The sequence below is a fragment of the Geotrypetes seraphini genome, chromosome 14 (assembly GCF_902459505.1).
Source record: "Geotrypetes seraphini chromosome 14, aGeoSer1.1, whole genome shotgun sequence".
NCBI classification, from domain to species: Eukaryota; Metazoa; Chordata; class Amphibia; order Gymnophiona; family Dermophiidae; genus Geotrypetes; species Geotrypetes seraphini.
The window spans coordinates 74,534,477-74,650,976 of record NC_047097.1 but is presented as its reverse complement, the minus strand read 5'-3'; the positions used below and the strand labels follow the sequence as shown (position 1 = coordinate 74,650,976).

General features: G+C 43.9%; 1 protein-coding gene across 3 annotated transcripts; it reads left to right on the top strand.

Annotated features, from left to right (window-relative positions):
* Nucleotides 1-27,439: 27,439 nt before the first annotated feature.
* Nucleotides 27,440-113,090, top strand: ITGA11 (integrin subunit alpha 11). 3 transcript variants are annotated; one of them, XM_033920049.1, is made up of 30 exons: nt 27,440-27,665; nt 43,882-43,993; nt 50,425-50,534; nt 51,338-51,429; nt 55,621-55,735; nt 57,827-57,954; nt 61,109-61,257; nt 62,516-62,660; nt 63,506-63,674; nt 67,405-67,475; nt 70,933-71,077; nt 71,315-71,463; nt 71,833-71,973; nt 75,215-75,418; nt 81,762-81,892; nt 83,826-83,992; nt 84,985-85,127; nt 85,900-86,010; nt 87,402-87,487; nt 92,503-92,710; nt 96,542-96,640; nt 99,697-99,773; nt 101,403-101,492; nt 103,742-103,832; nt 103,923-104,036; nt 104,905-104,991; nt 106,968-107,078; nt 107,847-107,942; nt 109,303-109,416; nt 111,545-113,090. In XM_033920049.1, the coding sequence occupies exons 1-30, from the start codon at nt 27,614-27,616 to the stop codon at nt 111,614-111,616; spliced, it is 3,579 nt and encodes a 1,192-aa protein (XP_033775940.1). In that variant the 5' UTR covers nt 27,440-27,613; the 3' UTR covers nt 111,617-113,090. The 3 variants fall into 3 exon arrangements, with proteins under 3 accessions (XP_033775940.1, XP_033775941.1, XP_033775942.1); XM_033920050.1 differs by lacking the exons at nt 27,440-27,665; nt 50,425-50,534; nt 51,338-51,429 and having other exon boundaries at nt 43,893-43,993; XM_033920051.1 differs by lacking the exons at nt 27,440-27,665; nt 43,882-43,993; nt 51,338-51,429.
* Nucleotides 113,091-116,500: the final 3,410 nt, after the last annotated feature.

The following is a 116,500-nucleotide window of genomic DNA, read 5'->3' as shown; positions in this document are numbered from 1 at the left end:
TCCAAATGAATATGCATGAGATACATTTGCATACAATGGAAGCAGTAGATCTCATGCATATTCATTACCATGCCACAAATCAAGAGAAGCTATACACCATTTTTTACATATATATATTCTAATAATAATTTATTTATTAACCATCAAACATTTAAAACCATTTACATTCCTAAACATCCCATTTTATAAATACATAGATCCCCTCCATCACTTAGGCGTAGGCAGCAGAGGTAGGTAACTGCTCCGACACTCCTAGAATTCGTTGTTCGTTTCAAATGTTCCGCTTCATAAGATCTTATACAATTCACTTCATGGACAATAATATTCAGCGATTTGCAATTTCCTTCTTCTTTCAACTGTTTCCAAGGTGAACATTTTGAATCCCAGCAGAAGACGGTGGTTCACTGTGAAGTGTCACCAGGAGCTGAGACCGAAGGAGGCTCTTGGTCCTCATTGAAACCTATAATATGTTCTAATATATCGTTATTCAACTCTTACCATTTAAAGTACAAAGCTTAATTAGAGGTCGCTGCCGAAATAAGAATCCCATTGAATAGCATTCGATCTCTTTATTGAGACCTGTTGGTTCGACTTCATCATTGCTCCTCCGCAGGTTAAATTAATTTGAATTAATACTATGAATTTCAGTCTCTCCAATGGGATACCAGAGGCTCCACCTTTCCAATTCTCCGACTGCTCAAGTGCTCTCCAATTTGTAATTTAATTTTTCGTTTTCTTTGCCCAGGGACATTGAATTCCATAGATAACTTATTGCCATTTTGAGGATTGATCACTTGCCTCCCCTTAGCGCAGGGAAATCTATGAGCGTCAGGAGCGGCTCCCTGCGCTATTGCGGTTTAGTAAAAGGGGGAGGGGTTCATAGCCCATTTACAATAAACACAACAATTACAACTGAAATGTCCTGTTGTTCATCTGAAGATGTCTCTTGCTTTTATAACACAATAAAATGTCTGGTATATTGAAAACGAGGCAGTTCCTGGAATCCCGGATGTAAAATGTAAAACAGGCCAATATGGCCAAATGAGTTCCCAACCCTGTCCTGGAGGACCACCCTAATGAATATGCATGGAGCAGATTTGCATGCCTGTCACTTCCATTATATGCAAATCTCTCTCATGCATATTCATTAGGGGGGTCCTCCAGGACAGGGTTGGGAACCACTGGTTTAGACTATTGTAATGTATCTATAGGTTTATGATCAGATTCCATTCTTCTTTGTGCCTTTTGAATTACTTTTGTGGGATAAACACGTTAAGCAAACCAAGTGCTCAGACTTTAAGCATGTCAAGAAAACTCATGTTGATTTAAACCTTAGCTTTGTCTGGACAGACATAACCCAGGCTTGCAGTTTGGAGATACAATGATTTATTTTAAAGGCTGGGTTGGTGAAGATATCATCCGCAAAGGTGAACAGTGTTTCCCAAGTTGACAACTTCTAAAGGTTCAATGTAGTCATATAGAGATTGAACAGGATTGGGGAGAATGGAGAAGCCTGAGGGATCCCGCAAGGTGGCCGCCAGGATTTTGAGATGTTACCTTTAATGTTAACTGGATAGGAACAAGACAATAAGAATTTGGAGAACCAGTCGAGAGCAGCCTAAGACCAATGTCTGAAAGTAAATAAAGCAGAATGTCAAACGCCGCAGATAGATCAAACTGAAGCAAAAGAAAATATTTGTTATGTAATCGTAATTGTTGAATTTTTGAAAGTAGGGAGATCAGCAAGTTGATTAGTGACGACTGATTCTATCATTTTTGTCACAAAGGTGTGTTGGCAATTGGTCGATAATAAGAGGAAATGGTAGGATCTAGATTTGCTTTTTTTAGAAGAGGGGTGAGTTATTTGCCCCATGGAATGCGAAAAGTATCTGTTTTCCAGGAAGTGTCCAATCAGAACACTCTTTCAAAGATTTTTGGGATGATAACTAGTTCCGGGATGGGGAGAATTTTGTCCCCGTGTCATTCTCCTCCAGGGGAATCCTTCCATTCTGGAGCTAGTTAGTTGCTGCTGGTGTCCCAGTGTCCTCAGAAGTAATTGATGTTGCTGGACGCTACTACTTTTTATCATTTCTAGCACTGAAAGGCATATTCAATAGATGGTCCCTTCTCAGAAGAGCTTACAATATAATTTGGACAGACAGGACACAAAGACAGGTTTCTTTTTTCAGACGTCCCTTAAAGGAACAGAACACACACGTCTACTGTATGTCAGAGCATAACCTTTTGGTTTTTTTGCTCTAAATAGTGAAGCATTTTAACCGCTGATTATTTCCTATTTGCTGTCTGATCCACTGAGGTTATTTGGATTATGGAATAGAAACGTTTTCTCTGTAGGGAGAAGTTTGGCCACCTGTAGGATTTCACTTGTTGTCTATCATTTATCCCCATCCTTTTGATGTCAGCCAGCTCTTTCCTTTCCTAGCACCTGGGTCAGTCAGTGCCCCTGACACGTTGCAACACCTAAACATTTTGATTAACAGCAGAAATTCTTGGTCCTGGGCAAATGCCAGATTCATTCATCAGGCTGTGTTTCAACGTCTCAGAGAAATCCTCATTCAGAGCATCATATTCTGAGCTTCAGCTGAAGAACAATTAATCAGGAACACATGCCTCCAGTTGCTGCAAGGGGGATACAGTGGACTGGGGTTCGGCTGAGCTTCTGGACTCCCCACTTCCGATTTTGCAAGCCATGAGCAGTAGCCAGGGTTTGGCGTTATTTTTATCTGTGAGTAATTCTTACCTAGTGCTATAAATACCAACTTTATGGGAATGCTGAAGGGGCAGCCAGACTCCACATCACAGCAAAATGCCAGACCTTCTCCCTCAGCTGCTCTTTCACAAAAAGAGGAAGGTATTTTGAAATTTTGCCTGCACCCCTGATGTCATTTGAGGGACAGAAGAGGAAGAAAACACATAACCTAAAAGCTGCCTTATTTGGTCAGGTGCATCTTAGCTCCTTTGAAGCAAATCCCTGGCGACATCACCCATCACTAGGGGTACCAGATGTCCAGGAAAAGCCGGACATGTCTTCGTTTTAGAGGACTGTCCGGGTTTTGGAAGTCCCCGAACTCAGGGCCGTGTTGGGAGGGCCTCCGAGCAAGCGTAGATGGGGCACAATGATGTCACATGCATGCACGCAAGTGTGTGATGTCAACAAATGAAGCAAGAGTTGATGCAACTTACCCTTCCAAGAACTTTTCTTCCAAGAACTTGTCCAAACCTTTTTTAAACCCATCCTCCAGCAACAAATTCTAGAGCTTAATTATGCATTGAGTGAAGACACATTTCCTCTGATTTCTTAGTGTCTTCATGGAGTGTCCTCAAGGCTTTGTACCCGTTCCACTCCATTCGGAATTCTATATCTTATCTCCTCTCAACTGTCTCTTGTCCAAACTGAAGACCCCTAACCTCTCTATCCTTTTCTTAGAGGGGAGTTATTCTATCTAATTTATAAATTCTGGTTGCTCTTCTCTGTACCTTTTTCAAATTCTCTTAGATCGTTTTGAGATTCAGTGACCAGAACTGCATCCAGTACTCAAAGTACAGTCATACCATGGAACAACAGAGGCAGTATAAACTTACTTTTACTCTGTTCCTTGCTACCAAAATATTGCTCACGATAATACCTAGATCCTTTTTCTTTGATGTCGACTCCTAATATGAAACCTATGCAATCAATACTATGTACGAAACTGGAGAAGCTGCCCATTCCTGAGGGAGGGATGGAAGAAAGTGCTAACCTGTTGTCCATTCTTTCACTGACATGATGGAGCAAATGATGGAGGTGACCAGTTGCATAGGACCAGAGTTCGCTGGACATGTGAACAAGTTTCAAGTTTATTAGGATTTTATATACCGCCTATCGAGGTTATCTAAGCGGTTTTTACAATCAAGTACTCAAGCTATCTGTCCCAGTGGGCTCACAATCTATCTAACGTACCTGGGGCTATGGAGGACTGAGTGACTTGCCCAGGGTCACAAGGAGCAGAGCGGGGTTTGAACCCACAACCCCAGGGTGCTGAGGCTGTAGATCCAACCACTGCGCCACACATTGTAGGGCTGGAGTTGTCAAGGTCACTGCTTCTGGAACAATTCAGCCTGGCTGACTATCGCTCCTACAGTAAACTTTCTATGTACGAGACCGTTCCCGCTGGAAACTGCAGGAGACGGTCGCTTTCCCCTTACTGTATATGCAGAGATTGCTGTTTGGCATTCTGTCACCTGTTATTTGCCTGTTTAAAGGGAATTTAATCTGTCACAACACTGAAAAATCAATCCGTTTTCAGTTATAAATTCTGACCCTAGAAGTATTTGATGAAAAGTTGCCAGATTTCCTCTCTGACACTCATCTGCCACTGTTACTGAATATGAAATGCTGGCAATGTACACAGCACTGTACAAGAGAAGTTAACCAGAGGTTACATATAAGACTAGGAGTTTTCTCGTACTCCTAAGGGTTGTAAATTCACTCTGATTTCTACATCTGCCAGGTCCCGAAAGGGCTGGGGAGACTTGGACCCCTGGAAAATTCTAGCTAGACGTGGATTGGGTCCTACTTTCTCCTGGGCTTCTGTCGGTGCTGTCTGGCAGCCAGTCTGCTCGGGGCTGGATTCGTTTACTTAATGCAGCTGGAAGGAGAGAGCTTTGCATAGGTTGTCGTGCCCGGGCTGATTCATTCCAATGCCACATGTGGTTAGCAGGGCCTTGGAATGAAAAAAAAAGCCAACTGGAAAAACACATCTATAAATTATATTTTGTTCCATTCGCATGATGACCTGAATTGTGTGTGATAAATGAAACCAGGTTTGGTCTGCTGAGGCTCATTCAGAAAGAGACACCTAAATCCTGCCATTTGCAGGAAGTTCATGCATTTGCTGTTTGGGTTGGGGAGGTGTCATTTCACTGTGCACCAAATTGGAATATTAACGTCTGCAGTTTATCATTTTCTCACATCAGCTGAGTTCAGCCCTTTCTGGCAATTAACATTTTATTCTGTTCTAATTCTTGCAAGATAGAATTAAATCTGAAAAGCTCCGTTTGTTTTGACTGTTAGATGCTACAGGGCTTCTTCTCTCCAGATTTGTAAACCTCCTTTCTTATTCATAAATTTCATGACATTGACCAATCTGTTCAAGACCCCTGGGCCAGGGCATGGTGGATATAAGCCTCATACAGGATAGGTGTGCTGGCTGACACGTCTTGGTGGTCCTATGGACCTCCTCTGGGGTCGGGGACTCCTTCTACTGTCTCACCCAAAGGCTGTACGGAAGTTGTGCCTCATCTCGGTTCCCTTATCACCACAGATAGATGTCTATATCATTCCTACTGAGTCACTTCGTTCTCTCTCAAATGATCACGCTCACAAAAACCATTTGCTCCATGACCTCCACCACATCTAAACCAAAATAAATACCGGAATACCTGTTAAAATTGATAAACATCAATCTGGTTTAAGGGTTTGTTCCCATAACTTGGAAGGAAATAATAATTGTTCGAGGACAAGCAGGCAGTATATTCAAGTTTCATGTTTATTAAAAATTTGATCTACCACCTTATCATTTATTTCAAGGTGGTTCTACATTTTAAAATAGGGTAAAAACAGATAATACAAATTAACATAACTTTAACAAAATAAACATACACGATTAGACAAAACAATAGCATACTCGACTGGACAAACGGGTACGAGTGGAAAAAAAGGGAAGAACTACAATGATTAAAGAAAAGTAAGGTATAAAGGTATAAACAAAAGGGTGGGGTTAAAAACAAGTCCAATACAAGCAGACTCATAAAAGATTTTAAAAAAATGTTTAAATCCTTAAAAGGACACTCAACTTGAAAGGCATCTTTGAAAAGGAATGTCTTAAGAAAAGATTTAAATTTCTCAAGATTAGTTATCTCTCTTAGAGCATTTGGTGCTGAATTCCAGAGGGTTGGGACAACTACTGAAAAGATAGTGTTTCTTCTAGTGTTAATATGGTTCAAGGTTGGGATTGCTAATAAATTTTGCTCCGAGGAACGAAGAAAACACGATGTAGCCTACGGTATCAAAAGTTTACTAATGAATTCTGGCTGTCCAGTGTTTCTTGGTTTAAAAGTCAATAATAGAGTTTTCTAAATGACACAGTGATGGATGGGAAGCCCTATGTGGAACTCCCTAGCTGCCAGGATCAGGCCTCTGAGAAACCATGAGCCTGGCGAAACCAAAAGGATCAGAGGGAAGTTGGCATCTAAGTGGAGAATCAATTTTGTAGAACTCCTTGGCCAAGCCGACTATCCTATCTGGAATGATAGTCCAAACAAAGTATGAACTGAGAACCAGTTGGCACTGGAACGTAGATTGTGTTCCTGAAGTCGCCATGGCTTGAACTTTATGTGCCGTGACACGGCTTTCAAGTGTCAGTCCAAGCGTAGCAAAAGGAGATACAGTCTGCCAGCCATGTTGAGATGCTTCTCTTGAGCTCCAAGTCTGTTTGGATCAATAGACAGGAATAATTGAGTGGAAGTTCTGTGAGGTTTGGTGTGATCCAAGTACTGTAGTAAGCAAGAGCACATTTACAGTCCAACGTGTGGAGTGCCACTTCTCCAGGGTGAGCAAATGAGCTGCTGTCGGTGATACATAGTCCACGTGTCCGGAGAATTAGGTAGGGATGTTCTTACAGTAGGAATTACATGACGAGATTACCACCAACACTACGCTAGAAGGCTGATGCAGGGCTGTACATTTTGACATTTAATAGACAGTCCCTGCTCGGAAGAGCTTGCAGTCTAACTCAGACAGACAGGCATGACATATAGGGTTGGGGATACAGAACCGAAGGTGGGAGGAGCTAGGAGTTGATAACACTCTCAAAGAGGTGGGCTTTTAACTGGGCCTTGAATACTGCCAGTCACCGTTTGGGTCAGTGGAAGAGAATCCCTTACGCTAACATACCAATCTGTATGGACACCTCGTGTTTACTGTTGAATTTGATCTGGAACCCCACAGCTCATCCTAAGCAGCCCAGCAGAGGAGCTGAACAACATCAGTGTGTCAGCGGGTTCTATGGGCCTCAAATATGTCCCAAGGCAGGTGCCAGTCCGGGCAACACCCAAGATCCAGACATGCCAAGCAGAGCTAAGCCATCACCCTACAGGAGCTAATGTACTGTCTTCATAAAGTACTCTGGCAGAGGTATATTAGAGGGGGAAGGCCAGCACCTCTCCGTTCCTCCCTTCCACCCACCCTGGCACCTCTTTAAATCTTTGCCAGTGAGAGCAACTGCTCTGGCATGCTCTTCGTACCTTTGAAATCACTTCTGGGTCACAGGGCCAGGAAGTGACATCAGAGGGAAAGCCATCACTGGCGAAATTTAAAGAGGTACAGAGGTGGGAAGGGAGGGTGTGTGGCAGGCGGAAGGAGCGGGGGTCAGATAGGAGGAGGCAGGAGAGTGTCACCGCCTCAGGCTCCCTCCCACCCTGGCTACGCCACTGTGCTCTGGCCCCCTCTTTGATTGAAAAGTATATTATTGTGTGTTCTGCAGTGAATTAATTCCTCCTGTCTCTTCCTCTCTGGGTACTGCACTCACTACCTTTCTGTCCTTCACTGGAGAACATCTGCTAATAAGCTTCGTCTGGTTAATGTGTTGCATGCGCGCCAGATGTTTCAAATACAGCCCAGAGGGATGCTGTCTGCCCAGACCAGCTGCCGAAGATGTTTCTACCCATTGTACCTGCGCTATCCACCCATCACTTTACCCAGAGGGACCTCAGGGCCACCAACAGAAACTGAGTCTGAGAACTGGATATATTACATTACATTACATCAGGGATTTCTATTCCGCCTTTACCTTGCGGTTCAAGGCGGCTTACAAAAGATTTACAAAACGGGGTTACAGTGTAGGAATCGAAGATACATTAGAGTGGTAGTTAGGTAAATTCGAGGTAAGGATAATTACAGTTTACAGTAAGATTGTGTACATGGAGGTAAAATTAGGTGATGTTAGGGCTGATTTAGGAGTTTCTTAAAAAGTATTGTTTTTATTTCTTTTCTGAATGTCTTGTAGTCTGATGTGGTCATCAGTAGGTTGGAGATTCGGGTATCCATTTTTGCGGCTTGAGTGGCCAGGAGGCCATCGTGAAGCTTTGATCTTTTTACTTCATTGATTGGGGGAGGCATGAATGGGGAGTGCGCTTTTCTGTGTCTGAGTGTGGATGCCCGGTTGAGGCGGTTATTCAGGTAGGAAGGACTGTCTCCGTTTAGGGATTTAAATAGCATGCAGTAGAATTTGAATTGTATTCTTCCTTGGATTGGTAGCCAGTGTGAGTTGATGTAGGCTTCTGTGATGTGGTCAAATTTTCTTAATGAGAAGATGAGTCTCAAGGCTGTGTTTTGGATTGTTTGAAGTTGTTTGATCATAGTAGCAGTGCATGGGAGGAAAAGGATGTTGCAATAGTCTAGCAGTCCTAGGATTAAAGATTGTACTATAAGCTGGAATTGATTTCTTTCAAAAAATTTCCGGACTTGTCTCAGATTTCTCATGATTGTGAAAGATTTCTGGATTGTATTATTTATTTGTGGTTGCATGGTACAGCTTCTGTCTAAGGTCATTCCTAGTAGTTTTATGGTGGTTTGGATGGGATAGTTGATTGAGTTGAGTTCTAAATATTTTGAGGTTTGGATTTTGTCATTTTCGAATAGGATGAGTTTGGTTTTGTCTGGGTTGATTTTAAGTTTGTGATCTTTCATCCAGATCATAACTGTATTAAGTATTTGGTGTAGGGTGTTTGGCATGGTGGGTTTAGGCTGATCGTAAGGTGTGAGGATGGTAATGTCGTCTGCGTAGCTATAGGTGGTTATACCTAGATTGTTCAGATGTGTTCCGAGAGAGGCAGTGTAAAGGTTGAAGAGTGTGGGGGACAGTGGGGAACCCTGTGGTACTCCGCAGGGGTTTGCCCAAGGTTCTGATTTTACGTTGTTTGATTTTACGCTGTAGGTTCTGGATTTTAGGAAGCCTTCAAACCAGGCGTATACTTTATCAGAGACACCTATTGCGTCCAAGATTTGCAGAAGGATATTGTGATCAACTAGGTCAAATGCTGCGGTCAGGTCTAATTGTATAAGGAGCATTTTTTTCCCTGTGCTGAGGTGTTGTCTGATTGTGTCCATAAGGGAGGCTAGGAGAGTTTCTGTGCTGAAATTGGATCTGAAGCCAGATTGCGTGGGGTGGAGTATGTTATGGTCATCTAGATAATTAGTGAGTTGTTTGGCTACTAGGCCTTCTGTAAGTTTGACGTATAGCGGTATTGAGGCAATAGGTCTGAAGTTGGAGGGTTGGTCTGGTGGTCCTTTTGGATCTTTTTGGATTGGAGTGATGATGATTTTGCTGAGTACAGAGGGGAAAATGCCATCCGTGAGCGTGGATTGAATCCATTGTAGAAGTAGTGTTCGGAATTTTACACTGGAGGTGGTAAGGAGGTAGGAGGGGCAGTGGTTGTAGTCACAGGAGGCGTGGCTGTATTTTTTGTAGAGGTTATTGAACTCGGGCCATTGTATGTTGGTGAATTGAGACCAAGTTCTGTCTGCTGCTGTTGAATCTTTTTCTGTGGGGTGAGTTGTGATTATGCTTAGGTGGGATGGGGTAGAATCGAGGGTGGCTCTGGCATTGATAATTTTGTTCTTGAAGTGATCAGCTAGGAGGGTAGCTGATGGGATTGGGGTATTGTTTGTGGTTGTGTAGGGTTTGGTGTCTGTCAGATCTTTTAGGATTTGGAAAAGTTTTTTGGTGTCTTGGAATTCTGTGCCTATAAGATTTGAGTAATGAGTTTTCCTTTTGTCTTTTAGTAGTCGTTTGTATTGTTTGATGCTGCTTTTCCAAGCAGTTTTTGTTTGTTCTAGATTTGTTTTTCTCCATTTTCTTTCTAATCTTCTACATTGTTTCTTGAGTTGGAGCAGTTCATTGTCAAACCATGGGTCTGATCTTCTGTTGGTTCTGGTTTTGGTTTGTAGTGGGGCTAATTCATCAAGGATGTTGGTGGACATATGTTTCCAGTGAGAGATGAAGTTTTTTGGGTCTTGGTCTTATAGAAGCGAGTTTAACTTTTCTCTGTCTGTCATGGGGAAATCCTAACTCCGATGCCGATTTGTCCATCTCAGTGGTTCCCAAACCTAGTCCTGGAGTCCAGCGAAGGAGGTTGGCGCCCGGGGCAGTGGTGCCTGGCATCACCCCTGCTCTTCCCCACCGCTTGGGTGCCCCTGCTCCCCACATACTTCTTGAAATGTTTTCCAGTGTGAGAAGCATCTTCCACCCGCTACTCACACAGTGTCAGCTCCCTTCTGACATCACATCTTGGTCCAGCAACCAGGAAGTGACATCACAAGGGAGCTAATGACAGTGTGAGCAGCAAGCGGAAGATGCTGGTCGCACCAGTGAACATTTAAAGAGGTACGCGGGGTTGGAGAGGAGGAGATGTGCCAGAGGCCTCCTGTGAGGACGGAGCCCAAGACGGTCTGCCCCCACCCCCTTACTAAGCTACTGCTGAAGGTCCCCCAGCCAGTCTGGTTTTCAGGATCTCCAAAAAGAATATTCATGAGAGAGATTTGATCTATCTGTCTGGACTGTTCATTATGGTCTTGATTCTCATTGGGTGTCCTTCTGCTTTAATTGACGATAAATGATGTTCATTTAGGCGCCGATGTCCCGTCCACAAAGGTGACCGTAGGTGCTGCTATGAGCCCCTGTGAAGTAGGCAAGTAAAACCCTGGTCTACATTTCCAGCATCTGCTTTACACGTGGCTGTGATTCTGCGACTGGCGCTGTGTCTGCCGGTCCTAGGTGTGTCCTGAGCAGGAAGGTGAGGTCTCAGTCTTTCGAAAGCAGGTACACAAGGCTCTGCCAGGGCTTCAGTCTTTAAACAGGCCATTTAATGCAGGTGAAATGACAAAAACTGCCATTCAAAGCACCTCATTATAATGCAAATTGAAGAACACAGTTTGCCTTTAACTTCACAAGCTCAGTTATTGCAGGGAAGCTGGTGTTTATTTTTCCTCCCCAGGGGAAGGGAGTTGCAAATGGGAGCCTCCAAGATAGTCCAGGGCCAGCACTGCCTGACACTAGCGGGAAGGGGGCAGGAGTGAGTCCACTCTTTATGGTGGTCAAGAGGACAGGAGCCCCCTCCCTGCTAGCCTGATGGACCCCTTCCCTCCAGTCCAGTTCGGTGCCAGATACAGGGGTAAATTTTAATGATTGCCAACTATGAGCACTCAGTTAAGCAGTTAATGATGTTATAAGTAGTGGAACAAATTTGCATGTGCACCTTTGAGCAAACAAATCTGGTTCCCATGTGTAGAATCTGTGGGATGGGGTGTTCACGTGGGCAGGCTCACATTTACATACATAACTTACATAACATCCATGTATCGTTGCCACATCTAGGTGCCCACAGTGATGCCAGGTCTATGGCTCCTGTAAGGAGTGCTGATGCCACATTACTCTAGTGAATTCTGAGGGCCCAATATTCAGACCTTGGGACACAGCCTGGCCGTCACCCACATTGGTGGCAAACCTGAAAATTCAATACTGGGTTGTATCTGGCAACTGGCATTGAATTTCTGGAGGGGTTTTGGCAGCTAAAAACATAGCTGGTTAAGCTGATAGTCGTTGGCTGGCCTACTGAGTTTTAGAGTCCAGAGGTAGACCCGCTCAACTATTGGCACCAACCGGATATGTTCCTAAGCACTAATATTCAGAAGAACATAAGAGTTGCTATACTGGGACTGACAGCCTGTTTCCAACAGTGGCCAACCCAGGTCCCAAGTAGTAAAACAGATTTTATGCTGCCTATCCTAGGAATAAGCAGTGGATTTCCCCAAGCCTTCTCAATAATGGCCTATGGAGTTCCCTTTTAGGAAGTTAGCCAAACCTTTTTTTAAACCCTGCTAAGCTAACTGATTTCACCACATTCTCCAGCAAGGAATTCCAGAGTTTAATTTTGACATTGAGTGAAGAAATATTTTCTCCGGTTTGTTTTAAATCTACTACTTAGTAGCTTCATCGCATGTCCCCCTAATCCTAGTATTTTTGGAAAGAGTGAACAAGTGATTCACATCTACCCTTTCCACTCCACTCATTATTTTATAGACCTCTATCGTATCACCCCTGAGCCATCTCTTCTCCAAGCTGAAGAGCCCTAGCCGCTTTAGCCTTTCCTGTTAGGGAAGTCATCCCATCCCTTTTATCATTTTCGGCACCCTTCTCTGTACCTTTTCTAATTCCTCTATATCTTTTTTGAGATATGGCGACCAGAACTGCACACGGTATTTGAGGTGTGGCTGTACCATAGAGCGATACAAGGGCATTATAACATTTTCATCTTTGTTTTCCATTCCTTTCCTGATAATTCCTAATATTCTATTTGCTTTCTTAGCAGCCGCTGCACACATCCTCAACTATGACACTTAGATCCTTTTCCTGGGCAGTGACTCCTAACACAGAATGCAAATTCACATAGCTATAGTTCGGGTTCCTCTTTCCCACATGCATCACTTTGCACTTGCTCACATTAAATGCCATCTGCCATCTTGATGCCCCGTCTTCCAGTCTCACAAGGTCCTCTTGCGATTCAACAGCTTTGTGTCTTCAGCAAATTTTATGATCTCGCTACTTATTCCCATCTCTAGATCATTGATAAATATGTTGAAATGCAGCGCTGGGTGTTTCCCTGCAGGGGATCAGATTACCAGCCCTTAACAGGGCTCCCTCCGCTCTTCCCAGCCATAGGTGCTTTTTTTGGACATTGTTCTCGAGGGGCTCTGCTGCATTGTAACTAGGGTTCTGTTCCCCTGTGTCTGAACTGGGGAACAGAAGATCCCATCCAGGCAGTAAAGTCACGGCCTTCTTCATGGCAGTTCAAAGGAGAGCCGCTGAGCCACCAGGGAGCTCCATTCTTATAATGTATGACTCATTCTTTAATGTCAGGTTACTAAATGCTGCTCAGCAATCAGTAACATTTCATCTCAGAAATGTAATTTTTGGGCTAGTCTCCATGGCAACGGATGGCCTAGCTTTTAAAGCAGCCCTACTCTTATTGCGTAAGACTCCTTCTAGAGCAGGGGTGTCCAACCTTTTGGCTTCCCTGGGCCGCATTGGCCCCAAAAAAATGTTTCTGGGGCCGCGCAAATGCGCAAACACTGCAGCAAGACAGAGGAGGGAGCCGGCAAGACGGTAAACACCCGGGGGCAGCAGAGGAAAACACTGCATCGCCCTCGACCAGGGCCGCACAAAAAACTTCACAGGGTCGCAGGTTGGACACCCCTGTTCTAGAGCATTCTTGCCTTGGCCTGTACTAGAGAGGAGTGAATCTCTGCATGCAGAGTGCCCCAACTTCACTATAGAACATGCCACAGCACAACTTACAGAGGCTTGGGGGGGGGGTCTAATATCCTCGGTCAAAGCCATCTGGGTCAGGTCCAGAGCTCCTCGCTCGATCATCTCGGAAGTTCATCGGGACCTCTAATGAAGATATCCATAGTTTTGGGGCATGGTCTGAACTAGGTCCAGGGTTAGGGGCCCCTTTATTTGGGCTATGGTTTTGTGTCCTCAGAAGATCCACCTTGAAATTGGACCAGTTGACATCTACACTATAAAACAATAGTTTTCTCATCAGTATGACACAAAGATAAGAATTGTCATGCTGGCCTTGATCACGGTCAATCCAAGTTCTAGGAAGCACTTGGCAGATCTTAATAGAGGAATCCATTTGTAATGACATGATTTATTTGAGAGAAATTTTCTGGCTATATCTCTCTCCAAATTTTTTTTTTAAAGAACACAGATTGGAATAACTTCATAAGCTTTCATTTTCAGTTGAAAGCTAGTTTATCAAGAAGCTAATTCTTGCGATTGAGACGTGTGTGCTTTATAGTATAGGCTCATCTTGAGAAATGACAGTTATCCTGTTGTGAGGAAGGCAGCGTAGTTTGGGGATTTTCTCATACAATATTGATGGAAGGAGTGAGAAGTATCAACCCCAAGGACCATGGAAGAGCATCTTCAATAGGACATCTAAATCTGATTTGAGACGTTTTGGGGAAAACATCCAAAACTCCAGTAGAAAAAATGACCATTTTCCCAAAAAATGGCCATTTCCTAGATGTGTTTTTCCTCAGTGCATCTATCTTCTTGGACCATTTTTGAGGAAAAAAACCCCCAACCCTCATTCCAAATGAAAAAGGCACAAAACAACCATTGGGAGGGGCCTGCAATCTCGCAGCCTTGGGGTAATCTTTGACCCCTCTCTCTCCTTCTCTGCTCAGATCCAACAAACTGCTAAAACCTGTTGCTCCCTCCTCTATAACATTACCAAAATCCGACTTCTCTCCGAGCACACTACCAAAACCCTTATCCACGTTCTCATCACCTCTCGCTTAGACTACTGCAATGTACCTCTTTCGGGTCTTCCGCTCAACAGTCTTTCTCCCCTTAAACCCATTCAAAATGGTGCTACACAACTCATTCCGCGAGAACTGCCACGATCACATTACCCCTCTCCTCAAGTCATTCCATTGGCTCCCTATCCGCTTCCGAATATAGTTCCAATGCCTCATAAACTCCACTCATCGGTTAAGTCACTCTTATCTGTATCCTTCTTCTCCACTGCCAACTCCATCCCTTCTTTCTTGCTGCGTCATATGCCTGGAACAGGTTGCCAGAGTGAATATGTCGTGCTCTGTCTCTATAGGACTACCAAACATCTGGATTTCCCCAGACATGTCCTCTTTTTGAGGACATGCCTGGGGGTCCTGACAGCTTTTGAAAACCTGGCACTTTGTCCAGGTTTTGAAAAGAAATTGCGTTGGGAGGGGACATCTGCCCATGCCTTCCTGCCCGACGAACAGGCAACGGGGGTGGAACTGGTGCGTAATGGGGAGGGGATGGATGGAACTGGGCAGGCCTGGGGGTGGGTCTAGGGGTCTGAATTTTACTGATGTAAAATCTATAACTCTATGTCTCTAGCAGTATTCAAATCCAAGCTAAAAGCCCCCTTTATTGGTGTCCATTTGGATGGTTTTAACTTGGACAGTTTTGTGGTCAAAAATGGGGTATAAAGTTGGATGTTTTGGTGGCCAAGACGTCCAAGTTGACGATTTAAAAAAAAAAAAAAATTGGAAGTCTAGCAGTTTGGGTTTCAAAAATGACCATTTTAGGCTTCCGACTTTGGATGTTTTGCGGGAAACATCCAAAGTCAGACTTAGGTGTCCTATCAAAATGGCCCTCTTCGTATATCACTGGATTCTCACTCATCTGTTTTATTCGATGGAGATGGATTCTGGATGTTTACTTTCATACATCACCTGATGGCACTTTTAAGTATGAAGAATATGATAATAGCTCTGTAGGTGCCTATTCCTCCTTTAGCTTGGGGAATATCTAGTCTTAGGAAACACTGGTTCTTATAAATAACCTTGTGGGCATAGGGGAGTTTTCTTGTTTGTACATGCCAGTCCACAATTCCAAAGTTACTGTGAGAAACATGGAGATTTGCAAAGCTGGCATTTTCCAGTCCCCTGCACCTTACTTGAAAGCTACTCCAGAAATGTATTAAGTCAATCTAATAAAAATGTATGATTTTATATTTTTTTGTTTTTTACTAATGTTTATTAGTCTTTATTCTTTGTTTGGCAAAAACAGAGTCTTTCAAACCACTGGAATTAGAAAAATGTCTGAAGGGAAGCATAAAATAACATCTGCTGACCATACTCTAGCAGCTAAAGTGTCTTGTAATGTTCTGATGCAAATAAATAATTTTACTCACCAAATCCAGATTTTGAATACTCAGGTAAGCGTAACAGTTCTGTGGTAGCTGTACCAAGAGTAAGGATGAGGTTTTTTTTTTAGCTTATTTTGGAGGGCAAGAAGAAGTAAGGTCAGAATAGTGGGGCTGGAGGGGTTTAACTTTCTCTGGTCCCCTCAGATTAAATCACAGAGCAGCCAGGGACATGCAATTCTAGAAATATAATCTATCCAGATGAGGCAACAAGACTGGTGCATTAGTAAAGCACAGGGAAGCCAATGAAGTGATAACACATCAAAAACTCTTTGGGAGAGCCAAAGGACTAGCGCCATCAATATGCCGGCAGTGTTTGTGGCTTTTTACAGATCTTTATATGATGCAGGCCACTGTGATGTGACAAGAAGGGAGGAGTTTTTCAAAGATCTTCACATTCCCTCACTCACGCCCAAGCAAGCTGCGGAGCTCAAAGATCACATTTCAATAACTTCCAAAAACTAATATATGTAGGAGCAAGATGGACCATTTAACGGCAGACAAGAGAAAAGATTTCTCATAAATGAACCTTAATGGTAGGAAAAGTCAAAGGCAACTGGGCAGAATTTCTGCTGGAAAAGGAGGATCCCAGAAGTGGTCAAACAGAGATTTATATACCATGCTTGCCACTAAACTGATCTGGATCGTTGTTGGGTGATTTGTGGCCGAGTTCTGCCGGACGACCGTTTCACTACAGAGTCCTGAGGCAAATGATCTGGTCGGACGCACGCCCCACCACGATCCCATGCTGCAGAGCGATTGCGACACATGCTGGCTGTAGATGCGATCCGTGCATGCGCTTGCTTTCTGCACAAGTGAGGTCAAAACAAAGGGGGAGGGGTGGCTGCAGTTTACTTGAGTGGACATTTCAATTTAATGGAACAGAACACGCTTTTAACCCGCAGGCTAAAACCACGGGCTCGCACGGCAGGAACCTGGTCTGATTTGAAGGAACCTTATTTTTATCGGACTGATTGTGAAGTTGTTCATGACCCTTTTCAGCCATGTTGGATTTATGACCCCCAAACGCACCTGAACGAGTGACAGTCATTTTCAAAGTTTAGTTCTACTAAAAGCAAAGTGGATTGAATTGTAGAGCAATAAAGTTATTGGGATGTATTTTACACTTTAATCAGAAAGGATTTTATTTTTTACTTTCACATAAGTACATTTTTTTGATGTGTTCTTCAGTCTCCTTTTTCTTAAGTATGAAAATATACTTTATTTTTACTTTTACTGAAGTATGTTGACCTGGTACTTTGAGTGGAGCGGAAAGGGGAGATGTGAGAATCGCTTGTTCACTCTTTCCAAAAGTGCGATGAAGCTACTAAGTAGTAGATTTAAAACAAACCAGAGAAAATATTTCTTCACACAACGTGTAATTAAACTCTGGAATTGATTGCCAGAGAATATGGTGAAATCAGTTAGCTTAGCAGGGTTTAAAAAAAGGCTTGGCTAATTTCCTAAAAGAGAAGTCTATAGGCCATTTTGGGGAAATCCACTGCTTATACCTAGGATAAGAAGCATAAAATCTGTTTGACTACTTGGGACCTGGGTTGGCCACTGGGCTTGATGGGCCTTTGGCCCTCTACTTGTACATTAGGAAGGAGGTGAGGAGTGGCCTAGAGCTGCTGTCTCAGCACCCTGAGGTGGTGGGATTGAGTCACTTCATCCTCCATTGCCCCAGGTCCAAAATAAGAACCTGTATATATGTCAACCACTTTGAATGTGTAACCAAATCACACGCAGCATACAAGCACTCTTAGCACCAAAGAGGAACCTAAACGTCTATCTCTACCATCTCTCTTCTCACTCACTTTTCTTCCAAAGTATAAGTTTTGAAATCTTTATGCTTTATGACAAAAAACACTGACACATCTGGTTTATATCTTTCTGAAAGTGAGGCTTCCAGAATTGTACACAGTCTGACCAGAGGCTCTGTCACCTCCTTGTCCTTGCTGACCATTCCTCTCCCTTGAATGCTTGTTAGTAACATAGTAACATAGTAGATGACGGCAGATAAAGACCCGAATGGTCCATCCAGTCTGCCCAACCTGATTCAATTTAAAATATTTTTTTTTTTTTTTCTTCTTAGCTATTTCTGGGCAAGAGTCCAAGCATTACCCGGTACTGTGCTTGGGTTCCACCTGCCGAAATCTCTGTTAAGACTTACTCCAGCCCATCTACACCCTCCCAGCCATTGAAGCCCTCCCCTGCCCATCCTCCTCCAAACGGCCATACACAGACACAGACCGTGCAAGTCTGCCCAGTAACTGGCCTAGTTCAATATTTAATATTATTTTCTGATTCTAAATCTTCTGTGTTCATCCCACGCTTCTTTGAACTCAGTCACAGTTTTACTTTCCACCACCTCTCTCGGGAGCGCATTCCAGGCATCCACCACCCTCTCCGTAAAGTAGAATTTCCTAACATTGCCCCTGAATCTACCACCCCTCAACCTCAAATTATGTCCTCTGGTTTTACCATTTTCCTTTCTCTGGAAAAGATTTTGTTCTACGTTAATACCCTTTAAGTATTTGTTCTTGTATGACCCTACGTTTTTAGCATTAAATGTTAGCTGCCAACCTCTTGACCGTGCCTCAAACTTTGCTAGATCTCTCTGGGCTTCCAAAAGTATATTTATATCTTTAGAACCGGAGGCCCTATTATCATTATGTCTTCTAGACAGAACTATTTCCAGATCTGAGTGTGGCCGCATGGAATTCTGAGCTTGAAAAAACCACCCTTCTAAAATCAAACTGAACTGAAATCTTTGTTTTCTTCTGCAGTACTTCCTGCCTTTGGATGTATCTGATATCAAAAGTGCTGAGAGGCAAGAAAGAGCAGCAGATGTGTGGCCAGAAACAAGAAGGAATGTCCAATGCTGCTCCTTGGAGGGGTCTCGAAAGAACTCCCTCCCTGGCGCTGTGCCATTTCCAGCTGTTGGGTAAGGGGCAAAAAAGGAAGACATCCCTCCCTCTGAGGCTGTATGCTTCTGTTTCACGCAGTGTAGAAAGAGGCTTCTTTTCTCATGGTGAAAGAAGCCAATTCCATTCTCCATAACAAAGAAAAAAGGTTGACATGAAATTAGCAAGAAATACTTTTCTTTATTTTTTGTTGACAGTGGAATCATATTAACGTATATTCACAAGACAAACATGTAGGAATAGAGCAACTGAAGTGCTTACAGAAAATGATGGTGGCCAATCTTTGTTACAGCTGGAGGAGATTATATTTGCTGATGTGTCTTCTCCAAGTGAGTTTTTGTTATGACACTAATTTAGCAGTTTCTTGGGAAACAGAACAAGCCTTCTGGGAGTTCTGCAACAGCCTACAGAGCGATCTTACCTATGCAACCTAGGTTAAGCTTAATCTTTGGCCTCTTGATGGAACTTGGGGCAGGGAGTTTCCCTTGGGGGGGGGGGGGAAGAGGGTTCAAGACACACATCTTGCATGCTCGGCTCTGATACTTATAGACTGTTGTTGCAAGAGACAATAGAATATTTGCCCAGGGCTTATGTGATGGCCTAGAAAGGTGTCTAAATTGACAAAATACTCTTAACAATCTCAATTATTGGTAAAAAAAAAAAATTTATATATATATATATATTTGGGCAATAAGAACCTGATTCTCTAAACACAGGTACCAATCGCAATGCCTAAGTGGGCACCGCTACGTGAGATTCTCTAAAAACGTAGGCCTTGAAATCCCTCACCTACATTTCATGCACCTAAATTTTTACCTAGGCACCGTGCACCTGTGTGATTGACATGCAGCCAGCGCCTTTTTTTAGGCGCTGTTTAAAGAATCAGCCCCTTTTTGGAATGTGCGACACTCTGACCCTTCTGGCTGAGAGTAGAGAATGACACGGTTTTGGTGACGAGCCAAGCTTTCACCTGCTTCTTGTGTGTGTTTGTTTTTCAAGACGTCATTTCTATTAAGTCAGGCCTGCAGTGCTACAGTTGAGGGCCCTGTTTTTCTTCCCACCGAGTGGTCTGGACCTTGAGGACAGGCTTATTATGGCCTTTTGCTGGTTTGATTTGCTTTCTTTTCTCCGTCTCCTTTCTGAGGTCTTGAAAATTCCTCGTGGGCTTAACACATCTGGGTTTTTGTCTCTGTTCCTCTACATTTGGAACTCCATTTCTGTACAAGTGTTTTTTTGCTTAGTTTATTTTATGGAAATTGTGTAAATTTAAAAACCAAACATAGTTGGGAGTCACTCTTCCCTGTAATTCATACTTTCCAGACTTGTACACTAGGAGAAGGGCAGGGGAACTCCCTGTGTGAGAACCCAGTCAGACAATTGCATTGTACTTAGCTAAATGCCCCCATTGCTTAGTCAACCTTAAGATGTACCACAAAACTGTTTTGGATTTACTAGAAAAACTTGGAAGTCTATTGAAAAAAAAGAGACATTTTGGCTTGATTAATCTGAATCAATGTTTGCACCAGAGTAAAGCTTTGACAAAGCACTTTTAGGAAGTTTCAAGTTTTATTAAAGTTTGTTGTACACGCAATGTCAAATACTTCAATGCGTAAAACATTTTCAAAATAGGGGACAAAACAAAACAGTTTTATACAATTAAATACAAAGTATATACGTACAAATAAATAACTGGTAGAGAAGGTGAGGGGATGAACTACAATCTTTAAAGAAACATTTAAGGAAAAACACATCCGGTGGGTAACACAAAAAAAAGGCTATAAAAGCAAAAAGAAGGAAGAGAAGTTTGCGACCTAAATAAAATCTAAGGAACTGCAGATACTACAGTTATCAAGGAAATGGAAGTGCGATATGTGAGATGAAAAACACAACTGTTGGTTGATGGCTAGATGATTCCCATGTGGTCCTGGGCCTATAGGACACGCAGATAGTGCTGTTGTCCAGGTCCATAATGAAAATTATCTCTGTTTGTGGATTTTAGGAATGTTTTGATAAATGTGTTAAATAAATACAGTTTTGATTTCAAATTTGCATGATCGCTAATATGCCCCAGAAGAAGTTCATGTAATTTACAATTTCGAAGAGCCTGGCCATATCCAGGGATTACATTATTTCATTAGGGTTCATGATACAGATAACTCGGTTTGCGTTCATCTCTAGGTGAAGCCACTGCTTGCCCTGGATCGGTAGCATGCAATGTTGCTGCTCTTTGGGTGTTTATCGGGTACTAGTGACCTGGATTGGCCTCCATGAGGACGGGTTAAGGGCTATTTTTATGTTCTTCTATGGTTTGGAGAGAAGATTGGCTTTCTCTTGATATTACGGGTTCTGGTGTGGGTCATCTATTGAGACAGATTGTATGGTTTTTGGTGGAGGGGGTATTCCTTAATTGTAGAGTGAATAGCTTTGTACTTTGGATTCCTCTAGCATTTGCAAATCTTATTCTCATATGGTTGCTGATCAGGATGTATTCTGCTGTTTAGTCATAGAAGATAAAAATACACCTTGCTTCGAAGGGGAGCCAGTGTAGTTTGAGGGTCAGGGGGGTCCCTTCATCATATTTGGCTTTTGAGAAAAGAAGTCTGACTACTTCCATTTGCATCTTACATAAAGGACATTGCAATAATCATTAGACCTAGACATACTGGATATATAATCCCTATCAGCATTGTACTATGCAAATGTAGTACAACAAGGTCATTAATATTCAAATGAGCCCTCTGGGTGATTCTCAAAAAGGAATGCCCCTCCATTTACGTGGAATTAGGGCTAATATTTAGTGACAGGGTTGGAGCTGCTCAGACCCATCATCACAAATGACCCCGATTTCTCTTAAATGGAGCCCCAAAACAAGCCTGGAGGTCTAGTGGCCCCCACTGATGTGGAAGATTGGCAAGTTTCTCCCCAACAACCCCCACTACACTACACTGGTGGTATAGTGGGCCATCCCCCATCCGACCCCCCCCCCCCCTGTATCTTTTTTAGAAGATCGGCAGGAAGGATGCTCACTCCCTCCTGCCGGTATGCCTGCCTCTTCAAAATGGCAGACCTTCTCCTTCCCAGTGCATCCTGGGATGCATGGGGGAAGGGCCTAAGGCCTTCATTGGTTCAGGCACCTAAGGCCTCCCCTTAGGAGGGGTCTTAAGCACCTGGGCTAATCAGAGCCTTAGGCCCCTTCCTGGTGCACCAGGAAATGGAAGGTCCACCTTTTTGAAGAGGCAGGCCTACCAGCAGGAGGGAGTGAGCATCCCTCCTGCAGATATTTCAGAAAATAAAAGGACCCCAATGTTGTGTGTGTGTGTGTGGGGGGGGAGCTTGAAGGTTTCTTGTGTGTGAGTTATGTACACACAACACTTGCACCCATTAAAAAAAGCAGCCCCTGCTCTCCCTGCTACCAGTTCAGGCAGAGAGAGAAGGGGCTGCTGGTTTTTTTTTTGTTTGATTTTTGGGGGGGTTGCAGGCAGGCAGAAGGAGGAGCTGAGCCAGGCACAGTTTCCCACCCCTCCTTACTGGTGTTTTTCCACAGATGTAGCATGCACATAATTTGTATGCTATTGTGCTGAGAATTGCCCGTAAAACACAAATTGCTCCCACCATGGTATTTTTTTACCGTAGTGTCGGAGCTTAGAGAATCCGGCTCTTAGGGAGGGAGGAGTGTGTAATATGGTGAGGGTGGTGGATATGATGTGGGAAAATGTCACTTTGCCAACCCAAATCTTGCTGTCTAGAGATGCTCCTAGTTCTAATCCCAGCTCTCTATCCCTGTGCCTGAGAGCTAATCCCAGCCCTGCCCTTCTTTGACTCTTCCCTAGGCTTCAGTTGTAATCCCCTCCCTCAAGATTATCATGTGGAGAGGAAAACTGGGCTTCCATTTAATTCTTCATTGCTGTAATCAAATAAAAGAATCCCTGTCCCCCCCCCCACCCCCATCCAGAAGCTGCCCAGGGGAGGAACATGACTTTATTTGGCAAAATACTCACTTAATTCTCTGACCTACTAAAGCTCAGGCCAAGGAAATGTTGACAGAGAAAAGCCTCTGAAACACCACAAGCAAATTCCTTTATTTCTTCGATATTTAGCCCGTCCATCTAGGGAGGGTGGGTTGTCCTACATCCTTTTATTCTCCTACTTGGAACCCACTGATGGACCTTCGTTCTGTCCCAGTGTGGCAATTCCTATGTCCTTATGTCAGCCAAGTCTAGGACAATTGAGCCATTGTGACATCACTGTTGAGATTGGCTCTTAGGCATTATGACATCACAGTCTCAGCTCTGGAATGATGCTACTCTTTGGGTTTCTGTCTGGTACTTGGGATTTAGGTTGGCCACTGTTGGAAACAGGATGCTTGGGTTGATGGACCTTTGAATTTTAATGTTCTTATGATCTCCCATAAAGCCCAGCATGGCTAACAAACCCCTCCCCCCTTTGAGGTTTCTACTGTGGCCCGGAGTGCTCTGGATTGCTAAATGCTTCCTATCAGCGTTAGCAGCTTCGGAGCATTTAGCCTCTACTGTGGCTTAGTAAAAAAGGACAAAATTGCATTCACATATTCATAAAAATAATCATAATTTACTCCTATTAATGATTTCTCGAGCGCTACCAGATGTATACAAAGGAGCCGATCCCTGCTCGAATGATTTAAAAGAAATAGTTGTTAATTAAAACTAAGATCGCTCATGAAATATTCAAGGGACACAAAAGTTTTCACAGCCTTATGAAATAAAAGCAAATAACAGAAGGAAGCTGATTCCAAAGCTTTGTCACTGAAGAGGAGAAAGCCCTTCCTAAATGATTGGAGAGAAAGGGTCATGAAAAACCACTAAGGCCTGAAAACGACCTCTTTTCTTGACTGGAAGAGTTTGAGACAGGAGACATCTGGCCAAAGTGCCAAGATTCTGTCCATCTGATTGGCTAAGGGGAGACGAGAAACAGACGTTCAGTTTGGACGCTGCCTACAAGTGGGGCTTGTTCTGGTCCAATGGATTTGAACCACTGCTCTGGCCCTCAACCAATGGTGGCACAGCTGTGGTGGGCCTGAGAGCATCGATGTTCTTTCATTGGCCACTCGTCTTCCCATCCTTTCTTTGGTTTTATTTCCTCTGTCGGGATCCCAGAGGAGCTTTTTAATCTGCAGCTGTGCAAGTGAACGTGTTTCCTTAAGGCTTTCTGTGGCTCTTTCCTTACAAAGCTCTCTGATGAAGAAAGCAGTACTTTGGAAAACAAAAACACTCTGCTTCAAACATCCTAGAAAGGCTTGGAGACAAAAAAGAGGTCCATGTGGGGTTATAAGTTCTACTGTATCTAATGACACCATCTCTTACTATCATTATACGTTTCTATAGCGCTACAAGGCCATGCAAGAGCAGCACTATACCGATATGTAGGCGAGGGAAGTCCCAAAGGCTCAGGCAACAGGGAAGTTTTGTGCTGCTCATCTCAGGAGGCAGAAAGCAGCCTCCGGGCGATTTTCTTTATAAAGGCCGCAGCAGTTCACAAAAGAGGAATTTGATTGTGGGGCAGCTGAAAGCAATCAAGACATTTAGCAGTGCCGTGAGCTCACTGACCTCTACTATCAGGGTTCCCAGATGACCTGGCAGAGCTGAAATACATAAGAATGGCCTCACTGGGTCATCAAGCCCAGTAGCCTTTCTCTCGGTGGCCAATCCAGGTCACTAATACTTGGCCCAAAGAGTAACAAAAGAGTCTAGCACCCCAAAGAGTACCAAGATTCCAGGCAGAATCTCAAAGAATAGCAAGATTCCGGAACCCCAAAGAGTAACAAAAGATTCTAGAATCCCAAAGAGTCTCAAGATTCCAGGCAATCTCAAAGAATAGCAAGATTCCGGAACCCCAAAGAGTAGCAACATTCCAGAATCCCAAAGAGTAACAAAAGATTCTAGAACCCCAAAGAGTACCAAGATTCCAGGCAGAATCTCAAAGAATAGCAAGATTCCGGAACCCCAAAGAGTAACAAAAAATTCTAGAATCCCAAAGAGTCTCAAGATTCCAGGCAATCTCAAAGAATAGCAAGATTCCGGAACCCCAAAGAGTAGCAACATTCCAGAATCCCAAAGAGTAACAAAAGATTCTAGAACCCCAAAGAGTATCAAGATTCCAGGCAAAATCTCAAAGAATAGCAAGATTCCGGAACCCCAAAGAGTAGCAACATTCCAGAATCCCAAAGAGTAACAAAAGATTCTAGAATCCCCAAGAGTCTCAAGATTCCAGGCAATCTCAAAGAATAGCAACCCCACAGAGTAGCAACATTCCAGAATCCCAAAGAGTAACAAAAGATTCTAGAATCCACAAGAGTCTCAAGATTCCAGAATCCCAAAGAGTATCAAGATTCCAGGCAGAATCTCAAAGAATAGCAAGATTCTGGAACCCCCCAAAGAGTAACAAAAGAGTCTAGAACTCCAAAGAGTATCAAGATTCCATGCAAGATTCCATGCAATCCAGGGCAAGCAGAGCAGATCTCTGGGAGATGTGAGAGAAGCAGTGTTCGTAACACTCCCAACCCACTTTGAGAAGAGCAGTGTCTGCTCCATCCTGGTCTTGCTTTCTTCTTTTTTTGCCTTTTGGGTGAGTAAAACCACTTTTGACAGCCTGGATCTTTCGGTGCAAGGCATGGGCCAAGATCCAAGACATTGCATCAGTGCCTTGGAAAGTCTTACTAGTTGCTGCTGAAATACCTGAGATAGAGCAGTGACAGGGCCAGGGCCAGACAGCCTTCTTCCTAGGGGTGATTTACGGAGGATCAGAAGCCCTAATTCATTGTGCAGTGAGAGCTTTACCCCGGCACTGTCCTCACTTTAAGAGAAAACATTCCACAGCGAGGAGGTCACACAGAGGCTTCTGGCCACAGAACCACAGCACGATTACCGCAGAGGGCTCTGGATCCCTTCCACATTCTCTGCACAGAAGTTATTTACTGTTGATATTAAAAGTGACTTCCCATTCCAGAGCTTGAGAGGCTGTTGAGCTCATGTGAGCCGGGCAGACACATCTGCTCAGTCCTGGTGATTCTGAGAAAGTGGAGCCTCCAGGAACCAAAGAGCTTACGTCAGCTACTGTTCCACTTTCTGCTGTCTTTATTAATAATTATTAATACAAGATAAACCTCCTGCAGTGCAATAAGAAATCACTTCCCTGTGCGCATTCCAGTTGATGTCAGCAATAAATATGCAGCCACCTCTGGGGTGTGTAGTCTGACAACACTTTTGTGCCATTACCCTTGGATAAACTGACAAACAGGGAGATGTGGTGAATTGCCCAGGGGCATAAATAAAGTCGGCTACAGTTTAGGGATTAGACTTTAGGAGATGAACTGATCCATCCAGGGTCATGCAGAGAGGCAGGGCTGGGATTAGCACTAGGATATGTAGAGATAAAGGAGTGAAAAGGAACAGAGATGACCAAACTATAATTTACTCCTAATTTACTCAAAGAAGGGGCTTCAATGCGATTCAGCAACGTTTACTGAAATAAAACATACACATATATTCATAAAGAAAAGACCAGAAATGGACCGTGTTTCAGCATGTCTGCCTGCATCAGAACAAAAGGGACACAAACACTCGATGAAGTTACAGGGAAATACTTTTAAAACCAATAGGAGGAAATTTTTTTTCACTCAGAGAATAGTTATACTCTGGAACACGTTGACAGGGGTTGTGGTAAGAGCAGATAATGTAGCTGGTTTTAAGAAAGGTTTGGACAAGTTCCTGGAGGAAAAGTCCATAGTTTGTTATTGAGAAAGACATGGGGGAAACCACTGCTTGCCCTGGATCGGTAGCATGGAATCTTGATACTCTTTGGGGTTCCGGAATCTTTTGTTACTCTTTGGGATTCTGGAATGTTGCTACTCTTTGGGGTTCCGGAATCTTGCTCTTCTTTGAGATTCTGCCTGGAATTTTGAGACTCTTTGGGGTTCTGGAATCTAGCTATTCTTTGAGATTCTGCCTGGAATCTTGAGACTCTTTGGGGTTCTAGAATCTTTTGTTACTCTTTGGGATTCTGGAATGTTGCCACTGGGCTTTATGGACCATTAGTCTGACCCAGTGAGATTATTCTGATGTTCTTATAATTTAAAGAAATAATGTACACACACAATTTTAAACAAAACAGATAAAGGAAAACATTGTCACAGCCATTAACCTGGCTAATAAATGTTTTGGTCGTGTAAATTCTTCTTCCAGCTAACTTTAGGACTAGAATGGGCTCTCTGACATAGTCTGTAGATAAAGGTCCCCTGGACTTTGTCCCAAAATGCTTACGCTGAAAATGACCTCCACTGTGATTGCCCAAGATCACACAGAGAATCGGGGACTCAGGCTGACGCCATCAATGGCAGAGCTGGGATTAGAGCTCAGGCACAGGCAGACTTGACCTCTCCAAAGTCGCACATATGGCCCATATGTCCTGGCACCTCCGTCGCCTTTTTTTGCCACTGGGGCCACATTCATTCTAGCTGCACATACATCCTTACATCTTGGCAGGTATGAAGCAGAGTGAAGCATGTGTTATTAATAACTGCCAGGACTTTCCAGTCACCGCCAGTGAAGCCAGAGCTGTCTGTGTACTGGAGAACTGAAGTGCAGGGCTGAGAACTGAAGCAGCTCTATGCAGGCTGCTGGAACAGTCCTGTGCAGAGCTGTGGCTGGCACCCTGTGCTGAGGGCTAGTCCTCTGGCTTTCTGGTGGTCCTCCTCCATCGCCGACTCCTCCCTCTTCCCACTTCCTCCGCCTGTAATGAAAGCCCAGCTGTCGGGGAGCTAGGAGGCTCAGAGAGGCAAAGCAGCTTTCCAGGCTGGCATCCTTCCTCCAGCAGACGGTAGCTCTGCCATGGAACTCTACAGAGGACTCTTGGTAGCCTGGGCTTGCAGCTTCTTCCCAGGTAAGGGGCAATCTTTAGAGGCTATATGCAAAGCTGCCTATAGGTTCCTAGAGGAGGCAGACCCGGGCTGTGTGAGGTGCACCAAAAGCAGAATGAGAATGCGAAGGGGCTTAGAGAGGGAGCGGAGACCCTGCTCAAAGGAGCACTGCTGGACTCACTTGACAGACTCAGACATGGGCACAGAGTGGCAATTTGCAGGACTGGGGTAAAAGTTAACCAGCACATTTGAACCTCCTTCAGTCTGGCTTTAGTAGGGGTAGTGTCTTCAGTTTTCCTCCCCCCCCCCCCCAAATACTTTCTCTCTGACCACCACCCTGTGCTCTCCAGAGTCTAACCCTTGGCTCAAATGATGTGGAAGGACAGAGTGTGTCCGCAAGGGTCACTCTGCCACGCCACGGCGTTGCCAGCGGGCACTTGAATAAGTGATAAGGACCATGGTCTATTGCTTCAGCCACTTACCCATATTTTGGGAAACGGAGCTGCTGCAAAACACTTTGAGGATCTTAAGACGGAGGAGGAAGCTGGGAGGCTCTGGGACAAAGCTGGTACAAGGACAAACATCTGGCTTTTCCATGTGGGTGTCTAGATAGATACAATCACAGACACACAGAAGTGTTGCTGTGAAGACAGGGCTATGCAATGAGATCCTTTTGCTAATTACTAGGGTTAACAGTAGCCTCGTTAGTAACTAGGCCCCTAAACAGGCTGTTTGGAAAACTATGTCTCCTTCCTGCTGGAAAAGTACAGCACCGATGGTTGTCTGGCCTTATTTGCTTTGACTGCAGCTGCTCTAGGCGACTGCCTGATGGTTGGTTCATGCTGCGGAGCTTCCTATAGGACCTGGGCTCTACAGTCTTATTATGCCAAAAGCTGATGAGGAACTGAAGAAAGCATGGGACAGAGGGAGAGACTGCAAAGAAGCAGACCAGAGAGCCTGGAAGGGTTTTTTCTTTCATGTGTGACATTTGTTCCAACCTCATCTGGGACCGAAGATGCATTTCTCTGCACTCTGATGGGAACAGACACATGTTGAAAGCTTTTGCCTTAATGTCACTGGGGAAGTCTGTTGTCTGCACACATCCACTTTAGGGGCAGAATAATCATGCAATTTTTCTGGGAGAGATTTTAGGTCAGTCCTGGTGGGTTTCTGGAAAGCAAAACTAACCAAGACTGGAACAGAGTTATTTCCTAGTTCTCTACTCTGTTTCTTTAAGTTGATCTTGCATGTATAATGATTTCTTGCAGTGTTTCATAAAATGGGCCAGAAGGGAACCTTTACTTTCTGCTGTATGCAGTCTTTGAATGAATGTTGTTGTTTTCTGTAGATAAAAGCAGAGAATCTCTGTCCATCCTAGTTCTCAGGTTCTAAACAGGACATTTGAGACCACAGAAACCAGTGAAAGAAGTTACGTTGAATGTGCACAGAGTGGGAAGCTGTGCTGTGAACTGAACTGGGCTCTTGAGCTGCTCTGGGTTCATCCGATGGAAGACTGTGTGGCTTGAGCTGGTGGGAGGTCTGGGGAGAACTGAAGGTACGTGTGCTAGGCAGTCTCTAAAGGATGGCCCCTGTCCTGCTGTGGATGAACCTAAGGGAGCGAGAGCAATTGTTATGCTATGAAAGAAGTCTTCTTTACTGTTCCTCAAAAGCTCAAAAGCTCAGTACTTGTGACCAGGTCAAGCTACGTAAACATAAAAATATAAGCATTGCTCTACTGGAACAGACCAAAGATCCATCAAGTCCAGAAACCCAGGTCACAATTACATGGCAAGATCCCATGGGATCATTAGTAGCAGTATAGAAGCATTCAATAAAAAATAAGGAATAACTAGTGGATGCTCCTGAGTCTATCTTAATAATGGCTTATATTTTAGGAAATTAGCTAAACCTTTTTTTAAACCCTGCTAAGCTAACTGCTTTCACCACATTCTCTGGCAACAAATTCCAGCTGAGTGAAGCAATATTTTCTCCAATTTGTTTAAAATCTGCTACTTAATCACATACCGCCTTTGGAAAGAGTAAATATGTGATTCATGTCTACCCATTCTACACCACTCATTATTTTGTAGATCTCTATCACATCTCCCCTAAACTGCATCTTCTCCAAGCCGAAGAATCTTAGCCGCTTTAGCCTTTATTTATTTCTAAAATTTCTTGACTGCCTATAACTAAGCAGTTTACAAAATAAAACATTCACAATGGTTCAAAGGACAACACACATAAAATACTTTCAATATACAAATCGTTTTATATCCCGTTCTCCCCAGCGAGCTCAGAATGGGTTACAGATGAACATACATAAAATAAAGACAATTGGGTTACACATTAATATACATAAGAACATAAGAATAGCCCAGTAGCCCATTCTCACGATGACCAATCCAGATCACTAGTACCTGGCCCAAACCCAAGGAGTAGCAACATTCCAGAATCCCAAAGAGTAACAAAAGATTCTAGAACCCCAAAGAGTATCAAGATTCCATGCTACCGATCCAGGTCAAGCAGTGGCTTCTCCCATGTCTCTCAATAAAAGACCATGGACTTTTCCTCCAGGAACTTGTCAAAACCTTTCTTAAAACCAGCTACGCTATCTGCTCTTACCACAACCTCTGGCAATGTGTTCTAGAGCTTAACCATTCTCTGAGTGAAAAAAAATTTCCTCCTATTGGTTTTAAAAGTATTTCCCTGTAACTTCCTCGAGTGCCCCCTAGTCTTTGTAATCGATCCACTTGTACCCGTTCTACTCCACCCAGGATTTTGTAGACTTCAATCCTATCTTCCCTCAGCCATCTCTTTTCCAAGCTGAAGAGCCCTAACCTTTTTAGTCTTTCCTCATATGAGAGGAGTTCCATCCCCTTTACCATCTTGGTTTGCTCTTCTTTGAACCTTTTCTAGAGCCGCTATAACTTTCTTGAGATAAGGAGAACAGAATTGAACGTAATACTCCAGGTGAGGTCGCACCATGGAAAAATACAGAGGCAGTATAACATTCTTGGTCTTGTTAAACATCCCTTTTTTAATAATTCTTAACATCTTATTTGCTTTTTAGGCCACCACCACACATTGGGCGAAAGGTTTCATCATATTGTCTACCATTTTTAGAAATCGGTGTAACATTGGCCACCCTCCAGTCTTCAGGTACTTCAGATGATTTTAGCAACAGCAGGTCAGCAATTTCATGTTTGAGTTCTTTTAGTATCCTGGGATGTATACCATCCGGTCCAGGTGATTTATCACTTTTTAACTTGTCGATTTGGCTTAGTACATCTTCCAGATTCATTGAGAATTCTTTCAGTTCCTCTGCATCATCACCCTTGAAATCCATCTTACATCTTCTTCCATAAAGACCGAAGCAAAGAATTCATTCAGAAATTCCGCTATGGCCTTATCCTCCCCGCGTGACCCTTTTGCTCCTTGATCATTCAACGGTCCTACAGATTCCCTCACAGGTTTTCTGCTTCTGATGTACCTAAAAAAATTGTAATGAGTTTTTGCCTCTTTTGCAAGTGCTTATGAACTTGGGAAATTATTTATTCTCCCAGGAAAGCTCAGAATGGTTTATTCAGGTACTGAAGTATTTTTCCCTATCTGTCCTGGTGTGCTCACAATCTGTCTAGTGTACCTGGGGCAGTGGGGGAGGGGAATTAAGTAACTTGCCCAGGGTCACAAGGTTTGAACCCACCACCCCAGGGTGCTGAGGGTGTAGCTTTAACCACTGAGCCAGACTCAACTCTCTATTACCTTAGGTACAAACTTCGATTGCGAGCCCTCCAGAACAGGAAAATACCTGCTGTACCCAAATGTGCCCTCTTTTGGCCTTGCGATTTCTATGTGACCCACTTCCCCTTTGGCTCTAGGAATGTAGCCTCAGCAGACCCTGGTTCTTCTAGACCACCTGCTGAGTGTGGACTTTTCTTGTTCATGCATCCAATTTATGTAGGTCCACAATGTTAACACGATATGAGAATTCAAGAATCACAAGCTGATGAATGGCTTATTTCATATGACCTTATAACTTATTATTTAAGTTATAGCACTTTACAGAATCAATTCAAATCTTTTCTCTGTGTTGTAGCTGTTGCATATACAATGATAGCACAATTAGTCAGAAAAATGTTTCCAGTTTGCTGAATTTTCCTCCCCAAAAGGTTGCCTTAGCATATTTTCCAGGTCAGAAGTCATTCTGATGTCATCTGAACAGCTTTTTATATCTGGAGTTATTCCACCAATCATTTAGACCAGTGGTTCCCAAATCTGTCCTGGGGGACCCCCAGCCAGTCAGGTTTTCAAGATATCCCTAATGAATATGCATGAGAGAGATTTCCATACCTGTCACTTCCATTATATGCAAATCTCTCTCATGCATATTCATTAGGGATATCTTGAAAACCTGACTGGCTGGGGGTCCCCCAGGACAGGTTTGGGAACCACTGCTTTAGACTATAGAGCTTCAAGACAGGCCATGTGGTCTTTAGCTGCCTTCATTTGTCTCTGTAGGTGTGATTTTTCTTCGGGTATTTGTCAGTTACAGGATTTAAGCTAAATCCACTATACAAAACAAGAATGGTGACAAGAAGCCTCACCAAAATAATCCTCGCTGGATTCTGATATTAGGAATGACATTTTCATACTGTAGAAGGAGGGTGGCTTGACATATTTTCATGGTGAGCCATCAATCTAGTAATTATTCATCTTATTTCCTAAGTTCCTCTATAAGATATCCTGTATAAGACCTGTACTCAGATGATATGAATGTGGGATAAAATACACATACTTGCTCCTAATACGTGGGACACAGTCCGCAGAAGTCCATCCGGCATCGGCCACATTGCCCTAGTGCTGGAGTCGCCGTCAAAGCTGACTCCAGCTCGTCTTGCCATATATGGGACAAAGACCGTAGAAGTCCTTCTGGCATCAGATATTCTGTTGGTATCTATTTCAGTGAACAATTTATAAATTGCAAGTAGACAAGTTATTGATCTGGACAAGTTCCTGGAGGAAAAGTCCATAGTCTGCTATTGAGACATAAGAACATAAGAATAGCCTTATTGGGTCAGACCAATGGTCCATCAAGCCCAGTAGCCCGTTCTCAGGGTGGCCAATCCAGGTCACTAGTACCTGGCCAAAACCCAAGGAGTAGCAACATTCCATGAAAGTAAATAAAAGATCTTTATTGCTGAAGGTTACAGAAATGTGTGAGCAATGGAACCCTTTACATCTATCTTGGTGGGGGAAGAGTTCAAATGGTTAAGATGATGATTTTGCCTGTGGTTTGCTACCAGCCACTCTCTCTGATGAAAGAGAAATGAATAAAAGCATTAAACAGATCCAACTCCCAGTATTACAATTAGAATGAAAAACACCATAAAATTGCCATTCTAATAACATCATAATAATAAAATATTATAACATTAAGGACATTGTTTGGACATCTAAAACCCGATTCTCTAAAGGATGTCTAAACAGTGCTGAGGGTCGCTGAGCACGATTCTACAAAGGATGCCTATCTTGGATGTCCAAACTGCACCTAACTGTAGATGTGCTTTGCAGAATAACTTGTAGGGAAATCTGGCTATATAATGATTTTTATTTTTTTTTGGGGGGGGGATGTTGTACTCTATTGTAGTATGACTTGTAGTGACATGATTGTACTCATTTCTCTTACAAAATATTCAATAAAAATGTTAAAAAAAAGGTTATAAACCAGCTTTCTGCAGATTGTAGATGGTATACAAATGAATATACATAAAACTCCAGAAAAAAATGTAAAGCATAATCAAAACAGACTCAATATGCATAAAAAATGCAATCAGAGACCATAAATGTGTGTTTAAACATTTCATAAAACACTTAGCTAAAGAAAAGACCAATAATATTGTAAAGAAAGGAACTCCATATCAAATCATAAAGTGTAACGCCTTGCGACAAACACTAGCATCGCCATATTCTTCCCACGTCTTTAGACATTCTCTGGGAAACCAAATCCCGTTCCTACAGTCCAAGCTGAAAGCTAATTAAAAACCCAAATAAAAGAATGTGCAAATCAGAAACCATAAGTTTCTCCCTGAGCATCTAGTGTATGAGTATTCCAGAGACAGACTCCTTCACTCTGAACCACTCAAGATGTGAGTTGACCCTCCTTCCATTCATTGGGGCAGTCCCTACTGGTCTGGTCACCTTCATTGCATTTTATGATCTCACCAGATAAAAATGAGGACTTTTAATCACTAATGTATCGATGGGACACTAGAAAGATGCAGATCAATAGGTTGCTGGCAGCAGTTTGAGAGAATTAGATCAGGAGGTACTGAAGCTCCTGAGTCTTTCAGTTTGCAATGCAATATTAATATGACGTTAAATTAGTTACAGCACTAAAGCCTCTGGTCCATTGTTTGAGAATTTGGAGGGCAGCCCATTAAGTATTCTTTTGCTGTAATTATTTAAGAGTTGGCGTTGTGACTGGCCCCAAACCTACAGGTGCCTGAGTTTCTTTTCCAGAACTGACTTCTGACAAATACGTTGGACTGGTGAGGCTGAGGCTGGCATCTGGCCTCATAGTCCAAGCGAAGCACTTGGTACCTCTTGGCTGCCCTGGGCAGCTCTTCTCACCCCTTCTTTGTCTCATTTCATGATTGCTGTAGTCTGGAAATCTGTCTCGGTGACAGGCCAATGGCACAATCAGCTCATATATTGGAAGTCTATTCTACATGGCAAGATGAGGAGCAACTTGTTCACATTTGGTGTCTTTGTCTTTTTTCTCTGTCAGTCATCCAGTCTGCTTCATTTTTTCAACTGCCTTTGGAAAGGAACTTAAAAATGATGCCCAGTACAAGGCAGAAGCTAGCAGGGTGTAAGCAGAACCAGTCAAGAGTGGACCTCGGAGACTAGCAGTGACTTGCAGGGTTATTCTCACTTTATACTGGGTCCAGGTCAGTAGATGTTGGCAAATTAATCCACACTCAGCACTGTTTACCAGCAAAGTCCAAGCCAGAATGAAGTTCTGAACCAAAAGTTACTAAAAATAGCCTTAATAAAAGGACAGGCTCGGACCTATAACAGGAGGCAGAGATCAATATTGGCACTTCCAGTCACAAGCTTCTCCTGGGACTCTTCAGTCCCCAGGAGGCTCCTCTTTCACTCTTCATCTCTTGACTACCTGAATTCAGCTGTAGCCACTCTGGCCACCAAGCCCAGCTCCAAGAACTGCCACCTGTATCCCCTCCTTTTTTCCTCTCTTGTACTCCAATTTCTCAACCTCTTTTTCTCTCTTCTTAGATGCCGCGGTTGGCTAGTGGTTCTCTGACCACATTTGGATTCATTCGAGCTCTGGGAGGTCTTCAAAAGATCAAGAATGAAAGAGGAGCCTGCTGGCATTTGAAAATCCTGGGAGAATCTCGTGACTGGAAGTGTCTTATGTTAATGTTAATCTCCGCCTACTGTTATGGGTCTGCGTCTGTCCTTTTTGCTTTAAGGTTATTTTTAGTACATTTGGGGGGATGATGCTGGAGGACCTTAATGGACTAGCTCAAAACCAATTTCTTTTTAGATCTGTATGTCATCAAATCGCTAGTAATTGGACACGAGTTGATGGCACCTATCAAGAACAAATTAATTTTGGCCTGAACTGAGTTATTAAGTGCTGGTAAAGAGTGCCAAGTGTGGATTAATTTGCCAATGTCCCTCCCCCCAACCTAGTTAGGATAACTCTTAAAAACTACTGACCACCATGGCTGAATTTTAACCCCTAAGATGTTTGGTACAAGACAGTGACATGGCACTCAAGCGAAAATTGGATTGTAGTCAACACAGTTTAAGACAAAAGCATGAATTGCAACAAGAAGGTCACCTTGGTCAAGAATAGTTCTAAGAGAATGGACCTGATGGAAGAAGAAGAAGCAGAAATGGATAAGTGAAGAGAGATGACAGTCAAAAGTCAGAAGGGAGTCCAAAGAGAAACAGGAGAACCATAAATTAATGGGAGTACTTGCTGGTAAGTTTCACAAAGTTGCAACACACATTGCTGGATTGAGGCACAGGCAATTACGAGTCAACCAAGATGTAACAGCAGCCATGCAGCTATCAAGAGAACCGAGATTGGGGGGGCCTGAAGTTAAAGTACCTTCCATTGCTTACCCAAGTAGCAAGTGGTGGAGAAAACTTTAGTCAAATAAGAGAGTTTGAGCCATACATCCCAGGCAACTTAAACGACCTGGGAGAGCAGGGATGATGATGGAGATTTACCCCAGGAGATATTGAAAAATATGTCAGCACCACTGGAGGACAAGTTAAATAAACTTCAGTCAGCTAAGAAAGAGATACGTGAAAGATCTGAGGTCCAGGAGAAATGGTTCACAGACAATGTCCATTCAGAAAAATGAGACGTACCAATTGCTCCAAGAAATGGAACCATTGAAGAAAGAAAATGCTAATCTGTTGGGAAGGTTGGAAGAACTGGAGAATGAGACCGGAAAAGTAATCGGAGTGGAGAGGCCAGCCATAGACGGTGCAAGGAGAGGAAGGGAACACATTCATTTTGACATGGTTGCCTGAACATCTGAGCACTGAGTCAGTTAACGGCAGAATGAAATAGGAGAGAGTGCACCAGGCCACCCGAGGGATGTGGTTTGGAGGCTGAGGTCTGCTTTGGCAAGATTGTTGCAGTGGAAAAATCCCAGAAATTGAGGGGGGCTGACTTGCTCCTTGTGAACAACTCGCATTCAGCCAGAATGGTGTTAGCCTGCAAGGACTCTGCATTTAATATAGAAACATAGAAGATGACGGCAGAAAAGGGCTACAGCCCATCAAGTCTGCCCACTCTGCTTACCCACTCCCTGTCTATGCCCTAATGACCCAATTTCCTTATCTTGACCCTCGTAGGGATCCCACTGGGTATCCCATTTATTCTTAAAGTCTGGCACGCTGTCTGCCTCGATCACCTGCACTGGAAGCTTGTTCCAATGATCAACCACTCTCTCTGTGAAGAAATACTTTCTGGTGTCGCCATGAAATTTTCCGCCCCTGAGTTTGAGCGGGTGCCCACTTGTGGCCGAGGGTCCCTTGAGAAAGAAAATATCATCTTCCACTTCGACACGTCCTGTGAGGTACTTAAATGTTTCGATCATGTCTCCCCTCTTCCTACGTTCCTCAAGAGTGTAGAGCTGCAATTTGTTCAGTCTCTCTTCGTACGAGAGAACCTTGAGCCCCGAGATCATCCTGGTGGCCGTTCGTTGAACCGATTCAATTCTGCGCACATCTTTACTGTAATGTGGCCTCCAGAATTGCACACAGTACTCCAGATGAGGTCTCACCATGGCTCTGTACAACGGCATTATGACTTCAGGCTTTCGGCTGACAAAACTTCTATTGATACAACCCAATATCTGCCTTGCCTTAGATGAAGCCTTCTCCACTTGATTGGCAGTTTTCATGTCTGCACTGATGATTACTCCTAAATCTCGTTCTGCTGAAGTCCTAGTTAAAGTTTCTCCGTTCAAGAAGTACGTCCTGCATGGATTTCCGCTTCCGAGGTGCATGACCTTACATTTCTTAGCATTGAAGCCTAGCTGCCAGGTTGAGGACCAACTTTCCAATGTAAGCAGGTCCTGTGCCATATAATTCTGTAAACTGCATTCACTTACTATATTACATAGTTTGGCGTCATCAGCGAATAGTGTTATTTTACCTTGAAGCTCTTGAGTCAGATCCCCTATGAATATGTTGAAAAGGAGTGGACCCAGGACCGAGCCCTGCGGCACTCCACTGGTCACCTCCGATGTTTTAGAGAGGGTACCATTAACCACCACCCTCTGAAGTCTGCCACTCAGCCAATCATTGACCCATGGTCGGACCATCGGACCAAAAAACCCACCACACTCCAATGACGCACAAACCTACAAAGCTATATTACATCATTTCCCGTATGGACATAGTCTAACATAGGTACATAAGAACATAAGCATTGCCTCTGCCGGGTCAGACCAGGGGTCCATCGTGCCCAGCAGTCTGCTCCCGTGGCGGCCCCCCAGGTCCATGACCTGCAAGTGATCCTTCACCTAAATTGTTTATTCCCTATTCATTTACTATCCAGGTAGAGGGTAACTATACAGGATAGTAAATGAATAGGGAATAAACGATTTAGGTGAAGGATCACTTGCAGGACATGGACCTGGGGGGCCGCCGCGGGAGCGGACTGCTATGCACGATGGACCCCTGGTCTGACCCAGCAGAGGCAATGCTTATGTTCTTATGTACCTATGTTAGACTATGTCCATACGGGAAATGATGTCATTTAAACCACCATAGACTATGTCTTCTTGGAAAATACTGCAATTTTTAAAACACCCTATGTCCACTGTCTATATCTCCAAATCTGTATGTTATGACTATACTCTAATAGCTGAAATTTATACCTCTATGTACACCAAGTTTGTTTTTCCCAACAAAGTTTGTCTTACTTCTACTGTGAATGTAATCTTGTAACCCGTTCTGGGCTCCTTTGGGAGAACGGGCTAAATAAATAAATTTCCAACACTCCTGCTTCATGGCCCCATTTGGGTGCAGATATAATCCTGCTTTTAATTCAGAAGGGATACTGCTCCAGGGATGAGATCTTTGCCTTTTTCTTTCTTACTATGTTTTCATAATTTAGAAAATGTTAACTACAAGTGATTTGTAATGTGCGTAGCAATCATTGTAGACCAGGTAATCTCTTTGGGATTTATGTATTTATAAATGTTTGTCTTGTAAACTGGAGTCTTTAAAGGAGCAATCAGCAAGGCCCTGTATGAGTCCAGGAGCTCTAGAGACCTCACAGATCTCTCCTATGGCATCCACAGTAGACATTTGGTAACGCTTTTTCTTAGGGTTGCCATATGGCTCCAGAATAAGGAGGACAGATTGAGGCATCCGGGTTTTACTTCCATTGAAAGCGATAGAAGTTAAAACCCAGATGCTTCAATCCGTCCTCCTTTTTCTAGAGCCATATGATAACCCTATAGTTTTTCTGGTCTGGTAAGAAGCCTCACAGCCTACAGAACCTGGGGTCAATCTGGTGCCCTTCCTACATAACACAGTAAACCGAACTTCTTCTCTTGACGCTGTACCCTGAAACGTGGATAAGTCTCCGAGGCTCTCTAAGAAGATCTTTTCAAAGTTGAGTTCTGCTGTAAAGATTTTACATGAAATTTTCTGCACAGAAATGTGATCCAGGAAGTGGTGGTGAGCTTCTGCTGAAAAATGCAACTCTTGGCTGCATAGCATTTAATGAGTCTAACATTAGCTCACACTTTACTGCTCTGGGCCTTTGTCTTGAACTTCAGTCTTGGCACTTTTGGCTCTTCTCATTCCGTTTTGCAATGAATTACAAAGAGATCTTTTACAAACCGTTGGGCTGATCATAACCTGTGCAATTTGCTTTTTCTTTGCTTTGGCAGAGCTGCTGAATAATTTAGGTTTGTGGAAATACTAGAGGCTGGTCCTGTCTTTGTAATTCCACACTTCGCCCCATTAACAGTGCATTCTGGTACCTGTAGTACTGATGTCAAGATGAAGCGGGACTGGAGATGCCACAATGACCTGAGACGAAAGTAAATATCCCAGAGTCGCCAGCAACGACCAGGGCTGAGTTCCTGGGCATGAGCTAAAAGGATGGGGTGTCCCAAAATCTCCAGCCTGGAACTGGGTAACTTGGCATCTCTGGTGATGGTGGTAATGCGCCCTCAGCTCACCAGCATCGACTCTCTTAAGGCTGCCAACTGGATCCAGATTTTCAAGACAGGGTTGACCCTGTTGCATGCAGGAATGTGTAGTTCTGATTTCCCCATTACAGGCCCTAAGAACAGCAATACTACAAGTCCCAGCATACACTGGGGTAAACATAGGACTGAGTCAACCCTGTCCTGTGAATCTACTACTACTATTTATCACTTATACACATCCAATTGGCAGCATTATACTCTCTGAACATAAGAACATAAGAATTGCCGCTGCTGGGTCAGACCAGTGGTCCATCGTGTCCAGCAGTCCGCTCACGTGGCGGCCCTCAGGTCAAAGATCAGTGCCCTAACTGAGACTAGCCCTACCTGAGCACGTTCCGGTTCAGCAGGAACTTGTCTAACTCTGCATCTCCTGTCTCCCTCCCTCCATCTCCACCTGCCCTTTGCCTCTTCCTCCTGTCATAAGTAGTATTGTATGAAGGGCAGGGCAGGGAGTGCGCGGAGAAGCTCTTTCTCTCTCTCTCTCTCTGTCTTTCTTTCTTTCTCTGTCTGTCTGTCTCTCTTTGAGGTTTCATTTTTCATATCTGCAGTCTTTCAGCCACTCAGCACACTTTCTCCTGAAAAACAGAGGCCAGTCTAATTACCGTAGTTCTTCCAAACCTAAGAGGGATACAGATGAATTCCTTAAGATTGGATAGTATTAAAAGAATGGTCTAACTGAATTTAGTCATAAGAATATAAGGAAAACCATGCGCAATCCGACTATGACCCATTGAGTCCAGCATCCAGTCTCCAACAGTGGTCAGTGTAGGTTACAAGTACCAGCCAGATCCCAAAAAAGTTTGTCTATTCCTGGAATTACAAAAGGTTCAAAGAAGAGCAACCAAGATGATAAAGGGGATGGAACTCCTCTCGTATGAGGAAAGACTAAAACGTTTGGACATTTGGGGTTAGACCTGTTTTAAAAACGAATAAAGGCCAAAAAGGTGCCCAAACTGACCAGATGACTAAATTTATGTTGATTAAAATTTGGTAGGGATTAAGGCATGACACCCCCCTTACTTCCCAGTGGTCACCAACCCCCTCCCTCCATCGCCACAGCTGAGCAGAGCAGACGGGCACTCTAGGGGGTACTGCAAAGAACCCGCCAAAACCCACCCAAAATTACTGAGGCTTCAGCATTTAGACTTCTTTATCCCCTCTTTTGCAAAAGCGCGGAAGAGGTTTTAAGTGCCAGCTGGTGCGTCGAATGCTCTGCGCTGCTCTGACGCTCATAGAGTTCCAGTGGCGCTAAAAACCTCTTCTGCATTTTTGTTAAAAAAGGGGGGGATATTTTGCTGGTTTATGTTTAATATCTGTCTGGTTTTTAAGTTATGTGTGTTACTTTGGATAAAGGTGGAATATAAATTGATAAATCATAAGCCATACTGACACCTACAGGCATAAAGACTATTGTTGAGGGCTCACCTTCCAAAATAAGCAGGTGATGGTGACATGTGTACCTGGGACCTGTTCACTGCAGCACCCCCTAGAGGGCCCCTCTGCTCTGCTCCGACCAGTTTGCTAAGCATGCTGGCTGCTTGGTTTTGTGCTTTTTTCGTTTGGACATTTTCGTATTCAAAAAAGATAAGACGTACTTGGGCCCAAAACTTCTAGATGTCTTGTGTTTTCAAACGTGGACATTTTCTCTACTGAATTTTGGGACATCTTTCCCCAAACGCCCAAACTCAGCCCTAGATGCCCCTCCACGTTACTTATATTCTTTTATAACGGCACGCCCCTGTCTTTCCTGAACAGATTATAGCCCGATATCACTATATCTCAGTCATGGTTCTTGGTGATCCAACTCATCTTCTTCACTCACAACCTCTAGATCCAGAGTCTTGTTTCCCATACTTTGAGCATTAGTATATACTGCTTTCCATTCATTGCCCCTTTTCCCCTGAGGGCTTTGATCACTAAGCCCCAATGGTTTTAGTTTACAGCCCTCTTCAGTAGGTTAGCCAGTCTGCTGCCAAAGATATTCCTTCCCTTCTTTGGTAGATGCATACCGTCCCGTGCTCCAGGAAGCCAAAATGCTCTTGACACCATCCCCACAGCCATGCATGGATTTCCAGGATGTGATCTTCTCTTGGCCTTGATCCTCAACAGGGAGGATTGACAAGAACACCACCTGCTTCATCTTCTCTCCTAGAGCCACAAAGACACTTTTGATACGTTTTATCTTAGTCTTCCTTTTTAAGTGCTACAGCTAGGGGGAGGGGGGGGGGTTCAGTATTTTCCTTATTGTGATCTCTATTGCTTGGAAACCTCACCAAAACAGACAAAAGAGAATCCCTACATATAATCAAATAGGATTGAGAAGACGACTTCCCTCTTGGGATTAGTATTTAAAGGGTGCTGCAATAAATTTTGGCTTTGAATACTAATCTCAAGAGGGAAGTCTTCTCTACAGCCTCACCACCATTAGCCCTTGCATACCAGTAAGGACTGGATCCAAAGTCATTTCTCCTCTTGTTGGCTCTTGGATCAACTGCTCCGTTAAGCAGTTCTTTATGGCATTTATAAATCAATAGTGGCATCATTGAACTCTCCCATTAAATTATGTAACAAAATGTGTTGGCCTTGATCATTGCTTTTAGCATTTCATTGCCTGTACCTTTATCCTATACGGGTAGACAGTAGCATAATGCTCTCTCTAAGGATTGGCTGGGTGTGTACACATTTTTTGTGTGAGCAACAAGTTCTACAAGCCAACAATTTTCCAGATTTGCACGTCTTTTTGAGAGCATGCATGTAAAATGTGTGGGCTTTTGACAGCGTCCTACACTCTCCCCCTGCTAAGCCTCTGAAGCCACTGCTAGGGCCACTTCCATTCGGCTGCTTCCTCCACAGCTGACAGGAGTTGCTTTAGTCTCCTTTAATTGTTCTGACAGGCTTAGAGATTTATTGAGCTTGGCAGTGTTACAGGTAAGGTTCAAAGAGGTGCCGAGGAAGCTGTTGTGGGATTTGGCTGTAATTCAGGGCTCTTAGCACAAGATATATTGTCTACTTCCCCTTTATAGTATCACCTTCTCATTCTTTTATAAATCTGACTTATGAGAGAGAGGAAAATCAGGGAACAGTAGAAGATTTTTGAAGTTTCATTTGTACTCTTCAGAGATCACAGTAAGAATGTCTGAGGAAAATGCAGCTTGGTTTCTGCAGGGAATAATCCTTCTCAAGGCTTGCTAAATTCAGACTGAAATCCAAAAAGTCTTCTTCCTAGGATTACCAGATTTGGTAAGCCAAAAGAGAGGACACCTGCCCCCTCCCCACTCTCCCAGTATCAACTCTCTCTCTCTCCACCTGGGCCACTCCAGAGTCGGGGTTGGCTCTAGGTTTCCCCTGTCCCCATGTACCTCCTCCAGCGCTGCTATTTCAAAACTTTGGGCAGACGGCAGCATTAGCGAGTGATCCTGCTGCCATTGAGCTGTCTCGGAAGCCTTTGCTGTTCCCACATAGGTGGGCGCTGCAGAGTTAAGGCTTCCAGGGTAGGCTGACAGCAGCAGGCTCACTTGCCAATGCTGCTGGCTGCCCAAAGTTTTGAAATTGCAGCATTGGAGGAGGGACAGGGGACGGGAGACTCGCAAGAGCCATTCCCGACTCCGAGGTGAGGCTGGACTAGAGAGAGAGGGGCCAAAACTCAAACAAACTCCCTCCAGTCCTGAAAACCATCCGGACACACGGAAAATCCTCTAAGAAGAGGACATCTGGTAAGCGTAATTCACAAAACACAGGAAAACATGTAGCTCTCCACCTGTTAATATCAAGAGTGCAAAGTAAGAAAGCCAGTGATAGACAGGGGGTGCATTTGGAGGAAGGCCTGGGTGTACATGGGATCTTGACAGTACGATCAATGTGTTGTGTGGTCTTGGGCACACACACGTGTCAAAGCGAGGAATGGTCTCCTACTGTCACCCTATTACTGCTGTCGATGCTTGGGCTGGTTGGGCTACTAGATTTACTGGCTCAATAGACCTAATTTTCCAGAACAAGTTGCACTAGGAAATGGTGAATAATTTCATGTCCTGAAGAGAACGGCATTGGTGAAATGTGAACAAGGGCTGGAGATGGAAACTCTAGGGCTCCCCCCCCCATCTCTGTCTCTCTCTCTCTTGTGCCTTCTCTCAGGCTGTCTCATTTTCTCGATCTCTCTTTCCCTATCTTCCTCTCTCCTATTTCACCCGTCTCTCTGTTGCTCTTTCTCTCTCTGTCTTTGTTGCTCTCTTCCTGTTTCTCTCTTAATCTTACCCTGTCTTTCTTGTCCTTGCCGTGTCTCACCTTCTCCCTCTTTGACTTTTCTCTCTTGCCTTAAGATCATTTTTCCCAAGCTGATGAATGTTGCAGAGGGCAGAGATGTTCCTGAGTGCTGGGGTTGGTGAAGTGATGTGGTAGACGTTTCTTCTGGAGCAGAACGTTTTCTCCTTATCATCTTCTCTTTGATTTTTATTTTTTATATCAGGGTACAGTGACGCCTTCAATATTGACACCAAACATCCCCAAATTATCCCGGGATCAAAGGAAGCCTACTTTGGCTACACAGTGCAGCAACTTGAGATCAATGACACGAAATGGTAAGTGAGACTTAGAGGTTATGAAGAGTTTCCTTCTGATGCCCCTTTGCTGCCACCTCCTGAAGGAACTCCCCACTGTCTGCTCTTTTGGCCCTGTCTTCTCTGCATGGGCAACATTTTGGGGAAGGGGTCTGTTCTAAAAGGATGGACTCCATCTTAACTTGAATGAGTATATGCAGCTGACAATCACTCAGAAGCAGGACGTGAGAATGTTCTAGTAGAGAGAGTGTCGTAGGGCTTTCATAGCCCAGGTGCAGAGAACTTATCCAATTCCACATAGGTTGTGAATATAAATACCTTTTTTTGTTGTTGTTAAAAACCCAAACCTTTGAATTGTTAGTATGTGACTCCCAGAAGTCTATAAAATAGGATTACAGAATTAGAAAACGTGGCATAAATGAAAATATGAAGAAAGGAAAAACTGCAGGATTGGTGTACAAGATGCCAAGTCTTTAATCAATAAACATAGATATGAACATAAAAGAGTTTGTATTCAAAATATGGTCCAAGAAGGATGATGGACAGAATAGGTGGAAGGAAAACAATATGAGATGTGGAGAGAAGACCAAACTGAAATGCATGTGCTTCATATGAGTGAGTGGGGGGGGGGGGGGGGCATGGTCATTTATTTATCATTTCTATAGCACTGAAAGGTGTACACAGCTCTGGACATTTGACATTTAATAGACAGTCCCTGCTCTGAAGAGCTTACAATCTAATTGGACAGGATAGACAGGGGTAATTTTACAGGAGTTGGAAGCAGCCTTGAAAAAGGGAGCATTTAGCTTGGATTTGAAGAGTCAAAATGATTTCCCACCTGCTCTTAAAAGCTGTAAGGCCCATATTCTATAATGCCCAATCGGCACCTAAGTTAAGAGGGAAACGTGTTGAAAACATTTCAGGGCCACTGTAGGTGAAATTGGTGTCAAGCACCGGAGGCGTAGTTCACATCAAAGGCAGGTGCTGGAAATGAGGGTGTACTTTTGCTGGAGGCGTAAATCATGTGGTTGACAATGGTGCCGTTTACAGAAGCCGGCCCTTCATTTGCTGCAGCTTTGCTGATCCTCATTGGAAAATTAGTCCATGTCTGCACAATTCTTCCGCAGGCTGGATAAAATCATATCGCGGGCCAGATGTGGCCAACCCTGCTGTAGGTTATAGTATTCCGTGTGCCCCTGTACTCTGCCCCGACTGTGCCCATGTGAACGCCCACCTTCACACTGCACATCTGCATTCTCTGACTACTGCCCTCGCCACACACTCAAGGCTACATTTATGGGCATAAAAGGCAGCTGCACACTAAGTGGTATTCTCTGTCTTAGCACACAAGGGGTTAATACATAAATGCACAGGGATGTTTACAGGGAAGGGTATGGGCAGGGCCGATATTTATGTCACTGTAATTTAAGCACATAGGGGAGAAGTAAGAGGAATAAGTTCTAGTCTGTTATTGAGACAGACATGGGGGAGGCCACTGCTTGCCCTGGATCGGTAGCATGGAATGTTGCTACTCTTTGGGGTTCCGGAATCTTGCTATTCATTGAGATTCTGCCTGGAATCTTAAGACTCTTTGGGGTTCTAGAATCTCGTTACTCTTTGGGATTCTGGAATGTTGCTATTCTTTGGGATTCTGGAATCTTGCTATTCTTTGAGATTCTGCCTGGAATCTTGAGACTCTTTGGGGTTCTAGAATCTTTTGTTACTCTTTGGGATTCTGGAATGTTGCTACTCTTTGGGGTTCCGGAATCTTGCTCTTCTTTGAGATTCTGCCTGGAATCTTGAGACTCTTTGGAGTTCTAGAATCTTGTTACTCTTTGGGATTCTGGAATGTTACTACTCTTTGGGGGTTCCGGAATCTTGCTATTCTTTGAGATTCTGCCTGGAATCTTGAGACTCTTTGGGGTTCTAGAATCTCGTTACTCTTTGGGATTCTGGAATGTTGCTACTCTTTGGGGTTCTGGAATCTTTTGTTACTCTTTGGGGTTCTGGAATCTTGCTATTCTTTGAGATTCTGCATGGAATCTTGATACTCTTTGAGGTTCTAGAATCTTTTGTTACTCTTTGGGATTCTGGAATGTTGCTACTCTTTGGGGTTCCGGAATCTTGCTCTTCTTTGAGATTCTGCCTGGAATCTTGAGACTCTTTGGGGTTCTAGAATCTTGTTACTCTTTGGGATTCTGGAATGTTGCTACTCTTTGGGGTTCTGGAATCTTTTGTTACTCTTTGGGGTTCTGGAATCTTGCTATTCTTTGAGATTCTGCATGGAATCTTGATACTCTTTGAGGTTCTAGAATCTTTTGTTACTCTTTGGGATTCTGGAATGTTGCTACTCTTTGGGGTTCCGGAATCTTGCTCTTCTTTGAGATTCTGCCTGGAATCTTAAGACTCTTTGGGGTTCTAGAATCTCGTTACTCTTTGGGATTCTGGAATGTTGTCTTATACGTTTGTTTCTTAACTTAGGCGTTGTAGACACTGTTTCTAGAATTTCCTTGCTAGTTATTTGTATTCAGCAGCTGAGAGGAAGATAGACTGAGGCAAAGTATGACATATTCCACAAGACAGAGGCAGAGCCAGGAGTAGAACCCACAAATTCCAGACGTTCTCCTTGGATTAGTCCACTTGAAACTCTACAAATATTAGTTTTTTAAAGTGGTCTCGTTTTTTTCTCTTCTTCTCCTCTCTCTTTTAAATTGTTTGTTATGCTTATATATACTGTATACTGCCCTGAAAATTAATTCTCTCGAGTGTTATATAAGGTTTTAATAACCCTGAAACATAAAGCAAAAACAGAAAACCATAGAGGTGACCCCTTTCTATTGGATTGACATAGTACATTTTTTTACGTTTTTGGAGAGCAAGTTGATCCCCCCTCCCCCCTTGATGTTTTGTTTTCCTTTCTTAACCTTTAATTTGACAGTGGCTCAGTACTGGGAAGCCCTGGGCCAGTGGGTTGAAAGGCTGTGGAGTGCTGAATTGTCATGTTCAGATGACAGGGTTTAAGTCCTAAAATGGGTGGAAGGTTGACCACTGCAGTAGGCAGAGCAAATGTGTTCTTCCATCAGTGACTCAGCAGGGCCTGTGGGAGCAGAAGATGCTGACTCAGCCTAGATGCAGAAACACAGTCCTTCGCCTTCACCACTACTGCCTAGTTTCTCAGACGGTCCGGTCTTCCCTGTTTGCTGCAGAGCGGGAGGATGGGAAGACCCAGCAGATCTCTGTGCTCACTTGGATTCACAGTGTTTGTAGGCATCTTGCCTGGACCCTCCCATGGCATTGTCAGGATATTTACGGTGATATTCTAATGTACTCTAGAAAACCCCAAAATTCCACTCTAATGCTATACAGGTGGCACCTGCAGCCATAAGGGCTACTGGGGTTGTAGACAGGTGGGTATAAGGGAGTTGTGGTGAGATGTTTATGTGGCACCCTTTTTGTGAAGTTCACAGCAGTGCCCTGTAAGATGCCCCACTGCTCTGTTGCCATGTCTGGGTGGCCAGTCTGCAGATGTAGCATCACATCAAACCTCATACTATGAGTTTCTCTTGTTGAGCAGACTGGCTCTTTATCTGCCGTCATCTACTCTGCTGTGTAAGATCTTTCTGCAATCCCCTGTCATCTTAATGACTTTGACTCACTAGTCTATAGAGGTCACTGCTCTGCTGCTAGCACTGAGAATTTCTGTCTGTACAATCAGTATGGGGCTTAGTTGGGTGCCGTCAACTCGTGTTTGAGTCTGAGTGACATGATGAGTTATGGTACATATCTAGAAAGACATTGGTTTTGTGCTAGTCCGATAAGGGCTTAGCAGGTTCATTAAAGCAGAAGAACAAGCTTCGTATTCCCGCTCAGATCCAGTAAGCTGAGTACCTGCAAACATAGGCAGCAGAGCGCTTTTTTGTTGGGGAGGGGGTTGTCGAAAAGCTCCGCCCTAGTCCCAGCAGGATCCTGGTCACTGTAATTTTAAATCTTCAGATACCGACACACAGCATCAACGAGCAGGCCTACCCTCCGCTCTTCATTCTACAGTGACGATGTGAGGTGGGTGAGGGACTCTTCTGACCAGCCTCCCCCGTTCTGATGCCTATGTCTGCAAAAGATACGTTTCCTGCAACATCACAAAACAGGGCCTGCCAGCCTCATTTCCATGGGCACCGTTTGCTATACGGAAGCATCCATCATGGCCAAAGCCAATGAAGTGTCCGAGCTGCTCCAGCTGTTCATCTGTCTGAAGATTCAGAGTCAGGGTTTCTGCTGCTCACCAAGGTTTGGATTCCTGCAGATGTGCTGTTCGTGGCCACTGCCTGCTATCTTAAATTCATCACAAAATGTGGTTTAAATTCTGTATAACAGCATCCAAGGGCAGCCTCTTTCCTGTCTGGTTCATATTGATTATACCATAGTTTGTAAAATAAAAATAGGTTCTCTGTACATCTGCCTGACACACATACACAGCGTCCGCTCCCATCTGCTGCTGGAGTCCTGGCCCAACATAATGTGGGAAGGTGAGGCCCACAGCTTGCTGGTGTTTGGCAGATGTCTGGGGCCCAGCCCCTGGGCCTAGCAGAGCTTCTGGACAGGAAGTCAAAAATGTTCAGACGTGTGCATAGGCCACAGGAACCAAACCCTTTCAAATCAGGGAATGTGGAAGGCTACACTCTACCTTTCTTTCATCTGTTCGACCCTCTGCTCCTTCCCCTTGAGAGACCCTTCGGGTTCTTGCTGTTTTTCTGAATTTCAACTCTCTATTCCAAAATAAGTATGAACATGTTACTTACTGTATTCAGAAGCTGAAACCAGAAGTCTTTCTGCCACAGGGGAAGAATCTTGAACTGAAGAGTCACAATTGCTTTAGTTTAAAAAGAGCTAAAATCCAGCAAAGTAGTCAAGAAAGACAGGGAATAAGAAGGAGATTGAGCCCGCTAGGAGAAGCCCATGCAGCCCAGATTGCGAAACTGGATGTCCATCGACAAATGACAATCAAATGCCTCCAAGACATAACTCCTTTGGATCCTTGCGATCGTGCCCATCCTTTGCTGCGCTGGGACTCGATTACTATAACTGCAAAAGACCAAGTGCGCAGCATTGAGTGTAATTTGTCGCTTTCCAACCCTATCTCTCGGGTGGTCTTTTCCTCATTTTACTACCTACGACAACTCTGAAAAATAGGGAACTACTTTTCAGAATCTGACTTTGCCCAACTACTCTCCCACATGGATTACTGCAATGCGCTATTCAACAGTCTCACAGTGAAAAATGTATGACATCTCCAGCATGTTCAAAACATGGTGATCAGCCTGTCTCCCAGGCTCTAGCAAAAGCTCACTGGCTACCTGTAGCCAAACATTGTGTCTTCAAGGGCCTGATGCTAGCATTCAAATCCTTGCACGACATGGCGCCAGGCTACGTGACGGCTAAGCTTCCTCCGTATGTGCTCAACCAGTCCCTCAGCTCCCAAGACAAATTATGCCTCAAAACAACCCCTGGTCGTGCCCTTGAAGGACTCCTCAGCTCTTCACCCAACTCCTCTGCCCACGACCAATGGATTACAAAGAAATGTACGAAATATTGGTACCAGAACCAGTGGCACCTAAGGATAACATCTGAGGGAGGAAAAACGTTTAGACAGGTTGAAAGGAAATCTGAAAAGTTTCTTCTTCAAAGATGCTTTTGAAACCTAGAAACTCCGATAAGTTACGCTTTTTGAGGCATTTTAATGGATCTAACTCCCTCCTAATGTTTTTCCATTTTATGTCTTGCTTTCCTTTCATTATTGCAGTTCTTCTCTTTTTCCTGTGCGTTCCATTCGTATTAGTGTCTGGGATTATGTTCATCTAATATATGTTAATTGTGTTTTCCCTTTTTTTACATATTATTGTACATCGCTTAGAAATTTTGATAAGCGATTAATCCAATTTTTAAAAAAACTTGACTTCTCCCCCTCCACTCCTGCTCCATCTGATGAAACCAGAAGCCGCTTCCTCTTTTTTCCACCAACTGACCACAGCATTCGCAGGCTTCTCTGGACACTTCAATAATGCCCCAGCAAATGGCTGCGTCTCAACACAACACTTCCTCCACTATGAGGAACGTAGACCTTCCTCTAAAAATCCTGAGGGCTCTTTGCTTTAATTTGAAATGCTAGGGATGCCAGTGGGTCTAGGAGAGATCGGATGGTTAGGCAACAGCCACCCTACTGTTATTGGAAGTGGAAGGGTGGGAGGTGGGGAGTAAGTGGGAATCTTGAATGCTCTTCAGACCAGATAGTGGAGGAAGACAAAAATCTTGTCCTGAAGATGAAGGTGAGAGCAGGGCTTTAATGAAGTGGTTCTGCTGCCATTTACCATATTACTATCAACTGTACTTTGGAGAAGTTGATGTTTCTCCTGCGATTTGACACACCAGTTGTAACGCACTGACAATTCTCCCTCTAGGCTGCTGGTGGGGGCTCCTTTGGAAATGAATGGACAGCAGAAGACAGGGGATGTGTACAAATGTCAAGTTACCAATGAAACCACCAGCAACTGCAGCAAACTGAACCTTGGTAGGTTTTGTAGAGCTCTCTTTCCCTTTGCAAATATGGGTTCATGTCTCTTTCACATTTCCTGCCTTCGTTTCGTCCTTTCTGCCTCCACTCAGCCATTTGCCAATTGTAGGAGGAATTTTTGCCACCTGGGTATTATGAAGTGTTTAGAATGCAAAACAAAGTTCGAGCTTAATAATTATGATTATGTCACTGTCCATACGTTCCTTTGCCTAGGAACTTTCCATCATATTTTAAACCATTTTGAGCTATATAAAAAAATATATATGTTGTGCTGACATGTGCTATGTTTGTTCTGAAATGCTATCTTGGTTTCTAACTTTCCTCTGACATTTCATCTTTTATTGCACCTTTGCTCTGGAATGTTCTCTTGGTTCTAGCTTTGCTTTGGATTACAGTACTATATGGTTCTAGCTTTCCTCTGAAAAATCACTGTTACTGTATTGAAGCCTTGTTCTGGAATGTTCTCATGGTTGTTGTTTTGCTTCGGAATGCAGTACTGATTTGAGCTTTGCTCTGGAATGTTCTCTTGGTTCTAGCTTTGCTTTGGATTGCTATACGGTTCTAGCTTTTCTGAGATTTCATCTCTATTAAAGCTTTGCTCTGGAATGTTGTCTTGGCTCTAGCTTTGCTTTGGATTATCATATCGGTTCAAGCTCTCTTCTGAGACTTCATCCTTATTGCAGCTTTGCTCTGGCATAATTTCTTGGTTCTAGCTTCCTTCCAGAATGCTGCTCCTTCCAATTCTAGTTGCATTCAGGAATTTGAAATCACTTCTCACTCTACTCGCCATCTAACTTAAGGAAGAAGAATACTTGCCGGTGTGTCAGAGCGCAAGGATAATATGCGTCTGGGTATGAGTCTAACCACAAACCCCAAGGACAACAGCTTTGTGGTAAGAAACAGAAGAGAGTTTTCCAAAAATAACTGCTCTTTGTATGTGCTGTTTTTGAAGCTTTTTCTTCCACGGTGTCTGATTCTCTCCACTCTGTGATTGTACTGACGGACGGTGCCGGCATCTCTCTGTTCACACAAATGGCATCATACTTGGGTTGGGTTTTAATCATGCTTTGAACTGGGCATGTGAGAGGCATCATACAAGCAGTGTTAATAATGTACCTAGCTAAGGACCAAGAATGCAAGGGCTCTCTCGTCTCTGGGGTGGGGCCAAAGTTTTATGTCCCATGATAGGTCCTCTGACTTTCTTGACAACTGCGGCCCTCTGGCAGAAAAGACACACTGGCATCTAACCCTGAGGTTGTGCTTGGGCCTATTTGGGCATTTATTTTACCTAGTCTGTCCTGAGCACGTAGGAGCTTTCTTTGAACGTACTCAAGAAGCTTGGACGTCCCTGTAGAGAATGACATGGGGGCCCCAAAGGATCTATCTTCCCTTGAGCACTGTTGCTGCCTCTGCCCTCTCCTCATCTGCACAAGCCTTGAACACTTTAAAATCATAAGTGGGGACGGGATGGGGATATTGAGATCCCGTGGAGACGTCGTTCTCGTCTCTTCTCGTCTCTGCAGCCCATACTGGGGTCTGTGTATGGCAGTAGGCTCCATTCTCACCTTATCAAGGCTTCAGAGCCCCGTCACTGAGAACATATCTATCTCTATATGGAGTGGACTTTTCTTATATTTTATATTTCTATTGACATTTAAATTTTACATGATGAAATAAACATATCATTCAGAAAACAGCAAGGTACAAATATATTAAAAAAAGAAGAAAAATAAACAGGACATACCTTCCAATTATCACCTTGCTAATTAGTTCACAAATTGGGGGAGTGCTAAAATAAACAGATTTACTTTTCTTATGATTACTATTAAGAAAAGAAAGAAAACGGTGCCTATCATGGATCCTTCTTAATTACTTCGAAGTACTCGGTTGAACATTGAGGGGAGTACTTGAGGATCCCACCGCTTTTCCAGAGACAAATTTAGACAATTGTGTAGGTTCCAAAAACACATATCTTACATCCTGAAATATAATTAAACATTTACAGGGGTATCGTAGAAAAAACTTAGCACCCAATTGTAGTACTTGTTGTCTCTTCTTTTTGGTAACTCTAGCTACGTCAGGGTACATACAAATTTTTTGATTTAAAAATAAAACTTTCAGATACTTGAAAAATAATTTCAGTAGCCATTCCCTGTCAGAGTCCAGTGCCAGTTGAATTAACAATGTTGCTGGAACAACTGCCTCAATCTTCGATCTTTCGAGGAAATTTGTTAAGTCCAGACTGTCTACTGGGCTGATGAACTTTTCTTCTTCCCCGAGGGGATATAGTATATTTTTGAGATCGGTGGGAATGAGGTTTCTGGAACTTTTAACACTTCAGATAAATATCTCTTAAACATGTCAATTGCTGGTAGAGATATCGTTTTAGGAAAGTTTATTATCTTTAAATGACAATATTTTCCATAGTCTCTAATTTATAATGGATGTTCCCACTGTCTTTAATCCAAGTATGTCCTTGGGCCTCTACTGTTTCCAAACGATTATGTTGGTCACTGACTTTATTTTCCAATACTTTAATCTTTTCTTTTGTTTCGGTCGAATCAGTCAGTATTTCTTTAAATTAGGAAGAAATTTGCTGTATTCGCGTCCCAAATAGTATCCAAGTTTACCAAAGTTAATGGAGCTTGCGAGCCCGAGGGCTCTCTACTCACACAATTCAAGCTTGTAGGAATAGCAGGTAGTTCTTCTTTCCCATCAAGCCCCGATGTTGAACCGTTCCTCTCCGATTCAATAGATGGTAATAGAGGCTCTGCTGGGGCCGCAGACGGAGTGGACTTTTCTTTAATGATCGCTTTGCTCATTTTTCTTCTTTTGGTGGGATTGTGTTCAGTTTTATGTGTTCTGATGTGTTTTATATTTCTGTTATTGAAGTTATACTTTGCTTAGGCCACTGTTTCTCGGCTCGGTCCTGGAGTCCCCCCTTGCCAGTCAGGTTTTCGGGATCTCCACAAAGAAGATGCATAAACTTGATTTGCATATGCAAATGTCTTTCATGCATATTCATTGTGGAGATTCTGAAAACCTGACTGGCAAGCTGAGAAACACTGGCTTAAAACAGCCTTATCCAAAATCAGTTCTTGAAGGCGGCAAACAGGCCAGGTTTTCAGGAAATCCCTCGTGAATATGCATGAGAAAGATTTGCATACCCACTTCATCTGTTCGATGCATATCTCTCTTCCGCGTATTCATTGGGATATCTTGAAAACCTGGGGCCCGATATTCAATTGCCGGCGATCACTGTTCACTGGAAATTCAATGCTGAGCCACATCCAGACACCACAGCACTTAAAGATAGGACTGATTTTTATGCGCTTAACTTAGCACTTTGTCTGGGCTTTAAAAAGCCTCCCTCAAAATCACCGTTAGGCAGGAGAGCAACGCGATGACGTCACTTACACGGATGCCTTCTGGTCCGAGTAGAGCGGGAAGCAGGGGGTGGGACTGGGACTTGATGGGGCGGGGATGGATGGAACTGGGCTGGCCTGGGGGTGGGTCTAAGGGATCCAGATTTTCTGAACTGAAAATCTGGTCACCCTATGCAGGGGATAGACAGCCAGAGACTGCGCAAGGACACTGCAGACGCCAGAGTCTGGCTTCTTAGGGTTTCCTTTGTGCTCTGTCGAGAAACGTTATTGGCGTTATGGCCCCAAGTAGGAAGATATTTGTCGGCTCTTCTTTGGACCTTTTGGACCCGTAACGGCCCGCGCTTAAAAATGAGCAAAGATCCCTGCCAGCAACCAGAGACAAGGAATTTAGCTGGTTAATAGTTACTGCTGTATCGTATAAACATTTCAGATTGGCAAATTTGTGTAATTCCTGAGATTGTCTCAGCTGCTGAAACTGTGAACCGCATGGAACTAAATTATATAAATGATAATGTAATGTGATGTCATTTTATTACGCATTATCTTGACATCGTAATGTAGCATAAGCTACCAAATACTTTGGGCTCCTTTTACGAAGCCGCGTTAGTGGTTTTAGCACATGCTACACCAGTGCTACGTGGCTAGAACTAACGCCAGCTCAATGCTGGCGTTAACGTCTAGTGCGACCGGCAGTTTAGCACTTGCTATTACGTGCGTTAAACTGCTAACGCGGCTTTGTAAAAAGAGCCTTTTGTGTTGCTATTTGGATCTTTCTACTGTCCACTGCATTGAGTGAATCCCTTGAAAAAGGCGGGAAATAAATTCTACTAAATAAAGACAGAGGGAAAGGTGGAGGAGCCATGGGGGTAATATTTGGCCCATGGTAGTCAGTGGCTTCTAAGCCACGTGTTCCAACTAGTGCCTGGTTAACTCAGCACCTAAAGTTAGAGCAGCCTTTTTCGCTTTCCTGACTTTAGCAGACAAATATTACCACCAAGTGGCTAAGTTGTGCCCCCCAAATGCCATCCCTGTCCTAGCCGGTTAGTGAAGATATTCGGAGGCACTTCCTGTGCCAGCCAGCTCAATGGGGACTAACCAGGAAGGAGCCTCTGCTGCCCATTGACATCGGGTCCAACCCATGAAACAGCCCCTCCAGGTCATGTGGACTTTCAGCCAGGTGATACTTTGAAACATGAGTTCAGCTAGATACAGACATTTAATTGCTGTCAATTCCACATCCACAGTTCAATGCATAAGTTATACAGCTAGTAAATGAATTTTGCATCCTCTTTAGACCTTTTGGTCTCCCCCCACCAATCACACCACTTTGGGCTTTAGAGGCAAATGTCTACTATCCATGCCACTCCTGCTTTGAAATACTAGTTCCCTCCTAGTGAAAGTTCATTTATCACTGGGCCTTACAGCCCTGCACTGGACTGGCGCTTCTTCCATCTCCCCGCATGGACGTGGTGGAGGGAGGGAAGAACAAATGACACCTCTGCAGATGAGTTGAGTGATGGCCACAGTGAAAAAGGACACAGACAGGCTGCTGGCACTTTACAACTGATAGATTTATGGAGGAAAAACTCTTAGAACCTGAGTTAATTCAAACCATGCAGCAGAAAAGTCTGAACTGGATTCAAGTTCTGCCTCTGTTTTCTCATTTCCATGTCTTTGTCTTTCTTCTCTTGCTCCAGGCTTGCAGTCCTCTTTGGTCTCACGAATGTGGAACCTCCTATTACACCACTGGAATGTGCTTCAGAGTCAATGCCAACTTCCGCTTCTCAAAGGCTGTCACCCCGGCACTACAGCGTATGAACGAGGCGTTATTACCTTCCTTCTAATGTACAGTCCACTGGTGCCATTCTCAATCCCTTTGGCTCTACTGAGTTGATGGAGGAAAGCAAGGCAAATGGTTGGGTCAAGGGAGTCCAAGACCCCTTTCTTCATACTTAGGGAAAGATTGGCTGCTACCTTCTGTCATGGGATGTGTTTTTGGAAATCCTGTCTCAAGAAAGCTCCTACATTTAGGTGTTTCTAGGAGTGGAGGAGTAGCCTTGAATCAGGGGAACTAGGTTCAATTTCCATTACAGCAACTTCTGACGAGCCAAGTCACTTAACCCTCCTTTGCCCCTGGTAATAAGCTAATTTGATTGCAAGGGGTGAGAGTTTGAAATCCTGGATATGGTGGAGGAGAGGGAGACGTGTATGGAGAAGAGAGAGGGAGAAATATTGGACATAGGGTGGAGGGCAGGGAGAGATGGTGCATGGAGGGGAATAAAGAGGTTTTACCCAGGACACAAGGGAGAGAGAGAGAGAGAGATGATAGACAGTGGGAAAGAAACAGAAATGTTGGACATGGTAGTGGAAGGGAAGGTACAGAGATGGAAGATGAATGGTGAGCACAGGGAAAGAAGAAAATATCAAATGGACAGGAGACCCTGGTGAGCGAGATAACAGAAGACAAACAGAAACCAGAGCCTGGGTCCAACGTGATTTGAATAATAAAATGACCAGACAACAAAAGGTAGAAAAATTAATTTTATTTTCTATTTTGTGATTACAATAGGTCAGATTTGAAATATGTTTCCTGCCAGAGCTGATGTTAGACAGTGAGTGTGAGCTAGGACCTAACAGAGAGAGGAAAAGTAGTTTATGTTTATTTTATTTACACCTCAGTGCCAGCGTGGGGTTGGAGAGGGAAAAGGGGGTGGGATGGGTGGAACCAGGGCAGGATTAACCAATAGGCCAAGTAGGCACGTGCCTAGGGCCCGGAATGGTCAGGGGGGCCCGATGAGGGAGGGCATCAACATTGTTTTTTCCAAACGGTGATGGGCCCCTCCAGCATCGATCGGCAACGTGGGCCCCACCATGATTGGCAATGCGGCCCCCCCCCCCCCATCAACGGAAAGTAAGACATGCAAGCAACGCGGGTAAGAAAGGCAACGGGAACTGTAATTATGCAAGCATAAGAACATAAGAAGTGCCTCCACTGGGTCAGACCAGAGGTCCAAAGTGCCCAGCAGTCCGCTCACGCAGCGGCCCAACAGGTCCAGGATCTGTATAGTAGCCTCTATCTATACCCCTCTATCTCCTTTTCCTTCAGAAAATTGTCCAATCCCTTCTTAAACCCCAATACCGTAATCTGTCCTATCATGCCCTCTGGAAGTGCATTCCAGGTGTCCACCACCCGTTGGGTGAAGAAGAACTTCCTAGCATTGGTTTTGAATCTGTCCCCTTTAAACTTTTCCGAATGCCCTCTCGTTCTTGTAGTTTTCAAAAGTTTGAAGAATCTGTCCCTCTCTAGCGGTGCTGCTTGCCCAAAGCTTCCCTCTGACGCAGCTTCCTGTTTCCGCCTGGGCGCATGGTGGGGTGGGGCAGGGCAGGGGGCCCAGTGTACTTGGGAGCCTAGGGGCCCTTGACAAATTAATCCTGCCCTGGGTGGAACAGCTACAAAATAAACCTGCCCAATTGGGCAGGAAAAGTGAATTAAATGGAATTGAATCAAAAAATTGATCCAATAGGCCAAATCAAATCAATTTTTTTTCCCTGACTCAGGCAGCACATTTTGTCAATGTCTGCACATACACAGATGCAGTCCCGAGTAGAGAGTTGCACAGGGACAGAAATCCCACCCATTCCCTCCCGTCCCCACCAGGATCCTCTCCATCCCCACCCGTCCCCGCCAGGACCCTCTCCGTCCCCACCCGGATCATCTCTGTCCCTAGTGGGCAATTGAGGGTCCCAGGGTCACAGAGGGCTGTGCTGGGAATTGAACCCAGTTCCCCAGGATCTCAGTCTGACACAGTAACCATTAGGGGCTCTGCGACCTGAAAGTTTTGGAACCAACCAAGTAGAGAAACTTCTCTGATGCTAATAACCTTCCTTTCCTGTTCACTCCAGGCTGCCAGACGTACATGGACATTGTGATTGTCCTGGACGGTTCCAATAGCATCTACCCCTGGGTCGAGGTACGGGATTTCCTGACCAGCATCCTCAAAAAGTTTTACATTGGACCTGGACAGATTCAGGTGAGCAGAGATGGACAGTTGGGTTTTTCTTTGACACTGGACTAGCAGAGCTGCCTAGACCCACTTACAGATATGACAATACCAAATGCCAACATTTTTCACGATTGAAAGCCATCTGGAATGGCTAAGGCCAAAGTAGTACCGGTAGGCATAGAAAGTCATAGACATAAATCGAAAAGTAAAATATAAGTAAGCATAAGTTAGCAACCAAAACAACAGAAAAGAAAAGGGTCAAGCACTGCTATAGGCTCTGCCAATCCAGCCATTGTGACATCACTGATGAGTGGAAGGAGCATTATGACGTCACAATACCTGCGGAAACTCTTCCCACTCTTCCATTTTCTATACTGTTCTCCCTGGAGCGCTCAGAACGGTTTACATGAGTTTATTCAGGTACTCAAGCATTTTCCCTGTCTGTCCCGGAGGGCTCAAAATCTGTCTAATGTACCTGGGGCAATGGGGGGATTAAGTGACTTGCCCAAGGTCACAAGGAGCAGATTGAACCCACAACCTGAGGGTACTGAGGCTGTAGCTGTAACCACTGCGCCATTCCGTTCCTAACATAGCCTATACCAGTTTAAGACACCATACTGGTCTGAGAGAGACATCTGTCTGGATTGATGCAGGACTCAGCAAGAGTCATAAAAAATTGGATGAGTTGTGTTTTCTTTGATGGCCGTCATGTGAAAGGCAGAAGAGAATGGAAAATGGATCCAGGTGTGGAATACAAAACAGAGAAGGAGAGACGTGGCTTCCGAGGAAAGAAGACTCAGGGTCCAATCCCCAAAACCAGCACTAGATGAACATGTTAACGGGGAGGGAGGGGTTAAAGAGAAAATTAGGCTTTGGAATTTCGGGAAATGATCAGTTGGGTCTAGTGACTTGGAATGAGTGGAACATTCCTTGGCCATTGGGGTCATTCCAGCTGAGGTGGGAATTCTGAAGGCTGCTCCTGGATTGTGAGGCTGGAGACTTCGTTACTGTCACAAAAAAATCCCTGGCCTTGATTTGTCTCTTACATCATATTAGACAGCTGATCACTAATTCACAAATTAGTTTAGTGTAGGTAGGTGTGGTATTCATGTTCACCAGATCGTCACTGCTGTTTAATGTGGGAGAGGCAGAGGAGGAACTCTTGGTTCGCTGATGCTATGTGAGAGAGGAAAAGGGGGATTATTATGGAGGAGAGGAAGATCATCACTGCTGTGTACTATCAGAAACCATGAGGATTTTGCTCTGTGTGCCTCACTACAGTGTAAGAGAAGGAGGAAGGGGGACTATTGATGTTCTTTGCACCTCATGCTGGTTTATAATGTAGGAGAGGAGAAGGGATTATTGTGTGTGGCATGAGGCACATCAGTGCTGTGTGCTCTTTGCTGTTGTGTAAGGTTAGAGAGAAGGAATTCTGCTCCCCAGCACTGTTATATAATGTAAGAGAGAAAAATTACTGGGGGAAAGATGAAATCCGCCCCCCCAGGGTAAGAGAGCCTCAGCAGATAATGAGGTTTCTATGAAATCCTGTCTCTTGGGGGGTTCGTTTGGTGCATCCCAGATCAGTATCGAACCAGATGATTTCAGTCTGCCTCATTTCCTGCTTCCTTGTAGCGCTCCCTGGATGTCATTTATTCATGAGCAGCCTGGAAGCTCTTCTTCATCTCTCGGTGCCTGGACAGGTTTATCTTGTACTCAGTGTTAGAAAGGGGAGAAGTATTAGAGAGGAAGAGCCCCAGAACAAAATTGGATTGGATTTCTCTGGGACGTCTTCATCTGCTCCTTCAAACTGAGACCGTACGCTGTGAACTATAACTTAATACATTACATTAGTGACTTTTATTCTGCCATTACCTTGTTATCTGGACAATTCCAGAAGAGCAGTTTACTTTGGGGGATTAAGATACTTTCTGTGGAGTTAGTTTGTCTTGATGGATTTCTTGAATAGTAGGGTTTTAATTTCTTTTCTGAAGGTTTTGTAGTCTGGCGTCGTCATCAGTAGATTGGCTAATTGGTGGTCAAGTTTCGCTGCCTGCGTGGCCAGTAGGCCATCGTACATTTTTTGCATTTGACACCTCTGATTACAATTACCCATCCATAGCTTCAAGAACTTTGCCCCTCTTTCACTGGCACATAGCAGGGGTTTTAGTGCTGGCAGTGGCAGTAACTGCTACAACGCTCGCAGGAATTATATGAGCGTTGCTGCCAGCGCTAAAACGCACGCTATGTGCTAGTAAAAGAGAGGGTTTACTCTCAAATGCCATTTTTTGTCAGTTTTCCTTACAATCGAATTACGACAGACGTAGAGGACAAAAGTGAATTTATACATGATACCTGGGTGTGAATTACAAGGGGCTTAAGAGGTGAAGGGGGGAGGGGAGGGGTATATGAAAGTTAATATGAGCACATTCAAATGCCCAAAAGTTTGCCAGGTAGAAAATCCCAAATATTGTAGGAGGCTGACTGCACAAAATGCAATCTTCACGGCTTCGGCTTCATTTTTCTGTTGGCTTCTGGGGTTAATCACTGCAAAAGCACTTCCAAATCATTTCAAAGAATGAAATCTTCCTCAAAGGACCTCAGCATGTGGAGTGTTCTCATTCTTTTTTTTTTTTTAAGTGATCTACCGCTTGAGAAATGTAGGAATATTGCTACTCCTTGGGTTTTGGCCAGGTACTGGGGACCTGGATTGGCCACCGTGAGAACGGGCTACTGGGCCTGATGGACCATTGGTCTGGCTCAGGAAGGCTATTCTTAGGTTCTTATGATTTCACAGCTTTATCTTCATTATTTCTTAGATCAATGGTTCATTAGACAAATGAAACCCACCACTTTTTTTTTTCTTTTTTGTACAAAGCCATACAGCAAAAGCCCCGAAGCCCTTTAAACCCTACAGGCTTTGAGGCAGTTACCACAGTGGCCCATGTTATCGGGCTTTGTAAAAGAGGGGGTAATTTATAGACAAATTATATCCCTAAACCAATTGTAGCAAACCCACTGCAGTTGACGTACGAGAGTGTTCAAGGTTGGGAGAAAATACTGTCACATCTTTATCCCTTGGCAATAAGCTTTGAAAGTTGTACATCTTCACCTCCAAACTCTTAAGTGCTTGATATGACCTGAAATGCTCTTCCCCACCTCATCCTACTCTTTTGATTTCCAGGTGGGAGTTGTACAGTACGGGGAACGCGTCGTACATGAATTTAATCTGAGCAGCTACAGATCTGTGAAAGAGGTGGTTCATGCAGCATATCACATCGAGCAGAGAGGAGGCACCGAGACCAACACGGCGCTAGGCATTGAAATTGCCTGGTACACTCACGGTGTTTCTGCAGCCACCAAGCTTATGAATCAGGAGAGAGCAGGGAGCATAGGGGAATGAGAGAGAGGCAATGAAGTCTGACTCCCAGCATCTACTTATCACTAATCCAACACTTGACCTTATTTGGAACCCTGACTCCTAGTGGTAGTACCATGAGACTACCACTAGAGGTCACAACTGCTACTTAGCACCTGAAGTCAGCATGAGCACAAATGACCGAGATTTGTTCTTGCCCTGCTTATCTCCTAGAGCACAAGACATGCTAAAGTGGGCCTGAGGGAGCTTCACGAGGGAGAGACATATAGTGGGGTTTGGGAGAAGGGATCTTGTTGGCAGGTGGTCTGGAAGGAGCTAGGCTCTTCCTAAAGGTGGGGTTGGTCAGGAGGTACTGTCTTATTGGGGAGGGTGAGGAAGGGATCAGGAAGGATCAGGAGAGGGGATTGGAATGGGGAGCATGGACAGATCCGATCATAGCTCGATGTCCAATGCCACTACCTTGACGTGGCCCAGCACTGAATATCCAGATCTAACCTAGCCAGTGATGATCAGTGCTTAAAAAACCTTCTTACTGCCACTGAATATTTACCAGAAAGTTGCCAAGTTATCCAGTTCCGGGATGGATTACTGGCAACACCTATACCAATGCATTATGGGAGCTGTAGTGCCGATTTCACTGGATAGAATCGGTGGCTACAAAGCACTGAAACGTGAATTCAGCCCGAAGTGGCAAATGCCTCCATTCCAGAACTGGATAACTTGGCAGCTCTAGGCATAGTTAGGCTTGCTTGAATGTTACTCAGTGGTTTAATGTACCAGCTGTTTCAGACTTGTGTGCCAGGTTTCAGAAGGATTTGGGCTTTTGAAATTTCCAAAACAGCAAGTCGGGTGTTCCTTCCGTAAATCAGTGTTTCTCAACTCGGTCCTGGAGTCCCCCCTTGCCAGTCAGGTTTTCAGAATATCCACAATGAATATACATGAAAGAAATTTGCATATAATGGAGGCAGTGTTTGCAAATCAAGTTTATGCATAATCATTGTGGCTATCCTGAAAACTTGACTGGTAAGGGGGGACTCCAGGACCGAGCTGAGAAACACTTCTGTAAGCCATAAGTGTGAGCTATAAGGAGCAGTTCTTTCAAAGTTTGTTTGATTTACTGAGAGGGAAAAGAGGGAATCCTTCCAAAAACAATAGGAGCATGTGAAGAGGTGGTGAAGTCGTCCCATCTGAGCTGTTTCTCTGTGATTCCAGCTCAGAGGCATTCCGGAAAGGAGGCCGGAAGGGCGCCAAGAAGGTGTTGATCGTGATAACAGACGGGGAGTCCCATGACAGCGAAAACTTACAGAAGGTGATAGAAGATGCTGAGAAGGAGAACATCACCCGCTATGCTGTAGCGGTGAGTCCACATGCTCTGTTGTGCTGTGTCTATGACCTCCGAGGTGCCTTGAGCTCCCCAAGGCCTATTCTGATATGTCACACGCGTAAAGAAATTCATTTCATTACGTCAGGGGTTTATTTCCTGTAACGCAGCATGGCTGCACCATTGAGGTTTTCTGGACCCTGTGGTTTGTCCCACCAGCAACAACATCCCTTCCTGTGGCTTCCCTTTGAGCCCATCGTTCCTAACTGAATCCTCTGGACACTTCCAGCCAGTCTGGATCTGCGGAACCGATTGGATGGGAAATGTGTTAGTAAATTTGCAAACTTAGTCACCGATTATGTGGGTAAAACTAGAGTCAATCAATGCCTGAAAATGTGTGTATTTCAAAACGTGACTCTTCTCAGGCTAGGAAAGCATAAATAAATACATTAGAAAGAACCTAATTTGCGGAGAAGTTTGTGGAAGGCGGAGGGGAGATTTCTTGGCCACCTGTTAGATCTCTGGGGGATTTTACCTTGTCCCAAGGTGCGCGGATAATGGGGAGAAGTGGTGGAATAGTATTGGAGATTGATTTGTGGACAGGCAGCCAAGTCTGACCACGAAGAAATCCTCTGGAGCCAAGAGCAAAATGAAACGGAATTGATCTGGGTTTTCTTTCACCAGATCCATAAGAAATCCTTCACATTTCTGTTAAATCTATGCTGGGGTCTTGGGTCTGAAATTGTCTCATTCTGTGAGTGCTCACAAATGACCTTGCATTCACTGAATGTGCACCCGTTGGCTGAAAATCTTCCTCTTAGGTCCAGTGGGGGTAAGAGTGAGGGGAGGAATTGGCAAATGTCCGCTTTTCATTTCTCCAGGTTCTGGGTTATTATAACCGAAGGGGAATTAACCCTGAAGCATTCCTGAATGAGATAAGGTACATTGCCAGTGACCCCGATGACAAACATTTCTTCAATGTGACTGACGAGGCTGCGCTGAAAGACATCGTTGACGCCCTAGGAGAGCGGATCTTTAGTCTGGAAGGTGGTGAGTAGTGGACCCAGTGTCCTCCCAGCTGCTGTATCTTGTTTCTGGGATGCAGAAGAGCTGTCAATATCTCATCCTATTCCCAGACACATTTTAGAGTTCAGAAAGAAAGACCGAATAGTACAGCTGTGCCCCATTATGCATTTCAGTCCTGAGATGGAGCCATGTGGCAGTGAAGTTTATTGGACTGTGATTTGGATTGGTGGCCAGGTCCCATCATGTGTTGAGTTTATAGATGGAGTTCTCTAAATCACATGGAGATAATTACTACCTCCTCCACTGACACATGGAGACAAATTGCTCTTTGTCCCCTGATGCTCACTTGTATTTATTTAGCTTTTCAGATTTATCCTTTCCCTACTCTATCTGATGTGCAGTCCGTATTTATGAAATTATTGACATACTTTTGTACCTCTCAGTAGAATAGAACCATATTCAAATTTCAACCATCCCAATACACAATACTATAACCTGCTCCCAAAACCTCCTAATGCAATATAACAAAAAAAAGTTGTCATTTTCCTAAAACTCAAATGGCCTGTCTGAAGCACCCTTCCTCAACTAGAGATTTCTAGCAGAAGGTAACTTGGCCATAAAGACAAGTGCCCAAGATCACTCCAATTGTTCAGTAGCTTATGCGGAACAGTGACAAGTTCCCTCTAAACCAGTGGTCTCAAACTCAAACTCTTTGCAGGGCCACATTTTGGATTTGTCAGTACTGGGAGGGCCGCAGAAAAAAATAGTTAATGTCTTATTAAAGAAATGACAATTTTGAATGAGGTAAAACTCTTTATAGTTTATAAATCTTTCCTTTTGGCTAAGTCTTAGTAATAATATTGTCATTTATAGCTAAAGAGACATATGATCAAGAAACTGTTTTATTTTACTTTTGTGATCATGATAAACATACCGAGGGCCTCAAAATAGTATCTGGCGGGCCGCATGTGGCTCTAAACAGAACAGAAGAGATGGCTTGGGCCTTATCAAATAACCAAAGAAACTGTAGCAGCAGGGCACATCTCTGTTTGTGTCCAGAAATAATGGTGTCCCAACTTGTTTCAGGCCAAATTGAGATGGCATTCCTCTTCTTCCCCTAACACTGACTGTTATGAAAATGAATTCTTCCCCCAGTTCTTCAACACTGACCCCCTCCACTACCTTCCCCTCCATCCTGACCCTTCTAGATTGCACAGTATACATCAGCTCGAGGAGCGACAGTATTTTCCTAGTCTGCCCAGTACCGGTCTTAGTTCTTCACAGCCAGAGCTGCCATCTAAGCACCATTCGACACATCAAACACACATGCAGCCATCTGAGTTTTGGGTTTTATTCCATTCATTTTCAAATACTAAGGGTCTCGAATTTGAAAATGAATGATATAAAAAACCAACCAGAAACTTGCTCCACTTGTAAGGCTGAGAGTATTAACTCAACGGAAGAAAAAGCCTCAGGTTTGTTCTGGCAGAGCATAAAAGCTCAAGCCTCCTCCACCCACATCATCGGCAGCGAAAACTTCCTTAGAGAATATACAATTGCCAATATGCTAATTTTAAGTGTGGGACTGAGATGTTATCTAGCAACATTGACAAATGTGTTGTGAAACTCTTAAGTGGCGTCTTGTCTACTAGCCAACGTTTCACGGTATACAACCGTTTCTTCAGGGCTTCCTGACTCCCACTTTCTTTACACAAATTGCATTGTTTGCTCGAACGATCTCACCAGCGACCTGAGGTTTTTTCTTCCGTTGAGTTAATACTCTCAGCCTTACAAGTGGAGCAAGTTTGTGATTGTTATTTATTTATCCACTTTCACTTTTTGTAGATTTAGTGATATAAAAAACCAAAACTCAGATGGCTGCATATTAGGGGCATTTTCAAAACGGCATAAATCAGCACTTGGATGCTTTCTCCACCCAAATGTCCAAGTGCCCATTTTTGAAACTGTCTTTCTGGATATCTTGCCAGGCATCCAGAACTAAAGGGGGAGCATGCTGGAGGCATGTTCTGGGTGGGATTACATTTGGAAAAGAGAAAACTGAGGGGAGATATCAAATACTGAGTGCAGTGGAATGGGTAATAATAACAAGGACAGTTTATTTATATATACCACAAAGCCGTGAAGTTCTCTGCGGTTTACATCATTTCAAATACAATCAAAGTTGAAGAAAATTAGAGTGAAGAACCAATGGCTAAAACCCCTAAAAATCTAATAGTTACATAGTCTAAAATTTTACAAATTAACTACCTAAATACTTCAAAAAGAAATGTGTTTTTAGATGTTTTCTAAATTCCCCATAAATTTTGGTAAGAAGGAGCAGTTGATCTAAGTCTTTGCCCCATGCTGCTGCTTGATATGAAAGAAGATGCTGGTGATGTTTTTGAAGTCTGCATCCTTTGACAGATGGAAAAGCAAAAAACAAATGTCTATTGGTTGTAAAAGAGAAAAGTTCATTTATATGTTTAGGAACCTTAAAACAAAAGCAACTAAATTTCAATTTCACGCATGCCTCCACTGGCAACCAATGCAACACCCGGTAAAAGGGTGTCACATGGTCATATTTCTTTAACCCAAAAATCAACCTGTCCGCTGTATTTTGCACCATCCGCAATCGTTGCATTTTTTTCTGAGAAATTGCTGAATAAGCAATGTTGCAGTTGTCAAGTTGACTCAGTAGAAGAGGTTGCACCAAAACTCTAAATATGCCTTAATAGAAACATAGAAACATAGAAAGATGACGGCAGAAAAGGGCTATAGCCCATCAAGTCTGCCCACTCTACTGACCCACCCCATTAAGTCTGAGTACTAATGACCTAGTTCCTTAACTTGACCCTCGTAAGGATCCTACTAGGGCATCCCATTTATTCTTAAAGTCAATAACGCTGGTGGCCTTGATCACCTGCTCTGGAAGCTTGTTCCAGTGATCTACCACCCTTTCTGTGAAGAAATACTTCCTTATGTCACTATCGAATTTCCCTCCTCTGAGTTTGAATGGATGCCCCCTTGTGACCGAGGGTCCCCTGAGAAAGAAGATGTCTTCTTCCACCTCGACACGTCCCGTGATGTATTTAAATGTCTCAATCATGTCCCCCCTCTCCCTGCGCTCCTCTAGAGTGTAGAGCTGCAATTTGTTCAGTCTTTCTTCGTACGAGAGACCCTTGAGCCCCGAGATCATCCTGGTGGCCATCCGCTGAACCGACTCAACTCTAAGCACGTCTTTACGGTAATGTGGCCTCCAGAATTGCACACAGTACTCTAATGGTCTGAAGCTTCCAAAAAGTAAAGAAACCCTTTTTAACCAAAGAATCCCTTGGTCCTTCATTGTTAGGCCCTGGTCCAATATTAATTACTTGTTTACCTTTTTCCCCAAAAAATAAGGATTAGGGGGCATAGAATGAATCTACTAAGAAACTGGAAAAACATTTCTTCACTCAATGTATAATTAAACTCGAATGTGATAGCTTAGAAAGGTTAAGTCCATAAGCCATTATTGGGGGAAAATCCACAGCTTATTTCTAGGCTAAGCAGCATGAGATATGTCATTCTCTTTCAGGATCTCACCGGCACTTGTGACCTGGATTGAGCAATGTTGGAAACATGATATTGGACTTGATAGACCTTTGGTTTAACCCAGTTTGGCAGTTCTTCAGTGTGTCCCATGTGACTATCCAGCAGTTCAGCTTTTGCTCTCACTTCTCTGACTCTCATCTGCTCATCTTCTTTCTGCCTCTAGGGACCAATAAGAATGAAGCTGCCTTTGGCCTAGAAATGTCCCAGACTGGATTTTCCTCACACTTTGTGGAGGTAAGTGGTTGAGTCTCCAAATTATGAATGTCAGCACATATTCCTTTCTTTGGGTTTTGGCCAGATAGTAGGGACCTGGATTGACCACTGTGAGAACGGGCTACTGGGCTTGATGGACCCAGGAAGGCTATTCTTAGGTTCTTACATAACATATCCAGGGCCACCTTTTCACCTGTTCTTCCTTCTCTTCTACACATTCTCCTTCTTTTCCTTTTCTGCTAAAAGATGTTTCATTACTTTCTCTCTGTACTGCTCACCTTTCATCCACTTATATTTTGATAACCATATGGCAGCCTCCTCTGAGACTGTATCTGTGCTGTCTAACTCCATTCTTAGTTTGACAGACAAGGAGACTGTGGATGATCTGCTGGAATGGCTTGAGTGGCCTCTTCTGTGTGTTCTAGATGTTCTACTGGTTCTGGAGCTCATGGTGAAGTATTTAGACCTGCCTGAGTATTGGGATTCAGTGTATTTATCTGGGGCCTCTGTAGGCTACGCTGCTTTTTAAAGAGCATCCTCTACTGTGGCCTGCCGTACCTGGTTTGTGGCCCTTTGACTATCAGACTGGGCCATACTGCTTCCTATCCAGGAATGCATAGAATTCTGCTGCTGTGCCTTCATATTTCTGATGGGCAGCTTCTATTTGACTGACTGGGGCTTTCTCATTGGATGGGGGCAATAAGAGGGTTGCTTGTAGAAACCTGCTAGCCCCTGCTCTAAGATGCTGAGAAGGAGCCATGGTCGTGCTCAGGTTGATCTTTTGAGTAAGGGGATCCCATTGTGTGACCATAGCAGCACCTCATAGCAGGGCCTCTCCATAAAGAATTTATTTGGTTGGCATCAGGGCTGGGACCAATCCAGTCTCACTCTGTCTCATGTATTTACAATATAACCCATCCTCTTCCTAAACTGATCCGAAGTGGATTCAAACAAAGATAATCGGTAAATTCATTGGCAAATAACAAACCGCAATTCTACAAAATTATACAATTCAAAAGTCAGTAAAATAGTTTGCAAATATACCACTATAGTCACGTCTCCTACTTTCTGATCCCTTCGGGAAGAGTTGGGATGTTCACTCTCTTGTTAATCTTTGTGTTATCCAGAAAATTTTTTTTTCCCTTTCTGTGGCCCTGAGAGACCGGGGGGGGAATGGGGGGGGGGGACCGCTTGGAATATCGAGGGAGGGTTGTGGCCCTTTCTATAATGGGAGCAATTTTCTGCATTTCTAGATTTTCAGGAAATTCGTAGCATGTGCGAGACCAACATGAGTTTCTTAGAGCTGCTCTAGATAAGCTTTTGTCTCTGTTCTATGAACCCTTAAGGAAAGAGCAACAGCACCTGTGAAGGCTCATGAAGAATTTAGTCCTACGAGCCAAGCTCCTTGACTTCATTCCTCAGCTCAGGAGGGGAGCCCAGATGCTGTGGCTTATCCAGGACTCCATCTGAGCCTGTTCAGTTCCAGTTACTGACACTTTCTAAAGTACTCAAGCCACTGACTTGGCTTCTCACACGTCTCAAGTTCAGTTTAAATTTGAAATGCTAAATTCTTAAGCCTTTGCTAATTTAGCAGAGTTAGACGAGGGAGCCAAACTCATAATTTATGGATGTGAGGCTCAGGGGACACAAATCCTTTAGTGTTGCAATATCTGGAGTCTCCACAGGAAAGAAAGTCAGAGCTTAGGAATCAGCTGAAGATTTTATTAAGTTCTAAAACTGCCACCGTCCTCTTCTGAACCCATTTCAAGCATTTGTCTTTGGAACGTCTCATGATTTAAGGAAGATTTAAAGAAGCTGTTCTAAATTCTAAGGAAACTAACTGACTGCTCTTCTGTGAATTCCTCAAATATAGATTCTCCTACACCTAATATACACTGCAGAAAATCTAACAGATAATACCATTTCTGAGGACAGTTTAGTTGGCATGCCAACAGGGAATGTACATTTTTGACTAACTTTAAGAAGCAAAACCCCCTTCCTCATGTCAGGACAGGATACCGTAACAGCAATATACTGTGTTGTGAGGAATGAGGTTTTGGTCTCTGAAAGCTAATTGAAAAATGTATTATCCAGCAAAATGGTATCTTTTTTTCCATTTTTTAAATTTTATTTATATTTCTTAATTTGTACAGTGATGATTGTTAATTCTCAGTTTTTTCATATTTACATCTGCTATCTTTAGACACAATATTAGGGAACATGCATCACTGTTTCTGTGGTGTTGCATTGTATGCAGAGTCTGGCTTCTTGGCAGTTCAGTTTAACTTCTGTCTACAACATACAGTATTTCTATTTTTTAGTTTGTGATTACTTATTCCATACTTGGCGAGGGTGGTTCTTTGTTCTGTGTGTATGAAAGACATGGTTTGCTGTTAGCAATGACTGTGCAAGATCTGTACTAATCTGGCTTCTGTGGCTTTACAATGAATGGCTTTACTGATATTCTACTGCTCACTGCAGTGTGTAAGATGCTGCCTTTTCCTAGGTATACTTTTGTTGTGCAACTTATGGATTATTACTAAAAATCATGCTTTTCATACAGAGAAGGGGGTGTTAAAAATGATCAGCCCTGAGTGTCACATATGCTAGGTATGCCACTGAGTATTTGTTAGGAGTCTAATCTGATTCTAACTTGATTTATATGTTTATTTCTGTGTAACAATAAAGCATTTGTAAATCCACCTCTAAATCCACTTTGGAGGATTTGGCAGGATATAAGATCACATATAACATAATATAACATATTACAGAGCAGCTAAAGAGTCAACAGAAGAATTCTCTAGCCACCGCTGGTCACAGGGGGCTAAGCAGCCCCGATCCTGCTGTGGCACCCTCTCTCCAGCTGATGCTCCTGTCCTCCAGGTGTACGGTTACCATATGGCTCCAGAAAAAGAAGGATGGTTTGCAACATTCAGGTTATACCTCCATTGAAAGCAATGGAAACCTGTATGTCTCAATCCATCCTTTTTCAAGAGCCATATTAATATTAATAATCAATTTATATACCTTAAGGCTGTAAAGTTCTATGCGGTTTACAGGTGTGACTCTCCATCTCCAGAATTAGTTCCCTTTCTCCAGCTGTGGCTCCCTGCCTCCAGCTGTTGTTTCCTCCCTCCAGGTTTGGTTCCCTTCCTCCATCTGTAAATCCCTGACTCCAGTCGATGCTCCCTTCTTCCAGATGTGACTCCCCATCTCCAGAATTAGTTCCCCTTTCCAGCTGTGGCTCTCTGACTCCAGTTGTTGCTTCCTGCTTCTAGATGTATTTCCCTCTCTCCAATTGTGGCTTCATTCCTCCAGCAATATTGTTCCCTTCCTCCAGCAGTGATTTCTTCCCTCCGGGTACGCAAACCTCATTGGTTCAGGTTATCATAGGATGAAGAGTTTGAAGAGAGAAAGGCTATTGCAACCCCTCTGTAGTTTTCTGCTTTGATGATTGTCTTCCTCCTCTGTCTGGCAGGATGGAATTATACTGGGTGCTGTGGGCGCTTATGACTGGAATGGGGCAGTTCTGAAAGAGACCAGCAGCGGAAAAATCATTCCGCGCAGAGAGTCCTACCTGCAAGAATTCCCGGAGGAGCTGAAGAACCATGGTGCATACCTAGGTAAGAAAGCAAAGTTTGCTCAGGCCTAGGGTTACTAGATTTGACTCCTGTAAAATAAAGGGTTAAGTGACTTGTCAAGAGTCACAGAGAGCTGGAGCAGGAATTGAGGCCGGTTCCCTGGTTCTTGGGCCACTGCGTTAACCATTAAGTACTCCTCCACTGAGTCTAGAAGGCTGGGGGGGGGAAGGGGGGAATGACTGCGCAGAAGGGCTGAGTGTTCCTGTGTGTCTTTTCCAGGTTATACAGTCACCTCGGTCATGTCAGCAAAGTCTGGGCGGATTTATGTGGCAGGAGCTCCCCGGTTCAACCACACAGGGAAAGTTATCATCTTCACCATGCATAACAATGAAAAGCTCACCATCCATCAGTCCTTGAAAGGAGAGCAGGTAAATCCTGTCACTTCTGCCCCTGTGCCTGTGCGTGCCAGTGAGCTGCTAATACACAGGGCTTTTCCCCTGAAACTAGAGACTGAAGCCTCCAGCTGGGCCACTATTGGAAATTTATCCCACTGGGCTTTTCATGTGTTTGTATGAATTGCAAGGGGGATTTTAATAATATTTTTCTATACTGTCAAAAGAACAGGTAGAATAGAAATGAAAGAAGGAACTTAGAAGCAGCCGCATTGTCCTTTAGCTGTGCGGTGCCTGATCTCTCGAGACCCATTTCAGAGGATCGCATTATTTCCCACCTGAGAGCTGAAAATAGTGTGATCCTGATTCAAGAAACATTGTCACCTCCTCTGCTTCCCCTTTCAGATCGGAGCCTATTACGGTAGCACAATAGATTCTGTGGACGTGAACGGCGACGGAATCACGGATGTCCTCCTTGTTGCCGCTCCCATGTACTTCAGCGAAGGCCGAGAACGGGGCAGAGTGTACGTCTACCACCTACGAGAGGTAACTGCTGCTGATGCCAGTGTGGGGTGTGATTTGTAATGCAATGGGGGCATGACCGCTTCCTTCAGCAGAAGCTTGCGCACATCGCAGTGACATCCTGTTCTTCCACTTCAAACATTGATATCCTCGGATCACAAAAATCTATGCTTTCTGCATGGACTAAGAAATGGTGGGAGTTTTAAAATCTCCCTCATTCTAACTGCTTCTGGGTTTGATTGGGTTCTCCTTCAGCCACTGAGGTTTACATTTTTATAATAATAAATGCATTTATTTTTATATATCGCCATACCCAAAAGTTCTAGGTGGTTCACAACAATTGAACATGATACAAACAGTGCAAGTTATTTAGAAAAAATTCAACAAATTAAAAGGCATATAGTGGAAAGAAATACATGCGATGTAAAAGAGTGCGGAGAATTTTACAAAGAATAAAAGATAAAATTGTAAAAATGTATTTAAGACCCTGGCCTATTGAATAATTGAGTTTTTATCTGTATTCTAAAATCAAGATAAGAAGAGGCTTCTAAAACAGTGGTTCCCAAACCTGTCCTGGAGGATCACCAGCCAGTCGGGTTTTTGGGATAGCCCTAATGAATATGCATAAGAGAGATTTGTATATAATGGAGGTGATACATATGCAAATCTGCCCCATGCATATTCATTAGGGCTATCCCAAAAACCCGACTGGCTGGTGGTCCTCCAGGATAGAGTTATTATTATTATTATGTTCTTGTATACCGCCATACCCAATGAGTTCTAGGCGGTTCACATCAATTAATTAAGATCCGATCTGAACACGGATTTACAACATTTTATCCGAGTTATAAGCAACGAGGAAGGATAAGTTGGCAACCACTGTTCTAAAACAAACTTGGTAATCCAAATATTTAATTTAGCCGCCTGAAAGGAAAACGTTTACTGCCATAACCAAAAGTTCTAGGCGGTTTACACAAAAAACAAGCTGGACAATCAGTGAAATACAATAATACAGTACAAAATACAAATATTTGTAAAACAGAATTTCAATAATAAAACTCACTAAGTAATAAACTTATCGAATAAAGTGGTCTTAATTAATTTCCGAAAACTGCAATAGGATGCTTGTTAGTACTGGTAAGTTTTGAATCTACGATGTTGACTCGTGGAGGAGAGGGAAGCAAACAAGAGAAATTTTGCTTTACTGAATCCGGCTGGGAGGCAGCGCTGCGAGTAACGTCCCATGAGTTGCTGGGCTCTTTCTCCATTGCGTCCTTCTGCGTCCTCCATTGTGTCTGTCCCCTCTCCTATTATCCTTTTTATCGCCTTACCCCAGACAGTGTGCAGCAAAAATAAGGTAGACACAGCAGTGAAAATATTCAAATAACAGTCCAGAGTCTGGCATAGTATGTTACTTACAATGTCAACACGATGCATGTAAAAACATCTCAATGGACAATGTAGGAGAGAGGACACCCGGACACAGAGGGCTCGATTTTCAAAGCAATTGAAGCAGGCAGGAGGGGCTGTCCCCTGAAATTCAGTACTATTTAACTGGGGGCTTATCTGGTGCAGCACTTAACCGCCCAAGTTATCCCGGACAAGTCATATTGCATAAAACACACTCTTATCTTTATATGTGGTGCAGTGGTTAAAGCTACAGCCTCAGCACCCTGGAGTTGTGGGTTCAAACCCACGCTGGTCCTTGTGATCCTGGGCAAGTCACTTAATCCCCCCATTGCCCCAGGTACATTAGATAGATTGTGAGCCCACCAGGACAGACAGGGAAAAATACTTGAGGACCTGAATGTAAATCGCTTAGTGTTACCAAATTTTTGGGACTCTTTTCAAGGAAATCTTTAAATAAGTCCATACTGACAGTCTGCCGAGGCCACACTGGTGTGTCAAGTGAAATGACTGTTTTCTTCTTCTTTCAGGGTCTGATTTCACCTTTCATATTGAGCCGCTGGTAACACACTTCACCACCAATGTGACTTACATCACAGGGATTTGGGTATAATAAGCTATTCTGTCTGTTGATTTCATCCCTGAAAGACCAGTATTTCCTAATTTCAGCTGGTGTTTCCTTCTCAGAGTCTGGACGTCCAGCCAGGACAAGGTCAGATTTGCCTGGCTGAGCCAACAAACCCTGAGATGTTCCGTATCAAGGTTGGGCTCTTGGTGATTGTCTGCAGTGGCTCTCTTGAACGAGAGACGAATAAACATCCCAGGGTCCAGCTTATAAACAGCATTTGAGGTTACAGAGTTTCTAAGTCATCCACGTGCGTTGAGGTCATTTGGGAGCACACAAGGGGGACTCTTTGAAGATTTCTATCAGAGGCTTGTGGCAAGCTTCTGCTGCTGTAATTATGTCTCAGCTGAGACTTTCTTTCAATTTGTCCATAATTTGACTTGGCTGGGATTCAGCCCCTGGATGCAAAAGCATTCAACAGCCAAATCCATTGTGCTAGAGTCACTCATATCACAACACAAGGGCAGCAGTGACCAGACGATGTTTGGAGTCCGTACCAAACTGCATTTTCTAAAGTTAAGAGGGGATCGATTCCGTACAAACGTAAGGAAGTTCTTCTTCACCCAGAGAGTGGTAGAAAACTGGAATGCTCTTCCGGAGGCTGTTATAGGGGAGAACACCCTCCAGGGATTCAAGACAAAGTTAGACAAGTTCCTGCTGAATCAGAACGAACGCAGGTGAGGCTGGACTCATTTAGAGCACTGGTCTTTGATTCGAGGGCCGCCGCATGAGCGGACTGCTGGGTGCAATGGACCTCTGGTCTGACCCAGCAGCGGCAATTCTTATGTTCTTATGTTTGTCCAGAAATCTTCTCAGTAGCTCCCACATGGATTGAATTTCACTAGGTCAATTACAAATCCAATAAAACGCTGCACTGATATTACATCTGCAGGCAACGGCATATCTGCTAGGCCTTTAATGTTCTCTGGGTCTGATTCAGGCCCTGTGAAGACCGGATATGTCCAAGAAGCAGACTTCCTTTCCCTTGAATTGTAATTTCTTCACCCTGAGCCACGGATCCATCTGTCTGTAGTGATCTATTTGGAACTTGAATATCACAGCCGTACCACATGATATGTAATGATCGCTATTTTGTAACAGTCCTCTTGATGTAAACCACCCAAAACTAACATGGTGTGACAGTATACAAGAATAAAGTTATTATTATTATGATCTATTAGGAATAAGAGCTTGTTACCATGGTCATGTTCTGGTCATGTTTCTGTCTGACAGGTTGGATTTGTGTCTGACGGGTCCCTGAAGGACATGGATAGTTCCCAGAATTCTCGCTTTGGTTCTTCTATTGCCGCTGTTCCAGATCTCAACCAGGACTCATACAATGATGTTGTCGTTGGTGCCCCACTAGAAGAGGACCATAAAGGAGCAATCTACATCTTTCATGGCTTCAAAAGGAACATCCTGAAGAAGTGTAAGCAGGTGAGTTCTGTCACTCCTTTGATGACACAGGAACTCAGTGGTTTCCTTAGATACTGTGCACCCATACACCAGGAGGTTCAGGCAGGTCTCCTTTGATATTGGGCAGATCTTCTTTAATGATGCCCATCCTGGACCAACTCAAAGACTCACTTGGTGTCCGTTCCTTACTCAGGTCTTCTGCTCCCCTGATCAGCCAGTGCTGATAGAGCATTGTAAAGCAAGTGGTAAAAACAGTTAAGGTAGCTGAGTTTCAATAGGTTTGGGCCAGTTCCTGGAGGAAAAGTCTATAAACCATTATTAAGGTGGACCTGAGAAACACCACTGCTTATCCCTGGGGTTAAGTAGCATGGAATTTTGCTGCATTTTGGAACTCTGCCAAATACTTGTGGCCTAAACTGGCCATTTTAGAAACAGGATACTGGGCTTGGTAGATCCTTGGTCTGACATTACATTCTTAAGTTCTTATGCGACAAGTGTGAGGCCCATTCTTGTCACACACCAGACTTGAAATATTTGTTTCAAATGAGAAAAAAAACCCTCTTACTGATAAGAAAAATTAGTAATAACTGTAGAAAGGATGTGTAGCGTAACCGAGAAACAAATCCATGGATTTCACAGTCTTACTATTCATCAATTACCTAGCCATAGAGTAGAGAAAACGTAGAAAGTCAGAAGAAATCATGCTCTTAAGCTTCTTGGACTTCTTCTCTTTCACTTCCACAGCCATGAACAAAGTTCTGTCCTAGGCACTCCTCCTGGACTTACTCCAGCTGGTGGTGGGGAAGCAATCCACTCTCCACATGGAAAGGAAATGCAGCTTCTCGGGACTCCTTGAGTCCTATTTAATTTGGGGATAGAGAGCACCTCGGTCAACATTACGTCATCCCAGTTCTAGAGTGTTCTCACTTTCCAAAACTCTAGGAGTCTGCACACTGGTGGCTCGAACATCTGACACCCCCTAGTCCTTTTTTGGATTGCTACCATTGCTCTTGACTGCCTCAGCAGCGGCCAGCTTTTCTCACACAGTACATTGGATCCTTTGTAGCAACTTTATTTGTTGTGGCTCGAACCAGACTGACTCTGGAAGAAGGTTGGCAAATACCGAAACACAGACCGGGTCCATGCCACAGACTTTTTACTGTGTACTGATTGGATATGTCAAGTATATGCATTGTTTTTATTTGAGAAGACTTTTAATTTTGGACAGTAAATCTGGTTATTGAGATCTCTGTTTCCACAGTTCCCTCTTTGATCTTGTTTATTTGTCCTTATAATCAACACCTCATCTTTGCATGCTATCCTTTACATAACTTCTGTGGTGTCTGTATCTACCTCTTCCTTGTGTACTGCATTCTTTCTCTCAGGATCCTTCTCAACACAACATGGAAGCAGAGAAAATGATGGCAGATAAAGACCACATGGCCTATCCAGTCTGCCCATCCCATCCTACTTTCACTCCCTTAAAAATCCTAAGTATTTATTCTAGGCCTGCTTCAATTCAATTAGTTTTTGTCTTCACCACCTTCACTGTGAGGTTCTTCCATGCATTCACCACTCTTTCTGTGAAAAAGTATTTTCCAAAGTTACTTCTTGGTCTAACCTCTTTCACATTCATCTTATGCCACTTCATTATACCACGAGACTTATCTCATATGCATTTATGTTACGTAGGTATTTAAAAATGTTATTCAGCAGGGGTGGGAGAAGCCACCAAAGATCTACATTTAATCATTAAAAAAGGGGAGAAAAAAAGCCTCAAAGCCAACTTTTACGCAGCAATAAAAGTTGGCCTTGAGGCTTTTTCTTTCTTCCCCCTCCTTTTTCATGATTAACTGTAGATCTTTGGGGGCTTCTCCCACCCCTGCTGTGTAACAGTTTATGAATTTTTACGTCTCTTATCATTTCTCTTCTCTCCCACCTTTCCTCCAAAGTGAACATATGCTTTATCATGAAGACCTCCGACCGTTTTAGTAGCTGTCCTGTGGACCAACTGTCCTGTTCATATCTGTTTGATAGTGCGGTCTCCAGAATTGTACAAAATATTCTAAATGAGGTCTCGCCGGAGCATTATTCAGGGGCATCAATACCTCCTTGAACTCAAATCCTCCCTTAAAACCTTCCTTTTTAAAGATGCTTTCCAAGTTTAACTGTCCTTGTAAGGATATTTTAAACTGTACTTAGTCCATGTCTTTGGACCGATCTGTTGTTTCCCCTTCCCCTTTTTTTCCTTAATTATATTGTAGTTCCCCCTTCTCCCTCCTGTTCCAGTTCGTTTAATTTTGCTTCGTTTGTCCTATTGTCTTGATTGATGTTCACTTAGTTCAGCCTCCTTAGGCTTATTTTGTGTTCTCCCTTTGATTTTATTGTACATCCACCTTGAAATCTATGATAAGATGCTATAACAAATTCTTAATAAACTTGGAAAGTTGAACTTGGAAAGGCAAACATGGTCCTAGCTTTCCTCGTAGCCTTTTTAACCTGTTTGGCCACCTTAAGATCATCACATACTATCATATTCAAGTTCAGATCTGTTGTGCACTAAATTCTTCACCCCTTAAACTGTACCCTCAGGTTTTTCAGCCCAAATGCATGACTCTTCACTTCTTAGCATTAGATCTTAGCTGCCAAATTCCAGACTATTTTTCAAGCTTTGCTAGATCCTTCCACATGTTATCTACACCATCAAGGGTGTCAACTCTATTGCAGATTTTGGTGTCATCTTCAAAGATGGTCTTTCAGTAATATCGCTTACAAAAATGTTAAAAAGAACTGGCCAGGATCCGAACCTCAGGACATACAAGTTTCAAGTTTCAAGTTTTATTACCATTTGATGAATCGCTTATACAAATTTTCTAAGCGATGTACAATTTAAAAAGCCACTAGATAGTGGTCTCACATACAATTGGACGAACTAAACAACATACAAACTAAATAAGTCCATTAACATTTTTGCAATTATATTAAAGACAGACATGATTAAAGAAGGAAAGGGGGGAAAAGTTACAATTTCATTCTCTATTGGAAATTACATAAAAGGAAAAAAAAACAATGGGGAGGGAAAGGGGTTGATGAGTTTGATATCCGTAGCAAAATGTGAGAGGTCCAAGATGGGTCATATTACACATCAAAAGCGTCTTGAAACAAAAAAGTTTTTAATAATTTTTTAAAAGATGAAAGATCTTTTTCATTTCTAATATAATTTGGCAGTGAATTCCACAATTTAGGAGCCATAACAGAAAACATATCATTTCTTCTTGTGCCAACGATTTTCAAAGAGGGAATTGTTAGTAAATTTGAAGAAGATGATCGTAGAGAACGTGGGGCATTATATGGAATAATCATTCTTGACATAAATTGTGGTTCGTTAAAGATTAGTACTTTAAATACTAAAAACAGAATCTTAAAGTTAATTCGGTGAGAAATAGGAAGCCAGTGTGATTTAATCATTAGTGGTGTGACATGATCATATTTTTTCGCTTTATGAATAAGTTTTATTGCCGTATTTTGAATTATCTGAAGCCGTCTTTTTTCTTTCTGTGTTATATTGATTAGAAGAGAGTTACAGTAATCGATTTTAGATATGATCAAAGAATGGATTAATATATTGATAGATTTAGGATCTAGAAATGTAGAAATCGAACGAATCAAACGTAGTTTATGGAAACAAGATTTAACTATTTGACTGATGTGATTATGAAATGATAAATCAACATCAACCACTACTCCGAGAATTTTCAGCATAGGTACAGACTCTAGGGGGGTATTATCTAGGATGAACGGTGATATTGACTTTAAGTCTCCTTTCCAGGTAAAAAACATGGTTTTGGATTTTTGAATGTTTAATGCCAATTTATTAGAACTTAACCAATCCTTTTCCCACTACCCTCTGTTGTCTTCCACTCACCAATTCCTCACCCAGTCAGTCACTTTAGGGCCCATACTGAGGGCACTCAGCTTATTCATTAGTTGTTTATGTGAGACTGTGTCAAAGACTTTACTAAAATTTAAATACACCTCATCTAGTGCTCTCCCTTGATCCAACTCTCTAGTCACCCATTCAAAGATATGAATCAGATTTGTCTGACAAAACCTGCCTCTAGTGAATCCATGTTGCCTTGGGCCCTGTAATCCCAAACCTTTACTTGCCAGAATCTGATACAGAGACACTATTACCTCCTTTTTCCTACTCTCCCCTTGTACCCAAGCATCCTTGTTTTCACCATTGACTTTTCCATTTGTTTCGCCATCTTAAGATCATCACATACAACCAAATAATAATAATAACTTTATTTTTGTATACCGCAATACCACAAACAGTTCAGAGCGGTTTACAATGCAAGAGACTGTACATATACAGCGAAGATACAATGCAAGAGAATGTACATTGCAGTTGTGGGCAGTTTACAATGTAAGAGACTGTACATGTACAGCGAGGATACAATGTAAGAGACTGTACAATGCAGTTGAGAGCAGACACTAAAGAAATTTATCAAAGAGGTAAGATTTGAGAGATTTTCTGAAGGATGAGTCGGATGGAGCAGATGAGATGAGGGTGGTCAGGCAGTCAGTCCATCTGCTAGCATGGAATGAGAGAGTTTTGTTAAGGAATCTTTTGTAGGTGCATCCCTTTGGGGATGGGTAGGTAAACAGATAGGCATTGCGTGTGCGATTGGTACCTGGGAACGCAAAGTGGTGTGACCCAAGTTCCACTCTTCTTTCTTTTTTAAAAGTACTTCACCTCTTAAACTATACCGCTCCCTTGGGTTTTTGTAGACCAAATGCACGACCCAACATTTTTTAGCACTAAAAGCTGCCAAATTCTGGACCATTCTTCTAGCTTCACTAGATCTTTCCTCGTGTTGTTCACACCATCAAAGTCACCAAGGTTATCTTGATGTAACCCCTAGCTTACCCCTCAGTCAGACCTGCTGGCTAAGTTTTCTGGGTCATAAACAGATGGGGGATTTCAAGTGAGCTGGGTGCTGAATCCCGGTAGGCTGAAGGATACTCTTTTCTGGGCATATTTTGCTTCACTCATATCAAATAAACAGTCAGTAGTCTCCGTAGTTAACTTCAACTTGCTTTGCTAAACAGAAACTTGATAAACACAGTTCATAAGTTAAAATTTGGGCTGTACAATTCAACGTAGCCAGACGGTCAGTTCATCTCTAAACCCATTCCATTTCAAAATCAAAGCATGACAAAAATCATATGTCAGTCCAGTTTCAGTTTTTTCAACTAGAATGTCAAAAAAAGAGCATGTGGTGATCTCCATTCCATTCCCTTGCAATCCAGAGTCTTTTTGTTGCAAACGCCTCAAGCTTCTGTTCCATCCTGGAATAGGGGTCATTCACAGACACAATGAATGTCCTTGCAGAACTGAAGTGCCTAGGGGGTCTTTTCTCTCATTCACTCCCACTTGTTCCCAAACCAGAAACACTTTGCAGGCACCCTCTGTCCCGAGGCAGAGGCTTCAGACGTCATGCTCTGTAAATTTCTCCTGTCTTGGCTCCCAGGACTTCCCTTCGATTCTAGGGTCTTGGTGGGGGTGGGTATAGTCCCTTTTATTACATTCTGACCCTGTCCACAAAACTATCCACTGGGCTGGAAATTCCAGTTTTCTTTGGTTTAGTGACCAGCCTGAAAATCCTTCCTCCCCTCAAAGGGTCACATTGAGCACCATGTATATTAATGGCTTCAGGAACACGGGGTACACTGAGCTGGAAATGAATGTGATGGAGGGTGGGGCTTGGCCTCTGTTGTGCTTCTTATTATGCCAAGTTCTTCATTCAGATGGCCCTGGAGAATGCACCCCTGACATGCTAATGGTCATTGCCTAGCCAAAATTAATATGTGCACTATGGCTGTAGCAGGGAATCAAAAGAACAAGGTGAGAGGAACATATCTGTGTGTATGACTGGAGGAAAAATTAGCGAAGAGCCACCAGCCATGAATCAGAAACCAAACTGCTGCCATTTTGGAAAATATCTCATCCATGCAAAACCCCTTTTGGGCTGTCCTTGCCTCTTTTGTAGCTGCTCTGGTAGAGGAAAGGAGAAGGGAGCAAAATGAGCCCCTCCCATAGGAGATATAGAGGTGTACGATAAGCCCCATGATTAGGGAGGCTAAGGGAAAGAATGAAAGATTAAAGCATCCTTTGGAGGATCTTAAGATAAGCCCAGGGATCAACCCTCTGTTCAGTGCAGGGGATGGTCTTCAGCTGCTCTTTACCCTCCCACACTGAGCTCATTCAGTAGAAATGGGATTGAGAGTGAGAGGTCAGAGGGTGGGTAAGAATGGGGGGCCAGTCATTGGAGATGGTTTCTGCTTTATGTTTCCCCAGAGAATAGCAGCTTCGGACCTGGCTCCAGGCCTCCAATACTTTGGCTGCAGCATCCATGGGGAGCTGGATATGAATGAGGACGGGCTGGTGGACCTGGCTGTGGGGTCTCTGGGCAATGCTGTGCTCTTGTGGTATGTCGTTAATCTGTATGTGCTGGTCAGGTTTTGTCATACAGCTCCAAGATGTCATTATTTCTTGACAATATATTTGTTATAACCAGTACCATTCCAGGAGAGACAAAGTGTGGAATTGGCCTAATGGTGACGCTCCCTCTGATACTGGACAAATTACTTAACTTTCCAATCACCCTAGGTTCAAATGGAAGGGAGCAGAAGAGAGCCATAGAGATGCATTACTGGGTGGAATCATTTCCATTATAGTAATCAAGATGGGTCCAAAGAGTAAGGCTAGGACGTGGCTAGTATGGGAAATGATGATGGCAGATAAGGATCAATAGACCCGCCCAATCTGACTAGTTAAGATCAAACTTAGGGTATCTTTCAGCTGTTCAGGTTGAACCACCTACAGATATGGTCCAATATTTTTTATTAGAACAACATTCAAAATGTTAAGAAGAATAGAAAACTTGAGTGTAGACGGTGACATGAGCCAGGTCGCAAGGTACCAACTAGGTTGCTTTTGTTATGATTGATTGATTGGGATTTCTTAACCGCCCTCGTGAAGAGATTCACCCAAGGCAGATAGAATTCAACATAACAGTAGTAAAAAGACCAAATATAACGAAATACAATGAATGAGGTCAAGTCAAAATCAGCAAATTGAAACTTAATAGGCCTACCTTGAAGCAGTTTCAGAAATACGAGAGATATAAGACAATGTTAGCATAATAAACCCCTAATAAGCACATATCAGAACATTTAACTAACAGATTATGACACTAAAAAGAGAACACCTGTCCCTGTCCCATTCCGCCCCAACCCCTCTCCCCGAGCTCGAAGGCCACATTTGGAGGAAAGATTAAGAGACGGCTGAGGGGAGATAGGATTGAAGTCTACAAAATCCTGAGTGGAGTAGAACGGGTACAAGTGGGTCGACTTTTCACTCCGTCAAAAATGCTGAAAACTAGGGGACAGTCGATGAAGTTATAGGGAAATACTTTCAAAACCAGAGAATAGTTAAGCTCTGGAATGCGTTGCCAGAGGATGTGGTAAGAGCGGATAGTGTAAGGTTTGGACAAGTTCCTGAAGGAAAAGTCCATCGTCTGTTATTGAGAAAGACATGGGGGAAGCCCCTACATGGAATGTTGCTACTCCTTGGGCTTGGGACCTGGATTGGCCACCATGAGGACGGGCTACTGGGCTTGATGGACCTTTGGTCTGACCCAGTAAGGCTGTTCTTATGAGTTGGTTCCCATGTGAAGAGTCGCCACTGAGGCCTGATGCGAGAGTGAACTTGTTAACGCTGAGGAACATAACTATTGGATGATCTTTTTGACCTTTGCACTTGAGATTTATTGAGCCACAAAAAAACCTCAGTCCTTTCTATCTGGTTTCACTTAGGCAGCAAAGGGCTGAATTTTGCGTATCCCGTGCTGGTGCCCCGACATGATCCAACATGAAACAGCTGGGAATAACGTTTCCAGCAGCTGAATATCTACCCCTCAAACTCCACATGAATTTCTTCGACAAGCACAAATTTTGTCCTTCCATTAAATGTCCTAAATTTGCAATATGCAGTGATAATGCAGGGAAAGGAGGGGGGAGAGAAAGGCATCCCCACCTTGGTGCTTTTCTCAGGTCATGAAGGTGTGACTAGCTTTGGGGAGGGGGAGGGGAAAGGGGGATGGTCACATTGCAGCCAGTTGCAGGGGGCAGGAAGGGCAGCTCTGCACCTGAGTCCTAGCCTTTTTTTTTTTTTTTTGCTAGCCTCGTATTAAGCACTGACGGAGCACATATAGCTAGTTTTCTGTTCATTTATTGGGCTCATGGTTCAATTACCAGCCTCCAAATGATACTGACTAAAGAGCCTTCAGGTCATCTGTAGTATCTCAAAATAAGCCAGCACTGACAGTGTAACATCCAATAGACTTTCTCTGTCTTGCAGGACCCGCAGTGTGGTACAGATCAATGTCAGCATCAAATTCGAGCCCTCGAAAATCAACATCTTTACCAAGGACTGTAGAAGAAATGGGAAGGAGGCCACATGCATGTCAGGGTTCCTCTGCTTCACCCCCATCTTCCGCTCCCCTCTCTTCCAGGACCAGCCTGTTGGTAAGTGAATCCCCTGCTCTGAAAGATGGCCGACTGGGGGTGTTTGGGCTCAGAGAGGGACAGTCCTAGCTCAGGGCTTCAAAGAGGGTCTGGACAGGTACCTGGAGGACAAAGGGATTGAGGGGTACAGATAGGAGTAGAGGTAGGTAATAGGGATAGGATTAGAGGCAGTTACAAAATTAGTCATGGACACTGTTCAGGCAACTAGGCCTGATGGGCTGCCGCGGGAGCGGACCGCTGGACAGGATGGGCCTCTGGTCTGACTCAGCGGAGGCAACTTCTTATGTTCTTAGTCCCATCACAGGAACTTTCAAACCTATTCACTTAAGAAATTTGTTCTTTCACAGTGACCTGAGGTTTAGGATTAAGAAAACGATAGTTTAGATTTACAATTCCTGGAAATGTCCAGCTCTGAACAGTTAATAGTAGCAGCAGACGGAGTTTTTAACTGCTGGGGCAGACATTTCAAGCACAAACGGTGACGGACTGCGTGAGAATCGGTGCAAAGAAATTTGCGCAGTGAGGGAATCATCCCAGCGCCCTTCTTTAGCTGACTTTTGCAGAATTATCCTCCATAGCAGAGCCCAGCACTGGCACACCTAAAACTTATACTGCCATCAAAAGTATATCAGGGCCTCGGTGACCCCACTTAGGCGCCTCGAACCATGGGCAATATTTTCCCTTTTTCTATCAATCCATATCCTTTAGGGATTTTGCATCTCTATGAAAAGTTCACGTGCATTACGGGGTGGCAGAATAAGTTGACTACCCTGAGTTTAATTGGAGGAAGCCCCTAAAACTTAGGCTTCTGCGGTTACCCTAGCTGTAAAATGATCAGTGGCACTCAGGCGTGGTCTGTGTGCCCCTTGCTAACAGGTTCATAACATCCAAGCTGCCCTGAGCTGTTCAGGTTCCCTCGTTCAGCATGTCATTAGCCCTGGTGAGGATGCATGAGGGGAACTGTATGATAACCGGCCTTTCTGTCTGCCCAGCAATCACCTACAACACCACCATTGATGAAAGGAGATACACCCCCCGGGCCATCTTGGATGAAAATGGTGACAAGTATACTCAGAGAAACATCGTGACGAGAGCTGGGGAAATGCACTGTGACCAACTCAACTTCCACGTCCTGGTGAGTATGGCTAGGATCCCAGACAGCGCAAAGGAGAACGTGAGGACGCCGCTCTTTTGCTTTTCTAAGTGACTTCTGAGACTTGTGTAGCGCTAGCCTCATGTGGTCCTGTTCTCAGTCACCAGGACTGCACTGCTTGGGCTGAACAGCAAAATGAAAACCAAAGATGTGCTCTTTGGTCTGGTTACAATTTTTGCATGAGGCCTTTCTGTTTCTGTCTGCCCTCAAACAATTGCATTCCGCTGCCTCCTCCACAGAAAGGGGCTTCTCCCATATCTTGCTTTTGGAAAACCCAGAGGAGAGCATGTTAGCAACAGGAGCAGAGCGAAGAAGGATCTGGAGCAGAAACTTCTTGCGGCTGCTCCCCCAGGTCTGAAAATAGAAGAGGGATTGGGAATCCGTGTGATGGCTCTTTCCTGGTGGCAGATGCAGGGGACAATGTGACAGACAGTAGGAAAGGACAGGGATGCATAGAAGGACTTCCTGCTCTCAGGCACTGAGTTCACGCGTCATAATTGATAGAATAAAAGGCAAGGCTCAGAGAGGGTCTGTGTAGTAGATTGAGACAGAGCAGTCTGTACCCGCTTCTCCTGCAAATAGTGATGAGCAGAGTGTTTGCCTTTTCGTTCTGCCTCCCGCCTGGAACAGCAGTTGCTGTGTTTGTCTCCTGTTTTCAGCTGAAGGCTCCCCTTTCTCTCCCACTGTCAGCTCTTGATCTAGGAAGTCTACCCGTGCTTGGTTTACATCCCTATGTGCTCTCTTCCACTCCCAGGATACTGCAGATTATGTGAAACCCATCACCTTCTTTCTGGAATATGGACTACGCTATCCAGACGATGGACCTACGCTGGATTTTGGGTGGCCAACCAAGCTGCGAGTGTCTGTATGTATTGCACAAATATGTTTTCTCTTAATTGCCAGAAGGAAAAGATTCAGATTGAAAGAAATTCAAATCCACTGTCAGAACTGTACCAGGAGGTTCTATGGACAGAGAGGTTCCTGAGTTCCTGCTGGGTCCTGACAGAGTGCTAATATTCTGGAAAGTTCTCTCTCAGGGTTCAGCTAGAAAGAGGTTCCTGGGATCCTGCTGGGTCTTGACAGAGTGCTGATGTCCTGGGAAGGTCTCACTCAGAGAGTTGAGCTAGGAAAATCTGCCTAGGGTCCTGCTAAGTCCTGTCAGAGTGCTGATGTTCCAGAAAGTTCTTCCTCAGAGGTTTGAACGATGGAGAAGTTCCTAGGAAGTAGCCTTTCAGAGATCCCACAGTGTGAGAGACCTGCCAGAAGCTGAGAACTGATCCAACACAAAACCGGGATAACAATTTTCCAACCTCACGAAAGATCTGGAGGAAATGATATGCAAAACTATCCAAAAACAAAAATCCCACCAATCAAAACACATGAAAAACATAGTGAAATATTTTGCCAATTTAATGGAATGTTTTAATCAGTGGGATTTTTGTTTCTGGATAGAAGCTGAGGGATGGCTCATATAGACCGCTTAAAAACGACATTCAAGGGGACGTATACATGGCTGAAGTGTGGGAGGGGCATGAGGTGTCTCCAGCTTCAGTCTGTAATGTGGGCCTCTGTAAGTCTGCGTGCCAATGATACAGACTTGTCGATGCCAAGATTCCATGACGTTAATTTTCTGCCCAGGGCCTGATTCTATAAAGGGCACCTAATTTAACCCCCGCCAGCCGGGGCTAAAAACTGCGCTAAGTTTTTGTAAAGGAGGGGGGCTAATTGGCAAAATACCCTTAATAGCCTCAAAAAATACTACTAATTGGGCAATGGGCACCTATCACATGGCGCTTAGTGACACCTCAGGCCTAAGTGGGCATTTCTATGGGTGGAGCCTGACTTATGCGCCTCTAAGTGTGATTCTCCAAAATCTTAGGCGCCTTTAAAACCCTGGCCTAAGTTTTTACATAGATGCTGCTAGCCGCGATTCTGTAAACGGCGGTCTACATGTGATTATCACGTGGCTGGCACCATTTTCCTAGGTAGCATTTATAGAATCAGTCCCTCAGTGTGCTCAGTTTTAAAACTGGCCCCTGAACCATTACTCCAAGCCATCAGGGTTTCCCAAAAGGCTTCCTCAGTCCTACGCATAGATTGAAGGCAGGGAGATATTGTTCTGTAGGAAATGCGAGCTTCGCTTCATGCTTGCAGTGGGGCTGAAAGCGACCTGGCTCTGCTCAGGTTCTCAGGCCCACTTATGGTGTGGGTGGGTGGGGTGGAGCCATGGCAGTAACCCTTTTCTTGCTGGATCAGGTGCCTTTCTGGAACGGATGCAATGAGGATGAACACTGTGTCCCAGATCTTGTGCTGGATGGAAGGAGCGACATCCTCAGTGCCATGTGAGTACACAGGATAGGAGGGAAGAGGACTGGAAGATAAAGGCTTGTTATATTGGTGGAGCAAATTGTGAAGGGGCAGGAGGGAGAGACGTTGGATTTAGGGAACAGAAGGGCAGACAGGTCAGTGGATGGGGAATGTAAGGGAAGATTAGATTTAGGGAACAGAAAACAGAAAGGTGGGTAGGTAAGTGGAGAAGAGAAGGTTGCATGGGTGAGCGAGTGAGTGGATGAGGGGGGAAGATTGTAAGCTGGGGCAGTAAGAAGTAACGGGTGGATGAGCAGTTTTCAACATGAGAAATAAGCAAGATGAAAAGATGAAGCCACGGTTTCCTTTCCTTCCTTTGGGAGCTTCCAGCTTGTTTTAGTTTAAACTAATTTGGAAGCTAAATGGGACAGAAAAGATGAATTTTCTTCTGTCACATGAGGACACAAGCATTTCTCTATGTTTTAAGCAGTGTGAGCAAATCAGTGGGCATAACCCTGCTCTCAAAAAACCTCATTTCACACATGGACCCTACTGCTCAATCCCCTGTCCAGGAAGAAATGCATTTGTTTCTAATTCTCTGGGGTCCTACTGCATGCAGAGTCTGGCATCTTAGGGTTTGCTATGTGTATATTAGGACTTTTGGTTTTTGGTCCGGTATTTACACAGGGGTTATCTGTGTTCTGATAGGAATGAATGGTGAGAAGCAAACAGTCTGCTTTGTGTAATTTAATTTTGTGGTTAATCATTATTTGTTATTAATAAGATTATATTGTGTGTGTATGAAAAATGAATGGAAAAAATGGTGTTACAATTAGTACTATTATGGGGGCGGGGTCTTGGGCGGAGAATGGGAGGGGTTTTTGCCCCCCAAACCAAAAAAGCATTCTGCTGCCTATGTCCCTGCCTCTACCAGCCCCTCCCTTATTTGCAGAAATCCTCTCACCCTCAAAATACTTCCCTACCATCTCAAGAGCCTCAACTCAGAGTTCCACCACAGCCTTCAGTTGAACTTTCATGTGAGGTGGCATTTCTGATTTTCTGAATCCTTAAAACTACACATGAAATCTCCCACATCCAACGCATGAGGATATTTTTCAAGACCGCTGTGATTCATAGTTCTTCAGAGTATTTGGAAGACCCCCAACACATCTGAACAACCTTTCCCTTCACTTCCTAAGAGAGAATGACACGGGGACAAATTTGACCCCCATCCCCACGGGATCTATCTCAAGGATAGGGATGGAAATAGATCCCACAGGGATAAACTTGTCCCTGTATCATTCCTGATCCAAAACTTACTTCAGACATGCAAGTGAAGATCATTCTTATACCAGAACATCTCCAAAGCACTCTCTCTCTAGTTTCCTACAGCTGCATATGATAAGCAAGAGTTTAATGCTATTCTTCAGTGTTCCTAAGAAGTCCTTGACCTACCTATTCACCAGTCCTTCAAGATCTAGCAAACACCATCAACCACTCAGCCAGTCTCCGACTACCCCACCAATTGGTGATCTCTTAAAAAGCCATAAAATCAGGACTCAAGCCAATATATCACCTGGAAGAGATCAGAATACTCTGGCAACCATAATGCACAAGGTAAACCAAAGAACCGTGCTCAGCCTCAGAGTTGCAGCTTATCAACTTCAATTTCTCTACTACTACCATTCCCTCATACAGAAGTTAGCTGGTGTTACACACTCCCTCCTAGTGGCAGGAACAATTATTGCTTCTCTCCCAAGATCTCCAGACCTGCAAATTCCACCTCATTAATGCCACCTATGATACGTATGACACAGCCTCTCCCAATTCTGCATTCACCATTGGGACATGCAGAGCAGCCTGGCTCAGAGCCTCTGGATTATGAGAAGACCTCCACAACTGTCTTGCATACACCTGTGTAGAAGTAAAACTATTTGGTGAGACAATCAAGGATATGCTCTTTTTCATTAAAGACTATTCTTCCTTGGTTTACAAACTATTCACCCCTACTAGCAGACAGCTAGAAGACAACCAACAGCCCTACTGTTCCCAAAGGAGATTCCACACAGGCGTGTCAACCCATGCAATGCTATCAGTAGCATAAGAAGCCATAGCTTGCTGCTCCCTCAGTATCTAACACAGTTTGCTAGTAGATGACAGATTCAAGGTTTTCAAAGAGGCGTGGTGATCCATCTCAAGGCTACCACAATAGCTGCCTCTTTGGACCTCAAAAATGCTTAAGCCTACGAACACATCCCATCCATCCTTGAACATTAATGCCAATACAAGGTCCTCCTCTTTGGTCTGTCTTTGGCAGCTTGAGTCTTTACCAGATACAGTAGCAGCAACCCACTGTTGTAAAGAGGACATTTGGTCTTTCCCTATCTAGGTGATTTGACTGGTGTCAGGTCAGACTGCACAAGATGTGACCAACACTATACAAGCCACAACATCAATGCTTTGGAGTGTAGGCCTCATTATAAGTGAAGAAAGGTCACACCTGGGTCCAATTCACCTGAGGGTGTGCAGATCTAAATGCTTTCTTTTAGATAGCAGGAAACAAAGCCTACAAACACTGTGCTCAGGTCTAAAAGCTCTGCTTGACTGATTGTTTCTAGACAACTGACTCGTTCATCTCTTTCTCTTCAATAACGGTTTCTTGACCTATTAATCACTTTCTTCCACCTCTCTTAAGTTCAATCAATTTGTACCTTTGTTTAATCTTTTGTTTAAATTCTTTATTCATTTTTGCATATTACAAGTGTATTAGATAAAATCATATGAACTTATAAATACACACTTGATTAACTCTCATATAACACATTAAATATAACATTTCTTTACATATTTATATTCTATATCTTGAATATTATGTAATACACCTAATATCAAAACAATTATTATTAAATAGAAACCCTCCCATCCCCATCCCTTCCCGTAACAGAATTTCATACAAATACAGTGAGACTATTGACATATTCATATGCATTATGAGATAAATAAAAATAATACCCACCCTTTTCCCTTCTATCAAATATCTTACTTTGGGAAAATGTTATCGTTCATTACAAAAGTCTGTTAATGGTCTCCAAATTTTCTGAAATTTACCAAAATATCCTTTAATCGTTTAATCTTTTGTAAACCACATAGAACTTCAAGGTTCAAGGTTTATTATTAATTTGATTTATCGCTAAATCTGTTTCCAAAGCGATATACATAAATAAAAGCATAAAATATAAAGATACAAATTAAAACTCAGTAACAACAGTTTTAAAATAAGACAAACTTGAATTGGGAGGAAAAATGGGGGAAATATTACATCTGTTATGTATAGAAAAACAAATACGGGAAAAAACATAAGGAAACAGGGGTAAGTAGAAGGTTAAAAATTAAAAAAAATTTTTTTTAAATAATGAGTATTAAAAATATCTTTAAAAAGGTAGGTTTTCAAAATTTTTTTTAAAGAATGGAGATCTCTTTCGTTTGTAATGTGTTGTGGTAAAGAGTTCCACCATTGTGGACCCATAACAGAAAACATGTCTGCTCTTCTTGTTCCTATTGTTTTAAGAGAGGGTATCACTAATAAGTTTTGGGAAGATGATCTAAGTGAGCGAACGGGGTTGTAAGGAATTAACATCCTTGATATAAACAGAGGTTCATTATGAACTAGGGTTTTAAAAATGAGCAACATAACCTTATATAAAATTTGGTGGCTAATAGGAAGCCAGTGAGCGTCGATAAAAAGAGGCGTAACGTGATCAAATTTCTTTGCATTGTAAATCAGTTTAATGGCAGTGTTTTGAACGATTTGAAGACGTCGCTTTTCTTTTTGGGAAATGTTTAGCAATAGGGAATTACAGTAATCTAATTTGGCTATGACTAGTGAATGAATCAGTATATTGCGTGATTTAGGCTCCAAAAATTTGGCGATTGATCTTATTAGCCGTAGTTTATAGAAATAAGATTTAACTATATTGTTAATATGCTCGTGGAAAATTAGTTTATCATCAATTGCGGTATATAAACTGTTATTATTATTATATCATGCACGTGTAGGGTCACATGGCCTCCACAGTTCCCATCATTCCAGACTGTAATTATTTCTGTTTGTTGTTTTATGTAATTTATTTTTTATTATTTTATTGTAAACTGCCTTGAGGCTTCTGGTCAAAGGCATTTAATTGCATATGTATTTAAAAAAAGAGTAGTACTAGCTCCTTACCCTTCACACATGGTACCTCTACACTCTGCCTTTATCTGAAAGTAAATCTGCCACTGAATGTAGTATCCACATTTCGCACAGCACAAAAAAATCAGCAATCCCAGTGTTCATCTGTGAAGGGTTCTGGCTTCTGTTTCCAGCCCAGATGTCCCACTCTTCAGATTGGCCAAAGGGGAGGAGTCATAGTCATTATAGAATAGTGACATCTAGTGGCTGGATTTAGGGCCACAGGTGTGTGGCTCTGGCTGAGGTCTGTGAGGCCAAAATTCAGCTGGCCGGGAATGGCTTCTGGCTGCCTCAATAGCACATAGCAGGCTATCCCATGATATTCAGCGAAAGATAAGATAGCTATTTCCTGCTGAATATCCAGCTTAACAGATTGGCTGGTGACTGACTGGTTACCACCAATATTCGGAAGCTCTCTAAGTTCACCAGCCAGATAGAACAGCCTAAAAGGATCTTTGGCCATTGAATCTTAATACTGCTGAATACTGGCCTAGCAGACTATGCCTCAGCCACACAAAAATAGACTGGAAATTCAATGTATCACCAGATACAGCACCAGTATTGAATTTTAGGGCTCACTGTGGACTGTGGGAGATTGCTGGTGATCTCCGATGGTTTGAATATTGGGGGGGTGTAAGTTGACAGGGATACAAAATAGTGGCAAAATCCCTGAAAATGGTGAAAAAAAGTTTGTGGTCTCGATACCAGTCTTAGTTCTGATTGATCTGCTAGTAGAAAGAGGGAAGGAAACTACTGGGGCCAAACCATTACGAGTCTACTTATGTTCTGTCATGAGCTTCAGATGTGTTGTGTGTCTTACAGGGCGTTCTGCAGACAAGTGCTCAAGAGATCTCCTGCTGAATGCTCGGCCTACACCCTGTCATTCGATACCTCGGTGTTTATCATAGAAAGCAGCCGGCGGCGTGTAGCAATGGAGGTGACGCTGGAGAACAGAGGCGAGAATGCATATAACACCATCCTGAACATCTCCTTCTCCAGGAACTTGCACTTCTCCAGCCTGATCCTAAAGGTTCAAGCTTCTCACATCTGTAACGTTCCTCTAGGTACCCCCTTACATTCAGATGTGGCAGCCTTCCTGCTCTTCACCCTCTCAAGGTCACAGTCAAATGCAGCATGCCATATTAGCAATGCCAAGCCACTGGGGCTTTCTCTGAATTAAATGTCCAGGGGATGTCTTTTCTGATTCCCATTGACTCCTTCCCTTGGAACACCCCAAAACAACCTTATTTGTTCCTCCACAGTATTCCCTTCACTACTGCTGACTGCTTTCCTGCCCCCACTGCAGCTGTTGGAATTCAAGACTCGCTGCACCAAAATCCCCCTCCCTGAACTCTTTCAACAGTCCACAGAGCAGATGAAATTGAATGTGGACAAGTGCAAAGTGATGCACATTGGAAAGAATAATCCAGATCATAATTACTTGATGCTGGGTTCCGCTTTAAGAGACCCCAACTTAAGAAAAAGATTGAGGTGTCATTTTGGACAATATGCTGAAATGTTCTCTTAGGCTTCCAAGGCTGACGTCATGATTGTAGCAGTTTTCTGAGTCCAGGTAGATAAAACCAATGTTTCAGCCATCATGCTGTGGTTTTCTTCGGGGTTTGCTGTGAGGTCTTCTGTGTGTCTTTATATATATTGGGTCCACGGACCTGATCGAGAGATCAAGGAAGTCTGTTGGTCATGAATTTGAATTTTAGCAGGGATGTTTGAATGCTGAATATTGGTGGGAGCATTCAGGACCCAATTTTAAATTCTATGGTTCCACTTTTAAATTATGTCAGAAAAGAGGCTGGAACTTTGGAGATGAAAGACAAACACCTTCTTCCTCCAGCATGATGGCTGAAATATTGGTTCTACCTACCCAGAGGTGGCGAGACCCCAAAACTGCTACAATATGTTGAAATCTTCAGTGTGTGATGATGGCCAAAAAAGCAAACAGGATGTTAGAAATTATCAGGCAAGGGATAAAAGATAAAACAAAGAATATGGCTCCATGATGCAACCTCACCTTGAGTATTGTGTGCAGTTCTGGGTCACTGTATCTCAAAAAAGATACAGCAGAATTGGAAAAGAAATTTAACATGGACAAGTGCAGGTTTAAATGAGGAATGAGTGAGTCCCTGTTCTTCCTCTTCCACCATTTTTGTGTTTGAAAATAATACAGTAGGAGAAGGGAGGTTGGAGTCAATGGAAGGGGAGTCACAGTGCTTACAGAAAGGATTTTTTTTCTTCCTGCTGTGTCAGAGGTGAATTTCTGGGAGGGCCCAGGGATAGGCACATTTCTTCCCCCTCCCCTCACATCTCCCCTACTCACATATTCAATGTTAAAAATATCTTGGCTGGCAAGGATCCCCCAAACCCTGCCAACTGAACATGTCCTTTGCTGGAAAACCCTCCACCCTCAGGCCACATGAATACTTAGAAAAGTGGTGCCTCTCCTTCCCATTGTAACCTAGTAGATGATGGCAAATAAAAACCTGCCTGGTCCCTCCAGTTTGTCCAACAGTCAAATTCATGATCAATTCCTGATTAAACCAACAATGTTATTAACTAACAGCACTGTACTCATGAAATTCAACTTTAAAAGGTCCTCCCCCCCCCCCTTTTTGGTTATATGGTATGACCTTGTTAAGCAGAGCAGCCCATTATTACTCCGCAGTAAGCCCAGTAAACTCTTATATTATGCAGACATCAACCTGTGGAGTATAGCGTTCAAGTCTAGTCTCCTTTATCTCAAGAAAGATATAGTGGCACTAGAAAAGGGTCAAAGAAGAGCGACCAAGATGGTAAAGGGAATGGAACTCCTCTCGAATGGGGAAAGACTAAAAAAGTGGGAGACAGAATGGGTACAAGTGGATCGATTTTTCACTCCATCAAAAATTACAAAGACTAGGGGACACTCAATGAAGTTTCAGGGAAATACTTTTAAAACCAATAGGAGGAAATATTTTTTCTCTCAGAGAATAGGTAAGCTCTAGAACGCATTGCCAGAGCTTATGGTAAGAGTGGATAGCGTAGCTGGTTTTAAGAAAGGTTTGGACAAGTTCCTGGAGGAAAAGTCCATAGTTTGTTATTGAGAAAGACATGGGGGAAGCCACTATTTGCCCTGGATCGGTACCATGGAATATGGCTACTCCTTGGGTCTTGGCCAGGTACTAGGGACCTGAATTGGCCACCATGAAAACGGGCTCCTGGGCTTGATGGACCATTGGTCTGACCCAATAAAGCCATTCGTATGTTCAGACATTGTGTGTAACTTAGGCACCAGCCCAAGATACAGCAATATCCTTCTTAACATACTGTTGCGTTCACTCTCACTTTCTGGAGAAGGGGTTAGGAGATACAGCTGGAATTAGGGTTGGATGTTGGTGCCGGCTTTAGGGGTGAGGTTGCAGTTGGAATTGGAGTTTCTAGTTTTATTGGTCTTAATATACTGCGGTTTACTAGCAACAAAAAAATCAGAAATAGGACAGCCCCATAAAAGAACCCCCTCCCCCATTAAAACTAAAATTTAAAAAAATCATTAAATCGATACATCAAGAACCTTGTACTCCACAGCCTCCCCTTCCCCCATGCGCAGTATTGAGAGACCAACGTCTTGATGAAAAACAATGATTCTAAAAACGGGAGAAAGATTGCTCCCCACACAAATCCCCCGGCAGAGCATTGCACAAAAGAAGAGCCAAATAGAACGCACCCCTATACGCTATTTCCAATCGTGTATGCCAAACGGCCGGAACTCGACTGCACAGGTTGGAGTTGGATAATTGAGCGTGAGGTGGATTTGAAGAGTTGGCCTCCTGATTGAAGAGGATTTCAGGTAGAGCTTGAAGCTGATAGCTGTGGTCAGTTGTAAGGGCATGGATCAGGTTGAGAATGGAATTGGATTAACTTCTGTTGTTTTCTCAACAAACAAATGACGCTGGTTAATTCTGTGCAATATCCAGATCCGAATGCTCAGAGGGTGAATCCGCAGACGTGTAGAACCACTTCTACGCTGCAGGCGTCCGGTGTCTGAGGAGCAAACGCCAGTGGAAAATTGTGGGCAGCCTGTTCCCACAGAATGAGAAGAATGCAGGGGCCTCTTCTCTTCCTCTGTTCAGAAAGACAAGCCAAGCAGAACAAGATCCCAAAGCACATTCAACTCACAGCCCGGCAAACTCTTCACATAAACTCAGCTCACTTTCCACTGACAGAAGATCCATTACAACACAGACGGAAGCAATTAAAGCCTTTTATGCTCACGGTCACACTTCCCAGTTCCTACTGACTTCTACAAATGAAACTCCGCAATTACTCTGCGAACATGGCCCCACAGGCTTCCGTCCCCCCCTTCCCCCCCCCGCCAAGGGCCATCACTTGAAATGCTCACACTGCCCCACCACAGAACTGGAACAGCATGAGCTAGACACAAACATACACACTTGAAGGGCAGTTCTAGAAGCTGCTGCCTACTGCTAGGTGCCAAATGCAACACTGGCACTTTGCCTGTCATTGGCACTGAGGCGCTATTCTATACCACACTTGCCAAATTTGCGTAGCTTGTACCTGAAAAGGAGAGTCCACAGGGACACGTCATCACGCGATACACACAACTTCTAGAATGCTCTCACTTGCACACCTTGCGTGACTCACTTAGACGCATCACTGCTGGAAGTGGGCATGCCAACTAGCTCTACCCTACTATTCTGTAAGAGCTTAGGAGCATCAAAGCGCCATCAGAGAATTGACGCCAACTACATCCCATTGTGATACCAGGTTGTAGATTGCCTCAACATTCCCTGCAGAACTAAGTCTCTCTGGGTAATTGTAAGATATCCTCTGTTTGCTTATGTTACAGGAGGACACCGATGTGAAAATTGAATGTACGAATGAGGACCGACTTGCCAGCACCAAGGTCTGCAACGTGAGCTATCCGTTCTTCCGTGCTAAAGCCAAGGTAAGGTCAGCTAGGACTAGGGGACATGCAAGGAAGCTATTAAACTCTCAAATTCAATGCCAGAGAATAAGGTGAAAGCAATTAGCTTAGAAGGATTTCAAAAAGGTTTGGAGTCTTACCAATGGTCCATCTAGCCCAGTAGCCCATCTTCATGGTGGACAATCCAGGTCACTAGCCTGGAAAACCCCCAAAAAGTAGCAACTGATCAAGGGCAAACAGTGGCTTCCCCCATGTTTGTCTCAATAGCAGCCTATGGACTTTTCCTCCAGGAACTTGTCCAAACCTTTTTTTAAAAAGCAGCTTTGTTAACCGTTCTTACCACATCCTCTAGCAATGCATTTCAGAGCTTAACTATTCTCTGAGTGATAAATTATTTCCTCCTATTGGTTTTAAAAGTATTTCCCTGCAACTTCATCGAGTGTCCCCTAGTCTTTCTAATTTTTGACAGAGTAAAAAATTGATCCCCTTGTACCCGTTCTACTCTACTCAGGATTATGTAGACTTCAATCCTATCTCCCCTCAGCTGTCTCTTTTCCAAGCTGAAGAGCCCTAACCGTTTTAGTCTTTCCTCATATGAGGAGTTCCATCCCCTTTACCATCTTGGTCGCTCTTCTTTGAACCTTTTCTTGAGATAAGGAGACCAGAATTGAATGCAATACTCTAGGTGAAGTCGCATCATGGAGCGATACAGGGCATTATAACGCTCTTAGTCTTGTTAACCATCCCGTTTTTAATAATTCTTAGCATCTTGTTTGCTTTTTTGGCTGCTGCCGCATATTGGGCAGAAGGTTTCATTGTATTGTCTACAATGACACCCAGATCCTTTTCTTGGGCGCTAATCCCCAAGGTGGACCCTAGCATACGGTAACTGTGATTTGGATTATTCTTCCCAATGTGCATCACTTTGCATTTGTCCACATTAAATTTCATCTGCCACTTAGACACCCAATCTTCCAATTCCTAAGATCCGCTTGCAATTTTTCACAATCTGCATGCGTTTTAACAACTTTGAACAGTTTTGTGTCATCTGAAAATTTAATCCCCTCACTCGTCGTTCCAATTTCCAGATCGTTTATAAATAAGTTAAATAGCACCAGTCCCAGTACAGACCCCTTTGGCACTCCACTGTTTACTCTCCTCCATTGAGAAAAATGATTAGTTAACCCTACCATCTGTTTTCTATCCAATAACCAATTCCTAATCCACAAGTGAACTTTGATACCTATCCCATGACTCTTTAGATTAGTTCTCGAAATTCCTATGCTTCCACTCCTACACCGTTAACAAAAACGGTACCTCATCCTCCCCCTGGAGGCCGATATGTGGAGTCCCGCAAGGCTCACCCCTCTCTCCTATCCTTTTCAACATCTACACGAGTATGCCGAGGAGAGATTTGGTAAAAGCTACAGTTCTTATATTGCATTTTTTACGACAACAATGCTTTGCGGTAGGCGCATTCGGAGCCCGCCAATGACGTCCCTGATTAAACCCCGCCCCAAGTCCTAAAGAGCTAGCGTATGCGCTATGTGCTTCAAAACCAACAAGGATACCTTGCGCACGCGTGTCGATCGATGTTACAGCGAGACGTGTGCGTGAACGGGGGGGGTGTTTACGATTTGATCATTTGCTTGGACAAGCTTTACTGAATCGATCGGCCAGAATGACTCGGACACGAATTGGAGCGATTTGTAGACTTAATGTCCGGCCCTTTCCCAGTCCTCATGTGGTTGGGAGGTTGTCTTTAACAAGACTTTAGCCTTGTTTCTGTCTGCCTGCACTCCCCCCCCCCCTTCCCTAAGTGAATAAGGCTCCACTTCCCCAGATTGTGGCTCAGACCTATCCAGATGACCTGAGGGGCTGCGAATGCTTGTGCGTGGTGGCATCAGGTAGCCAGGACCCAGCCAAAACAAAGGCCGGCTAACTGGGCTTCAAAGCTTTGGCACAGGAGCTGCATTTTCATATTACAATCAGCTGTGCACAGTCCCAGACAGTCTAAGGTCAGCTGTCGATCATTGTAACGCTGCTGGAAGGAACATTTGGGAAAGCATTTCCTCTATGCATTGCAAACTGCACCTCTGTGTTTGGTTTCCATGTGACCCCCCCAGGCTTTGTCTTAGAGAATGACACAGGGACAAATTTGTCTCCGTCCCCACAGGAACTCAATTTCCCTGTCCCTGCCCCATTCCTGTAAGCTCTGCCTTAACCGCACAAGCCTCAAGCACTTATGATTTTAAAGTGTTTGAGGCTTGTGCAGATGAGGACGGAGCTTGCAGGAAAAACTTGTCCCCCTGTCATTCTCTACTTTGTCTCCCTCACACCCATTGGCAAAGCAAAGCCAGAACGTCTTCTCAAAGTATAGTAGAAATAGTGACAAGATGTCTGTGACCCTGATGCTCAGTGGAGTGGAAGGGGTGGGCTCCAGAAAAAGGAGGACAGATTGAGATATCCGGGTTTTACTTCCATTTGTTTCAATAGAAGTAAAGCCCAGATGCCTCAATCCATCCTCCTTTTTCTGGAGCCATATGATAACCCTAGGAAGGGGAGTCTAATGGTCACCGCAGGTTCAATTCCCAATGCAGGTCATGTAAAGCTCCATTTCCTCAGATAGTGAATCCATGAGGGACAGGGAAAATACTGCATCGACTGTATTATGTAAAGCTAAGTGGCTTCCTGAGCTCACTGTCCCAGTCTCGCCTCTCCTGGCTGAACAGTGAGCTCATATGCTAGTGCTCAGCTTAAGGGAGTCTTCCACTGCCTGGTCTCTTTGGTACTGGGAGTAGTAAGGACACGTGGCCTAATTCTGTCATGGGAGGGGGGGGGGCCTGTGTATGTGAAGTATCTGTTTGCAGAACTGGAGGCGCAGGTTTTCAGTTGTCACGTCCACGACTGATGCGATCAAACAATTGAAATTTTTTAGTTGTAATGGGGGTTGTATTTTTCCAGGGGTTTATTTGTTTAATGTAGGGCTCTGATGGGTGAGGGGAGAAGAGGGCAGTGAGATATGGCTGTTAGGGTGAAGGGGTTTGGATCACCTCACTGTTGCTTAATCTCCACAGGTGACCTTTCGACTGGATTTTGAATTCAGCAAATCTTATTTCCTACCAAGAATGAAAATCCTCCTGACTGCTAACAGGTCAGTCGCTCTTCATCCTCTGACAGAAGGACCTGAATGCCTAGGCAGAATCCCTCGAACATAGCCCAGGCCTTGGTTTGGCTCCATTTCGTAGTTCTCCTGTTTTGTAGTTACTCAGTTGGACCTGAGCTAGGAATCAAGACTCCCTCTTCTATGTCCTTGTTCCTAGCTACAGATCCCACCACTGCATATCCTTGACAGCCACGATAGTCCCCGAGTTTGACTGATCAGTGGGATTCAGTCCCAGAGGTTGTGAGCAATCAAACCCAGGTCCCTCCACATGGTATGTGAGATGCTGTCACTGAACTGGCAGATTACTGCAGGTTATATAATACCCACAGTTCACGGAAGAGAACCCAAACATAAGAGGAATTAAGCTGGTATGCATGCCACTGAGGAAAGAAAACATTTGATCTCAAATTTGTAGAAGACTAATTTATGCCATGTAGCATTAGATCAAAACCAAACAAAACGGTGGAATCAGCCAATGGCCAAAATCTTCGTTTATTTCTTCAAAACATTGTCCACATTTGTATAGAGCGGACCCAACACGGGCTGTGTTTCAACAAGACACCTTCCTCAGGGGTCCAGTGATGCAGAAAAGACTGGGCACATCATTGGACCCCTGAGGAAGGTGTCTTGCTGAAACACAGCCCTTGTTGGGTCCGCTCTATACAAATGTGGACAATGTTTTGAAGAAATAAACGAAGATTTTGACCATTGGCTAATTCCACCGTTTTGTTTGGTTTTGGTTTGGCCATGTTTTCTCTGTGGAAACTTGGCTTGCTTCTTTTGCTTCTCATTGGTATGTAGCATTAGATGGAATTATTTCAGAACTGTTCTCGGACCCACTGCTGAGTTTTCTAATAGATATAGACCATCTGGTCTGTCCAGCACGGTGGCCACAGTTGTAGCTGCTGCTTTGACCACCAGTGGCAGGTACAACCTGCTTGGAGGGGGAGGGGGGGAGAGAGGCAGGGATATATTTGGCACCTGTTTTGTACTGTCACTAAAAGCTCTCACCTATCTCCTTTGCTCCATGGCAGGATGTGAGGCCTGGATTTTATTAAGCAAACGCTTTACGAGCAGTAGCGTGGCAAGGGTAGGAGGCAGCTGGGGGGCTGGCGCTCCCCCCCATGCACATCTCTCTGCCCCCTGCTGCTTCCGTTTCCCCATGCCACACCCCGTACCTTTTAAAAATCTTCACCAGAGCGCTGGCTTTCCCTCTGATGTCACTTCCTGGCCCCGTGACCCGGAAGTGATTTCAGAGGGAGCCAGGCCGGCAGGAACAGCAGGCTAGAGTAGTTGCTTGTGCTGGTGAAGATCTTAAACAGGTAGAGGGGGCGGAGAGGTGCTGGTGCCTGGGTCGGTCCACCTCCCCTCACTACGCCAGTGTTTACAAGCATGCTCAAACTGTCTAGTCTGTGACCAGGGAAAGGCCGACATCCTTGCCACTCATTTTTATGGTCCTAAGCCCTGACTAGTTTCAAACACATCTACATGAGACCGAAATTTCTCTTCCGCCTGAAAATGCCCCCCCTAGTTCCTGTCCCTCTGGAGGTGAAGGCAGGCCAAAGGGAGGGGAGGATGCGCCGGACAGAGCTTTCAACTGTTTGCATTGCATTCCAGTGACAGTGAAGAGCTGGTGGCTACGAGACACGATAACTCAATGCTCTTGGATTTCCTGCTGAAGTATGAGTCGGACCTGCTCTTCCACAGGTATTCTCCTGGGTTCCAGTAGACCTGCCATGACAGGGAATGCCGAGGTTCCAGCAGGGCGTAGAGCTACAGCCTCAGCACCCTGAGGTGGTGGGTTCAGATCACTTCATGCCCCACCATCCCAGGTCCATTAGAGACAGATAAGGAAAATGCTTGAAGTGCCTGTATGTAACCCTGTAAAACTCCCCAAAGGCCTACTAAGGACCCTGAGCACGTGTTTTGTCGGCATACAGAGACTGAAGCATTTCCAACCTTTCCCAGTATTAAGCCGATTCCTTCTCTGTCTGACATTTTTGAAACGCTGTCTTTTCACAGATGGTCTCCTTTTCCTTCTGGATATCTGTTGGGAATCTGAGCTGGACCTGGGCCGGGGCCTTTACACAATCAGTGTGGCACGTTCCTTGTGTAGGGAAACGAAAAGCCGGACCCGTGGCCCCAGGCCCAACCTGTTCCACCCCCAGCTCGCTTGTCAGGAGGGCATCTGCGCATGCGCTGGTGTCACACGATGAAGTCGAAAAAAAATGCGCGTGATGTCGCCGCTACCTAGAAAGCTTTCAAAACCCTGAGAAAATGCTGGGTTTTGAAAAGCCGCCAGGGGAAATCCTCTCCTTGGGCTCTGATGCCTCATGTTGGCAGTCACTTAACCCTACATTGTTCCTGTATTCAAACTGGGGAAAAGGTCAAACTTGGGCTTCAGGAGCTCATTTCATTGTCCTTCTCATTTACGTTTTTAGTTCAGTTTAGCCTTTAAAGTCTCTGTTAGGGGTTTTATATAGAAAGGGTTTTAGTCTAGATCAGTGTCTTGCAAACTCTGCGAGCTGCTGCCACACGAAACGGGGGGCTGTGGCTCGAGGGCATCCGGAAGTGTGATGACATCAACATGTGTGATGACATACATGCATGCGCCGAAAAAGAAATGGCGCAGAGAGGTGCTGGCTGGCTGCCTACAAGATGTGCCTCTCGCTCCAAGAAGGCAGTCAGCCTCGCGGCACTCAGTTTGAGATACACTGGTCTAGATTCATATTTTTGGTTGCATTTCAGAGCATAAGATAAGATCAGATTAGGCCATAGATAGCAGTTGAGGAAAGTTTTGTTTAGAGTTTAAGTCTCACCCACCTCTGGCCTGATCTCGGATTTATAGTTCCTTGAACCAATTAATTAGCGCTTAAGAAATAGTCTAAGAAATCCTTGGAGGGTAACCTACCAATTACAACATTAGAAAATATGAATAAAAATTAAAGATTACTATTAGAGGAACTTAGAGTACATATTCCAAGTCCCTTAGCAACTTAAAGTAATCACCAAAATTAAGATGCAAGATGGGGGCTATCCAGTGAGTGTCACATGTTTGGTGAGAGGTCTTCTGTGTGTGCTCGGTGCAAAGAGCTCCTAGCACTCAGGGAAAGGGTCCGATCTCTTGAGGCTAGAGCTGCAGACTTGGAGGAGCTGAGGGAGACAGAGAGGTACATAGAGAAGACCTACAAGGACGTTGTAGAAAAGTCCCACCTCCAGCCTTGGAGGAGGGAGGTCTTCTTAACGGACAGCATCACCCTTGTGAAGTAGGAGGCAACCCTGTAGCCAGGACCTACCCACCAGGGAATGCAATGTCCTCTCTCACCGAGCTTCTGCCCTTGAGGGAAGGGTTTAGGATAAGATTCGATCATTAGGGCATGTAAATAGCTGGGTGGCTGGTAGACATGAGGCTCGCTTGGTCACTTGCCTGCCTGGTGCAAAGGGACTAGGGGACATGTGATGACGCTTCTACGTAGTAGATTTAAAACAAACTAGAAAAAATATTTTGTCACACAATGTGTAGTTAAACTCTGAAATTCATTGCTGGAGAATGTCAGGTTTCAGGTTTATTAAAAATTTCATATACCTGTACTGCCTTATCAAATATCAAAATATTATTAAAAAGAAAAAATACACTAAAAACAATTTTCAATACAGCAATAGGACAAATGATGACTTACTGGTATGAAAGGTAACTGGTCAGAACTACAATATTTAGATAGAAAAGTATGGGAAGGGGGAGGAAGAAGCCATCAGCCAAAAATGTCTGTACGCTTAGCAGGGTTTAAAAAAGGCTTGGCTAGTTTCCTACAAGAGAAGTCCATAGGCCATTATTGAGATGACATTCCTCGGATAAGCAGCATAAAATCTGTTTTGGTGCTTAGGACTTGGGTTGGATCCTGAGCTTGAAGGACCTTCGGTCTGTCCCACTTTCTCTTTTCTTCCTCTTGCTGCAGGATCTGTAGTTTGGATCGGTATGAGATAAAGCCCGACAGCTCCCTGGACAGATATGACAGCATCGGTCCCCCATTCAACTGCACCTTTCAGGTAACGACAACTGCTGTTCTCTCAAAACAAGAATTCAGAGTTGGGGTTTCTAATCGTACCCTTCAAACGTTTCATTTTCTCCCTGTGCAGATACAGAATCTGGGGTTCTTTCCTGTCAATGACCTCACTATTAAAATCCTCATTCCTGTGGCCACCAGAGGTGGGAATCGTGTCCTGTTTTTGAAGGATTTCCTCATTGATCAGGTAGTGACTGCACGCTTGGGGTTTACAGCTCTCATCCTCCTTGTCTCTGTAAAGTTACTGAACACCTTTCCTGGCCGTGGAGAGGATTTCAGCATGTCTTTCATTTGAATTCTCAAAAGCAGAGAAAACTGGGGATTTATCACAGACTTAAAAAAACAGCCGGAAATAATAGAAGAAAAGCAAGATGCTGCCCCATGGGAGACATACAGTAATTCTTAGGGTAATCAGGCTTGGTCTCTTCTGTGCTTTCCCAGCTTACACTGCCCTTGGGGACCTGAGTATAAAGCTTTTCACATGTGAAAGAGAGAGAGAGTCACTTCTAGCTTGTCTAGGAAGGATTCTCTGCCAGGTGGGGCTCCTAATTCAGAACTGTCTTACCTAGCGTCCCCCAGACAGGTCACTCTCAGGATGCAGTTCTGACTCTCTTTCAGGGACAAGAGCAAGAGGAGAATCTGACATGCCCTCCCCCCCACAACTTTGCTCCAGTTCTGCAAGGAAAAGTCCAGGCAGACACTTGTACTGGCCTTTTTTTGTTGGAAATGGATTGTGAAGATTTGAAGGTGCCTTCTGTGCATTTAATTTCCTCCTTAGACCTAGGCACCCCTCGGAGCAACCCACTTCCAACCCTCCTAAATGTACCCTTCCATGAACAATGCTTGGACTTGAAGCAACACTGGGATCAGGAAGGTAAATCACTTTGAACTTTGTCGGCACTAACCTAGCAGATCTATTCTGGAGATCTCTGAAAAAGTACCTTCTAAGCTATTTTTGAAACAAATCCCCTGTTGTAGAACTGTCCCCGGAGCAATGGTTTGCAATCTTTCTGCTTCCAAAGACCACTTTCTGCTTTTCTTTCATCTCTTCACAGAAAAATGTCACCTATAATATTTGGGGCAATAAGACAGACTACAGGCATTCTCCCTCAGAGGAAGACCTAACCCACCACCCACAACTGGTAAGGTCACTTCTGCACCTCTGAGTTTCTCTGTATTTCTAGACTGTTTTGGCCAGGGGGGAATTTGCTGCCAACAATCTTGTGTTGGCAGAAAAGATAGAGAGCGGCTGGGTCCCAACTCCTCAGACACAGCTGCAGTTCCAGACCCTCGGACACAGCTAGGGCAGGTCCGGCAGTGCTATATGGCCTGCCAAAAAGCAAATAACAAGGCTATCCGTCGATATTCAGCGGGAGAAAGTCAGCTATCCCCTGATGAATATCCCAGTGACCAGCTAAGTGACTGTCACCACCAATATGTAGCAGCTGGCCAGCTAAGGCACAAGCCTAAAAAGCAGGTCTAAATCTTGCCTTGACTGGCTAAATGCACAGCGACAAACTTTAAGCCAGAAATTCAATACTAGTGGCTGGATACGGCCCCAACACTGAATTTCCAGGATCACTGCGGCCCAGTGGCATAGCTGGGGAAGTTGGCACCTAGGGCGGTGATACCCGGCATTGCCGCGTTGTGCATTCCCTGCTCTTCTCTGCCCCCAGCATGAGCCGTGTCTTCTACCTACTTGCACCGGCCTCGGCTCCCTTCTGACATCACGTCCTGGTCCTGTATTGCTGACACCGGCGAACATTTCAAGAGGAGGAGAGGCGCTGGCACTCCCGTGAAAATGGCAGCCAGGGCGGTCTGTACTCCCTCACTATGCCACTGCCCTGGACACTGTTGGGTGAGTCCTGGGGCATCTATTGTCAAGGAAACAGAGTCAGGTGCTGGTGGAAAATCCAGACCTATGGCCACACACCCCAGCCCCACCCCCTTTAACCTGTTCATGTGGGCGTCACGTCACTGTGTTGCAACTGCACATTTGCGGATGCGGACGTCTGGTAGCCCTATGGTGGAGTCCTATGTGACTCAAGGTACCAAGTTCGTGTTGGATAAACTCCTAGGGCTTTTCCATGAAGGAGACCTGGTTCAGCTCCCCCCAGTATACAGACAATGGGATTCTTGCAACAGCCAGTCATGGCAAGAAAACTCTTGGAAAAAAAGCTTTTCCCCCTCCACATTTCTCTGAGTTTTGTCATTGTAAAGAGCACTTAGCAGAGTTTTCTTGTTGTGAGTGGTTATTTGACTGCACTGCACGCCTTCCTAGCTCCCAGTCCCTTCCGTCAATGCTCTTGAATTTCTTTGCTAGTGAAATGCCACATGGGGAGGGCGAGCTTTTCTTCTTTCTGGCTACACAATGACATCTGCTGGCTGGTAGTGATATTGCAGGATTTTATTTTGAAAAGGGAAACTTTTATAACTACAGTAAAACCTTGGATTGCAAGTAACTTGGTCTGCAAGTGTTTTGCAAGACAAGCAAAATATTTTATTAAATTTTAACTTGATATACAAGCAATGTCTTGCAATACAAGTACATACAGTATACACACATCACAACTGAGCTGACGGTTCTTCTATTTCTGACGCTGAGGGAGTGTAGTGACTGTTCTAAATGAGCAAAGTCTTGCAATACAAGTACGTATAGTATTTTGTATTAAAGTTTTTGGGTTGTGGAATGAATCATCTCAGTTTCCGTTATTTCCAAAGGGGAAATTTGCTTTGATATACAAGTGCTTTGGATTACAAGCATGCTTCTGGAACGAATTATGCTCACAAACCAAGGTTTTACTGCTTACATTACGTGCTTGTGCTTTGATAATTCATGAATACATTTTTATCTGCTATTCATTCTCAGTTAACATATATGCAAACTGTATATTGGTATTAGATCCCCAGTATGTAATTAGAATAAAACTTGTACGGTAACTATGGCAAATTGTAACCTGTTCTAAGCTCTTTGAGGAGAACGGGATTAAATAAACTGCACCCCAACCCTGTTGCCTTGACGCTTCTTCAGCGGGCAGTTTTAGAAAAGCCAAGTTCTGTAGAGAAAAAAGCAAAGGACCATTTCCGGGCGCTGTTAATGGCAAGCATCTGTTTTCAGAATCACAGTAATGCTGATGTGCTGTCAATTGAGTGCAATATGCGAGTGGACTCGAGCGAGGAGATCAACATCCACTTGTATGGGAATCTGTGGATGAAATCATTCAAAACTGTAAGTATGGATTTACTAATTCAGCCTGTCCCAACCTACCCTGGTTTTGCTGAGACAACTCAGCTCAGTTTTCTTGTCCTTCTCTCTTTCATCCTCTTCCTGGGACACAAACATATGTTTCCCTACTCCTCCATGACCTGTCCTAGCCTTCCACTCTCTGGGTTCTCACTGCTGCCCTCTGTAGGTTACGCATTGAAAAAGCCCATACTGGTGAAAGCACACCGCTGTTTTAAGAGTAGCAAGGGTCAGAGCAAAAGAAATGGCACGAAGCAGCAGGCATAACCCCAAACAGCAGCATGGGGGAGAGAACCTGCACAGAGGGCGGATACAACTCCTGCTACCACGCTGGTCTTTATCTGCCTTTCTGCACGCTTATTTTAGTTGTGAAAATATCACAAGGTATTCTGCACACTAGGCCTAGATTAGGCATTTATTCTATGACACCACCCAGAAACGAATCTTTCCAGTCACTGCCCTTTGCAACTCACTTCCAACATCTTGATAAATTTAAAACAAATTTTAAAACAGTGACCTCAATCCCCTGAGACTCCAGTAACGGAAGAGCATAACGTCACCCCCACCCCACGGTGTTATCGTTCATCGCTCTTCTTTCGTATTACAGCCTTCCTTTCCATTTGTCCCTGTACGTTTTGTAATGTTTATGTCTTTCGTCATACTCCCCTAAAGTTTTTAAATATTTTTATTCTCTAGTTTTGTACACCGCTTAGACAGTTTATTTAACCTCTTTGCTGCTTTCCTGTCTCCCAGCTGAAGTTCAGGTCTCTGAAGTTGGTTATCAGCGCAGCTCTGCAACGCCGCTTCCACAGCCCTTTCATCTTCAGAGAAGAACAGCTAAGTCGGCAGGTAAAGGCCACAGAAGCACCACTGAGCCAGAAACCGCTTTTGAAATCTTTCCTTCTGCCACTTAAGATCCAATCCATAGACATCTGGTCTAGCGAGAAAGATTTTTGAAGCTGAGTAATTTAGAGATTTTTAAAAAGACATCAAAGCAGTGTCCACTCTGTAGAGGTTTGCTTGACCTTCTTCCAAGAAAATCTCAACCCAAAGGGGATTACAATAAATATCAAATCATCCTCTATACTAAAACCCTAAGCGCACATGCGCACTTAAAACGCCGTGTTCCCTGACAGCGTGATGTGTGCCTCCGTGCTGAATTCGATTTCAGTTGTGTGGGGCGGCTTGCGAGGGCTTGCGGCACATGCAGCGATTTCAGCGGTGGTGGTTTGACTCCTGCGCTGCTGCTGCTGGAACGCCTCTTCTCTGGACAGGGGGAGCAGGGAAGGGGTGGTGGTGGACAGCTGAGGAAAGAGAGAGACAGAAAGAAAAACAGACACACACATCTATTCTAGCACCCGTTAATGTTAATAACGGGTGCTAGAATAGATGTGTGTGTCTGTTTTTCTTTCTGTCTCTCTCTTTCCTCAGCTGTCCACCACCACCCCTTCCCTGCTCCCCCTGTCCAGAGAAGAGGCGTTCCAGCAGCAGCAGCGCAGGAGTCAAACCACCACCGCTTAAAGACTAGTAGTACATAATGCATTAATAAAACACACTATGCATCAAAAATGCAAATTACATCCATAAAATATAACAACAGTCAAACATACAGTAAACCATCTTAAACCCAGTCTCATTACAAGGGAAAGATTGCAATCTCTCTAGCAGAAGCCATCCTTAAGCAATGCTGCAGACTTTGTTGTGGGACTAGCAGCCAAATTAGGGAGTGTTTATCTTTTAAGAAGCAGTAGACTGTCCCTGATCAGTAGAGCTTACAATCTAATTTGGGCAGGCAGACAGGACATATAGGGGTTGTGGTGTTTCTTGCAGAGAGAATGATAGGATGGACAAAGGCATCTTATGGTGAGTGGGAGTTAGATGGGTTTTTAGCTTGGATTTGAATGCTACTAGACACGGAGCCTGACATAATGACTCAGGCAGTCTGTTCCAGGCATATGGCGCAGAAAGATAGAAGGGACGGAGTCTGGAGTTGGTAGTGGAGCAGGATACAGATAAGGGACCGAACTGGGGACCTTCCCCTGCGTACAGCACTGACTCTGTGCTATATCAGATTGCAAGGGACATGCTTTCACTTTCTCTTTACAAGCAGTGTGAGGACTTGGTTTCTCTTCTAGGGATCTGTGGGTCTGCATGTGTTATGGACTGAGCTGCCTATCACTAAATGCAATTTGGTATCTCTGGATTTCAGATAACGCTGGAAATTTCCAAGCAGGAAGCGTGGGAGATCCCGGTCTGGATAATCATTGGCAGTACTCTAGGGGGGCTGCTGCTCCTGGCACTGCTGGTCCTAGCACTCTGGAAGGTAATGGTGAGCCCAGAGCTCCAGGGCTGCGCTGTCTTTCGCAGTCAGAACCACAGTAGTTCAAGCGGCTGGGCAGCTTCCTGTACACTTTAGTTTTAGTACTTAATTTGAACAATAATGTTTATTGAACATATTTCAACATTATCCTTAAAATATTTAAACTAAATGCATGTTTACAATGCACATACAACTATTTAAGAAGTAAAAATGTACAGTAAGTTACAGAGTTCAACTGTGAAATGCCACATTTGTCGGGAATCTAAGGTTCAATTGGCAGCTCAGGTCTTTCAGTGCCTGGCTTGGTTTCAATGCTGCAGAGACAGTCCTAACAACCGCTGGGGAGGAGGGGGGGACCCAGAATCCCTGCTTAGTTCATAGCAAAATCTGAAGCTCAATGGCTGTAGGCTTCCAGAAGGACCCCAGCTGAGGGCTGTCACTGTAGCACAATCTCTGGATAGTTGTAAGCAGAGGCTCTCGTACCATATCCTGCCCTGGAAACCTCCAGGGAAAAGCCCTGAGGCTCCTGTAAGAAAAAATTTGGGGAGATGGGGGCAAATGAGGGGAAGACTCGACCAGTCAAGTGTGGCACCCCTGAGGTCGGACGGACCCCCTTTAGCAACACACCAGGCTTTCTGCTTACAGCACTTTGGTTCTAAGAACGAGGAGTAGGAGAATGCAGACACACTTGCTAATGGCCCAGAAACCTCCTCCGGCTGAAAAGCTTTCTCTGAAACCTTTCAAGATTCAATCGACTGACCAGCTGGCAGCCATCCCTTCAATTTGTCCAGCTGGGGGTCCTTTGAAACCCACCATTCATCTTGGAAGAAGAGATTGCAGATCCGTCAAGGAAGTTCCATTCCATCTCCAAGGCCAGGGATTTTACACCAGATTTTTTTTTGGGAGGGGGTGCTGAAACCTATTTTACACTTGCATAACTTCAATCTGTTTTTAAAGAAAGAAAAGTTGACGATGAATTCATTAGCCATCCTCTTCCTCTTCCTAGACAGCAGAACGATTGACTTGCCTCTCTAGGTCTTAAGGATAGCCACACCCACATATCCACCAGCCCACTCTCAATGGCTCCATTTCATCTTCCAGTACAAAGTTCTTCCCTTAGAATCCTCAGCATTTTTACAACGTGTCTGGCTGTTATTGCTGCCCATCTCTGCAAGAGCAGACACTACATTATTTCTTACCTGGATGCTCATTTCCAGTCCATCAAAACTCATCAATCCCTACAAGAGACTTTAGGCTTCTTACTCATCAAGCAGAAGTCCAACCTCAGGAGACTGAAGCTTCTCTGTGACTGCCCATTGGGTACCCAAGGACTGAACTACAGACAGGTCCTATTTGCAGGCTGAGAAGGATTTAAGGAAAACATCTTGCTTGTTACCTAATGATCTAGGTAAGCTGGCCTCCAAGCAGATTCTTTCTTCCTGGATGTCAGACTGCATTTCTCTTTGCTCAAAGTATTCAGACTTACAACCCCCAGGCCACATCAGTCCTCATGTACTCAGGGCCAAAGCAACATTGATCCAGGAGGTCTGTAAAGTAGCCACTTAGACATTCTCAAAGCACTGTCTGGATAATTCGGCCTTTGGCCAAGCAGTCTTACACAACTTGGATGCGCAGTGAATGTTTCCTCTCTGCCACCAACATCCTTAGCTCTAGACTCATTGTAAAGAGGCTTACATGGGCTTGCTTGTCTACAGAGAAAGCAAAACGTTAAGAAATCAACTAAATATTGTCTTAATTTCATCTGTGTATGTCACAGAACAGCTGTCCGCAAATGAATCCGGAGAGGATCCAGAGGGAAACACGTGAGTCACCACAGACTCAACAAGTAAGAAAAGTAAAGCTCTTTCTTGCTGGAGGAGAGCTCCAGACCCTCCAGCTTCATTGAATGACCACTACAAAATGTGGCTGCATTTTCCTGCTCCTACAAAGAACCTCTGTTACAGGTAAGTCAGAGGCAAGAACGAATCACCAAATGGAGGTTCCTGAAATGATGGATTTAAGGGTAACTGTGAGCAAGGGTAGGGTGTCTGTGGCCATTCATGCTTGATGGGGGCTCTTGGTTCAGAGGGCAGCTGGGGATCCGTACTTACAGATCTTCCTTTTTTTCTAGCTGGGATTCTTCAAACGTTCCACTCCAAGGCATGTTGACGAGCAGGACTCAAATGGCAAAGCCCTGGAATGAGAAGTGTGTCCAGCAAGAGGCACCAGGAAGCATGTGTGAGGGAGGCACCCCTGCACAGCTCAGATACCATTACAGGACATGCTAAACCACTTCAGACTGGTGTTAAGATAAAGCACTGTCTGCCCACAGCTGACCAGCATGTAGGAAACATGAGGTCCCATTCCTGCTCTCCTCCGCTCCAGGCATAGTCTGACTCCTGAGGCCCCACCCTCACTGCAGGGCTTAGTCAGGCCCCTGGCTCCCCTAGCGTTAAGTCATTATCTAGGGACTCCTCACTTCAAGAGATAGTCAGTCCCCCCCCCCCTTGAGTTCAGTCAGGTCCTAGGACTCCTGTTTCCCTTTGGGTCTGTCAGGCCCATAAGGCTCTGCCTTCCCTTCAGAGCTCAATCAGGCCCATAGGGCATCTCCTGGTTTTTGTTTTATCTCTTGTTATTTTTCAAAGGTGGGTGTATTTATTTTTGAAGTTGTATGTTTAAGAGTATTTATTTTCAGGGCTTCTCATTGACATGATCCCATTTTTCACAGGCTGTTTCGAGAGCCTGTTTTGATGCTCTGACTGTAGGAAAGCCCAAAGCCTGGATCCTGCATCGTACATGGGATCTGTCTCTATCTAACTCCCCCCCCCCCCCAGCTCCTTTGTGTTTGGGCTGCATGAGTTCCTTCTTTACCTCACTGGATGCTGCTGGACTTTTCTTCTTATCACGGAGCTGAGCACAGCTTTGAAACTTGTGTGCAGCGATGCCAAGAATGTAAGAAAAACCATGATGGGTCAGACCAAGGTCCATTGCACCCAGCACATTCCAATGGGTGGTCAAGGCTTGAACTCTGGCTACTGTCCGCTTATGCATCTTCAACATCAACTTACAACGGAATCATCTGAAAAAGTCTGTCTAAGGCGAAGTGTCTAGCTCACATTTATGAACCTCAGGCTTGGCTCAGAAGTTTTACACTTGTAGTAATTCAACCCATGGACCCAGTATATGCACAGGGATTTCTCTGTCTATTTAAAACATGTCTGCCTTCTCCTTGGTTTCTCTGTTAGCAGAATCCCATTTACATCCCGAATGTCTATTGCTATAGGTCAAGTCCGAACTATAAATCACCAAAAGTGAATATTTAAATGACTTGGTTCTCTGACCACATCACTGCCTCTCTCGTCTTGGGCCATTTCTAATTGCTTTGGAGACTTGGTGGCAGCAGTCGTTAGCTTAGAAGGACCTTCCTGCTTACTCTGGCACTCACCGAATGGAAGACTGCATCGCAAAGCTCCATTTGGATTTTTAAGCAATAGCTGTGGCTAATGTATGACCTTTACTCTTTAAATAATGGAGCGGCCACATTCCAACTCGTGAAAAAAGCAGGACGCAGAGTGAGAAGGGACGGCGGATGTGTTTTAAAAGTGGTATGTTTACAATATGTCCCAAAAATCATCAGTACACGTTGTTTTTTTAATTAAATTTTGTATCTTCTGCGATTGAGTTACTTAAGAATTGGTAATGCTTGAAACAATTTGAAATTAGGACATGGGCAAATAAGCCTAGTCAAAGCCAGAAAAACATTTAACCCTTTAATTGCCAGATGGTGAAAACAGCTGCTTTATGTAACTTGATGTTGAATGAGAGCAACAGTGCCAAGTAACAGACATTTGGAGATGCAGCAATGTCAAATAAAGGATTAAGGGATGAGTTTTTGGGACATCTCAAAGTGACTTTAGAGCTACTGCCCACTTACAGCAACAAACAAATCACTCTAGATAATATTTATAAATGAACTGTATAGATGGTGTAAGTAGATATGCAAACAAGATTTGATATGCTCAGAATCATGGAGGTGGTAACTGGGGAAACCTCAACATTACCGCCTCACCGCCCAATCATCACCTATGAAACGATGATGTTGGGGTTTCCCCAGTTACCACTTCCATGATTCTGAGCATATCAAATCTTGTTTGCATATCTACTTACACCAGGGGTCTCAAAGTTCCTCCTTGAGGGCCGCAATCCAGTCGGTTTTTCAGGATTTCCCCAATGAATATGCATGAGATCTATGTGCATGCACTGCTTTCAATGCATATTCATTGGGGAATTCCTGAAAATCCGACTGGATTGTGGCCCTCGAGGAGGGGCTTTGAGATCCCTGATCTAGAGTGATTTGTTTGTTGCAACATATTCTTTTTATCACTCTTCTGTTGATTTGTTGCAAGTTTACCCATTCCTATACACTTACAGCAACAGGCTGACAGGTGGCTTGAAAGATAGCAAGGAATGTCAGCTCTGCCATTCTCATTAGAGAATGACACACTGACAGAATTCATCGCCGGCCCCACGGATCACTGCAGGAAACCGTCCTGTGTCATTCTTTAGTGTCCATCTCAACCTCAGTCCTTCTACGCCAGCATTCTTCAATGCAAGGCTTGAAGGTCAGTGGCTGGGCCCATTCGTACTCTGATTCTTCCCTCTCTCCTTCAAGAATGACATGGGGATGGTTTCCCACGGTTATCCATGAATTCTGTCACCGTGTCATTCTCTAATTCTCGTCAGACTGTGATCACCCATGAGATGCTACAATATTCCACAAACACTTAAAAATCTAGGAGCATGGTCACCTCCGACGTAGGGGTCCTCTTTGCTAATACCTCTCCTACTGCCCCCTGAACTTACAGGTTTTTATAGAGCTCTACACTCCTTCTCTTACCATTACCCAACCTGCTCTATTACCCCCTCTGTCACAAATCTCTCTGCAGTTCGCAAAACTAATGCTGGCTTTTACAAAGTTGTGGTCGAAATTTCTACCACAGGCCAGCGAGGCCAATTCCCCAACAACGCTCATAGAATTCCTATAAGTACCTTGCCAACCCACAGTAGAAACCTCTATTAAGAAGCCCAAAGTATGTTTGCAGATGGTGGTTGGTTTCACTTAGTCTCTATACAGTGTGGGCTTTCCAACCACTCACTGATCATTATTAATCCTACTTCCATGCAAATTCAGCTGATGATCTGGATAGCAAGATGGGGTAATGCTTCTTTTTGGTGGCCATTGTGAATCCTGACATCAGAGGGAAAAAATGTTTATTAAACACACTGAAATGCTGGGATCACATCTGATGAAATGAGCATTTCTGGTGAAAACCCTTTCCACACAGTTGATATGCACACGGTATCTAATTGTGCACATTTAAATGCATAAAGATAGGTTTGAATGTGAACTGCTAAAAGCATCATTGACAAAATATAGAATGAAGGAGGATGTTCTTCAGGGGGTTAGTTGTGAAGGCAATGAACCTCACTCCTAAACCAGGATAGGTGAAGAATGATCTCAGGTGTTGGAAGATGCTTTTTAATCAAACTTGTAGCACCTAAAATTATGGGAAATAGTTCTGTATCTTTCTGCTACATTTTCATGATCTTAGGATGCACAACCTGCTACTTGAAGATCTTCTCCCTCACTATACAATGCACAAAACATCATGCTCTACTGACGCACTCAATATATGTCTGGTTTTCACATATTGAGAGCTTCTTATTAGTTCAAATAGAAATGTTCCAGGTGATCCCAACCCCTTCATTTTCCAGAAGCCTCTCAGGGGTCTAATCCCAATGCTTGTAGGGTTTGCAAAGTTCCCAGAGCCTGAAATGGCCAATCTTATTCATCTTTGCTCCCATTTAGAACTTTGTGGCCCAGTCTGAGGTAACTATTTTCAGCTCTTCTTACAGAATCTTCACATCTGCTTTACCAGTTGTTTTAGGGTTTGCTGTGAACCATCTTGGTCATAGCCCATCATTCTTCAGCTATACGAGCAGTCCTGAGCACCAGTAATATAGGACAAGTACTGCTTTTTCAACTCATGTGGAACGAGGAAGATCCCGAGCAGCTGATCCTAAGTGGTAAAAACCCAAGCAAAGAACAGAGGGCAAGCAAGCCTGCTTTACAGCTGATATCTTTAAGAAGGCTGACATTAAATCAGATACTGGTCATCCTTAATACATGTCATGTAGGAGAAAAGAAACATGGCAAACTCCTGCTCTAGACACCACAAATGGATCTGGTTTCCACATTATCCAAACACCAACTCCAGTTTATTATGACTGTAACATAGGAACCATCTTTCTCTGCCACACAGCCATAAGTACGCTCCTTTCTTGCCCCTCAGGTAATCATCCATGAAAACTTGAACCCAAAAGAATTCTGGGTAAGCACGTGTGTTGTGTAATAAAGTCTCACTGCTTAGATGAGTGCGGATATTCTGGATTGCCTTGTATTGCAATTAATCATCTCTTGGTAAGTACGACTGGATAACAGTACTAATGCTCTCAGATCTGATTCTCCAAGGTCTTCCACTGGAGACTCAAAATCGGGTTCTGGGCCCTTCAACGCTATGCAGAAATTTATATTAGTATTACCTCTTTGCGAATGATATGAAAATCTGCAATAGAGTAGACATACCAGATGGTGAGAATAACATGAAGAAATACCTGGCGAAGCTTGAAGAATGGTCTGAAGTTTGGCAGCTAAAATTTAATGCTAAGAAATGTAAGGCCATGCATTTGGGCTGCAAAACCCAGAGGGAACGGTGCAGTTTAGAGGGTGAAAAACTTATTATGCGCACGACAGAAGAGCGGGACTTGGGTGGGATCGTATGTGATGATCTCAAGGTGGCCAAACAGGTTGAAAAGGTGATGGCGAAAGCTAGAAGGATGCTAGGTGCATAGGGAGAGGTAAGGCCAGTAGGAAAAAGGAGGTATTGATGCCTCTGTCTAAGACTCTGGTGAGACCTCATTTAGAATATTGTCTACAATTCTGGAGCACCTCCAAAAAGATATAAAAAGGATGGAGTCGGTCCAGAGGAAGGCTACTAAAATGCTGTGTGGTCATCATAAGGCGTAT

Coding starts and splice junctions, on each gene's coding strand:
- ITGA11 (XM_033920049.1), top strand. CDS start 27,614: ATGGAACTCTACAGAGGACTCTTGGTAGCCTGGGCTTGCAGCTTCTTC. Junction 27,666..43,881: donor GGCTTGCAGCTTCTTCCCAG/GTAAGGGGCAAT, acceptor TTTTTATATCAG/GGTACAGTGACGCCTTCAAT. Junction 107,079..107,846: donor GGATGAAATCATTCAAAACT/GTAAGTATGGAT, acceptor CCTGTCTCCCAG/CTGAAGTTCAGGTCTCTGAA.